The sequence below is a fragment of the Canis aureus genome, chromosome 13 (assembly GCF_053574225.1).
Source record: "Canis aureus isolate CA01 chromosome 13, VMU_Caureus_v.1.0, whole genome shotgun sequence".
NCBI lineage: Eukaryota > Metazoa > Chordata > Mammalia > Carnivora > Canidae > Canis > Canis aureus.
The window spans coordinates 70,632,643-70,771,049 of NC_135623.1; the positions used below are offsets into that span (position 1 = coordinate 70,632,643).

Below are 138,407 nucleotides of genomic sequence, written 5' to 3' on the forward strand. Positions count from 1 at the left end.
GTCGTCTCATTCTCTGTTTACTCTTTTAGGCTCAGTCTTTTCTCTCCACCCTCCTCTGTACCCCGGAAAGTTGACATGTATCTGCTGGGGCAACCAGGCTCCCATTCTTCCAGAAGTATACAGAGTGTCAGAGGAGATACAGGCACAGTATTTATTTCCATATCTTCCTCCTTGCCAGGCTTCAGGTTGGCAGTGGTTGAGTTCTTCTGCCAAGGCCCCAGCTCTTGTCAGGTGGATGTGTAATAATTAAAAGTTTTAGGGCATTCTCTTCTTTTTTCTTTTTTTTCTTCCTTTTTTTTTATAAATTTATTTTTTATTGGTGTTCAATTTGCCAACATACAGAATAACACCCAGTGCTCATCCCGTCAAGTGCCCCCCTCAGTGCCCGTCACCCAGTCACCCCCACCCCCCGCCCTCCTCCCCTTCCACCACCCCTAGTTTGTTTCCCAGAGTTAGGAGTCTCTCATGTTGTGTCACCCTCACTGATATTTTCACTCATTTTCTCTCCTTTCCCCTTTATTCCCTTTCACGATTTATTATATTCCTCATATGAGTGAGACCATATGTTTGTCCTTCTCTGATTGACTTACTTCACTCAGCATAATACCCTCCAGGTCCATCCACGTGGAAGCAAATGGTGGGTATTTGTCGTTTCTAATGGCTGAGGAATATCCCACTGTAGACACAGACCACAGCTTCTCTGTCCAGCATCTGTCGCTGGACACCGAGGCTCCTTCCACAGTGTGGCTATTGTGGATATTGCTGCTGTGAACATCGGGGTGCAGGTGTCCCGGCGTTTCATTGCATTTGAATCTTTGGGGTAAATCCCCAGCAGTGCAATTGCTGGATCGTAGGGCAGGTCTATTTTTACCTCTTTGAGGAACCTCCACACAGTTTTCCAGAGTGGCTGCACCAGGTCACATTCCCACCAACAGTACAGGAGGGTCCCCCCTTCTCTACCTCCTCCCCAACATGTGTGGTTTCCTGCTTTGTTAATTTTCAGTTTTAGGGCATTCTGATAACTGCTCTGTCTCTTCAGACCCAGGTATGGTGTTCAACGTTGTGGTTCACCACGCTTGCTGGTTTCCACCACACTTTTGTCTGTAGTCCCTTAACTCTTAGTCATTACCCTGTTTGAATATGCCATCTGCAGCCTGCTGGCAACCCGATGGATTATATAACTGATACCAGGAGAGGCCCCAGAAATGAGCTCTTAAAATGGACTCTGATTGAAATGCTGATTTATTTAGTAAATACATGAATAACCTTCTTTTTTTTTTTTCTGGGGGAAATGTATCGGTGATCAATAGTTTGTGGTGTCATCATGAATACTCAAAGTGCCAACAGTAATAGCATATGATGGAGTACAGATGGAGGGCAAAGTAACAGGAGACCAAGTTATCCAACTCCTCCAACACATTAATTGAATAACCTGATCTTTCTTTACTTATTGAAATAGTCTCTTTTACCATAAACCAAATTTACCATAATTATGGTACCAAATACTTTACCATAATTATTTTATACATTGAGGTCTGGGGGCTATCCTGTTCCATTTATTTGGATAAGTTTCACAGGGTCACTTTATTTTATTGACCCTTTATGTGGGTCAAGGACAAAACACTGACTCGTGGTAATAATAATCTCTGCTTCGGTAGTGCTTACTCTTCCAGGCACGGGTCTCAGTGTTTTATGTGCGTTACCTCCTTTCATCTTTATGGCAACTCGCTGAAGAGAAGCTGTGGTTATCTACGTTTTGCAGATAGAAAATGAGGCACAGAGAAGTTAAACCACTGGCACCAGCTCCCACAGCCAGAAAGCAGATGATAGGAGATTTGAACTGAGGAAGCCTGGGTCTAGAATCTGCACTCCCAAGTACTGTGCTGTGCTACCTCCACCCATGAGGCAGTGAAGACCTTTCCTCACCTTTCTTTTGCGGACTAAAAAATCATAGTCCAGGTTCCCTGCTCCTGACGATCTAAATTAATCACCTAAAAATTAGAAAATCCAAAAAGAAATTGATAGTTACTATCTCTCCTCGACTGTCTCTTTCAATTACATGTTTCTCAAGCAACCCTCTAGTTACTGTCGGACTTCATCTCTATCAGACCAGCAAATCAATCCAAAACATTTTATACCTGCCCATCTTCCCTTCTACTCATATTCTTGAGTTAGCCAAATAAGTCCAACTTTTTCTACTGTTGGTTTCTCATAAATTGTGACTGGCATCGGTATGTTCATGCAGGTCCCATTGCAGCTAGATCCCCACTGTGTGGTCGTAACAGATCATAGATTGCATCGATAAATGCCACGATGAGACATGATAAACAGCCCATTAGGACTGGGTAAAATTCTCTTCAATTCCCTGGTCCATGCTAAAACGAAGATTAGAATAACTGAGTCATAGTGTTAGGATGGATATTATAAGGTCACGTCTATGAGGGCAATTAACAGCGCCTGGCATGTGGCAGACATTCAAGGGAGGTTGGCAGAAGCTGAATCCTTCCAGGCTCAGACTAAAGGCAGAGAGGAGATGCAGACTGCTGTCTGTTTACCGGGCATTCTCCATAGTCCAGGAACTATGCTTGGTGGTTTCCACACATAGTTTGATATTGTGGAATCAGTAAGTGTTTTTGTAAGATGACTTCCCCTTGTGGTACAACGACTACAATTAAAGTCCAGTACTATACGTTACCTTGACATCTAGGGAAATCAGGAGGGCACGGGGGGACCCTTGAATATCCTAACCACAAGCTTCCCTCCCACTCTACCGTGAGTAAGGTTCCCAAGCCAAGCAACCTTCCTTAGCATCAGATGGACCAGGTACAGTTACCATAAATCCTTGATAGGAGGTCTCAGTTCCCTGCCGACCCACAGAGGTTTTCAAAGAAGCCAGTCACATCCTCCCACAGGAAGCAGGGGGTGCCTCACTCTCTTAATGCTGCTCAGCTTAACTCCCAGTGCCCCTGGTTGTTCACTCTGCTCCTGAGCACAGCTCCCGTCGGCCGTGGCCTGTGAGGCGTGTGGTATCCTCCGGGCCCCTGGGCTGTGAATATGTGTGACTAACAAACTGCTGTAATCTCATCTGGTGTTGGGAGCTGTGTGTTGGCCATGCCCTTGGCCCCAGCACAGGAACCCCTCCTTTACTTACAGGGTGAATAGGAAGTGGTCATGTTGTGCCCAAGATTGCGAATCCGAGAAACCACCGAGGAGCCGACGCCGATGCAAGTACACGAGGGTCTATTTACAAGCTCGAGCTTGGGTCCAAGTATACTCCATACGGCAGAGCAGGGACTTGGCCCCCGGGGTGGGTTACAGCTGGCTTTTTATGGGCTGGTCTAGGGGATCTTCAGAAGGGGTGGAGGAATTTTTTCCATTCCAATATGGGGGAAAGGGTGGGGGAGTTTCTTAAGATCTGATACGGAATTCTCTGCCGAGGGCATTCTGAGCTTTATTGGCTTTCCGATATGGGATTCCCTGCCTAGGACAATCTGCAGTTTTTCCTGTAAAGTTCAGCTCTTATCCCCAGGGACCTACGATGGCTGTACTTGTGCTAATGCTAAACTTGAGGTGGATGGCCTTGATTTTTCTCGGCCTCCACAGTCAAATTCCCTAGAAGAAAATGAACGGAATGGGTCCCACCTGCATGCCCAAGATCATGGCTTCTTGGACTTCAATGTGAAACCTGGAGATCTTGTTATATAAAATCCATTCTGACTGAGTAGGTCTGGAGTAGGTCCTGAGTGGGGCCTGAGATACTGCCTTTCTAGCAAGCTCTCGAGTGATAGGCTGTTGCCCAGACTGCTCACTGGATAACAAGACGCCAAGAAACACAGATGCAGGCCCAGGAGAAGCCATAGCCGACGTACTGTATCACTTATCAATGACCTTCCAATCATCTAGTGATCCAGCACGTCAAAGGAATGACTGATACGACTTTCCACAAACTGGGGCACGCAGCCTGAAGGATCGGAATCCGACCGGGATCTGTGTGAGATGCTGCGGTGGAATAATCCACCGGTGCCAGAAGAAAGAAGCTACTTCGAGGTCACATCATCAGGAAACCCACCTGTGGCTGGGAGCAAAGGTACTTGCCCATCAACGCCTTGTCCTAGCCACTCTGTGATCAAAAACCTTGAAAGAAGGGACTATTGGTCTCCGTAAGGCTTATCATCGGGCTTCTTAGGAATGGAAGAGCTTTGCTTATTTCTATTAGATTTTTAGTAAGGATGGTTGGGAAAAGTGTGACTCCGGGGAAGAGGGAAAAGAGATAGGACTTGTAGAGAGGCGTGCTAATAACGAGCAGGACGGGAGGGCAAGGACAGAAGCAGACAGAGAAGGGCCGGATGGAATCAAATCCTGTTTTGCTCCAGGAAGCCTGACCTCAGTGAAATCTGGAAGCAGAGGCCCCAGCGGAGCCCTTCTGCTCCCAGGAGACGGCGCATATTAGATCGGCCTTGGGCCGGGCGGACGGGCCTTCAAGCTAATTTCTCTTGACCTTCTCCTCTGATTGTCAGCCTGGCCCTCATTTGTGGAGCTCACTTTAATTATGTGCATAATGGCTCATTATTTTTTATAAAGGAAGCAGCAAAGGAAACAATTATGCAAATAAACGAGGGTTGTTGTTCACTGAGGAGTTGTGGGCTAATTGGGCTCTGGTACAAAAATACCATCGCCCAACACAACGCCGGAAAGCATCTCCCTCATCTCGTCTCTGAGGTCTCCTTTAGCACCCCGGTCCCAACAGGATAAACTTCATATCCAAGAATAAAGATGAAGAGCCTGTCTCTCAAGAATGAATAAATAAATCTTAAAAAAAAAAAAAGTTTAAGAAAAGTGAGACAAGGATGCCCGATATCACTGTTTCTATTAAACATTATTATTATGTGACCTAGCAATGTGGTAAAGCAGAAAAATATTAAAAGGTTAAAAACAAAAAAGATTGGGAAGAGAAATAATATTTATATTCGCTTTAAATAATATTCTTATCTATAGAAAATATCAAAAATATCTACACATAAGGCATTAAAATTAATGGGTAATTTTAGTAGAGTTGTTGGATATATGCTCAATGAGCACAAATAAATGCATTCTTCTACTCTAGAAACAAGAAGATAGTGGCTTAAAAACTAAAATTTGCATTTCAAATCACAAGAGAGGGACACCTGGGTGGCTCAGCCGTTCAGCATCTGCCTTTGGCTCAGGGTGTGATCCTGGAGACCCGGGATCGAGTCCCACGTAGGGCTCCCGGTGCATGGAGCCTGCTTCTCCCTCTGCCTGTGTCTCTGCCTCTCTCTCTCTCTCTTTGTGTGTCTCTCATGAATAAATAAAATCTAAATAAATAAATAAATAAATAAATAAATAAATAAATAAAATCACAATAGAAAATCACCATCCATGAGTAAACCTAACAAAAAGTATCTAGAACTTCTTTGTAGAAAACTTATAAAATGGGGACCCCTGGATGGCTCAGCGGTTTGGCACCTGCCTTGGGCCAGGGCGTGATCCTGGAGACCCGGGATCGAGTCCCACGTCGGGCTCCCTGCATGGAGCCTGCTTCTCCCTCTGCTGTGTCTCTGCCTCTCTGTGTCTCTTGTGAATAAATAAATAAAATATTTAAAAAAAGAAAACTTATAAAATGTCATTAAAATTTTCAAAAGCCTCTATAAATTGAGCCACATGTTTATCATTCAGAAAACTTAATATATGCATGTAAATTCTCTACAGACTGATACTTTAATAATATTTCATTAAACTCTTAGCTTGGCAAAAAAAAAAAAAAAAAGAGATGAAGAGCCAGAAGAATTCACTTAAGGCCCCGAATTTTGACTGGAACAGCTAATCTTCCTTCCTGAGGTTGAAGCTGGTCTAAGTTGTCCAAGGTCAAGCTTCTCCAAGCAGCACCTCTCCTTTAGTTTGGTCTTCAGCTGTCAAACGGAAAGGATTTGTGTGTTTGGATCTAGCGTTCTTTCCTCTGGTCTCTCCCTGGAATGTCTCTCGTTCATTGATCCGTACATTGACTCATTGCCCCGTGAATTCCCCTTCTGACCAGGCTCCCTCGTCACAGGTGGCCTCCTTTCAACTTGAACATTTTAACCTTTTCTGATCTTTGATATTTTGCCTACAATGGATTAATCCCCCGCCCCCATGTAAACTCTAATTCTGATTTATTAGATTAGATTCTGATTTATTAGGAATAGATGTCATGTGCTTCCCTGCTACCCGGTATTTCGCCCTTAGGGCATTGGTAACATCGGAAATTAATTGCTGTTGTAAAACGACCTAAGCTAACTTGGTCATTTATGATTATATCTTCTCCAGAACTTACAACCGGCAGGGATATTGCACGGAAGGCAAGTCTCTAAAGGGATTTTGCACAACAAATATCATCAAGCAGGCGCAGGAACTGTCCTACGGCCTGTTCTATAGGCTCCATGAAGTCCTAGCTCTCTTTTTACGCATCCAAACAAGCTCTTAATAGGTTCATTTGAGGCAAATGTGAAGATCCCCGAGCAGCGAGATGCAGCTACGTTTCTAATCAGCATCAAATATGAGATGCCGAGATGGGAGGTTACGGGACCAGAAGAAATCCCGAGGCCTAGGGCATCATTTCAAGGCACAGAAAGCTATTAGGTCCGGCAGGTTTCTGTATTTGCTTGCGGAAGGGTAGTAGGGCTTATGCAATAGTTTTAGTCATTCCATAAGCTGGAAGGTCATTGATTTCCCCGGAAGAAAAATTAGTTCTAACATCCATCACGCGAAATAACGGATCGTCCGATGTTGATCAAATATTGAGGTGACTGTAGCCTGCGGTCCCTGGAATGCAGGTTTTCATTAGCCTCTGTCACATGCTAACGACCCCTGGAGGGTGCATTTCCGATAAGGGGGGAGGGGGTGGCTTTTTCAGATTTCTGGCGGAGTAGTTTGCCATCGAGGAACCAGAGTGTTCGAAGACTTCCTTGATTTCATTGCTCCGAGGCTTCGTTTCCTAGTCTGTAAAGGGAGGATGGCGTGGTGCCTGCCTTATAGGGTTTTTGTGAGAATTCGTGGAGTGTTCCCAGAACACTTAATTCTCCCCCCAGCCCCACTTCTAATTTAGCCCCAGGCCCCATTTCTCTAATTATTTGGTTACTTCCACTTCCTCAGCCTTGAGGTCATTTATGTCTTTCTCTTATTTCTTTCTCTTATTTCTTTCTGGCCTTGGGAAGGTGGAAACGCAGCGTGCTCTTTGCCGGGCGTTGACGTCCTGAGGGGCTGGACAGAGGCCGGCCAAGGAGAACCGTCTCGCTCCTCGTGGGGTTGGTTCTCTTGGACAAGCCAGGTGGTCCCTCCCAGGTGCTGCTCTCCCGTCCCAGGTGCCGGCCTCGGCCTCGTACAAATGTCATGAGGACAAAATGAGGTCGGGGTGTGTGGGGGCAGGTGACCCGGACACGGACCGAAGCTCAGCAGGTGTTCATGCCGGGCAACCGCAGCACCAGGGCCAGCCCGGGAAGCTGACCCCTCCGGGCCACGGACAAAGGATTCTTAGAGAAACCGAGCTCTGCCCAACCGCGGGGGGCAGGGAGCGAGGGTCTGAAGGGTGAGCTGCAAGGTCACGGGCGACGCCAGCCAGCCTGAACGCCGGGCAAGCCCAGGCCGCGAGGCGAGACCCCGAGGAGCACCGATGGGGAGCTCTGGGGGGACCACTGCCCGTCCGGGCCCAGAGCCACCCACCTGCTGACGCACCTGGGCTCCCTGCTAAGCAGCGGGGGGAGCTCTCGGGAAGAAGAGCTGGGCGCTGAGGGCCGGAGAGCGACGGCCCTTGGGAAGCTGCTGGCCCCTGCGTCGTCGTCTGTCACCCTCTTCTAAGCTTGACGACCTTGGGGTGTAACGGCTGCCGCTGCATCTCTACCTTTCACATCCCACGCGAATTCCAATTTACACCTGCTTGAACTTCATATAATATAGAGAGAGGAATTGTGGGAAATGTAGCTTTAGCTTTCCCAGGTTGACCCAGAAACCCCGTCGTACCAATCTTTTCCATTTTATGCTAACTTCTTTGAGATCCGATTTAAGTTATCCTTTTTTTTTTTTTTTTTTTTTTTTAAGAAATGACAAAGTTTACCCTTTAATCATGATCCAAAGAGTATGGAATTATAGGAGTAATATTCTAGAGTCGCGGGGCAGCCTGGGTGGCTCAGCGGTTTAGCGCCACCTTCCACCCAGGGCATGACCCCGGGGTCCTGGGATCGAGTCCCACGTCGGGCTCCCTGCATGGAGCCTGCTTCTCCCTCTGCCTGTGTCTCTGCCTCTCTTGCTCTCTGTGCTTCTCGTGAATAAATAAATAAAATCTTTAAAAAAAAAAAGAATCTAGAGTCGTCAGGCCCTTTCCAGTGAACTGCAGCATCACCCAGGAGAACAGGCTTTAACGTGATCACTTACTAGGGTTTCCTTACAAATGGGAAAGGAAGATTTCGTCGACTGTATTTGGGTTTAAATTTCAACTATGTGCTACAATGACTATATCCAGCGTCCTTCCAGGTTATTCTTTGTTTGTTATTTGTCTCCTCCCAGCAGATGTGACTTAGGTGGTCTGTGCTGGCATCTCTTTCCTGAGCCTCTTGGGACTCTGGTGGGAGGAGCCCGGCCTCGGAGCCCCGGCTACTGGGTTTCCAGCGGACCCAGAACCCTGGTGGGGAAAGACCACAGCAGTAGGTCCCATCTCTGGTTTGCGGAGGAGAAATAAGCCTTAAGGCCCTTGAGTATGTAAGGGGGGCCCTTTGGATTTGCTGAGTACAATTTGCCTCCCTAGTAGCACAGCCCTGAGGCCACTGACTCCAGGCGCTCAGCGTGGCTAAGCATCGGCCACCTTCCTTCTTGCACCAGGAGGGATGGAAGGGGAGGGCTTCAGAGCCCCTCGGCTGCCAGGTGTGTCCCCTCCGTGCCCAGCATCGCCCCTCAGACGCCAGGTGTCCCCTCCCCCCCAGCCCCGTGTCACTCAGGCACCTACCACTTGCCGGGCTCCCCGAGGTGGGCCGAGCGCCCGTGCACGCAGCACGAGGCTTGATGCACTTGCTAAAGTGACTTAGCACCGGGAGGAGTAGGTCCCTCTAGGGAATTGACAGGTGACCAGGGGCTGGTGCGGGTCCTCCTGTAGCCTCCCGGGTGCCTTAGGTCGCGTCGGACTTGAACACTTGGCAGTGTCTCCACTACCGTCGCCGACGAGGCTCTGGGCCTGGGACACACAAGGGAAGATGGGGCCGGAGGGCCTCGGGCCAGGACCACCCCACGGACAACCCCGCTGTGCGCCGACCACGGACACGAGGCCCCTGGCCTGGGCCCCAGCGATGACAGGAGGGAGGACGGCAGAAGTCCTGGCCCTGGGCCCCCGGGATGGAGTAACGGCCCCGATGGCCCTCCCGCTCCCAGTCCGCCCGCACGTCGAAAGCTGTACTTGGCAGAGAAATGTTTTTCCTCGCTCCTCCTCCTCCTTGGAGTCACAGAGCAGAGGCCAGCGATGACAACGCCATATAAGGCCCAACCGCGTGGTGTCCCCCGCCCCCAGGGAGCGGTCGTCTCGCCTCGGCTCCGAGCTCACGCTGCCAGGACCTGCACACCCACAGGCTGCGCGACTCTCGGTTTCCCCACTAACCCCAGAAGGCGCCGCTTTCGGGCCTGGGGCCACGTGCTGCTGCCAGAGCCGCTTCTCAGAGTCTTTTACACCAAAGTAGTGCTTTCAGGGCGCCTTGGTTCTTCCGCTATAAAGTCGCTCTCTGTCCGCGACGTGTCGGCTCTTGAAGTCCCAGAGGCCTGACTGGGTCCCCAAGGCAACTAGTCATCCCAGTGGTTTAGCAGGAAGTCCTCGCACAATGTGGCCATTATACGGGAAACAGAAATGGACATTTTGTTCCTGTTTATTTCACAAATTTGGGGTGCGAGACGGGTCCGCTTCGGAGACACGGCTACCTTCCCAACAGGCCAAACTGTGCTGACGGTGCTGCTCGTGTCCGAAGGCCGTGGGGTCAGCGCCCCCGGCAGGATCGGCTTCATCCCCGTCCCTGTGTTCGTGTTGGATGGAATTTCAGAAACTTCCCGTTCGGTTCTCCACGTGCAGGCAGATGTTGCCCCAGACCTTGTAGGGACCGAAAATAAATGGCAGAAGCAAGATGTTTTTGGACATTTGGGCGTTCCCTGCTTCCCGCACCTCTGTCCGCCCAGGCAGGGGGTGCAGAGCGCGGGGCCTTCTCTCATGCGTGGCTGGAAACGTGGAGACGCACACAGAGGACGCACAGGTGAGAGCAAACGAGTCACAGGTGGCAGGTGCGCCCACGAACACCTTAGCTGAGGGTGGCTCTGAGAGCTTGAGGGCACGAGAGTCGGTGGGCGTCATTATATTTGTTATTTCTGACTTTGGCCGCTGCCTGGTATCTTGATATTAGCAAAAATGACTCAAGGGCCTGAAAGAGTTTATCGAAGTGTGACTATAATGGTACCAGGAGTCCCATCAATACCATAACTCAGGACATAGGAACGGAACTTCCCAAAATAGGATGTGGCCGTAGTGACCATGACTCTGAATTTCCACCAAGCGGGACCAGAGAATGACGTGCGGTACTCGGGGCTGCCTCGAGGGCTTAAACACGCGATAACTTTTGCAAGGACAGAAAATCAACACGAATTCATACAATGTGCCCCGGAGGGTAGGAGGTAAACTCTACAAAGACCGGGGCCCACGGCGGTGGCGCGATTTCCAGGCAGACGATCTGAAACAAGCTAGAACGTGCCGTCTAGCCAGGGGCGCATCACTGCACCTTGCACTTTGCAGGACAGGAAGGGCACCTGCCGCAGGTGCACGGGGTTGACGCGTTTGCCCTCTCTGCCGGCCCCACCGCGAATCAAGGGCTTGGAAGAGCTCGATCCCTGGAATCCCACATAAAAATGCGTTGGACCCAGAGACTCACGGTCATCGCTGGCCAAGGAGGCGAGCAGCAGGCGCACGGCTGGCATCTACGGTCCCGTCATGGGGCCGCCCCCGCAGGCCGCCGAGCTGATGGGGCTGGAACCGTCTGCCGGGGCCCGTGGATGTGCCATCCTGGACGATGCCCTCCGCGGCTGGAACGCTGTCCCGAGACACAGGGTTCGCCCCAAATCCTTAAGCGCTGCCTGTACCGTGGTTTCAGATGCGGGAGGCGCGGGCCCAGGTAGCAGCGACCACGCTCAGCACCGGCCTCGAGGGCCCGTTTAGGGACGGCCGCTGGTCTGCACCACGGTGCCCTCGGACGCTTCATGGTCTTGGTCGCAGAGGTGTCACGGGTCTACTGAGGAACCCGGCGAGGTCCTACTGAGGTGTAGTAGGGTTGGGCTCTTGGTCACCTCAAAGACCTCGCCCCAAGAGACCAGCAGGCAAGGAGAGCAGCCCCCGCATCGGCGGGAAGAGGCCGGCCGGTCGCCAGTCTCTCGCGTCCGTGTCGTCCCAGCAGCCCAGCCACCTCGGGCAGCGGAGGCGCTAGTTGGGGCCAAGGCAGGAGGGGTCTGTGACTCCTCAAGATGGGGCGCGATGGCGGGGGTGGCCAGGGTCCCCACCCAGCTTCCTGCTGTAAGGTTTTCCCAGGACGAGAATCCCGAATGCCTTCTGCAGGCTGCAGGGCGGCCGGGCCTGGGGTCCTCCGGAGGGGAGCTTGTGGTAACGCCCCCCAAGACAGTTCTGTAGGATCGTTTCAGCCGTGGGGCCCCCGCAGGACCCCGGAGACCCTTGCTGCGATGCCATTAGACTCCGGGTTCGCCCTCCGCCCGCGCCGGCTTCTACGGAAACCACCCCCCCACACCCCATAAACCTCTTGCCCACGGATCCCCCTCTTGGGGCGTGACCTCGGCTTTATGAGCTGCGACAGAAGGTCTGCGCCCAGGTAGGCCCCAGGAGAAACACAGGGAGCAGTGGCTGCCTCGCAGGGTTTCCGCTCTCGGATCCCTTGGGTTTTCAAAGTTGGGGAAGCTTTTCTCCGTGTCTGTGTCCTAAACCCATAATGCAAAACGGGGCACTAGTTTTATTCGGAATTTTAAAAACGACTAGCAAGGCTGAAAATAACCAGAACCAGGAGTCGCACGCTCAGCCCACTGGGCCACCAAGCGCCCCTCGGCGGAGATTAGTTTCCCGGGGATGGATGGGGCGGCCTGCAGCACCTGCAGCGATGCAAGCGGGACGAGGCCTCAGTTTCCCCACCCGGAAGATCTGGAGGGATGCGTCATCTTGCAGGGCGATCCTGTTAGGCAGCCTATGCCTCGTAGCTGCGAGTTGCACGCGTGCCCCCAGGAACTGGTTCATCCAACGGTCGTGGGGGCCTGTGAGGCAGCTGCCGCCGGGACCCCGACCTGCACATGAAGCAGCTGGGGGCCTCGGGGGTGCAGGCGGCGCCGGGGGAGCGGCTGTCAGGGCCGCAGCGGGGCTGGTGTTGCAGCCCTCGGACCGGCTGGCACCACCCCTGCCCCCCACGTCCAGGGCCCCCTCACCCCGACCCTTGAATCAGAGCTGCAGGTGCTTCGGTCCATGGTGCTCCAGCTCCAGCTCCGGGTGCCAGGGCTCAGCGAGGCTGCGGCGGGCGTTTCCTGGGGGGACGGGGGGGGGCAGTGCACAAGGAGGCCCGTGGGCGACAGGGACCCCTGAGAGGAGACCTCGGCTCTCCCCCCCGACCCCCTAGTGGCTCTCTTCTCAAGCCCCGGCTTCCTGAGGAAGGCAGCCTTCTCTCAGGAGCCCCAGGGAGATGGGGCGCGGGGGCGTGAGCGGCCGGATGGGGCGCGAGGGCAGGGGGGCTGCCGCCGGCGGGGTGCTGTGCGGGGTTTTGAGCGGCTTCTCTGCTTTCTGTCCCGTGGTGCAGGTGGATGCGGTGGGCTGCAGGGATGGGGACGGGCCGGGGGGGGGTGTGCAATAGGAAGGGGGGCGTTCGGCCCCTGCGGCCCTGTGGGCATCCCTCTCGAGCTCACCCGTGTTTCGCACCCGGGTCCGTAGTGCCTCCCCGGTCCCCAAGCTCTACTCACACTTCGGCAGCTCCGAGCCACCTGCCCCGGAAAGAGCCACGTCCTGGAGAGAGGCTGGCTGAGGACAAGGGAACGCGAGACATCCGTGTGCGCAGGGACAGCCCTGCAATGGGTCGGCTCCCTTCCCTCCTCCGCCCTCCCCTTGTGACCCAGGACACGCGGGTAACCCTACAACTGGCCAGCTAGGTGGTTGGTGGGAAGACGGCATGTGGCCCAGGAGTGGATGGACCCAAGCTGGGGCCACGCACAGGGTGTTGTGTGTCCCGCGTCCCGGGGGGCAGGTGAGGGCACCCTCAGCCGTGTAAGGACCGTTGCATCGCTTTAGGGACAGGATAACACTCTTATTTTCCTTTTGGGGGAAGTTCCAGCCTGGAGGAGGGAGGGGGCTGTGCTCGTTCATTTTCAGCTCAGCATCCTTCCCCGGTTGTCTGGGGTCCCCTTGGCTGGTCGGGGTCGGGGCGAAGCCCGAGCTCTTGTGTCTTCCGCGTCCCTGTCCTGCAGGCTTTGGCGGGAGCTTGTGCCCAGCAGGGTCTCGGGTGAGGCCGGAAAGACGGAAACGAGACCAAGGCACCAGGGATGGGGGCGCTGAGGCTCCGGGGGAGCGCTGGAGCACCCCGCCCGCTGCACCGCTGGGGCTGGCTTGGCGGCAGCGTCACCTGCCGGGGCTCCCGCACCTGCCTCTGTTCCTGCTCACACGCAGTCGTGCGACTCCCATGTCCATGGGCCACCCTTAGCTTTGCATCAAGAGTTGATATTCCAGGAGCACCCTAGGTGGTTCCCGCCCTCCCCAGGGATGCCCGTCGCAGGCCTCGCATCGGGGCGCCTTTGTCTCTCCCAGCACCTGACATCACCCCCTCGACAGGTGCCTGCACCTTCGGCCTGGCTCCTCCTTGCGCGGGGAGGGGGGGGCTGCGTTAACGACCTGTGGCTCCTGGGGAGGCTCCTCCATGTGACCTGCTGGGAACGGCACCCGGCTCCTGCTCGGGTCATGTGAGAAGATGCGACCCTTGTCATGGCCGAGCCACGGAAGACAAGGTCCTGAAATAACAGGACCTTAGGGCAAGAGGGGAAGACACTCGGAGGACAGGATGCCCGTCCAGGCTGTAGTGGACTCTTACCTGTCTCCTCGGAGGGCACAGGTGGGGCAAACGGGGTCCCTGACCCCGGGGATGGGGGGGCCTGTGTGCTCCCCTAACACAGTGGGGCGGGGGTGGGAGGGAGGCTGACCCTGACCCCGGGGATGGGGGCCCACGTGCTCCCCTAACACAGTGGGGGCAGCCGAGGCGGCCCTTCCCCGGGAGCACAAGGCCCAGTGGCAGCAGGGGTTAGGACGGTGGCGGTGCCCCGGGGACGCAGGAGCTGGGAGCTGACTGTCCCTGCTCGGGCCACACCAGACCCCTGGGCTGACCGCAAGCAGCTGCCGGGGGGCTTGGCTGGCGGAGGGACGCCCCCAGGCTGAGAGCGGGTCGGGCTTAGCGCAGAAGCCAGTGTCCTGAGTGGACCCCGGGGCTTCGGTGACGCCCGTTCGGATCACGCGTGTGCCACCTGCCAACCGTAGGTGCTCGCGGGCAGGGCCACCCTGTGCGACGCGCGACCTGGAGGCCTGGCACAGGCGGGACCGGGCGCTCCGTTTCCATCTGTAACTGGGAGAGGCCGTGGTGGCCCCGGGGCCGCGGCAGGGGCGGCAGCATTCGGCACCTGCGGGCACCCGACAAACAATCTCAATAGAGCCAGCCAGGGCTGGTGCTGCTGAATTTTAGGGGGTGAAAGGTCGCAGACAGGTCACTAAATGCCCGAGACGTACTAAGATCCGACTTGCAAACGCTACGATGTAGGAAAACACAAGGATCTGAACCCAATAATCTGCAATAGGCAAACTCTGTGCATTCCTATTAGGCGCCCTCTGTCCACGCCTCCGGGCGCCGCGGTCGGGCGGGCTCGGGACACCGCAGGTGCCCCCGCTCCTGTGCCCACGGCAGCCCCGGGCCTGGTCCTCTCCCTCTGCAGTGGCTCTTCCCTGTCCCCCGTGTGAGCCGCTGGAAACCAGGCACCTCGACGTCCCGGTTTTCAGGCCACCACGCCGGCTCCTCAACCATGCTGCCAGGTGCGCGGCCGCGCGGTCGCTCGTCCCTTCGGAATCCGAATGATCTTCGCTTAGCTCCTGAGGGTCGCTGTTACACTCCGGATGGTTGAAAATGCTTCGCTGTTTTACCGGGACGGGTGCGATGAACTGAATTCTTTTGGGGGAGCATGAGGCGAGCCCAGTACCTGCAAACACACCGCGAAAGCCAATACGCCTTAACAGGACCTGATTCTGTGCCGCTGCCGAGTTATTGAATCAAAATGTCTATTTTTACATTTTCTGCAAGGCATGGTGTACTGTGGAGAGCAAGATCACTGCTCGGGAAGTTTCTTCACTTCTGACCCCCTTCAATTCTGTTTCGAGATCACAGATCCCTTGCAGCGGTGCAGAAAATATCATTTATTGATGTGGGGTTAATTTGCTTTAAGAGCAAATCAAGGGCAGCCCGGGTGGCTCAGCGGTTTAGCACCACCTTTGGCTCAGGGCGTGATCCTGGGGTCCCGGGATCGAGTCCCGCGTCGGGTTCCCTGCATGGAGCCTGCTTCTCCCTCTGCCTGTGTCTCTGCCTCTCTCTCTCTCTCTCTCTCTCTCTCTGTGTGTGTGTCTCTCATGAATAAATAAATAAAATCTTTATTAAAAAAACTAAAAAAAACAAAAACAAAAACAAATCAAGCCTGCTTAATATGAGCCCATCAGCTGAATGGCTTGAATGACAAAACATATCAAAAAGTGAATCACCACCGTCAGAGGCAAGCTTTTAACGACTTTAATTGATATAATTATAATTATTATGCGATACGTCTTACAACCAATGTAGATACGATGACATCAAACATATCAAAGAGGTTGCACATCTTCCCATCTTTACCCACCCCAAGAAAGCAGCGTGGCGTCGGCCTCTTGGGCAGCGCTGCTACTACTACTGGTACCAACTAGCGCTTTGCAATCCAAGTAGAAACGGTACATTCATTTGCCAGAAAAGAGGTTCAAGGCAAGGAGGGTGAATTAACGTGCAAATCAACAAGGCCCAGCTGCTAAACCCATTTCCCATATGCGAGGGACTGAACCGTGCGCCCTTGCGAGCGGGCGGAAGGGCCAACCGGTGGCGTCAAACCCATCAACTCCCCCAGAGGACTCAGGAGGCTCCGGGATGGCCCAGGCCGGGGTCTGCAGCGTCAGCGCTCAGGCATCCGTGTGGCCCGAGCCTCCCGGGCCCCTACTCAGTTCTCCGTGGGGCCGCGTCCTGGGACACCGTTTCCTGTGCAGAGAGAGACCGTTCTCCCGGTCGCAGGCGGGTCAGCGGGCTGCGGGGTCAGCTCCGAGCCGTGACGATGGCCTGAGGTGGCCACGACCCAGCTGTCCTTCAATAGCTGACGTCCCAACCCCACGCGGGCAGAACAACGAACAGGAAGCCGAACCTGAGACCCCGCACACGTGTGCGTGATACTCAGAAGAGCTATGAAGAGTTTTCTGCAGAAACTGAAAACACAGCAGACATGGCTCCGGGAATCCTCCCAACACACCGTGCGGTCGCCTGGGGTGAGGCCAATGGGCAACGGCAAGCATCCCCCCTGCCCCCGTGTTGGAGAAGTGGGGCCGGGCGCCCAGGGAGGGCAGGACACTCCACGGGGCCAAGAGAAGGGAAGGCAGAGCCGGACCCCAGCACCCCTCGCTGCGTCTGGCCTAGGACAGGCTGCTCGCCTCGGCCTGCGCCGGCCCCGGCAGAGAGTCCCCACCCTGGGGGACAGGCTCGTCGCGGCCCTCGGGCGACCCGAACACACGCCCTCCCCTACAGGACACCGGTTGTATTTCAGAGATGTGCGTGCGTGTGCGTGTGCGTGTGCGTGTGTTTCGAGCAACAGGTATTGAATACAGTTGTTCAAATCCTTTGGCCAACTCCGAGAAAAAGTACTTGGCAACATACGGTTCCCCGGTGGGTGTTTTGACCCGACGCAACCAGGGCTGCTATTTCCACGGGAAGCCGTCCCCGCGCGCGCGGGATCTACTTGCTCTCGGTCCAGCTCCCTGTCTTTGCCGTGAGGGTCTGGAGGTTCATGGGGGCAAAGCCCCACCACGTGCTCTTGCACCACGGTGGACGTCGGGGAGGAGACGCTCACGGAGCCTGCGGTTGGGACCCCGGGGACCCTCTGTGTGGCCGCAGCAGCACCCACGAGAGCACTGCTTCAAGGGTGTTTCGTGGACGTTTTCTCAAGATACTTGTGGCCAAGGGAGAGACAAAAAAGGGGGGAATGTCCTGTTTTGATTGAATTGTCCTTTGCGAAACTGAAAGTCCGCAGGCTTCCCGAAGGGGGTGGGCGCAGCGTGGCTGGAGGGGGCGCCCCTGGTCATCCCTGGGCAGTTTTCTGAGAATGTCCTTTTGTTCTGTTTGGTAATAATCAGAAGGGGAGTCGCTGGCGGCCTCCGCGTCCTGCTCCAGTTCTGCTGGAGGACCCCCGGGCCCCCCAGGTCGCTCTGTCTCTGCTACATGAGTCCAGGAGCGCTTGGTTCGCAGAGCGGGGTGGGGCGGGGTGGGGTGGGATGGGGTGGGGCAGGGTGGCAGGCTGTGGGCCCAGCAGGGCCCTGGCACCCCCGAGGGCCTGGCCACCGAGGTTGTCCCAGGGGCGGAGCCGGGCCCCCCTGAGGGCAGGCTGGGCAGTGGAGCTTCCGGGAATGCCGGGGCCGCAGGTGCACCCCCAGAAATGCAGGTGGGTCCAGTTTCGAGGTCTCTGGGGCCCCGAGGGGCCCTGTGGGACAAGCTCCCCCTGGGGATGGGGGCCCCGCGGGTCTCCCCTGGAGGTTCCCTCCTGCACCGGCCGAGGCCGCCTTCCAGCGGCAGGTGTCAGGGGGCAGCGACCTGACCCTGTCACCTCGGGGCTGTCCTGCTGGGGACCCGAGCGTGGGGTTGCGCACCTCCGGGGCCTCCACCGCGGTAGCAGCCGAGCTGCGGGGCTGGGGACCGGGGTCCTGGGGGGGCCTCGGGGTGGGGGCCTCTGGGTGGGGATCCTTGGGGTGCGGGGGCAGGGCCCTTTGGGGGTGGGGGGGGCAGAACCGTCAGCCCCTTGCAGACACCACAGCGCAGGGCTTTCTGCAAACTTCCTTCTTTTTCCAAATTCTAGATGTGGGGTTTTCCGGCCTGTAGCCCGGGTCCCGGGGGGAGGTGGACACAGCTGCACTGAAGGCCTGGGGGCCCCCACGGGAGGGGCAGATGTGGACCGGGTTCCCCGGAGCAGGGGCTCCGGGCTCCGGGCCGCCTCCTGTCCCCCGTCCTCCCAGCTGCGCTAGTGCAGGTGCAGGTGCAGGTGCAGGTGCAGGTGCGCCCGCCCCCGCGCTGACCCCCCGGCCCCAGCACGCTCACTGCCACGCTGACCCTTGCTCCCCAACCCCTCCCGAGCCTAACGCCCCCCCACGCTCACTCCCGCACCTCCCCTGGCCTCTCTCCACCCCGCCTCCCCCCTCCCCCCACAGTCACACGCCCCTCCCCCCCGCCTCCCATCCCCCCATCCCCCCGCCCCCTCACCCCCCCTCCCCAGCCTCCTCTCCACCCGCTCACCCCTCCCCCTCCTCCTCCCCATACCCCGGAGGGCGGCCCCGGGGTAACAGCCCCGCAGCTCAGGGACACCTGGTCACCCCCCAACCCCGGGCGCGCCCCCACCTCCTCGCCTGCGGGGCGACAGCCTCCAGGGCTCGCAGCCTTAACCCCGTTAACATTTAATGTCATTTCCCAAATAAGAAGTCCAAGAACCGCCGCAAACAGGAAGCACCCCTTCAGCGGGTGGTGCCGGCCTTGGGGCCTCACAGCGCATCCAGGTGTCAGGTAGGAGGCTCCGTGGGCCCCGGCGGCAGGTGTCAGGAGGCTCCATGGGCCCCAGGCAGCAGGTGCCAGCTAGGAGGCTCCGTGGGCCCCGGCGGCAGGCGTCAGAAGGCTCCGTGGGCGCAAGCAGCAGGTGTCAGGTAGGAGGCTCCGTGGGCCTCAGGTGGGCCAAGCTGTAGCACAGAAGCCTCCACCCGCAGCGAGCGATGATGTTGTTGGGGGTGGTGGTGGCAGCAGCAGGTGGGGGGCACAGGACAAGCGGGGCTGCACGTGTCGCGGGGGGAAAGCCCTAGGAACAGCGCAGCCCCTCCACCTGGCAGGTCCCTCTTAGGAGTCGTCGTACAGGGGGTTGTTGTAGTTCCCCCAGGAGCCGTAGTCCTGGTCGTCCAAGAGCCGTCCATACGAGGAGTGCCTGAGGGGGGTGGAGAACTGCGGTCAGGGTCAGCCCGGCACCCAGACAGAGGGGGGGTGGTCCGGGGTCTGCATGGCGGGGTGGGGAGAGCTGCAGTCAGCCTGGATGACGGGTGAGGGGGGTCTTCCAGGGCCCACGGGGGGGCACAACTCTTGCACCCGCCAGCGTTGGAGGCCTCGGTCTGCACATCCCAGGCAGTGAACACTGCTGACCCGGGAGCACCCCGCACCCAGATCCGGGGGTCCTTGTCTCCCCCACCCCCAGACCTCCCTTGCTGGAGCAGCGGAAGACCATTCCCACGGCTGCTCCGTAAGAAGTAATGGCAGAGGGAAGGTTACATTCCTGGCCCTTGACTTCAGCCCTGGACTTCATTTCCGCAGGAGTAACGGTGACACCACCACACCCCCTGCCTCTCACCAGCCCTCCTGCCCTCCACCCTCCGGATCGTGTTGTACGGTCTACACGATGTGTCTGTGTCCCATGTTCACTTGACCCTCAAAATAAGGCCATGGGGCAGGTATCGCTTCCTTCTCTGACCCGGAATGTCCCTCTCAGAGCTGTTGTTGATGTGCACGACGTCACCCACCGAGCGGCGAGTCAGCGTCTCACCTCCTGGGCCTAGAGCCCGTGCCCCGAGCTTCCCAGAGTCTGATTAGCATCCTTATTTCAAGGCCAATATGGGTTTCACAGGCTGTGATGGGTCATTCTGGGAACTTGTCTCACAATTAGTAATATTTCTATAAGACACTGAGGTTGGATGGTTTTCCCTCTTCTGTTTAAAACCAAGGAGTGAAAATAGACGCAAAATGGATGAAAGACCTAAATGTGAGACAGGAATCCACCAAAATCCTAGAGGAGAACACAGGCAACAACCTCTCTGACCTCGGCCGCAGCAGCTGCCGGCCAGACACGTCTCCAAGGGCAAGGGAAACAAAGGCAAAATGAACTATCGGACCTTTATAGCGTCCAAGGTCTATAAAGAACTTATCAAGCTCAACACCCAAAAAACAAGTAATCCAGTCCAGAAATGGGCAGAAGACATGAACAGACATTTCTCCAGAGAAGACCTACAGACACTCTATGAAAAAAGGTTCCATATCACTTGGCATCAGAAAAATACAAATTAAAACCACAGCGAGATCCCACCTCACACCTGTCGGAATGGCGAAAATTAAGTCAGGAAATGGAAGATGCTGGCGAGGGTGCAGAGAAGGAGACCCTCTGGCAGCGGTGCAGCCCCCCCGGAGAACAGCGCCGAGGGTCCCCAGGAAGTTACGGATAGCGCTGCCCTACGACCGCCGTTGCACCGCTGGGCATTTACCCCAAGGATACAGACGCCCTGAAAGACCGGGCCACCTGCACCCTGATGCTCACGGCAGCAGCGTCCAGAAGAGCCACACCGTGGGACGGGCCGCGGTGCCCTCAGACCGGGGGATGAAGAAGACGTGGTCTGGACGTACAATGGGATGGAACTCAGCACCAGAAAAATGAAACCTTGCCATTTGCAACGACGTGGGTGGAACTCGGGGTATTACGCTGAGTGAAATAAGTCAATCAGAGAAAGACAATTATACGATCTCGCTCATATGTGGAATTTAAGAAACAAAACAGGATGAAAGGAAAAGAGAGGAAAAAATAAAACAAGATGAAATCGGAGAAGGAGACGAACCCTAAGAGCCTGTTAATCGGGGGCGCCTGGGTGGCTCAGCTGGTTAAGCACCTGCCTCAGCTCAGGCCTGGGATCAAGCCCCGCTTCGGGCTCCCTGCTCGGTGGGGAGGCTGCTTCTCTCCGTCTGCCTCTCCCCCAGCCTGTGCTCTCTCGTCTCACTCTCTCGCGCTCAAATAAGTAGCATCTTTAAAAAAGAGAGAGAGAGACTCTTAACCATAGGAGACAAACTGAGGGTCGCTGGAGGGGAGGGGTAGGTGGATGGGGTAACTGGGTGCTGGGCATGAAGGAGGGCCCGTGACGTCATGAGCCCTGGGTGTTATAAAGACTGATGAATCACTGACCTCTACCTCTGAAACTATTAATACATTGTAGGTTGATTAGCTGAGTTTACAAATAATAAAATGAAATAAAATATGCAATACAATACAATACAATAAATAAATAAAATAAAATAAAGTAATAAAATAAATAAAATAAAATAAAATAAAGAATAAAATAAATAAAATATAAAATAAAATAAATAAAATAAATAAAATAAAATATAAAATAAATAAAATAAAATAAATAAAACATAAAATAAAATAAATAAAATAAATAAAATAAAATATAAAATAAATAAAATAAAATAAATAAAATATAAAATAAAATAAATAAAATAAAATAAAATATAAAATAAATAAAATAAAATAAATAAAATATAAAATAAAATAAATAAAATAAAATAAAATATAAAATAAAATAAAATAAAGAATAAAATAAAATAAATAAAATAAATAAATACAAAATAATAAAATAAAAAATAAATAAAATAAAATAATAAAGTAAAATAAAATAAAGTAAAATAAAATGTAGAATAAAAAAAATTAAATAAATTAAATAAATAAAAAATAAATCAAATCAAATCAAATCCATGGAGTGGCTCCTTATCTCAGAGTCCCTGCCAACATCATGACATGGGTTTGCAAGGCCCTCTAGGGTCTGGCCTGTGCTCTTCTGAGCACCTCAGCTGCTGCAGTCCTTCTCGCTCCCACTGCTCCAGGCACGCCCCCTTCCTCCTGGCCATCACATCTGGCTCACCCTGGCCACCGCAGGGCCTTTGCACGTGCTGCTCCCTCAGCTGGGGACAGCCGTCCTCCAGACCACCTTCCTTCGTCTCCGTCAAGCCTGTACAAACGCCACCTTCTCCGTGAGGCCTTTCCTGAGAGCTCTAATCTGCAGCTCCGGCCGCCCCATTCCTGGCCTAGTTTCCTCAGAGTAGTTATCACCTTCCAACACACTATATAATTTGTTCATTTTGTTATGTCCCCTCCTGACTGAACCGTGCGCCCGCGTGACTTGCCTGCTGTTTGTCCTTGGCGCTGTCCCCAAGGCACCCAAGAACACCCAGCACGTAGTCCTCAACAAACGTCTGCCGAAGAGACGGTGATTGGAGAGAAGACCCATCCTCGAAAGCGCACCTGCCCACAGAGGGGAGCCCCCCCCAGAGGCGCGCAGCCGTCGTGACTCCAGCCAGCACCTCCTGGCCCAGGCGGGGGCTCGCAGCGAGCCAGCCCAAGCCCCGGCTGCAGGCCGCGCAGGCTTTCACCTCTTCCTAGCTCTCCCGGCATCTTACTTCCATAGGCGTCAGGTGGGCCAGTAGACGTACCCTCCCCCCCCCCCCCCGAACACGCTTCCAACCCCTGATTCTTCCTCTGTGAACCTGAGATGCATAGGGCCGGCGGGAGGAGCTCGGGGGTGAGGCGTATAACGGCCCCGGCCCGGCCTGAGTGCACAGCAAACGCTGGTGAGTGCACAGCAAACGCTGGCCAGTGCCGCTTCTTAAGTCTTATTATGATGAAACTTAGACAAGCACACGGCAAATGTGCCAACAGTGCAAACGGCGCCGAGGGACAAGCCCGCCTCCCTCCCGCCAGGAACTCTGGAAACCACGCTCCGCGCACAGGGGTAAAGCCAGTCTCTGTTATTACTATTATTTGAATTTTTAAAAGAGCATTATAGTGGGGTCGGGGGATGGAAGATCTCCTGGTCATCAGGTTTTACTGCTTATCGTCATTTCAGGCGAAACTGTTTGACCAGAGCTGTACGGAATCTGCTGAATTATGAGAGACCTTCAACGACATGAGTACTAGAAGAATAAAAGCCAAGGATGGATCTTCACTTTCATTTTTCTTTGCCTCCTTGTTTGAGTGAACAGGGAGTCGAGCAAAATAGAAGTAAGTGGAGAGAGTGAAGCAGGAGACCCAGATGAGCCCGCTCTGGGGATGCGCTGAGGCCGTACGGCTTGTTTCCATGCATCAACGAGCCTAAGCAAGGAGAACCGGGTGTGCTGGGGGGCAAGCCAGGCCCGGGCGCTGCACAGATGGGACGCCAGCACGTGCGTGTGTGTGTGTGTGTGTGAGAGAGAGGAGCACAGTCACTAGTGGCTCTCGGACTACCGCTAGGTCAAAGCTTCTTAAATCAGGCACAGTTTTTTATCTATCTATCATCTATCAATCAACCTATCAATCAATCATCTATCATCTATCAATCACACATCTATCATCTATCAATCATCTATCATCTATTTATCAATCATCTATCATCTATCTATCATCTATCATCTATCAATCAATCATCTATCATCTATCAATCATCTATCAATCAATCATCTATCATCTATCTATCATCTATCATCATCTATCAATCAATCATTTATCATCTATCAATCATCTATCAATCAATCATCTATCATCTATCTATCATCTATCATCTATCTATCTATTTAAAGGTTTTATTTATTCCTGAGACTCAGAGAGAGATGCAGAGACACAGGAGGGATAGGCAGGCTCCCTGTAGGGAGCCCAATGGGGACTTGATCCCCGGACCCAGGGTCATGCCCTGGGCCGAGGGCAGGTGCTCACCCGCTGAGCCCCCCGCACCCCCCCAGCTCCCCCAGGTGGTCCACCTCTTGGAGACCGACCACTCCTACTTTTCTTTGACTTGCCTGAATGCCTAACGCGTTGCCCTCGGCGCAGCGGCTGCTTGGCAGCTCTCTGGTGCTGAGCGCCTACAGCAGGTGCACGCCCGCCGTAGTGCGCAGTCGGCGGGGGCAGCCAGCGGGGCACGGAACTGCCCCAAAGTGAAAACAGTATTAAAGGGCACGAGGGCAGAGCCGCCACCACCCCGACCTGGACTACGGGAAGACGAAGGAGGTCGGGGCCACGTTTCTCTCAGGCAGTGGGAGGCTTTACGCAGCAGCGCGGGCACAGTCCCTGAGCCAGGCCTCGGGCGTCGGCGCAGTTGGGCCCTGCCGACGGTTCAAGAGCTAAAAGCAGGGCCCGCGGGGCCGACGCAGGGAGTGACTGACGTTAAGCCCCGGCCTCCCGGCTTCCTTCTGGATGGCGTGGCTCTAACGGGAGCGGCCCCTCCGACTTACCTCCTCCCGAGATGCTGATGCCTTGTGACAAGAGGCACAAGCGGGGGTGACATCCGTGGTCGGGGCTTCCCCACAAGTGCAAAACGGTCCCTATTTTGAGACCGACTGTAGCATCAATACCTGAGGGGGCGCAGCGGTCTCTGAAAGCGGATGCAGGGTTTTGCTTCGCTCGGGTCGGAAAACGGCTTGTCCTTGTAAGGGTCACGCCCGGGCCTCATCTAGGCTCCAGCTTCTGGTGACACCTCCCGGGCTTCCCTCCTGTCCCGTCCAGGGAGTCGTGCCCTTCAACGGTTGGCACCTGCCGCGCTAGGAAGGAGGGGGAGGACACGAGAGACACGGCCTAGTGCGGGGAAGGCAGCCCGGCTTACGGCTCCTTGGTCCCTGGTGACTAGGCCTTGGCCTCCGCCGTCCGCCGGCCACGGCTGCACTGTCGCCCTGTTTCGGGTGGGGGCTGGCTCTCTCTCTCTCTCTCTCTCTCTCTCTCTCTCTGTCCTTTACACACTCCCTAAAACCTCACGGTCTCGTAGGCCCTATCCTGGGACTTCAGCAGGCCGCACGCATCCGACCTGACGTGTCGGTGAGGTCGCCACCGAACTGTCGCCATTTCAGAATAAATTGATTATTGCAACGAGTTCAGATTCACAGAAGAATCGCGGAGACGGTACAAGGGACTTGCACGGCCTTCCACCCTGCGGCCCCGAGGCGGACCCCGCGTCTGGTCGGGCGCGTCTGGCCCCGAGGTCTCGAGCCCAAGGCGGCTGTGGCCGGTGGGCGGCTTGCTCACCCGCGGTCACCCAGTAAGTCAGCGGCTGGCGGAGTGTCGTGGTTTAGGAGGCCGGTGAGCTCCGGCTTTCTGCCAGGTGCAGCGATGCAAACGCGGCAGACGTTCGTTTCCAAGGTGTGCTTTCCACGGTCCGGGTTTCTTTTAAAGAGCAGTTCCTTCCGGATTTATCTTTAAATGATCACCTTTGCTTTGGAGGAGCAGATGAAGATTTATTCCGTGTCTTAGAATCTCCTGCCAGCATCAGGCTGCGGACGCTCCTTCCGGAAGACGCCTGCGTGTGGAAACGCCTGCTTGTGTCTAAGCTGCAGCCGCAAGGCAACTAATGAGCATGTGCGGGTTTAACAGGTTCCCGCAGCTTTCCCCGCCTTAACGCCCGCTTCCTCATATTGGGAATAAATGAACCCTGCGGCCAAAGCCCAGCCTTTGCCACCCAGCCTCATGCACTCTGCCAGCAGCCACGTCTGGATCATATACGGGGCACGGCCAGGGGCCTCCTATCCTTCCAGCGGGGGGGGCTGGCAAAGGAGGCAGTGAACCCAGGGCAGGAGCTGGGGGTAAGGGGTGCGTGCAGTTCTGCTCCCCGCGGAGGTGCTCTGCAATGAGCCAGGTAAAAAGCAGGTGGACCAACCAGCACGTTCAAAGCCACCAAGACGCAAAACATCGGGGGAACCCGCCCAGAGAGTACCTGGACGTACCTGGAGCGCTGGGGGTCGGGGCAGGCCGGGGTCACTCAGATGGTTCTCACAGGCAGCGCGGGCCTCACCCGCGAGCCCCCACACCGCACCTACGGGGGGACTACGGGGACCAGACCCGGAGACTGTGCTGCTGTTTCGGATTTGGGGGGGAATGTCTTGAAATTCATTTCTTCCAAAGACCCGGGATGACAGACACGGGCACGGGGACAACGGTCATGAGGAACGCACTAGACACTCGAAGGAAAAGTCGCGAACGGGCTATGTGAGCTCAGACATGCATACGGACCTTTTCGATCACAGACATTTTTACAGGCTGGTATTTGCTCCTAACACGTGTTTTCGGAGACGGGCACTGGCCCGTGAGTGGATAAACTTGATCGCTGAGCATATGTGCTAAGCCGAGCTTGACGACGGACGAGCCGCCCAACTTCCGTCAAGGCTGTTGGCCCGTTGTTTAGCAGAGAGCGCGCCCAATTCGGCTCGGAAAAGCCGTGGGCACATCCTGCAGGGAAAGCATCGGATGCTAAACTAAATTTCACTTTTTTTCTTTTTAAAAAAAAAACATTGTATTTATCTATTCATGAGAGACACAGAGAGAGAGAGAGAGGCAGAGACACAGGCAGAGGGAGAAGCAGGCTCCATGCAGGGAGCCTGATGCGGGACTCGATCCCGGGTCTCCAGGATCACGCCCTGGGCCGAAGGCGGCGCTAACCACTGAGCCACCGGGGCTGCCCTAAATTTCATTTTCATTTTCAATGTCTTTGTGAGACCTGCTTCTTTCATGAAGACCTTCTGTAGTATCACTTCCAAACATCCTCCCCTTTTTGGGATTTCTGTCAAAATAAGGTTAGACGTGGCTCAACGGGGTTTAGGCCAACGATCAAGAGGGGCTGCTAGCATCGCCGGATCATCACACGGAAGGAAGCTCCCCCAGTGGCTCTTAGGCACCTGGACGATTCAGAACCATTGAGCTAGAGAATCAAGCCAAAAACACGGAGGATGGAGCATGCACGTGGGTGCGGCGAGGAGGCTGAGCTGCTGTGTCATCTCCCGCCCCCTGCTCCCCCCGGAGCCCTGATGCCCCCTGGACAGGGGGACGTCCTGGACGGGACATCTACTGAGCACTGAGGTCGTAAGCACCGGTTTAGCAACAATTGCAATGGCAGCACCTAGCCCTGCACCATCCTCACCGTGCACCGGAGCTGAGCGCTCACCTGGAGGACTCCACCCTCAGGACGGTCGCCGAGGCATCGGTGCCGCGTGCTGACGTAGCAGCTACGTGTGGTTGACTGATGGAACGAACGGTACAAGTGACGAGGGCCAGCTCCGGAGGTCTGCCCCAGGGTGCATGCCCTCAACCGACGGCTGCTCCACGTGCGCGACCCCAGTCCATCTTCACATCGACCTTTTTCTTCAAAGAGAGGTGTGAGCCACCGTGTTTTTACAGGCGAAGACACTGAGAGTGAGGGAGGTTGCGACCGGCCCAAGGCCACTTAGCCAGCGAGGAGCAGGGTCGGTGTAACCTGCCTGCAGAGCGCGCCCCTCCCTCCACGCGGGGGCTCGGGAAGCTCGTTCCACAAGTCGCTTCCAGAAGCCGCTTGGATCACAGGAGGAGGTGGCCCCTGGGGGGTCCCCGAAGGACAGGAGATGCAAGGACACGGTGGAGGTTGCTGAGCCTCCCGAGGCAATCGGGGCTTGGCAGAGGGTGGAGCCACTGAGCCGGTCCGCCGAGCTCACAACAGGCCCTTGGCTGCAGACTCTTGTTTGGCGTCTGCAGGGACGCTGGCTGCCGGGCTGACAGCCCACGGGCCCCTCCTGGGCCGGGCGTCCCGACACTCGCTGCCCCAGCCAGGGGGCCTGAAGGACCACAGGAGGCAGGCCTCTTGCCGCGTTACCGTTGGCAAACATCTGGGTGACAGGAACGGAAGAGCCTGCCAGCCGGGGGAACCCCAACCCCGGGGGCCTCTGTGCAGGTGCCCGCTTCCCGATTGAGCCCCGCGTATCTTTGATGGATGATAAGTGGGGCTTTCCCAGAACGTGACACGTGACGCTTGGAAGGGTTTAAGGTCCGTGAGGGCTCGTCACTGCCTTACGTCGTCAATTTGCCAAAATAATTAAGGGGGTTTCTAACGAGGGGCGGGATCCCTTTATCCGTCCTTAAATGCGTCGTCCCGAAGATAAGCAATGACCTTAAACTTATCCCTACATTTAAGAAGGAGGACCCTATGGGGGAGAGAAACCATGACTAATTCATTCTAACCACTCACTGAATCGATCTGCAGTTGAGGAGCTCGGAGGACACACTCCCCAGCACAGGGCGGCCCTGGGCTCCCGAGGGGCGGGTGACGGCCCGGAGCTGCTCCGGATGGCGAGGCGGTGGCGGGGGAGGCCAGCGCCCCGACCTGACAGCCACCTGCCATGGGCCCCGCTGCGCTGCAGGGACCCGGGGGGTCACCGGCCTGGGGCCTCCGGGATCCCGGGAGCGAGGACAACGCACTGCGGGGCCCCGACCGCGGCCACTGCTACTGGGTGAAGGCGGGCTCAGGCGCAGCTCCCGCCCCTCGTCGCCTTCCCTTCAGAAAAGATGAGGCGCTTTAAGATAGAGACTCTAAGGACTCGGCGCCGGGGCAGGGAATCTAACTTTACAGACACGCCGCACTTTCTCCTTTTTAAAGATTTACCTACTTGGCAGACACACGGAGGGGAGGGGGCACGGGCAGGGGCGGGGGCAGGGCGCGGAGGGCACCATCCTGCACTGCGCACGGAGACCTACGTGGACGCGAACCCGGACCCAAAGTCGGACCCGAACCAAAGGCAGACGCTCAACCCACAGAGCCCCGGGGCCTGACGTCGCTGCACCTTCCCTGTATTTTCAACGCTGTGCTTCCAAATCCGCCGATAGCTCCTTAGGGAGCGGGCGCCGGCGCCCACGGCAACCCCGGTGTTTGCAGAGCCCATGCCCATGCCCACCCCGGCGTTTGCAGAGCCTGCACCCACCCTGCGTCACGGGCCGAGGAGCTGGGCTTCCGGACACCTGCGGCCTCGTCTACACCAGGACGGGAGGCAGGGCAAGGGCCGAGGTCGGGGTCCTGGCTGCAGGCTCCACCCCAGTCCCCGTCCCCACACCCGCCTGCAGACCGCGTCGGCTCCTGGTGCCTGCTCCTCGGGTTCCGCCACCGAGCTGCGGGCCCGTCCAGCACGCCGCCAGCTCCCCCAGCAGCCCCCAGGTCCCCCTCGTCAGCAGACCAGCCCTCCTCTGGAGCCCAACAGGTGACACCCTCTCCTTCCCAGGGATAGTGAGCCCGTCTCACCTGATCCTGAGATAGGCCGCAGGTCGGAGCACCTGCACCCGCCCCCACCAGCTCTCCCACCCCGCCAGCACCCTGCCAGCACCCCCAGCACCCTCAGCACCCCCCCAGCTCCCCCAGCACCCCACTAGCTCCCCTGCCCACTCCCCTGTCCAGCTCCCCATACCCCCAACACCCCCCAGTGCCCCCCCATCAGCGGACCTGCCCTCTGCCGGAGCCCCACAGGTGACACCCTCTGCTCCCCAGGGACAGTGAGCCCATCTCACCTGATCCTGAGATAGGCCACAGCTCCGAGCACCTGCACCCACCCCCAGCACCCCCAGCTCCCCCACCAGCACCCCCAGCACCCTCAGCAACCCCCCAGCTCTCCCCCATCAGCGGACCTGCCCCCCGCTGGAGCCCGACAGGTGGCACCCTCTGCTCCCCAGGGCAGCGAGCCCGTCTCACCTGATCCTGAGGTAGGCGGCAGCTCCGAGCACCAGCAGCAGCACAGCGATGACTGTCACCGTGACGGCGGCGATGCTGCCTGTGGGGAGGACGGCACAGGGGGGCGGGGGTCAGCTCCGTGTGCACGGAAGTCACAGCCGCGCCAACCCGGGGCCTCAACCCTGTCGCCAGGCCCCGTCCTGCAGCGACAGGTGCCGGCCTGGAGCCCCCGGCTGCCCGAGCGTGGCCAGCAGCCTGCAGGGGGTCCCACCCGAGCTGCTGTCCCCGGGCTCGGTCACAGGCTCTGGCTCCTCTTTGTACGACCAGGAGGCCTGGGAGCCTTGGGGCGCTTAGGGGCCGCGGCGGGGGGATGCGCGGTTCCTCTGCGCGCTCTGGGCATCGTCCCGGCAGGAGATGCGCTGCTCCTAACACGTTTTTAAGAACTTTTTGGGAAGGCTGTGGAGTCTTCACCCTTGAAATGTGAATTGGATTTTGTGGAGCAAAAGGTGCGAAAATAAGGTCCAGTCTGAGAGGTCACGCTGTGTCCTGCGTGTGGCAATAACCAGGTGTGACGATGAAGTGACATGTGGTTGAAATCTGGCTGCAAAGGCCGCTATTGGGGGGCAGTTGAAAAGCCGTTGAGCGTGGAAACCCCGAGAACGGCCGCTCTGCTCCCAGAGGTCACTCCCTGGAAGCGCAGGACTCGGCGAGCAATGTGCACACTGCAGCTTTGCCTCACCTTCCCCCAAATGCAAAGGACCAACAGGGCTCCCGTCCCCCAACCCTGGACGTGACTTTTCCGGGACTCAAGCTGCTGTTAGGGACCCCGGGTGCCCTCTCAGCCCCCGGGACTCTGTTTACTCTTTCAGCAAATGAGCAGGCCCCGTAACCGCTGGAAGGAGCTTCAGAGACTGGAGTCCGATTCCGTGGGCTCACGTGCGGCTCCGTCACCAGCGGTGCCCACGTCGGGGTTCTTTACCTAACGGATCCCGCGTGCTCACCTGCAGCAACCGGGAAGGGAGAGCTGCCCCGGGGCCCCCCTGCCGTGCCCTGCGTCCCCAAGGCCGGATCTGCCCCATCTTTGGAGATTTATCGCTCAAAGCTTTGCCACCTGTCCTCGTGTTCCCTTCCCTCCGCTGTGAACAGCCTTTGCGTATCGTCCTCAGCGGCTCTCCCGCCCAGGCGTCCACTGACGTGCCAGCACGGCGGGCGCGCTAGTCGCCTCCTTCTCCCTCCTGCAAAGGCCGAGCGGTGACCCCGAAGGCTCCGACGCCCGGGCGGGACCAGCCGAGGATGCTCACGCTCAGACCCGCTTGCGGAAACCCCTGCTCCCCTCCCAGAGGCCGCCCTTAGCTTCCTGGCCTCCGAGGCCCGTGGAGGCCCCTGCAGGGCTGGGGAAGCCAGGGGAGGCGACGGCCTGCGGGGCCGGACACGCGGCGCTCGCGAGCGGGGCCTGACCTGGAGCCTGACCCCCAGGGCTAACGTGCCCCCCACGGCCCGGGGGACAGACGAGTCAGCTCCCTGGAGGGCGCCCTTCGTGGCCGGGGGGTGGGGGGCTGACGGCGGGAACCCGGACGTCTGGCCTTCTCCCGCTTTCTCCCGAGGCCCGGGCCGTCGCACGGCCTCCCGACTGCGTCTGCCTGGACCGAGTCGGACAGCGCCGCTTTCCAAGGTCAGTCAGACGGTTCCCCAACGCGGGTGCTGCTCTCCTTCAAGAAATGGCAAGTGGCGCGGTGGCCGCTGCCCGTGTGCGCAGCCCCCCAGGTGCCCGGTCCCCAGTGGGCTCCCCAGGGCGCTTGGGGCACCCTGCACAGGGCCGGTGCTGCCGCACAGGAGCCCAGGAGCGTGGGCCCGGGCGGCTGTGCCTGGACGTCCAGAAGCTCCTCCGAACCACCCGCCGCCAGGTGCCGGCCGGCGCAGCAGGGCCCTGGGCCCCGGGGGCCTCGAGTGCGGGGCCTGCTCCCACCCAGGAAGCTCGCCCTGGGAAGTCCCACACCCGGGGCCTCGTGCTCCAGGCTCGCAGGCACGGCCGAGCCCACGGTAACGGGAAGAGCTTCATTTCCTCCTTGTGGAAACAAAGGTCATTTCCCCCGAGTTCTGTTTAAACTAAACTGGGATTCCCCTTCTCCCCCTCCTTACTCTTTTTTCAAGGAGGGGCAGGGAGAGCGAGAGAGGAAGGTGCAGCCGGGGCGGGGGAGGCTTTGCCCCGGGGGGAGGGTCAGACACTCGGTGGGCAGGGCACGCGGGGGGCTGGTGTTTCAGGTCCCCCCCCCGTGGGATCCACCCACCAGGGGGGCCGGGTGAGGCTCTGGCCCAAATGGCCGGGGCCTGGGGGAGTCAGAGACGCTGGAGGAGACGTAGGTGTGCTTTACGGGGGACACGCGGGACACTCCATGCCCAGCACACTGCCGGGCCCGTGTGTCCTGCTCGGCCGCGGGTGCTGAGGTCCCCGCCGAGAGCCCCTGGACGGCTGGGCCCCCGGAGGCCGGGGCTTCTCGGGGCGCTGCGGCTCGGGAGCGAGGGGAGAGCCCTCTGATGGCTTTCCAGACGCCCCCCCGCACCCTCCCCACGTGTCCATCTCAGACCCCCCCGCCCCAGGGCCTGCCCTAACACCTGCTCCTAGGGCCCTCCCGCGGAGGTCCAAGCCCTGCAGCACCTGTTAGCAGTTCCCAGGGATGATGGACTGGTGGGGGGGTGGGTTACTTAGGGGATAAATGCGGGAATCGAGTCAGACGACATCCCCGCCGTAGCAGGCGGCGCTCCTGGCCACAGGTCATCACTTGTCCTGCGCCTGTGTCGTCCAGGACCGAAGAGGCCACCACCTTAAGGGGCCTCGCCCCCCTCACCTGCCCTCACACAGCAGGCCCGTCCCTTTTCCGTCAGTTGCTGGTTGTTCAGGGACACAGGTCTTCACTGTCCCACCTCCTCCCGCACGGCTTGAGGCTTGACCTACGGGGCGCCCCTGCCTTCGTGGCCTTAGCAGGAGCCCCGGTGCGCCTCTGGGGACTCTTCTCTGGACCCGTGTTCTCTTTCCCCACTTTCCACATGAAGGACACGTTTCACTTGGAGAACACGGCGCTGCGCGGGGCGGGCCTGCGGGACACCCCCCACCCCAGGACAGAGCTCTCCCGGGCCTTCTGAAGGAGCTCTGAGGTACAGGAGCCCCGGCTCACCCCTCAGATCCCGGGTGCAGGAGCCCGGCTCAGCCCTTGGATCCCGGGTACAGGAGCCTGGCTCACCCCCCTCGGGTCCCAGGTACAGGAGCCCGGTTCACCCCCCTCAGATCCCGGGTACAGGAGCCCCGGTTCACCCCTTGGGTCCCGGGTACAGGAGCCTGGCTCACCCCCTCAGATCCCGGGTACAGGAGCCCGGCTCACCCCCCCCCCCTCAGGTCCCAGGTACAGGAGCCCGGCTCAACACCCCCCTCAGGTCCCAGGTACAGGAGCCCAGCTCAACCCCCTCGGGTCCCGGGTACAGGAGCCCGGCTCACCCCCACCTCGGGACCCGGGTACAGGAGCCCGGCTCACCCCTCCCCTCAGGTCCCAGGTACAGGAGCCCGGCTCACCCCCCACCTCGGGTCCCGGGTACAGGAGCCCGGCTCACCCCCCTCGGATCCCAGCTAACCCCACGAGCTTCTCCTGAACGAGCTGCCTGGGTTCCCCGGAGCCAGGATGGTGCAGGGCCCGGCGCAGCAGTGGTCAGGGCCCCCCGGTTTCACTACCTGGTGGCAGAGACAGTGTCAGGCTCCGGAGCCACCCTGCAGAGCGTAGGACTGGATGGAGGATAGGTAAGCCGTTAAGGTGGGAGGTGGGTGGCACCCGATTCTGTATTTCTGCCTCTAATTTGGGGGGTGTCTATAAACGTTGGGATCTTGAGGGTAAAGCTGTTCTCTGAAGGATGGGCCAGGCTTGAACAGGCAGCAATGAAGGTGTGAGGCTGAGCCAGGCAGACGGAGGACACACCCCTAACGTTTCCCAGGCTGGATGCTCCGCACTTGAGCCTGGAGACGGAAGCTCCTCTACAGGCGTCCTCATCTAACGCACGAGGCGCTCCTCGTCCTCTCCACCTCACAGGAGGGATTCTCGGGGTAATTTACTCCGGGTCACTCAACCAAGACCACAGTCTATATAAAAGGAGGTCATGGAAATTAGTGGGAACCGCGGAACGGTTGGGTATTGAGGACCGCACCATGGAGTGTTCTCAAAGCCACCCACGCTGTTTGGAGACACCATGACCGTGTGCGGAGTGGAGACCATGGACGCGTCCGGGCGGATGATGATTCACAAGAATCTCCTCAAGTCCAGTCTTCTCTTGGAACTAACTCATCGGCAGTGACGTCTGTCCATCGTGAGCCCCCGTTTGTAGATGTTCGCCGCTAGCGTGGCACAATGTAGGCGACTTATTCCGGTATTTAGCTAATACTGACACGTGTAGCTATGGGTAGCTGTGCGCTTACACGCACGATACAGACAAAATACGTTGTTACACGAGCGGTTTTATGTGAGCACACTCATGACTTTGCTCTCCCTCTGGATTGAAAGTCCCTCAAGTCCAGGGATACCAAACATACTTCTTCATTTGTCTAGGCCCAAAGTAAGAAATTCACGGAGCTACGGTTTCTTCTGAAAGTGTAGCAATTTTTAAAATTGGGCTTTATTAGTAGTTCTGATGCAAATATGGAGCTCCTCTATGAGGCATACAGCTTGCGTGCAAATAGGCTACAGAAATGTTCCTAATTAGCAAAACCTAAATCTGCCTCAGTAAGTTAGTCGTCCTCCCCACTGTCCCATATCCCCAGATCTTTAAATCATTAGGGTATTGCTTACTTATTCCTTTACACAGCGTGGCAGGGGTCAACTTTATGAAATTGAGTCAAATATTACCACAACTGGCACCCTTTATTTCAAGCTTATATGCTTGTTTAAATGCTAGTTCATGGGCGGAATTGGTTAGTGGGCAGATCAGGGATTCAAATTTTGGGGCAGGATCCCACATTCCTATCCTTTTCCTCTTCTTTTTTTTTTTTTTTTTTTTTTTTTCTAAATCAAGTCCACTTTATTTGAAACTTTCCACATGCCACAAGTCCTTTTCCTCTTCTTGTAATCAGAAGACCTGGTTTGGGGACTGGCTTCACTTTTATTTTTATTTTTTATTTTTTTGGCTTCACTTTTATCTAAGCGTTTCACCTACTTAGGTAGCGTATGGTTAAAGATGTGCACTGGAAATATTAATCTCTTTAAAGATGTGTACTGGAAACATGAACATTGGCTAACATGAGTCTTAATCAAGCGAATGCTAGCTTTCCCTTCCCCAAGTCCCTCTCATGTGGGCATAGCAGCCATAGTTCAAGGACTCGGGGAGCTCAGGTTTGCAGTGAGCACGACCCAGGGCATAGTCCCTGGTTATCACGGTTTTAAAGTTTCTTCAATTCACTTACAATGACAGTCTTTCCCGACACAAAGGAAGCCTCTTTCCCACCTGGAATTTGTTCAAACTATGAGGTCGGGTCCCCTGATCCCAGCTCTCCTTTGACACTCATAATGTGAACTACACTGGGCGTCCAGGAACAGCAAACAGGGCTCCCCATCCTCTTTTCCCACAGCATTTGGATGGTCCCAGGGCAGCCTCCGGTCAACGTCAGGGAGTGGATCTCTCACTCGACGTTCCCCAGACCAAAGGAGCCTGTGAGGAATGAGAATTTGTCCTGAGACATGGGTGAGCCTCCCGCTGAATGCTATGAGCAGTCTCCTTCTTAACGACCGCTCAGAGTTCAGTCTTGGCTCAACAGCTGTTCTCAGGGGACATCTGTAGCATTGTGCCAAGACCAGGAATAAAAACATAAAGGAGAGCTACCCTGGTCATCAAAGTCGTAACAGCCATCGTTACTATAGCTACCCTGGGCCAGGCCCATAGCTAGGCACACATACGTAGTATCTCCAATGCGGCATTTAGGAAATAAAGACCCCAAAAAGTCACCAAAACCTCAAGTAGTCATGCAAGTGGCTTAGTAACTCAAAAGTTACCAGTTCAATTGGTTAGTGGGCAGAAATGGGACTCAACCTTTAAGGCCGGATCCCCCAAACCCATGTTTTTCTACTTTGTGTGATGGGAAGACCCAGCATAGAGACTAGCCTTATAAAGGCATGAGCTGAATAGTCTCTCTTTTTTTTTAAGGTTTTATTTAATTATTTGAGAGAGAAAGAGAGAACATGCAGAGGGGAAGGAAAAGGGAGAAGCAGACTCTGTGCTCATCGTGGAGCCCTATGAGGGGCTGGATCTCATGACCCTGAGACCATGACCTGAGCCCAAACCAAGAGGCTCCCCCACCTGAGCCGCCCAGGTGGCCCCACAAGCTGAACGTTGGGCGGGTCACTTTGCCCCTCCCTGCCTCATGGCCTCATGTGGTCTTTACCTCTACTTGCAAATTGAGGATTCGTTCAATCACTCAGATAGCTGGTGTACATGCTGATGTGCCAAATTCTGATGAAACACACTCTTCCTCTCAGAGCGTCTTTACAAATTAAATAGTGTATTTAAAATGCTTTGTCCGTCAGGAAGCGGATACGAGGGTCTCCCAGGCTCTGGGCCCTTCTTATCCATAAAGCTGCGACGCCAGTAGGAAACCTTGATGCGAGGAGATGTGAGCCAATCGAGGCATCTTCGAAATCACCGTGATCTCAAATTCATGATTTTGCTCCCAGCGAAATCACGATCGATGGAATAATGTAATTTGACTGTTGAGAGGAAATCCTAACAAGGTTCACTGAATCTACCATCTTCATTTTACAGATGATAAAATGGAAGGTCACAGAAACTAAGGGATTTGGTTGAGACCAGACTCCATCAACTGCAAAGCTGGGTCTAGATACCTTTTGATTTCTGATTTGCATTTTTTTTTACATTCTCTGTCTTGGACTCCTCCCAAGTGAAGCCGGTAGCTGAGACAGTAAAACGGGGTAAGATCCTGGCCTCTACTTCACAGCTGTGTTTCCAAAATGTAGACATCTCCATGTCACTCTTGTGGGGTTTTTTCCTCCACGTCCACCCCAGCTACACTGTAATTTTCTTGAAAGATGTTTTTAAATCAAGTCATTATTTCTCTTTGGATGCTTACTACGTGTAGCCTAAATAATAATAGCTATGGAGTCATGAATGGATTGTGCTATCTTATTCTGTTTTCAAATTCACACGAAAATAAAACCAGGTTTTACCAGGATAAAAAAGTCCGCCATCTCGCGTACTACCCGTGGAGGGACCATACTTTGGAAACACTGCTCCCGGGAACACCCGTTTCTCAAAGGGGTTGGAGGATGAGATGCTGAGATAGGGGTAAACCAGCTGCCCTTGGGGCCTTAGGGCGACAGCTTTACGAATCCTGCTTCTTGGTGGAGGCCCAGGATGGGGGAGACGTGACAGCCGGGGCCGCTGTCCTGCCCTCACCCACTCCCAGCAGCAGTGCAGAGAGACTCCACGCCTGGGTCCATGATGCTAAGCCCAGATGCCCGTCCCTTCACGGATCCCTTGTCAGTCTGCCCTTCTCCACCGTCTCCTGTAGGACAGATTTGCAGCGCCAGGCATTATCGCCGATCGTAACTATTTTTTAAGTTACTTTTATACAATGACTACAATTCAGCCTGGGCTAAGTTATAACTTCTAATGAGCCAGGAGCATCACAACTTGGCCTGGGTGGGAATTTCGGCTCAGATCCCTGGGGCATAGGGAAGGAGGTGGCGGGTTGGAGCGATTTCTGGAGGGAAAAAAAAAAAAAAAAGATCAGAGAATCCCTTCTCTTGTTTGCCGTGACGAAGAAGAATTTTCTTTTTCCTCTTCTGAAAATTCTGATCTGTAAGTGTGAGCAGGTGAGCTTTGTCATGTTAGCTCGTCTAATTCCTGGACCGCGGGACACGGATCTCTCTACTCAGGAGTCAAGTCAGAAGGAGGAGAAGAAATCCCTGCTACCTGAGCATCCTTAATGCACTTAGCACTGAAATGACGGGAAGGAATTTCCTGGGGTTCCTTCAGCTGGGGGCAGCTAGCTCCGTGGGGGGGGGGGGCAGGAGGAGGATCCTGCAGGCTGAGAAGTCGGCCTTTTATAGCCTCTGACTTGGAGCATTTAGGACCAGGTTGGGAATCTCAACTAGGAAGTCCCACCCTTTGTGACTCATTCAGAGGGGGAAATAATGGCTTGTAGGACGCCTGCCACTGCCTTGGCTCATTTATCTCTCCGGACACTCAAGGGGGGCTTTTTAGCTGTTGTTTCTTTAGTATTTCAATGAGGCGTGACCATGGATCATCGCCCAACAGTCCTGAGGGTAAAATAAGCCAGAAAAGTTGGCGTCTGCCGCTTCTGAGACTCAGCCAGGGTGCAGGTGAAGGCTCAGCCTCCTTTGGGGTTCACCAGCCTTAGCAATAAGACCTTCGCAGTGGTATTTCCTTGGTTCAGAGGACAGAAGCATAAGCCAGAAGGCAGGAACCTCTCAGAGCCCGGGACTGAGTCCTGACCCCATTTGCCAAGAGGTGTGCAAATGCACGGTTTTTATCATGGGACATGGGTGGGGAATGGAGAGTCACAGTCATAGGACACCTGTCCCGGCAGCTCAGCCAATGGCAGTGACATTAGTAAAAATCACTGCGGCCCATGGCCTCCGGGATCCCTTCAGAAAAACTAGTTCATTTAGCCTCCATTTGGGGAGTCGCCAAGGCCAGGTGGGAACATGCTTTGGGCAGCACAGTTTACTAGTTGTAATTTCTCCCAGGCCCCCAGGTAAAAAAAAAAAAAAAAAACAAAACACAACTTTGGAAAGAAAATAATTTCCAAACTTTGATGCCAGTTAAGAGAAGAGTGCAGCCCCTAGCTCCCACTCATGCACCCTCGGCGACCCACGGGGACGTCGGCCAAATCCGGGCTCAGCTTTCGCATCCCCCCAGCTCCCTGCAAGATGCCTGCTTTCCCTGCTAGGAGCTTGCTCTAGTTGTTTGTAGCCCTTACACCCTTTCCTCTGCATTTCTTCCCAAGTTCCAGGGAAGCGTTACTATTGCAAATGTGAACAGAGTTACTTCCACCCTCCTGACCACCCTCTTCTGTGCTGCGTTATAGACCGGCGCTTAAATGGATCCGTATTACCTGATATTTATCGTAATAATCCTTTCAGGAGTCTTAAAGTGCTTTGCAAATGTTCTGTTTTTTTTTTTTTTTCTCCAAGTCAAGAAAACCAAAGTCCACAAGAGTCAGCCCCTCGTCGGTAGCCACGCGAGGAGCTGGGGACCCACCGCGCCGCTAACCGCTAACGCGTGCTTAGTGGGACCTCGGCAAGGGACGCCCCGCCTACCTGTCCCGTTTAGTCCCCGCAGCATTCTGGAAGGCAAGTGCAGCAATTCCACGGCCCTTGTTTTATGGATGAGGAAACCGTGACACCCAGACTTGCCCAGTCTCCCGCCCGGAAAGCGGCCTCAGCGAGCGTGGAACCAGGCAGCGGGATGCCGCAGTCTGCACCGTGAGCGATACCCTTCCCCTCCCAGAGCCTGGCTCTAACGCGGCCCCAGCACGTCTCCAACCAGAAATAGGACAAAGTGTTTTTGAAGGCTACTTCCATGGACTTGCTGGGTTTTTATGATCTTAACCAAAATTCGCCTTCACTTTAATTTTACTTTTTTCTTTAGGATTGCATTTATTTTAGAAAGAGAGAAAGAGGCAGAGACTGAGAGCAAGCGGTGGGGAAGGGGCCGACGGAGGGGCTGGATCTCGCGACCCTAAGATCACGGACTGAGCTGAAACCAAGAGTCCCACCTGAGCTGCCCGGGCCGCCCGGGCGCCCCTCACCTTCGTATTTCAGGCCGTGGTTCCCACCTGAAGGCCATGAGTCTGACGATAAGAGCCAAGTACTGTCTCGCACTGGCCAGCATTTCCCTTTCCCAAGACTTGGGAACCAAGGCGAGCTGAGGGCGGTATTAGCCGAGGGTCCCTCATGTGTTGTCCTAGTGCAGGGCTCCTCCGGGCGGGGCCGTAGACCCCCACCTGCTAAGGACGGGTGGTTGCTGCTGATCCATTGTCACTTTCCTGTTATTATTTGAGAACGAAAAAGCCGTGATCTTTTCAGTGTGGCGACTACAGGAAAGGGTCTGGATGCAGAATGGAGTCTACGGCAGTCGGTTTCCCGGCGAGCCTCGGCTCCGCTTACAGGCAAAGTCCCACCTCTCGCTGAGGCGTTTCCAGAATCGCTTTATTCCTATACGACTGCTGAAAGTGTTCGCAACAGAAAATAAGAAAGTGTTCCACGGAGAGAGGAACTGTCCAAATGTAATGAAAGGTGGTACGAAACATTATATGGTCTCATTCATTTGGGGAATATAAAAAATAGTGAAAGGGAATAAAGGGGAAAGAAACGAGTGGGAAATCTCAGAAAGGGAGACAGACCATGAAGACTCCTAACTCTGGGAAACGAACTAGGGGGGTGGAAGGGGAGGAGGGCGGGGGGTGGGGGTGACGGGGCGACGGGCACTGAGGGGGGCACTTGATGGGATGAGCACTGGGTGTTATTCGATATGTTGGCAATTGAACACCAATAAAAAATAAATTTATTAAAAAAACAACAAAAAAACAAAAAAAATACGGGATGGAGTTGTACCACTACCAGGTAACAGCATCAATAGTCACGATCTTGGTAACTAGTTACTAGCAACAGACATGGTCACTAGCTGGTTTCATTAACCTGACATATACTTCTCAAGGGATATTTTGGAAACATTTCACATTCAGATTAAGATTTAGGTAGTAAAAGTAAACCAGAAGAGAAATGGTAGTAGTAGAGACAAGAATTTGGAATAACTTTTACCTAAAAGAAAATCTGATGATTGGAGCTCCTTATGAGAACTAACTTGGGGTCAACAAGTTTTGAGGTTTGGCGTAAGTTTCAAAAATTGGCCAGAAAATCTTTAAAAATGTGAGGGAGGGTTTGTAGCAACCCAGAGTCTCCTCCACCCTGAAGTCCACGGGAACCGAAGGCAGTAGGGAGTCCGCAGGGGAGGGCGGGGGGGTGGGCTGAAACCCACAGCGGCCGCAGGGTGCCCTTGAGACCGGCTGTGTAGTAGGGTGACGTCTGTGCGCCCTGGCGTTAGGAGCTGGAGGGCTGTGCCCACTCCCCAACTCCTATGTGGAGACCCTACCCCCAATATGGTTGCATATGGAGCTGGGCCTGGGGGAGGGGATTAGGTCGTGCGGGGGGGGTCCTCTTGAACGGGACGGGTGCCCTCATGAAAGAGACCCCAGGAGCTCCTACGCCCCTTCTGCCGTGTGAGACCACGGCCACGTGAGAACCAAGAAGCAGGGCCCTCCCCCACCGCGTCTCCAGGGGCCCACATCGTCTGCCTTCCTGCCCCTAGAACTCTGAGACAAGAGTTCGGGCCACTCCGCCTACAGGATCTTTGTCCCCGTAGCCCAAGCTGATTAAGACAATCAGTGAAAGTGTTTTTCTTCATTCTCAATCCAAAGGTCAGGGTTTATGAGGCCAAGAAAATACATGGATTTACTGTTTAAAGTCTGATATTTGGCCATAAAACCAGACACCGTTAGGTGCTAAGGATATATCTGTGATCCCAAACACACGACCAGGAGAGATTTCCTGGACAGATGGTCTCTGAGCCGGAGTGAGCTGGAATTAACTGGTGACGGGATGTGTTTTGGGTTCCCAGGAGAAGCATTTTAAGGAGGAAAGGCCCTGAACCTAAGACCGACAGAACACATTTTAGGATTAGCGCTTCCTGACACACTCTGGGCATTCCCAAAGAACCTGATCAGTAGATGTTTGACGTTCTCCAGGATGACCTTCCCACCTATATGCATTTAATAAATCATGTATATTTATACATTTAACATATTTTAATACGATGGTCATTAACTTACTACAATAAACATTTTTTATTCCTATAATTTCTCCATGTGTACTTTAAAAAATAATCTTCCACCTTTTTTAGGACTTAATTCCTTTTTTTAAAGAATTATTTATTTATTTATTTATTTTATTATGATAGACACAGAGAGAGAGAGAGAGAGAGGCAGAGACACAGGAGGAGGGAGAAGCAGGCTCCATGCAGGGAGCCCGACGTGGGACTCGATCCCGGGACTCCAGGATCACGCCCTGAGCCAAAGGCAGATGCTCCACCGCTGAGCCACCCAAGGATCCCCTTTTTAGGACTTAATCCTTTTTGAAATCTACGCTCGTCCTAAGAGTTAATCACGGAGGAAGGAAATGTCGTGTGGAGCTAGAAATCCCTCGTAGGTATGGATGCCCAGATAGCTAGATGTCTGCCCGCCGAATGCCCTTTATTTAAGAGTATTTGTTAGCACCGCTCATGCTGAATAAAGACTGGGGTTCACACTAGCAATCGAAACTTCAAAGACTCCCATCAGTGTTCACAATCACGGGTCCTTCTCTGTGTAACGGGGAAGCATAAGAGAGCACAGCGACGCCCGGGGACGCTTGGATCTCGCAGACAAAAGAGAATATCCACTCTGCACCGCGCAAAACGGCTCTAACTGGAAAGCCTGCATTTGCAAGAATTAAAGACACTGTGGTCGTAACTTGGGCTGCAAGGCCCGTTAATTCGCCAAGCGCTTGCCGCGCATCGAACCGCGCACGGCTCCGCTCAGTCCAGGTCACGGGTCAGAACATATCACAGCCACAGCGTCCACCCTTGAAGAGCTGATTTAGTGACACCAGAGAATCCCAATTTAACACATAATGTTTCTCCTCCTTAGAAGCAAACCAAGAACTGAAAGACAAAAAGCTAAGCTCACGTCTCCCGCGAAGCCGCTTCTGGATGGCTCCCTGCCACTTACCAACATGTTCCCGCCAACGGAATAGCCTTAAAAGAGAAAAACACGATTCTCAGCACTTTTTCCTCCCAAGCAAAAGGAAGGGACTACCTTGATGACCACCAGCGCTCTGGCAAGTACGGTGAACCCCCTCACCCTGCTCCTCGGGGTCCTCTAACACTTGTCCCGAAACCTTGCTTCCTGCTCCTGCAAGGGCCCCCGCGTGCAGTCTGGGACCCGCTCGCTAGGCTACCTGTCGTGTTGCGCACTCGCTGCGTCGTAAGCTCCACGGGGACACCGGGGTCTTCGTAGCCACGGCCGAGTCCCCAGCGCTTAGCCAGATGCCTGCCCCGCAGCCAAGGCTCAGCGGACGCTTGGAACGATGGCGGGCATTCTTCATGGTGATAAATACGACCACACCAACAATAGGAACAACAGCAAATCGGCGATGATAATGATGACGATGATGATAAACCATAGCGCCATGACGCTACATGGACTGAGCCATTGGCCGATGGCCACTAAGCCGTAAATTTCTCGAACCTCACGGCCCCGCCGCATGGGTACTATCCTCACCGCACCTTACGGATGAGATGACCAACACTCGGAGAGGGCAAGCAACCTCTGCTGTTGGTTGACTGACCCATTCACGCGTTCAACAGATGTTACTGGGGATCTACCACATGTCAGGCCCTGTCCTGGGGATCGGGGAGGTAACACACATCTTCCTCTTTGCAAACAACTCCTTGCTTCCACGGAGCGGACAGTCCAGTGGCGGAAAGCAGACACCTACTCGCTAAGTAAATGAGATAAAGTCAGAAAGTGGTAAATGATCAGAAGGAAAATAAATCAGGGGAAGGGGCTCAACGGGGACGGGCTGGCTGTCTCACGTGGGGCGAGGCGAAGGCTCACTGGGGGGAGGGCAGCCAAACCAAGTCCCGAGTGATGGAAAGCAGTGAGCCACTGGAGACCCACAGGGAAACTATTTCAGGCAGAGGGAACAGCAAGTGCAAAGGGCCGGAGGCTACAGTGTCGTCAGTATGTTCCGGGAACAGTAAGGCTGCCGAGTGTGTGCAGGTACAAGTGGAAGAAGAGGAAGGGAGCAGAGGCCGCACGGGTTAGACGGTGTGAGCACGGCAGATGGACACAGCCTTGGCTTCGGGGGGGCACCAGGGGGTCGGAGCCAAGGAGCCACGGGGTCTGTCCTAGGTCCTCCCTGGCAAGGGAGAGCTAGCGGGGCGCGGTCATAGGAACACTAGAGCCACACCCGCGCGAGGGAGGGGGCTGAGAGGAGCCCGGGCTCCGGAGGGCTGCATGAAGGCCTGCGAGGAAGGGAGGCCAGGACTAGCCCAAGGCTCCTGGCAGGTGACGGAGGAGCAGACTGAGGCCTGAGGAAGTCCGGAACCCACCGAATCCCTATTCAGGGCAAGAGGCCTACGGCCGTGCACGTGGACAGGAGTGAGCTGCCAGCTGGACATGCGTGGGTCTAGCTCATTGGGACAAAACAGGGGCGGGTTTTCTGTCTCAGTTACCGGCATACAAACGGCACGTAAAGTCCCGCAGTGGGATGAGATCATTTCAGGAGTGAGCAGAGGAAGGGGCAGGGGAAGGCAGGGCTGGCCTTGGGGCCCCCGCAGCAGAGAGGAGGCGGCCGAGTACGGCAAGGAATGGTCCTGTGGGCAGCGGACCTGAGAGAGGTGCCCCCGGGGCCGGAGCCCAGGGCAGCCACCGTCCCCACCAAACGGGGCCGGCAGGTCGGCCAAGCCCGGCCCCGCAGTGACCCCTCACCTGGCAGCGGGGGCAGGCCCTGGACACCTGGTGATGGCAGCGGCTGGCTCGCCTCCGGTCTGACCTCCCTGCCCCTCCTATGACTCGCTCCCTCCTCACAGACCCTTCCTTCCCCAGCACCCGAGTCAGAGGCCGCTGCCGTGACGGTCACCCTGTTTCAGAATCACCCGTTGGTGGCTACGTCTGGATACTCGCTGAATGGACGGGTCCTTGGATTAATAAAAATACGCCAGCGGAACTTCCTTCCTTCAGAATAAGAGCGACCTCCCAGCGGCGCAGTGACACCGGCTGCTGAGAGGACACTCGAGCGGGGTCCTCGGGACCTGGGCTCTGCCCGTCGGCCCCTGGGCGGTGGGCCCTTGGGCGAGGGCTCCGAGCTTCTGCGACACTTTCTTCACCTTCGACATGAACTGATGGGATCGCACCTGCTCAAAGGTCCTTCTACACACCTCAGTTCCTTCTCAGGTGAGAGACGAGTGGTAAATGCCAGCAGCACTAAGCGCTACTGTGCCTTCTCCTACTTAAACTACAAAACCCCAAAGATGGCTCTTCTGCTTCCTGGCCTCGGGCACAGCGCACTGCTAGGTGCAATGTAAGCGTCCTTGGATTCGGGAGATCACAAGCACAGGTCCCTTCTGGTCCAGGACACGGCGACTGGCCCGGCCTTCCCCGCTCTGCCGTCCTATCTCACGTCGGCCCCTCATCCCTCCCTCAATCCGTCCGGGGTCGCTCCTGGGTGCATTATTCCCAAGCACCCAGCTCTGCCACTAATTTTGTGCCTCTTGACCCTGCTGGCTCAGAGTTCAGGAACTCCAGACCCAGGTTCTACAACACAAGCCGGGACTCTGGGAGCGGGTGGGCCCAGATTACCCAGCCCATGGGACTCGGGTGCTCGCGGCAAGTGGCGGGTCGTGTCAGCCTTTGGGGATTCCTGCGTGCCAGGCTCAGAATCCGTGCTCCGGGAGGACCATCTACCCCGTCGGGAGCATCCTGCTGGGGACCGAGAGGGGACAAAGGGAGGTCCGCTGGAGGGAGAAGAGGTCAGGAGCACGGCGAGCCCACACTGCTGGCCCCTTGGCCGGGACGGTCCCTAAGGCACGGGGCCGGGTCAGTGCCCACGGTGCTCCGGGACCCTAGCTGTTCCCTGCACGCTGAGCCGTGGGGGCGTGGGGCTGGGGTCGGCACGGAAGGCGCACACCCGAGTGCCTTGTAGGAACGCTGGCCGCAGGTGCCGGCAGGGCTAATGGGGGGCTGCACAGAGGGGTCCCCCTGGAACTGGCCGTGCCCCTCGCCCCGCGTCTCCCCGACGAGCCCCAGGAGGCTGGCTGCATCCGTGCCTGGCTCCTGGCCGCACATGGGCGGGAAGGGAGGCAGGGAGGGCAGAGGATGCCCGCTCGCCCTGCAGATCGAGCTTGTGTCAGTTGTGCCTGTCACCCCAGAGTCCCTGCTTCCGTCAGGGTGGCCTGGTCTCCCAGACTGTCCTCCTGGGTTCCGGGGAGCGCTCCCTCCTGGGCCTGACTCCTTGGAGCGCTCGGCCAGGCTCCCCTGTGGTTCCCCGGGACCCCAGCCGCCGCCTGTGCCTTTAATTCCTTCCTCGCAGCCGGACGGCAGCTCTCTGGGCCCCTCGCGGGGCTCTCACTGGTGCACGGGCCTCTGGGAGTAGGGACACGCGCGTCCCTGGGCCCTGATCCCACGACACCGTGGGCTCTCCCGAGAGGAACCACGTCTCGTTCACGTCAGCCCTCCCCCCGGTGCTTGTGTTCGTGGGAATTTCTGGTCACGGGGCTGCTTATTCATCGTTAAAAGATGTTCCTGTCTCCTCGGTCCGTGGTTCCTCCGACCCAGTTGGTCGCTGTGGCTGTGCTCCAACGCTCGCCCGGGGAGGGGCCGAAATTGTGCCCCCTTCACGTCCGGCCCTTCTCACCTGTGTCTCACTCAGGAGGCCAGACGCCCACGAAAGCCTTTCCCTGCCCAGGCCCTGAAGCCTGCCGTCTTCACGTCGGTGCCACAGGCATGTGACCTCAGAAGGGGCCCTAAATCTCTCTCCACCGTAATTTCCGAGATTGGGACATCAAGATAAGGGTGATACCGACTTCACAGGCTGCTGGGAGGGTAAACACAAACGCGATGTCCTGTAAAGTTCCTCTTCTTTCCCACGAGACCGTCAGTGCCCATAAAGAATGAGCAATTCTGCAGCCGCGGCCCTACGCCGCTTGACTGGTCTCCGAGGGGTTAGGGCTTTGAGGGCCCCTGTAGGGTCGCGGCCTGGTCCTGCCGGGAACCCTCGGGGCACTTCACGCGTCGTCTCGTTTAACCTCCAAAACAATCGCGTGCCAGGGACCTATGTTGCCCCCCGCCACAGGTGGGAACTGGGAACGACAGGGGTCCCCAGAAGACGGGGTGCCCGGCCAGGGGCGGTGACCCCGCGCCTCCACCAGGGGCCCGCTGGCCTGTCCGGGTCGCGGGCGCAGACCAGCTGGAGGCCGCGGCAGCAGGTGCACAGGTGGGGAGGACGCGGGGCTCCCGCCCCCGCCCCCGCCCCCCCACCTCCCCCCCCCAGCCTCCCCCGCCCCCCCCAGCCACTCACCTGAGCTCAGGGCGCGCTCCACGTCCCGCATGATGACCCCGGGGGCCGCGCTGGTCTCGGCGGCGGCGGTCAGGCAGGTGCCCTGGGTCGGCTCCGCGGGGCGGGCCGTGGGGTCGGCGGGGGTGCGCCCCGGGGCGCTGGGGGCTCGGGCGGGCGGGGTGCTGGGGGCCGCGGGGGGCGCGGGCGGGGCCGGGGGCGCCGAGGGGCGGCCGGGGGCTGCGGGGGGCGCTGCGGGGGGTCCTGGGGAGGGCGGTGCGGGGGGTCCTGCGGGGGGTCCTGGGGAGGGCGGTGCGGGGGGCCCTGCGGAGGGCGGTGCGGGGGGTCCTGGGGAGGGCGGTGCAGGAGGTCCTGCGGGGGGTCCTGTGGGGGGTCCTGTGGGGGGTCCTGGGGAGGGCGGTGCGGGGGGCCCTGCGGAGGGCGGTGCGGGGGGCCCAGGGCTGTGCTCCGTGGCCGCGGGCGCTGCGGGGCTGCCCTCGGGGGGCGAGGTCTCGCTGCCCGGCGCCTCCGCCCTGGGCCCCACGGAAGCGTCCTCGGGGGACGCAGGTGTCGGGGCCAAGGCCGTGCCCGGGAGGGCGGGGCTGTGGGGCGCGCCCCCGGAGGGGGAGGCTGCGGGGCCTGGCGGGGGGGAACTCGGGGGGGAACTCGGGGGGGAGGTCGGGAAGGTGGTCAGGGGGGAGGTCACGGGGGAGGTCACGGGGGCGGTCGGGGGGCTCGGGGGGGAGCTTGGGGGGGCACTGGGTGGGGAGCTCGGGAGGGAGGTCGGTGGGGAGCTCGGGGGACCTGGAGGGGAGGTCGGAGGGGGGCTCTCCGGGGCGGAGCTCTGCGGGGGGCTCTGCGGGGGGCTCGGGGCGGAGCTCGGGGCGGAGCTCGGGGCGCCGGTCCGCAGGGCCGCGGGGGGGGCGCCGCTTGCAGGAAGAGAGGCCGCCGGGGGGGCCGCGGCCCATGGGCTCTGGGCGCCGAGTCCTGCGGGAGAGCGGGGCGGTCAGTGCGGAGCCTGGAAGGGGCGGGAGCTCCCAGGCGCCCCGAGTCCCGCCCCCGCCCCCGCCCCCGCCCCCGCCCCGGAGGCGCCCGGCCCAGCAGGCACAGGCAGCGGCTCAGCGCCCCGCCGGGAAGAGCGCCCAGGCCGCCCGCCCCCCCGCCCGCCCCCCAGGCTGCGGCCCCCCCGGGGCCTCCTGCCGCCGCCTCCACCCGCTCCCTGCAGACCCGCCACCGACGGCCCTGCGCCCCGACACCTGCCAGGAGGCCCCGGGCGGGCGCTGAGGGCCGCGAGGCCGTGGTCGCGAGGGCACAGCTGGAGGCTGGAGGAGCTCACGGATGGGCCGGTCCCCGTGATGGGAGCTCACGGATCGGCCGGTCCCCGTGACGGGAGCTAACGGATCGGTTGGTCCCCGTGATGGGAGCTCCCTGATTGGCCAGTCCCCGTGATGGGAGCTCCCTGATTGGCCGGTCCCCGTGAGGGGAGCTCCCTGATTGGCCGGTCCCCGTGAAGGGAGCTCACGGATCGGCCGGTCCCCGTGATGGGAGCTCCCTGATTGGTCGGTCTCCGTGAGGGGAGCTCCCTGATTGGTCGGTCTCCGTGATGGGAGCTCCCTGATTGGTCGGTCTCTGTGAGGGGAGCTCCCTGATTGGTCGGTCTCCGTGATGGGAGCTCCCTGATTGGCCGGTCCCCGTGAGGGGAGCTCACGGATCGGCCGGTCCCCGTGACAGGCGCTCACCGATTGGCTGTTCCCCATGTCGGGAGCTCACCGGAGCTGTCGCTCAGCTGGTTCTGGATTCCTGGACTCCCCGCCCCTCACCATCCCCCATCCAGCTTCTCCCCTCATCGTCTCCCTTCAGCGGCTGCACCCCCTTCCGCAGCCCCCTGACACCCGGTCACCCATCGGCCCACAGGAGGACTCCCCACCTACACCCACCGACCGCTCTTCCCCACCTCCACGCTCAGTATCCCCGGGGCCACCTGCTGCCACCTGCTGAGACAAGGCCACAGTCTCCTCATCGGTCCTCTGCCTTCTTGGCTTTTCTCCCTTTCGGTTGCTTTTCACACAGGAGCCCGTAGGATCCTTTAAAGTAGTAAATCATAGCACGTCCTTTAACTGGTCCAAACCCTCCAAAGCCGTTCTGTTGTGCTTAGAACAAAATTCCGAAATAGTCCCCCACATTGCCCCAAGCTCCCCTCGTCATTCCGGCTGGTCTCTGCTCAAAGGCCACCTCCTCCTCTGAGGAGTCTTCCCCGGTGACCCCAACTAAAATCATCCTTGCTCTAGCTCCTTGCTTATTTTTGTAAAGGATTGATCTTTTAGGTTATTAAAATACATATGACCTTAACCATTTTAACCATCTTTTTAAAGACTGATCTATTTCTTTGGTGGAGGGGGTAGAGGCAGGGGAAGACAGAGAGAGACGAGTGTCAAGCCGGCTCCACACTGAGCGCCGAGCCTGATGGGCTCCATCTCACAACCGAGAAGTCACCACCTGAGTCAAATCCAAGTCAGACACTTGACTGAGCCACCAGGTGCCCCCCCCCCCCGTCTTAACCATCGTCAAGTGTAGAGCTCAGTGGCATGATTTTCACATTATTGCTCAGCCATCATCACTAACTCACCTCCAGAACTTTCTCCTCTTCCCAAACTGAAATCTGTACCATCAATGGGAGTGGCTCTCCTTTCTTCCCTCTCTCCAGCCCTGGAAACTGCTATTCTACTTTCTGTCTCAATGAATTTGACTGCACTAGGTAATGCACGTAAGTAACGTCATATTGTAATTGTCCTTTTGTGACTGGCTTAGTTTACTTAGCGTAATGTCTTCAAGTCTCATCCGTATTGTAACATGTGTCAGAATTTCCTTTTTTTTTTTTTTTTTTTTTTTTTTATGATAGTCACACACAGAGAGAGAGAGAGGCAGAGACACAGGCAGAGGGAGAAGCAGGCTCCATGCGCCGGGAGCCCGACGTGGGATTCGATCCCGGGTCTCCAGGATCACGCCCTGGGCCAAAGGCAGGCGCTAAACCGCTGCACCACCCAGGGATCCCAGAATTTCCTTTCTTTTTAAGGCTGAATAATATTCCATTGTATATGTAAGACCATATTCTATTCACTCATTCATTCACTGGTGGACTTTGATGGGTTATTTCTACCTTTTGGCTACCATGAATAATACTATGAATCTGAGTGTGGGCACTTGACGGGATGAGCACCGGGTGTTATTCTGTATGTTGACAAATTGAACACCAATAAAAAGTAAATTTATTTAAAAAAAAAAAAGAAAAGAAACCCTGTCTTCAACTCTTTGGAGTATATATCCAGAAGTGGAAGTATTAGATCATATGGTAATTCTATGTTTGATTTCTTGAGGAACAACCATACTCTTTGCTCATTTTTTTTCATGAAATAAAAAAGTAGTTTCTTCCCAAAATCACTTTATTTACTTATTATAAAGTAATAAGTAATCTCTTATAAAGAGATTTTTACCTCTAATAAAGTAATCTCTTCTATCAGAATGTAAGCTCCATGAGGGTACAGGGAACTGGTCTTATTCATTGCTGTTTCCCCTAAGCCCAGGACAGTGCCTAGGTCATGAAAAGTGCGCAGTAAGTACTTGTGGGAGGGAGGGAGGGAGGGAGGGAGGGAGGGAGGGAGGAAGGAAGGAAGGAAGGAAGGAAGGAAGGAAGGAAGGAAGGAAGGAAGGGGAATTAAGAACTTTATCCAAAAATACTCCAGAATCTCTCTTTTCTTTTCTCTTTTACATATCACTTAGTATGGCCACATCCATCAGAGCTACCTTAGGAGTGGCTACCTACCTGGTGTTACATGAGCGCAGGAACCTTGCTTTCAAAGTCAGCCTCACTCTGTCAATCTACCATAACATGTACCTATGCCTGATGTCATGTTAGGTCTTCAATTTTTTAACCCTTCATACTCTGAAGAGATAGATATCCCTTGGGGTAACATATATGCGATGGCCAACCATAATAAAAATTCATAAGGAATAAAACGGGCTAGATTACAGCACAGAGGAAGGGCAGAAAGGTGTATGTGGAGGCATTCAGGTACTTGGGGAAAAGCTGCTCACTTCGTCATTCTGGTGCACAGTAGACTCAGCAGCTCATGAAAAGTTGTGCTACAGAATCTATCCTGAAAACATAGTTTTCTCATATTTAACTGAATTCAATGTTTGAATTATTATCAAAGTACTCGGAGTTATCTTATGAAAAGGAATTGGTCAAGACCGCAGCCTATAAGAGAGTTATTCTTTTAGTAAATAGGAGGGCAGACCTCCTAAACTAGCCCGCATAATAGTCCATGTTGCTATAGTGGACTTTTGGCAGCTCTGAAGTGTCAGTGATTTCAGAATGAAAACAGAGCAAGAGATCTTTAAAATATGGACAAAACAACAGTTGGGACAAATATTATGAGAACGCTGGATTTTCACATGTGCTCTTTGGAGCTTACTGGCTCTGCATCCTGGTAGCTCCCGTGGCTCATTATTCTGTGACCAAAACCAAAAAATGACCATGACTAACTACTGCTGATGGTATCACATAATAGATGGGCAGGTGGAGGCAGAGGCAGTCTCACTGGTAGCCGAGTCAGAGCCTTTGGAAGCCTGGGGTAAATGAGGAAGAAGTCATACACAAAGGAGCACCACATTCATTCTTTCTTTCTTTTATTCAGTAACTTCTATGCCTATACCTTTGCCCTCTGAGAGTTCACTATCCAGCAGGGCAGAAAGGACACCCAACTTCCTGTAATGAGATGTGGTAAGTGCCTCACCGAAGTAAAAGCGGGTTACGGTGGGAGCCCGACAAATACCTCCGTACAGGGATCGTGGAATGCAAGAGTACAAATGTCATTTTCAAACGGCATTTAGGAAAGTCACAGAAGAGATGGCATTTGAGTTGGTTCTGAAAGGATAAGAACGCACAAGATGCCACTTAAGGTGTATGATGTTCGGGGTGACACCTGCATTGTCGTTTCCAGTGGAGCTAAAAGCTGTACCATGAAAATCATTACAGTGCTGGAAACGACATGCTCCAGTTATTGGTTTTGTTGCTAGAAATATCTGTTTCCTTGTTTAACTCTGACTAATACACTTTTATAACTCCTACCCTTCCTGCTTCCAAAGAGGACTGGAGGTGGCCATTCATTTCCCGTGGCTACCTTCTGGGCACTTATTTAAAACACTTTCCAGTCCAGCTCAAACAATTCCTACTGCTAACACAACAACGACGATGCAGGAAATTGTGACAGGGCTGGCTGTCTTCACTTGAATAAGGCACTGGAAGCCTCTGCTCTGCCTTATTGGATGGTGCATTCCAGACTGCTCGGATTGCATGGCGGTGGGTCTTCTTTCAGCACGAAGACACCCAAGGTCCACGATGACTATCCCAGGGAGTGCCTGCTGTTCTCATCCCCTCAGGCTGCCAGAACAAAGTACTACGCACGCTGGGTGGCTTTAACAACAGAAGTCTACTTCCCACAGTCTGGAGGCTGGAAGTCCAGGCAGGTGTGGGCCAATTCAGATAAGAGCTCTATTCTAGGCTCACAGGTGGCCACCTTCTCTCTGTGCCCTCACGGGACCTTTCATCACGTGCGCTCATGGAGAGAGAGAGAGGGAGAGCGCAAACCTTCAGCTAAAGTCACTAATAATCCCATCCTGAGGGCCCCACCCTCATGGTCTCAGCTAACCCTAATCACCTCCCCAAAACCCCATCTCCAGATGCCGTCACACTGTGAGTTCGGACTTAACATTCCGAATCACTGACAGAGTCTGAGGAAGTATCGTTTTCTGCCTTCTCACATGATGGATTTGTGTTTCAGAGGAATATTACACTGAATAAGTCAAACAGGATGTATACTTTCTCAGGATTTAAAAAAAAATGTTTTAAGAGCTGGGAAGAGGCCATGGGATGAGTGAGTACGGCTCCTCATTTGATAAATGGGGGAGAGACGCAGAGGGAGCAAGTGGTCTAAGTGGACTCCTACTTCTAAGAGGAGGAGCTGGGCTGTGGTGCCCAGGAAGAATCACATAGGGACAGATTCAGAACTAGAGCTTCCACCTCCAACATCACTCTCGCCCGCTGCTCTCCCCGCCCCCCACTGCACTGTGTCCTGGACTCGAAAAGACTAGTCGAACGTACTAGTAGCAACCGCCACTGCACAGTAAGCAAGGGGGAGCCCGCGGGAGATGGGGCAGCCGAGTACGTGGAAATAGTGCAGTGCCCCAAACCTTCCCATTCCAAATAGAGCTGCCTTCCCTAGAAGAAAAGAATGGCAGAAAAAAAATAGAATGAAGAAATCAAACTCATCGATCTCTAAAATTAGAGGCAAGTGTGCATTGTTCTGAAACAGCGGCATTGCCAGATGTGGGTGCCCCGCCTGGGCAGGGACGGGCCGGCCTGAAGCCCGAAATGGTTTAAGGATGGCAATCTAGACTTGGCCCAGACAGAGCGCTGGGGTATGAGATAGAGCGCTGGGGTATGAGATAGAGCCCTGGGGTACAAGACAGAGCCCTGGGGTATGAGACAGAGCACTGGGGTATGAGACAGAGCGCTGGGGTATGAGATAGAGCCCTGGGGTATGAGACAGAGCCCTGGGGTATGAGATAGAGCGCTGGGGTATGAGATAGAGCCCTGGGGTACGAGACAGAGCCCTGGGGTATGAGACAGAGCACTGGGGTATGAGACAGAGCGCTGGGGTATGAGATAGAGCCCTGGGGTATGAGATAGAGCCCTGGGGTATGAGACAGAGCACTGGGGTATGAGACAGAGCCCTGGGGTATGAGATAGAGCCCTGGGGTATGAGACAGAGCGCTGGGGTATGAGATAGAGCCCTGGGGTATGAGATAGAGCCCTGGGGTATGAGACAGAGCACTGGGGTATGAGACAGAGCACTGGGGTATGAGACAGAGCCCTGGGGTATGAGATAGAGCCCTGGGGTATGAGACAGAGCGCTGGGGTATGAGATAGAGCCCTGGGGTATGAGATAGAGCCCTGGGGTATGAGACAGAGCACTGGGGTATGAGACAGAGCACTGGGGTATGAGATAGAGCCCTGGGGTATGAGACAGAGTGCTGGGGTATGAGATAGAGCCCTGGGGTACGAGACAGAGCACTGGGGTATGAGACAGAGCACTGGGGTATGAGACAGAGCGCTGGGGTATGAGATAGAGCCCTGGGGTACAAGACAGAGCCCTGGGGTATGAGACAGAGCACTGGGGTATGAGACAGAGCGCTGGGGTATGAGATAGAGCCCTGGGGTACGAGACAGAGCCCTGGGGTATGAGACAGAGCACTGGGGTATGAGACAGAGCGCTGGGGTATGAGATAGAGCCCTGGGGTATGAGATAGAGCCCTGGGGTATGAGACAGAGCACTGGGGTATGAGACAGAGCCCTGGGGTATGAGATAGAGCCCTGGGGTATGAGACAGAGCGCTGGGGTATGAGATAGAGCCCTGGGGTATGAGATAGAGCCCTGGGGTATGAGACAGAGCACTGGGGTATGAGACAGAGCACTGGGGTATGAGACAGAGCCCTGGGGTATGAGATAGAGCCCTGGGGTATGAGACAGAGCGCTGGGGTATGAGATAGAGCCCTGGGGTATGAGATAGAGCCCTGGGGTATGAGACAGAGCACTGGGGTATGAGACAGAGCACTGGGGTATGAGATAGAGCCCTGGGGTATGAGACAGAGTGCTGGGGTATGAGATAGAGCCCTGGGGTACGAGACAGAGCACTGGGGTATGAGATAGAGCCCTGGGGTATGAGATAGAGCCCTGGGGTACGAGGCAGAGTGCTGGGGTATGAGATAGAGCCCTGGGGTATGAGATAGAGCCCTGGGGTATGAGACAGAGCACTGGGGTATGAGACAGAGCGCTGGGGTATGAGATAGAGCCCTGGGGTATGAGACAGAGTGCTGGGGTATGAGATAGAGCCCTGGGGTATGAGATAGAGCCCTGGGGTACGAGACAGAGCCTTGGGGTATGAGACAGAGCCCTGGGGTACGAGACAGAGCGCTGGGGTATGAGATAGAGCCCTGGGGTACGAGGCAGAGTGCTGGGGTACGAGATAGAGCCCTGGGGTACGAGACAGAGCGCTGGGGTACGAGACAGAGCCCTGGGGTACGAGACAGAGCCCTGGGGTATGAGACAGAGCCCTGGGGTATGAGACAGAGCACTGGGGTATGAGAGCGCGCTGGGGGTCCGACGGTCAACGTAACTGCATGCAAGTCCTCCCGCGTGCTCACCAGTGGCTGCGTTTCCTGAGGTTTGGTCAGGTTAAGGGTTTTCTGTTGCCAGAGTAGCTGGCAGGTTGGTGCTCAGCAGGAAGCAGGTCCTTAGGTGGAAAGGAGGTGATTCATTTCCCCGGACCTGGGCCTTTCCGGGGGCCCGCACCTCAGGTTACATCTCTGACGTCTGGCAGCAAGCCGAGTGGCTCCTCGCCCAGGTCTTGCCCTGGAGCAGGGCCCTGGGGCTGCCGGGTGTGGGCAGGTGAGGTCTCCCCGGCGCAGGGGAGTTACAGGATGTTGGCGGGGGGGGCCGCCGGGGGACACAGGACCCGTCCTCCGTCCCCTTTCTCTGGGTTCCCCAAGCAGCGGGACAGCCAGGGCCGGAGTCAGGCAGCCCGGTGACCGTGTCGCCCGTCCCCCACCCGCCGCCCCCACCTGGCCTTTCCTGCCCTGGGCCTGTCAGTGCCGGGGCACCTGCGACAGCGCTGCGGCCCACTCCGTGAAACCCCAGGGGAGTGCAGCCAGCCTTCGCAGAGTTGCACCCGGAGTCTGAGCACACCTTGCCTGCAGCCTTGGGGTGACACAGGCACGCCCGCCCGAGGCCCAGGCGCCCAGGCCAAGTGACCCCTGAGGCCCCGAGGGCGGCATCCTGGAAGGCCGGCCCACCCTCTGCGGGCCGAGGCCTGGGGGCAGCAGCTGGCATGCCCCACCCCCCACCCGAGGCTGCACCTGCAGCCCCAGCACGGCCTACAGGGTGCTGGGCCCTCCCTGCCCGCCGCCCGCAGCCTGGCCCCAGCAGGCCTTTCCCTTTGCTTCTGTTCCCGGCCTGAGTCGCTCCCCCCGCCCCCCAGGCCCCAGGGCTCACCCACACACCAAGCCCCCCTCAGTGCCCAGAGCCGACTCCAGCGGCTTTGCTCACGGCGCCTCCTTGCCTGGGCCCTGGATGCAAACAGTTCCTAAAACCGAGCGTTCCCCGTCCCGAAGCTCCCGCAGCCTGGGCCTCGGCGCCTCCGCGCACCCCGGCTGAGACCTCCGGAGCCTCGGCCCCTGCAGCCAGCGCCCTCCAGCCCGACGGGGCGTCCCGCAGACTTCATCCTGCTAAGCCGGCACCTGGCTCCACGCTGCGCCCGGCGGCCTGGGAGCCCTAGTACCAGGGACTCGCGCCTTAGTGCCCACGCAGGTAAGGGACCCAAGAGTCACCGGGTGGAAGCGTGGATTCTCCACCCTTGGGAAAACAGAGTGTTCTCTGGTTACGTGCTGGGCCCCACAGCACAGAGGCATCTTCCCTTTGATCTGTCGGTTCCACCAAGACCAGCCACTAGGATGAAATTTTAGATGGGTCTCTAAGCAGATGTTTGCTATTTTCACTTGCTTGTTTCCACTTTGGAGACTGCGGGAATTTCCTCTCTCTGTGCACGATACAGACCAGCGTCACTGGCCCTTGAAACGCTGGCCGTCCATCGGCCGCCCCCGACCCCGGCTGCCCCACCATCCCTTCCATTCCTCCATGGAACGGGCTACACTTCTGCCCAAGAGGCAGAGAAAGAGTGAACGTAATCTTGTAATATATATATTTTTAATATCAAAACTATGTCTTTGTGTTGTTTAGTTTCAATGAAGCCACCATTGGAGACTTTCATGCTCTCACTGTTATATATGGGATTTTCTTTTTTTCCCTTTTTTTAATATATGGGATTTTCACAAAAATTCCCAACTGAGGGCCCCCAACCCCCCAGAAGGTTCATCTAACACCTGCAAAACTATCCCTAATGGGAGCCTGGTGCAACCAGATGGTATTTGAAGGCACTCGCATGCGTCGACAGGACATGTGTGCCCCAAAGCCATCGCCCTGTGTTTAAGGCATTAACACTCGTTTGAAGTAGAAAAACCATATTCTCCTGAGTGTTTTGTTTATGGAAATGAGATGCAACCCTAGTCGAAAAGAGGAAAACCGCTTCTATTTTTGAGAGCCTGCAGACCCGGTGTATGACTCAGTTTCTCTATCCAGCATTTGTGAGGGAGGTGGTACTTCCTGGGGAAGAACAATCTAACATTTTCTTTCTTTTCCCCAGAAGCAAGAACTGTCTTTTGTCACTGGGATGCCCCCGGAAACTCGTTATCTTCGGCTGCCTGGTCTCAGGAGGAGGCCGTGCCCTGCGAGGAGGCCGACGGGCACCCGGAATCTCAAATGCACGTCCTGGGGCTGCTCGGGGCAGGGCAGCGTGAGGAAGGGGCAGTGGCGGAGGCCCAGACCCCTGTCTCTGGCCGCTGTGGGGCTGAGGGCAAGACGGGCCACGCACTGGGGAGCAGGCCGGGAGAAGCAGAGCTCTAACACCTCCGGCGGGAGCGGCCGGGTTTCTCCACAAGCAAAGCATCGGGCTCTCTCGTCCTTCCCTCCCGCAGGCGCAGCCCCAGCCGGCGTGGGCTCCAGGCCGAGAGCAGACCGTAACTGCTAGACATCAGCTGGTGGCCGTGGCCCCGGCTGTGTTCCCTCCAGGGCCCCGCGGCGCACAGCAAGGCCATCCCACTGGTGACCCGGGGGCTGCTGGAGCCAGGGACCCGCGGGGCCACTCAGGCCAGGGCTGGGCTGGGGCCCACGCAAACCCGGGGGGCACTGGCAGGTGCATCCCGGCAGCCTGGGTGGGAAGGCCTCACTTCCCAGGCGAGCCCAGGGCCTGGAGGGAGTGCAGGGGCCTCCAAGGGCGGGCAGGGCCGCCACCTGCCTCCCACCCCGAGCGGAGGCCACCAGCGTGCCCTCCCGACCCGCGCCGGAGCAGCCCCGTCCCCCTTCTAGCTTCCCAATTACCGAAATTCAAAAGAAAAACCTTCACCAGATAATAGGCCAGAAAGAAGATGTGTTTGCAGAGGGCGGCCGGGCCGGCCACACGGAGCGAGGGCTCAGCCCCCAGCGCCCTGGGAGCTAGAGAAACCCCCACGAGTGTCCCGGTCGCGGGGCCCCTTCCTTCAGGGCTCTGCTGCCAGGCTCCGGATCGCCCTGCCCGTGGGCACCAGCGCCTCTCAGCCCGAGCGCACGCGCCCACCTCTTCCCCGCCGTCCCCAGGTCAGCCCCGCACCTCCGTGGCCCCGGCGTCCGCGCGCCCACCCGGAGCTCCTGGCGGCCCAGCCCCGCGGCAGGCTGCCCGAAGGACGGCTGCAGGCCCGACGGACGCGCCCTGGCGCTGAGCTGGCCCGCTGGCGGCCAGGCTGGCCCATCACGGGAAGACGCCCAGGAGGGGCAGGCGGGTGCCGCGTTCCCGTGTTAGGGGGCGGCCAAGGGGGCAGGGATGGCCCCAGGGCCCCCACATGTCCGGGACGGGCAGACGAATGGGAGAGCGCTTCCGAAGGCAGAGGCAGCAGAGGCCGGCGGAGAGAGGACGAGACGCCCGAAGCCCTCCTTCCTCTTCCCGCCACCCTGGTTTCCAGGAGGCTCCCCCAGAGTGCCAGTCGGCCTGGGCGCGTGTGCTCCGTGGCTTCTCTTCCTCTTTTTAAAAATGTTCAGGTACTTTAAAAATAGGAATATAACATACAGTATCACACGCACACATCATAGGTGTACACATCAGGGATTTTCACATGTGCGTACACCGCGTAACTGCCACTGGGACCAAGGCCCAGGCCCTCTGCGGCAGCCCGGGAAGCTCCTCATCCCCTCGCAGACGGAACTCTAAATGTAACTTATTCTGACTTTCGTCACCATCGATTAGCGCTGCCTGTGTTTGCCCTCCACATACGTGGGATCGTAGGGGGCGTACTCTGCTGTGGCCGGAGCCCGTCACTCCCGGTGGGACCGCCCTGTGTCGCTGTGTGACCCATCCTTTCCACTGGGATCCAGTGCACGGTTATGCCGCGATCTGCACGTGCCCTTACGCGGCGACGGACTCCTCCTTCTGCCCGTGGTGGGGATCTGGGTCCTTCGGGTCAGGGCTATTACAGATGAGGCCACTGGCTTCAGAGCTCCTTAGCTGACACTCCGCCCGTGCTTATTCCAAGCCAGTTTTCCCGGGTGCTTTACAACTGCGAAGTCCCGTAACCCTCACGTCAGCGGAGGGTGCGTGTTGCTATTGTCTCCATTTTACACGTGAGCAACCCAAGGTGAAACGAGGTTAAATAACCGCCCACGACACAGAACTTGGATTCAGAGCTTGGCTTCAGAGCCTAGAGGGCGGACCGCCTCAGCGACTTGCCTTCTTGCCCATCGTGCTCGGTGGCTGCCGCTGTGGGGAAAGCGATAAGCCAGACCACTTGTTAGCTGCCTGACCTCGGGCAAGTCTCTTAATTTCTGTCTTCTCACCTGCAGACTGGGGAAGGTCGCAGTACTCCTTTAACGGGGCTACTGGAGGATAAAGTCAACAACCCACATGAGGCAGATTGTTGCTTCACTAAGCCACCTCCACTTCTTGCCCCGGGCTCCCCATAAAGGCTATGAAGGCTAAATGCTCCCTTCCTGGCCTCCTTTGCAGCTAGAGGTGTCCGTGAGCCCCAGGTCTGCACAGTGGGCTTGGTGGGTTGAGGGGCTTCTGGAAAAATTTTGTTTCCTTATAAAAGGAATTTATAAGAAAGGGATTTATAAGGGAATTTATTGATTCCTACTCTTCCGCCTCCTTCCCGACAACGCAGATGTGATGTCTGGCCTAGTGGCAGCCGTCTTGTGAGGCAAAGGATAGAAGTAAGTCAATCCACCAGAGATGAAGAGAGAGAAAGAGCCTTCTCCTCGATGATACTGCTGATCCTGCCGGGCCAAGGCTGGCTCGCCTACCTCCGGACTTCCCGCTAGATAGACAACAACCGCCTTTGGGGGTCAAGGCACTATGGGTCGGCTTTTCCCTTACTTGCGATATAGAGGACAGTCCGCGTACGAAAGCCTATCACAACGCCTTGTACAAAGTAAGAGCTCAATAAATATTAGGCTACTGTGTTGGCCTCTAATTGGAAACTGGGCCCAGATGCCTTCACCTCCTTTAATCTGCTAATAATTTGCAAAAGGCCCTTTCTAGGCACAATCAGAAGGGGACGATTACCCTTCACGGCATCAGCGGGGAGCGCCAAGGATGGAGTGCTCCCCATGTCCGTCAACTAAGCAACAGGCAGAGGGGCGGTCAGCGTTCCTGGAGGCGCTCTCCAGGCCGAGGCCTGTGAAAGCTGAGCTGCCCACACACCCACAGGATGCCTCAGCAAGGAGAAAAAGAAAAAAGAAAAAAAAAAAAAAAAAACGGCTAAAGGTGATTTGTATTTTTCCACTTAATTAAAAAAAAAAAAAGCAGTTCTGGGGCAGTTTCACCATGAATCTTGATATGACATGAATGAGGCTGGCCGGCTTCAACGGCTGAGGAAGTCGCCCCCCGCCCTGGGACCTGCCTCTGCTATCTTAGGCCTTCATCAGCGCGGGCAGGGACGAGCAAGCACACACTCGCCACAACGGCTCCCTCCTATCACTTCTGAATTTTAAGCGTCACTCGGCAGGTTACTTTTTAAAAACTCCATTGGACTTTGGTCTGTCCAGGTCCGACGCGACCAGTCCCCGCTGAGTGCCTGCCCTGGGGGAAGCGACAGAGGTGCGTCCCGTTCTCCATACAGCCCTTCCACCGACCGCCGCAGCGTAAGGCCATTCTCCCTCGTGTACGTTGGTGATTAATGCCTTCTGCACCAGTCCTGACCCTTCCCTGCCCACTTTTTCTCCGCAGAGATCATCTGTTTTGCTAATTATGCTGCAAGGTTGCTGCTGTGGTCTGATGGTGCGTGTCCTCCCCGCCCCCCAATTCATACGTTGAAGTCCTAACCCCCAACGTGGGGCCTTACGTGCTTATGTCATGAGGGTGAAGCCCTCACGGATGGGATCAGGGCTTTTAGAAGAGACCCCCAGGGAGCTTCCAGGCCCTTCTATCATGTGAGGACATCAGCTATGAGCGGAGAAGACATCAGCTACGAACCAGGAAGAGGGCTTTCAACAGAACACGACGATGCCGGGGCCTCGATCTGGACTTCCCAGCCCCTGGAACCGGGAGAAATGAAATTTCTGTGGTTTCTAAGCTACTCAGTCTGTGGAATTTTGTTACAACAGCCTGAACAGACTAAGACGAAGCAGATAAACAGCCAGGTAAAAACAACGAGGCAAAAGGGACTGGGAGAGGATGAAATGACACGCTACATTAATTAATTAATTACAATTTCTGCGCTTTAGCTCTCTTTCTGCCTTTTAAGCCGTCTCCTATGCGTTAGGTCTAAAACCTTCCAGCGTTGGCATGAAAAGATGCTCCACGTCACTCATCGTTGGGGCAATGTAAATGGAAACCACAACGAGATGTCCCTCACAGCTGTCACAATGACTAAATTCAACAACATGAGAAACAGCAAGTGTTGGCGAGGACGCAGAGAAAGGGGAGCCCCCCACCCCCCGCAGCACGGGGGGACGCAGACCGGTGCAGCCGCTCTGGAAAACAGTATGGAGGCTCGTCAAGGGGTTAGGATAGAGCTACCCTACGACCTGGCAGCTGCTCCAGCAGGGATTTACCCAGAGAATACAGAACTACTCATGCACAGGGGTACAGGCACCCCGATGTTCACAGCAGCAGCATCTACGAGAGCCAAACTGTGGAAACAGCCCGTGTCCAGCAGCTGACGCGTGCATAAAAAAGACGCACGTATATAAAGTCAACGGAGTATCGCTCTGCTGCAGAAAAGAATGGAATCTTGCCATCTGTATCAGCAGGGATGGAGCCAGAGAGCTGTACGTAAGCGAAATAGGTCGGTCAGAAAGACAAATCCCATACGGCTTCACTCGTGTGGAGTTTAAGAAACAAAACAAATGAGTCAAGGGGAACAAAAAGAGGCAAACCGAGAAGGAGAGTGTCACCTCCAGAGCACGCACGGATGGTCACCAGGGGGGCGGGGGCCACAGGGGGCGGGGATGCAGGAGGGCACTGCTGACGAGCGTGGGGTGATGTATGGAATCCTGAAACTAATATTACACCGTATGATAATTTAAATAAAAACTTAAAAAAAAAAACAAACCCACAGTCCCAGGATCTGAGGACGTGTCCTCCACACACATCTAAGGAGATGTGTTACTCACGTGTGCGTCCTGGGCTGGGCATGCTGGGGCCGGATCTGGCTCTGGGACACACTGCGTCTCCTGTTCGAGACTCCGTTCTCCAGCCATCGATCCCTTTCCCCGTCCGGGGCGCTCAAGGCTGCGACTGGCCTCTGTGCTGGGCGAGGAGTCACTCTCAGAACGAGGCCTGGGTGGGGTGAGAGCCGTGCGGATGGAAGCACCGTACGGAGCGACCCGAGCCCTCAGACACCCCGGAAGAGGACTCTGTGCTTTATTTTCTGGGGAACGTGGTCCAAGTCCTGCTAATGCCACCAACGACGGGCGCAGCATCCTGGGGGAATACAGTCAAGTGCCCATGGCTTCCCTGAGCAAAGGGAAGGGCCTCGCTCACGGGGGGCCACCAGGTCGCGCGCAAGCTCCCAGCTCACGGGGACGTACGGAGGACAGAAGCCAAGTGGGAACACCTCTGGCTTCCAGTTTATGTGCGACTCGTGTAACCTGTTCCTCTTATAGGGCTGAACTTTTCCGCAGAGACGTCGCTTTTGATGAACTAAATCCGTTGAGATCGGTGTGAGGAGCTGTGCTTTGTATAAAAAGGGTAATGAACTTTAATCAAATTCTTTAAGCAAAGAGGGAAACCGGTTGTTTGAAGGAATTCCATGGCGAATTCTCCTTTAACGGGACTAATTCCCGCCTAATTTGTCACTTGTGCAAAGCAGCTTTCTGGTTTTTAATTTGCCTAAAACTCCAGACTCTCTGATGCTCTTGTTCCTGGACACCTTCGCTGCTCGGGCAAGAATCAGCTTTCTCTCCTCCATCACAGTCTACGTCTCTGCTTCAAACACCGCGAACCCCTGGGTGGGGACACACACCACGTAAACCCCATCCTCAGGGGCTCCCTCATTAACCAACGCCCAAGGCTGCCCGTCCTTGGCATCTCTGCGGCCGGGCCACCTGCGCTGGGACGGGGTCAGCAAGGCCCGCGCCCTGCTCCTGGACCACTGCGTGTCCTGATGAAAATCTTGGGATCCGGTAAAACACCGCCTGGCAGCCCCTGCTGACAGATCCCGTCAACCCATCAATCGGGACGGACAGACGCTGGCGGGCGGGCGAGGGAACCCGAGCGATCCCGGAAGATGCAGAGATCGGCAGCTCGGCCTGGAGGGTCACTGTGTCTTCGATGTCCTTCCCTAGAATACGTTTCTAAGTGCTGCTGCCTAGACAAAGATTGATTCGGAAAGATCCTGCCTTGCGAGCCACTCCTTCCCCGTGTTCCCAGTCCCCCTGGCGACGCTGGGATGACCCAGGCCACAGGTGCCGCCGCGGAGGCAGAGGCAGCTCTGCCACAGGCCCCAGGCCCACCTGCCCAGGCCGCTGCTCCCTCCCGATCCCGACGCTCGATCTCCAGGTGCTCCTGGGCTTTGCACGCAGATTCAGTAGGGCCAGCAACGGGTTCGCCCTCGCCCATCCAGGCGGCTCCCTGGGCTTCCCCATCCCTGTCATCACCCTTCCACTCAGCCACGTTGCTTTTGTTTTATTTTCAATAAAAAAAGCATATATTTAAGGAGCACAACACGGCGTATTTATATATATACACGCAGCGATGCGGGTACCACGGTCCAGCCTATCCACGTACCCTCCCTTCACGGAAGTCACCAGCCTGTGCGTGTGGGACGCGAGCGCCGCCGATGCACCCCCAGCACCACCCGGCGCTCAGCACGGTACTGACCACGGTCGCGGTGCCGCACACCAGGCCTCCAGACGTCTCCAGCCGTGTGCCTGCCACTGTGCGGGCATCGTGCTCCATGTCCCCACGCCCAGCCCCTTGGAAGCCGCCGTCCTACTACTCTCTGCTTCTGCGCGTCAGACTTTAGGTTCCACACGGAGGCCAGATCACATGGTTGCCTTTTTTTTTTTTCTTTCTGTGTTGCCTGTTCCATTTAGCCTAACGTCCTCCAGGGTCATCCACGTTGTTGCGAATGCCAGGATCTCTTTTTTTCACGCTGAATTATCACAAGTATAAATACAACTATATATGCTGTAATTTCTTTATCCATCGTCCAAAGTCACGCAGCCCAAGGGAGGCAAAGCTGCGGTTTGGGTCCAGACACGCCTATTTGGGTCATCCTCCAGGTCTTTCGGTGACGAGGCTCTTACTCCTGCAGACGTGGAGGCTGTAAGCCAAGGATTCTGTTTGCACTATGGTGAAATAGCAGGCTACACGTGGATGCACGCACGTGCACACGCACACGGTCCAGCCAAACACACAAGCTCCTCATAGACTGAGCCAGCAGGAGACGAGCGGGTCACTCCTCAGGGTAGGGGCAGGTGCCCGCATATCCTCCGGCAGGGGCCGTCTACCAGACGATGCACGCCCGCCCCAGCGCAAGAGACCCTCAGCACCACAGGGTCACATCTCACCCTAAGCACCGAGCGGCCGCTGGGTCTCCACGGGCTGAAGCAGAAGCACCTAAGGTCCGTTTGTTTCACTGCGATGAAGCCACAGTCGGTCAAAGGAAACACGCGCAAGCCAAGGCGGGAAAGCAAGACGTGTTCGAAGAAAGGCGGTAAAATCTTCAGAGGTAGCACTAGCGAGTCTGAATCCCCGGGCTCATGGGCGAGCCCTCGTTGCACCAGCCGCACGCGGGTTGGCTCTTCACTCGCGGACGACGGCTCATCACCCAGGGCACGGGTCCCGGGCTGACCGAGGCCGTTCCAACACGACTCTCTCAGGTGCTCCCTCGATGCCGCCACTGGCACCAGTGGGGCCTGCTGCGTGAGAGGGGAGTCGGATTTCCCGCTCTTGGCCTTCTGCGTCCCGTCAAACTCCACCCTTGTTGCTCCTCCAATCAGAACCTGTATTGAGAGCCCGCTGTGTACCGGGTGCGGCGCTAGGTGTGGGACACGCCAGCGAAGCACGGCTGCCGTCACAGAGCGCGGGGACCAGGAGCGGGACACGGGCTGCCGAGCAAGCTGCCAGCCCCGGACACCCGAGGGCCGCGACCCCTCAGTGCACGGGAGCCACATGCACGAGCCCGTGAACCTCACACGGGTGGCTGAGAGGGGCAGCAGCGCTCTACCAGGAAGGAGCATCATGCACCAAGTCCCAGGAGAAAGGGGCTCAAGTCTCGCGCCGTGGCTGCAGCCCAGAGTGCCCAGGACCTGGGGCCAGGTGGCGCGGGGCCTTGGAGGTCATAGACGGGCTCCGGCCTCGCCCTGGAGGCTCTGAACGGGCTGTGAGGTGACCTGCATTTAGCCTCTGGAGGACGGCTCGGGGGCGGGAAGGGTGGCCCGGAGGCCGACGGGCCTGGAGCTGGGGGAGGCCGGCTGGAGGCCGTCTCGGAGCAGAGGCCAGAGCAGGGACCAAGAGCAGGGTGGACGCTGAACCCCGCAGCGGGCTCCTTGGACGGCAGGTTGAGCACCAGGGGGCCAGCGCCCCTTGCACCCGGCTCCGCTCCCCTTGAGCCATGAGGAAGCTACTTGGCCTCTTGGGGCTTGGTTTGCTCAAATGTAAAACAGGGATAAGGACAACGTGGCCCGGTGCCAAATACGCGACGCGGGCCGCGCTCGTACAGATGCACCCAGCAGAGCGCCAGGCCGAGAAGGCCCGTCGGGATTATCAGTACTGGGAGCGCCCGGTATCAGCTGTCACCTGCGGGCGGCACCTTGCTCGGCCTGCCACGGGGCGACGTCTCAGCCGCTGGCCCAGCTCCCTCCGGGCTGCTCTGCTCTGCCCGCCTCCCAGTGCCGTCAGCACTCCTGCAGCAGGCCCCCCGCAGGGCCCTCCCCATTCAATCCCAATCCGCCATGTAACGGGGAAACCCTGCCTTAAAGTTCCCACTAGAGTCCACCCCGCAGGGCGCCCTCCCGGCTCACGAATGCGGGTCTGCGAGGGGCTTCAGGCAGTTTTGGCTTAAGAGGACGCTTCTGTTCACGTTCAGGAGAGCCGCTCTGGGGGGTGGGGGGACTTCCCAAGTGGCCGAGCTCCGGGACATGAGACCCTCCTCGGGGTCACCTCAGTGGTGACATCGTCTCAGTATTTTTGGTTGGTGGGTCCAGAGCGGTGACAATCCGACGCGCCATTTACGTCGCTTCTCTTGACTTACTTAGTCTTTTGCTGGCTTACACGGAACGGTGGACGTTAGACGTACGGGACACAACAGCCCCGAAGGAGCCGACCGAAGGCGCTCGGCCTCACCACAGAGTGATCAGTGAGGGGAAACGGCCTTGGAAGGCCGGGCCATGAGGACTCGCGTCATTCCCTTCAGTGACAGGGTCCGTTTTAAGGGGATTTGGTATTGTTTTGGTGTAAGTAGTTAATTTCCGGGCTCAGGAAGTATCAACATGTCTTAAAATTAATAGTATTTATGTCTCAGACTCAGAGGAATGTGCTCTACAGGGATTCTCAGGAAGAAATTACCCTTCAAAGATCGAGAAAGGTGGTTTTGTCCAAAGGCCTACTCTGCTCAGTTCTTCCCGTCTACACAGCAGGACCACTTCCTGCACCTTGGTCTTGGGGACGCTGCCGTCTGCCTTAGTTCCTCCTCGCCTTCCTTCCCTTCACCGAAGCCTGACTCTGTTGCTAGGTCTTCTGTTTTTGGTGAAGTTTTTTCGTAATAATTACAACCTACATTGACTCTTCCCTTCTCCGAACTTCTGTTATTTATGTTTTATATTTTTATTCATATCTTTTCCGAGTATATAAGGTATAATCCATGCACAACGCACAGCAGGTATTTAAAGTCTACAAAACTGACGAGATTTAGCTACATGTTGTCTCGTGAAGCCGTCACCACAGTCCAGAGGAGGAGCACAGACATCGCCTCCGAGGTTCCCTGTGCGCCCTTGAAATCCCATCGGTCTTCACACCTCGCTCTGTTTCTAAACAACCACTGATCAGTTTTCCAGCACCAAAAAAAAAAAAAAAAAAAAGTCATTCATTTCATTTCTTCATTTGTTATAAAATTACTTTTGCCGTAAATGCTCCATTATCTTATAAAGATCTGTAAAAAGTAGGGCCAAAGTATTTCATATCTATCCCCACATATATTCCGCTTCCCTTCTGCTGGGGTATCATTATATATTGCTGCCCCAAACTGAGTAGCTCAGAACATGCATTATTTTACAGTTTCTGTGGTCAGGAACTAGCATGTGGTTTCGTTGGGCTCCTGATTCCAGGTATCTCCTAAAGCTGTGGACAAAGTATCTAGAGATGCAACTGGGGAAGGAGCGGAGCCTAAATTCCCGCCCGTGTGGTTGGCAGGATCCAGGTCCTGGGGGACGTTGAGACTGAACCCTGAGTTTCGTCCTGGCTGCTGGCTGGATGCCCACGCTCCGGTCTCGGCCACATGGGTCTCTCCACAGTGGAGCACGCGGCATGGCGGGCTGCTTCATCCGCGTGGGCGAGCCAGAAGCAGAGAGCACGCAGGACGCAGGTAAGGGCCTCTCACACCCTGACACTGGAGCGAGTCCACACTCCACTCGCCAGGAGCAAGTCTCCAGATCCATCCCACACACGAGGAGGAGCAGACTGGGAAGCGGGGATCCCCGAACGCCCTTCCAGAACCGCGCACCCTAACCCTAACCGCGCTACTAGTGGTTCGTCTGTTTGTTCTGAGCACCGAGGGTCCAAAGTACATAGCGCGCTGCAATCATTTTTGTTTTAGAAAGACAATTCCTAAAAAAAAAAAAAAGAAAAAAGAAAAAAGAGAAACGAAAGAAAGACAATTCCTGGAGTTCTTCCTCCTTCGGCGAGCTCTAGATCTCCACCTTGCATCCTCCCCCTCCTGGGTTTCCTTCAACCTTTCTTGCCCTGCTTGTCTGCTGAGCTACAAGCGTCTCTCAGTGTTTGTCCGTCTGAAGGAATCTTTATTTCACCTTTGCTCATTAAAGCTAGTTAGTTGGCTTCTTTTTGCCGGGTACAGAACTCTAGATTGATATTGTCTTCTTTCCCGATTAATGTTACTTCACTTACTTCTGACTTGCATTGTTTCCAGGGAGGAATCGGCTATAATTTTCATCCTCGCTCTTCATTTTCTTTCTTTCTGGATGCTTTAAAGACTTTCTCTTTTTTATGGTTTTAAACAGTTTGATTAAAATGTGGCCTGATGTAGTTTTCTTCATGTTCCATTTGTTTGGAGTTCGTTGGAATTTCTTGGATTTCTAAGGTTATGGTTTCTGTCAAGTTCGGAAAAATTTCAGGCATAAGGTCCTCATGTATTTCTTCCAAACTCCTCATTTCCCTTGAGGACATGAACAGGTCACATGAAGCTGGTCGGTCAGTCCCACTGCTCACTGCTGCCGTTTTCAATTATTTTTTTGATCTTTTTTTCTATCTTATTTTGGGTATTTTCTATCCTGTTTCCTAATTATCTAATGCCAGCTCTAGGTCCCATTAGTCCCATTCAATGTTGTTTTGCTTTTTGTTTTTGGGGGTTTTGGTTTGATTTGGTTTGGTTTTTTTGATTTTGTTAATTTTCTGGTCTATACGTTGGATTTTGCTCTTTTAAAAATCTTCCACATCTCTCCTTAAGATGCTATTCATCAATTATTTTCTTCATTATGAGTTGTATCGTATTGCTTCTTTATTATATGCCTGGTAATTTTTGATTAGGTGACAGGCAGTGTGTATTTTCATGTTGGGTATTTTATTTATCTTTTCATCTATTTGTTTATTTTTGCATTATTTGAACTGTTAGTGAACTTTGTTCTGTAATGTGGTTATTTGGAATCATTTTGATCTTTTCACAGCTTACATTTCAGCTTTGATAGGTGGGATCACAGCAGGCTTTAGACTAAGGCTAATCGGGCCCTCTACTTAGACAATATCCTCTTGAGGACTAAACCCGATGCCCCGTGTGTTATGGAGTTTCTCTCCTCTAATTTCTGGGAACTTGAATTTCCAGGCTTGGATTAATGTCAGACATGTTTCTGTTAAATCGTGTCTGATGATTCTTCCCTGTACTTCTTGATGTTGCATGCAGGCAAGCACGCGCCCCTTAGTACTCTTCTTAGGACTTGAGAGGAACCTTCTTCAGGGCCTAGAGCGTTCTCTGCGTCTAGTTCTGGTACACTGCCTTAGGGATTTTAGCTGCTTTGTCCTCCTCTAAAATTCCCAATTCTATCTCTTTAGTTCAGGGAGACCTCTGCTTCCCTAAGTTCTTTTTTCTCTATACCCCAGCCTGGCTCTCTGTCTAGGCACCGGACTGAGGCAATCATAGGGTTCATCTTGTTTGCTTCCCTTCTTGTAGAGATTACTGCCTGTTCCAATATTGGGAAACCATTGATTCATACAGTTTGTCTGCTTTCTTGTTTTAGTTTTTTAGTTGTTTAAGCTAGAAAGTTAAGTCTGGTCTCTGTTAATCCATTATGTTCAGAAGCAGAAATCTGTTCCATCTGCTTTAGTAATCTCTAACACAGTTTACCCTCCTCCCCTCAATTTTCACATATCCCTATGCTCATGAAAAAGTGCTCCTGGAGGGCAGAACATGTATTATTTGATTTCTTTTACACCTAACATGGTGCTATGCATATGTTGAAAATGTTTCTTTTTACATGGTTTCTTGGAAGGGCTGGCTGTGAAGTATCTTCTGTTTGCTCCATAAGACTGCATCCTTGTGGTCCTTCTTTTATCCCCATTTTCTCCACATTGAGTTTTTCTTACCACTCCACAGATACAGGAGCTCCTCTGCACAATGTCGGTGAATCTGAAGGCTTCGACTATTATCTTTGTTAAATCCTAAGTGGCAACTTTATAACACATCAGAGGGCTTGGAATTAGAATTTATGTGCCAAATATTTTAAAGAGGAAAAAAAATACCACACCGTTTGGAAAAATTTGTCTGATTATCTCAATTACCTACTTGGTTGACTCCCATTACTTTGGCTATCTCCTTGCCTTCCGATCCTGAATCCCAGCTCTCTGCTGTGATTTTCAATGTCTTCCAGACTCAAATGGTAGCAACCTGTGACTTTCCAAGACTTTCCCTGGATGATCCTAAGTCCCTGTCCCTTGGATCACATAGAACCTAAGGGCCATTTTGCTGTTTCTGTAAGTTTCATCTTTAGCCAGGTCTGTGTTGTGCTGAGGCCGATAATAATCTGAAGGAGCTCAATAACCCCTATTTATACTGCGGTTGCAAAATTCTTCCTTCTTCCATCTGGAAAAACTGGTTTTGTAGATGAAGATATCAATGCAATTACTATCTCAGAGGTGGACGTCATTCCCTTAAGGACCCACTCTAGTGGCTCCCAGGCCTTGCTTGCTTGAATTAGAAACCCTGGCAACCATGAGGATCCTCCGTTCCACCTCGAGCCCAGTACAGCCACAGTTCATCCTCTCATCTCTCTTGCCTTTCTGATCCTCCCCGTGGCTCTCATTTTCATTAATGGTGCCTTCAGCCTCCTAATTGGGCAGGCTTGATGCTCGGGAGTCATCGTGGACGCGTCAGTCTCTTACTCTTTTCACCTGACCTGTTTTCTAGTTCAACCGTTTTACATGTATGACATCTCCCGTATGTTACAGATTCTAACCCTTCAATGTTTCTCATACTTTTTTTTCTCTCCATTCCCATCATCACTGCCTTCCTGCAAGGCCTCATCCCTGATGCCCTGAGTCTAGTATCACCGTTCCAGCCCGCACAGTTTGTCCAGGTAAATGTCCCTCAAGGACAGCCTGCTTATGTGACTCCCTCCTCAGAAGTTCCAACAGCTGCCCACTGTCTACAAAACTAAGTCCAAAAGAACCCTCCAGCACGGGAGGCTCCCTCCTCAGTGACCGTGGCTTATGCCAGTGCTGTGACCTTAGCCGTCGTGATTCACCCCAAAGCTGCCATCCCCAGCCACACTTCACTGCTCTCCTCTTGGAATTCCCTCAGGCCCAGCCACGCCTCTTTAGACCTCTGAGCGGGGCTCTAAGGTCCAGCACACACGCCAGCTGCTTCATGTCATGTCCTCTAAGTCCCGAACCACAAGGAATAGCCCTGTGCCTGTGCTTAGACCAGCTCCGGGCACACAGAAGGCACAAGGGAAGTGTTTGTTTGAGGAATGACTCCCTCTCTTCCATGCTTTCATGACATTTTGTGCAATAGCACGTCTATCATCGGGCCTTCACGCACTAAGTAGTTCATTCATTCAACAAAAATGACGGCACACCCATGGTGTGCAAGGTTCCACACTGTAGGGTTAGCTGGAGAATGATCCATGTCTCCCACATTGGTGTAAGCGTGCCTACTGTATGCACAGCCGTCCCTCCCAGGTCGGTGTGAACGAGTCCACTGTATACACAGCCGTCCCTCCCACGTCGGTGTGAGCCTGCCCACCGTATGCACGGCCGTCCTTCCCACGTCGGTGTGAGCATGTCCAATACACACACACTCATTTCTCCCATACGGGTGTGACTATGCCTGCTGTACACACGGCTGTCTCTCAAGCATCAATGTGAATGTGTCCGGTGCATCTCTGGCAATCTTTCCCAAACCAGCAGGTCGTGTCAAAGTACGTAGGGCCATCTCTCTCCCAGCAGTGTGACATGTCCACGGCATACGAGGCCATCTCTCCCATGGCACTGGGAATGTATCCACTGCACACACGGCCATCTGTCACCTCAGTGAGGTTCCCAAAGGAACGAACCACATGTTACTCCTCCTGGTTTCCCCCACAGAACCCAGCATGAGGCATGAAGGACCTGATGACTTCTGACTTAATGAAATAAATGTAGCTCACACAGGGCTGGGATACTGACAACCTTTACACCTCGAGGAACTGAAAAGAGGACAAGGGTCATTTAAAACTCCTGGAGGAAGCAGGAGCTGGCTTACTTCTTCTTTTTGTAAGATTTATTTATTTTAGAGAGAGAGAGAGCACAAGCCGAGGGGGGGAGATCCTCAAGCAGACTCCCTGCGGAGCTCAGAGTCCCACACAGGGCCGATCTCAGCATCCTGGGGTACCAGGAATTAGCCACCCAGGAACCCCTGACATACTTCTTTGTATTAGACTTTAATCCCTTTCAAAACCGAAAGGGTTCTATCCTCGGTGACCAACCATAAGGGAACACCACAACCAGCACAAAACCTGTCAAGTTTAGGTTTTTCAAAAGGCAATCAAGCTAATTGAGAGGCAAACTTTAAAATCTCAATTTCAGCTGCTAACCTTGACAAAATCTAGGTTAAATAACACTTCAGATATTTTAATTTTTAACATATAAAAATGGATATTCAGTGAAGCTGTTATTCCAAATGTAAAAGGAGTCTTTATGTACAAATAGCCTTACTTCACGGTCCTCTTGTGTGCCATTTAAAGTAGGGTTTGCTTTTTTCATATTTAAAGATTTTATTTATTTATTCATGAGAGACACAGAGAGAGGCAGAGACCCAGGCAGAGGGAGAAGCAGGCTCCATGCAGGGAGCCCAATGTGGAACTCGATCCCGGGACCCCGGGATCACGCCCTGGGCCGAGGGCAGGTGCCCCAGTAGGGTTTTCTTTACAGGCAGTTTTCCTTAATATAATTATTGCTTATACCTAGGGCTACGAGAATATTCACTGCCTCTAACTTGTAACTGTGGATATTTATAATGAATACAAAAGTGTTGTGAAAGGTTGTGCGTCTCCTAAGAACGAACAGTGGACTGGGCCCTGTGGTCACACCCAAACCCTGGCCCCGCCCTCCACCTACAGCCGACTGGATCGGGCGTAAACACTTGACCTAGGCTGGACCAATCAACCCCCTTCTTCTGGAAAACAACTGCATTCGGGACTGAGACCCTAGGTGGTGTCAGGGTTGATGAGTTGGCCAAGTGGACACTGGGATGGCATCACCCCGTATGCATAGAGAAGAAGGGGAAACCTATATTCAGATGGAAATAGTGAAGCAAACAGAGAGGCACAAATAATGCTGAGGACTGGATATGTGGCCAGGTAGTATCTCATTTAATTCTCAGAGAACTCAGTTAAACTCAGGCATTTGCAGTCAAGGAAACCGAGGCAAAGAGAGAGGTTCATGGGGATGGCGGAGTCGCGATGGGCATCCAGCAGTCTGACTCCAGGACCCTGCTTTCTGGCGCGACCGTAGGCGGCCCTGGAGCAGCAGAGCCGGGCGAGGGCCCCGAGACCCGCAGAGCAGAGCCGGCCGGCTCCTCTATCGGGTTCCCTCAGCTGCTCGGGAGCTGCCTGAACTTCCCGCCTCCCGGTATCCCGGGGAAGCCCAATTTCTTCCATTAGATGCTCCCGCTTTGCTGACCACCTGCAGGTTTATGTGACCCGCAGTCACACAGCGGCCCTGCCCCCACCCCGGACACCACGGGTCAGCCCGGGCCTGCCACGGAGGGTCACAGCCCTTCGCGTCCCGCTGCCCACAAGCTCCCCCGCGGTTGCGTCGCTTTCTGCACGTGGACAACACGCTGGCGCCCCGTGTCTTTGCACCGGTTTCTGTGCTGCGCGTGCAAACCGGTCACTCGTCTGTGGGAATGTAGGACGAGTAATGCAAAGGGTTTTGGGAGAAGGTGCCTGGGACCCACTTAACCGACGGGCCTGGTTGAGTCAGGAGAGGACGCCTCCTTGCGAGTTGCCGTCCGTAACCTCCGCAACCCACGTCCCTAGTGCAGTCGGGCAGTCGCGCGTTAGCTGGAGGAGCGTCACGAAGGCCGCGGCTGCTTTCATGCGGCAAAGGAAACCTTTCAAAACAACCGAGAAAGGTAAAACCTACCCCCGTATGCATTTTTTTTTTTTACCAGGAAAGCTTGTGGCGCCCTTTCGCCGGCGTCTGGACACACGCAGATCCCCGAAGGGCTACGCGTGGCCGGTCCCTCGCCTTGTGAAAATGCCGCCTCTCGGCCTCGTGGTTGTCGGGGCAAGAAGGCAAGCGATGGCTGCACCGGCTGCATTTACACTTTCAAATCACGATCACGATGTGTGACTCAGTTACGGGGCTCAGGGCCGTCCGGCCGTTCAGGTGGCCGCGGGGTGGCCCTGACACAGGCCCGGGGATCTCGGAGGTGCCGGCGGAGGGAAGGGTGAACCTCAGCGGCGGGAAGGCAGGAGGGACACACAGCCCCGGCCTGGGCCTTGTTCCCGCGGGGCAGTCCCTCCCTGTGGGCGCGGGCGGGGGGCTGGGTCCCGGGCCCCGAGCAGAGCCCACCGAGCCTCGGCTGCCCCGGGGGCCCCTGCACGGAGAACCGGAGCCGACTCCACAGGCCCCGGGGGACGGCCACTCTCCAGGCCGATGGTGGGGAGCAGGCCCGAGGTGCTTTGCTCCTGAAGCGCGGCTGGACCTGCCAGCGTGGACGGAGGGTCTCTGGAAGGCCCCCTGTGGCCGCCCCATTGCAGGCGGGACAGGCCCCACTGGGGCCGGAGGGGGCCGCAGGGCTGCGCCGTGTAAGACATGCGGACGGCACATCTGAGAGGCCGGAGCCCAGGCAAGCCCCGGGGGGTCGGTGAAGCGCCGCGGACCTTGTCTCCTGCCCAGCTCAGCCTCTTGAGCCCCGTCAATGACCGCTCTCCCAGCTTCGTGCTTCTGCTTCACTTCCCAGAAACAGAAGTAAAATCATGACGCAGCCGGACTGGGGAGGGCAACGCGCTCGGCAGCCACGCTGTCGGGTGACCCTCCGTGAGCTCGGCGAACCGCGACACTCGGCCAAAGGTGCTTTCTAGGAAATGCGATAACCCCCGGAGCACGTGGAAGGAGGCCCTGACCTTTCAGGAACCGGGTGCCGAGGTGCACCTGCCGTGGGTCTCAGAGGCCGCGCCGGTGCCAGGGGGCGGGGGGGCCTGGGCGGGGAACACAGCAGGTGTGGCGTCGGCGCTCGGGCACAGCACAGTCCTGCAGAGGCCGGAGGCCGTGGCCCTGCGTCGTCTGTGCTGCCGAGACTCGTCCCCTGAAGGTCCCCGGGTCCAGACACTCTGCTGTGGATGCAGCCATCCCCATATTCTTTCTTTTCTTAAAGATTTTGTTTATTCATCAGAGACGGGGAGAGAGGGCCTGCGGGGACCCCGACGCGGGACTCAACCCCGGGGCCTGAGCCCAAGGCAGACGCTCCACCGCTGAGCCACCTGGGCAGCCCCTCTCTGCGCTTCCAGGTGCAGACGACGGCAGGTGTCCAGTCGCAGGCGACGGCCCCCCGCAGCCTCGGGGTCCTTGGTCCTGCCACCACAGGGCCCAGGGGCCTCCTCCGTCCCAGGTGCCTCCTCCGTCCTGCCGCCACCGTCTGGAGGGCCCCGCAGGACTCAGGCAGGACGCAGGTGCCACTGGGGGGGTGGGGGGCACGGCAACCGCATCCTGATCCGGTGCTGCAGGCCAGCAGCCTAGACGAAGCCACATCAGTGTCCTTGCGGTGCAGCCCCCCTGAGCCCACGAGCCCCCACAAGCTCCGCAGCAGCCCCGGGGCCCTGAACCATGTGCGGGGCCCCTGCCCCCAGCCCCGAAGGGGAGCCCGACAGCAGGCCCCCGTCCCCTAGCAGCCCCCACGTCAGCCACTCGCAGCGGGGCCACTTCGCCCGACAGCCATCCGGCCCGCCTTCGGGAAGGGCAGTCCCCGTCTCGAGCCCCGGCAGTCCCGGCAGACGAGGCTGGCAGGTCTCAGTCCCGGGTGCGGCGTTTCTTCCCTCCCGTCTTACAAAGAGCCGTGTGCACGGGTGTGGTTCTCCCCGGTGAGGCAGCCGCGGCGGGCGCTGCTGGCCCGGAATCGCCGCCCCCGGAGCTCGGGTGCCGGTGTCCTGGGGAGGCCAGGGACGGAGGGACCACGGGAGCCGCCGGCCGCGGAGTCAGGGACGTGGTCTCCGAGCCCGGAGCTCCTCTCGGAAGGGGCCGCGCGGGCGATCCCGGGGCTGCACCTGCGGGTGGGGGGCACGACATCGACACCCCCAACCTGAGCTCGGTTACCCGTTGCCGCGGTTGGTGAAAGCGCAGCGAGCAAACGATCAAGAGGAAGAGGGCTCAGGTTTTGGGATTTTTTTTGGAAAAAGGAAAAAGAAAGAAACTGGATGCACAGTTGGAAGAAAGCGCAGTGGACACTGACCCCGAAGTGCCTTCCTCTCCGCGGTCGGCAGGGCCGCTCGGGCCGGGCGCTGACCTCAGCTCCTCTAAGCGCCGCCGGCATCTTCCCTGCGTCTCCGTCCTCGGGCCCGCGGCAGCCGGGGGTGCACGTGGGCATCTCAGGGCTGTCCTGAGGCTGAGGCGGCACAGGGTTCGGCGAGCACGGAAGTCCTATCACCCCCCAACGCCCACTTACGGGGTAAGGCAGAAAACCAGAATAACCCGACTTCCTTATTTCCTGACCTGTACAAACTCAATTAACTAGGCCTGATGATCCAGTAATCTGATTTCCACATGACGCCGTGTTCCTTTCCTTCATTTTTCTGGAGGCCAACGCTCTAATTTTATTTGCAGCATTTGGGGGGAAGGAAAGTCCAACGTCTAATTTTTCTGACAAATGATTCAGAGCTATTTTCCTCCGCTTTGTAGGAGACAAACTGGAGAAGCAGAAATGGGAGCAAGTCTTATAAATACATTATGGTTGAGCTTGTCCTTAAGGATCATAAACTACTGAAAAGAAATGAAGCCACAGACGTGTTGGTTTTATTTCGAAAGCTGGCTAACAGACGGCAGTAAGAGTAAAGGGCTCTAAAAAAAAAAAAGAAAAAAAAAAGTAAAGGGCTCTAAAAAAATAAATAAAAATAAATAAATAAATAAATTTTAAAAATTTTAAAAATTTAAAAAAAGAGTCAAGGGCTCTGCAGGAAGGACGATAAAAAGAGAGAAAGAATCCTGGGGAAGACTTAAGGGACAAGGAAACACCCAGACGCCGTCCCCCGCCTCTTCCCAGACATCAGAATCCCTTGTTTGCTGCTTGCTCTCCGCGCTGGTTTGGATGCTTAGTAACCACCAAAGCGCTGAGGTTATTAGCTGACAATCTGTCACCGTGTGGCTTAATAATGGCCAGATTTCGCCCAATATCCTACCCACTGTTTCGCCCTCTGGGTGTATTAAAATATCCCCCAAGTGGAAAACCGCAAGTTAAACTAACAGCAGAACAAGAGGACTTTACAGGTAGATGATGTGCATTTGGCTGGATTTCGTGACCTCCTTTCATGTCCTTGCAGAATTTATTTAAGCAGGTGGGAGAGTCAGAATGTGTTAGCTCACGAATTTTTTTTTTTTTTTTTTTGGGGGGGAACTGGAACCAAAAAAAGAAAAAAAAGAGAGAAAGAAGGGAACAACTTTGAACCTACGTCTTCACCAGCGCGGCCCCCGTGCCAAGCTCAACCTCCACGGGCTCCCCGACGAGCCCTCCCGTCCAGGGCTCCCCACGACACGGTCTGTGTCCCCGCAGGCCGCGATTGAGCTGTTCCCATGGCCAAAGCCAGGTGGAGAAATGGGACTAGTGTGAAGATAATTTTAGGCCAGAATACAGGCCAAAACCAAACACTGGTTCTGCTCAAAACTGCCTGGCTGTCCTCATTTCCTCACTTAGCCGTACATGGAGAGACGCCGCCCCCGGGACTTGCCAAATGACAAGAGCCGTGCCCATTCCCTAGCAAGAGTGATGCAAGGTGGAGACCGAGCTTACCAAGTTGGGCAAAGCCTTGCACACCTGGATATGTTAACGGGAATGAATGTGCTGGGCTGGCACAGAGGGCAAGAAAAGCCTCCAGTGGTTCATCTTCTTGACCTAAATTGGCAGATTTACGGGCTATATCCAAAGTCCTCACAACTGCATAAGGGGCTGTGCTGGAAAAAGGCCGTCGGCCCCGGGAAAGAACTGCCCGGTGGAGCCTCGGTACCAAACCATTCGCGAAGTTGCACGCCGCGTCCTCCGGGCCTGCGGCGTCCAGACGCCAAAGCTAATCCATTTGGGAGGAAATTGTCTCCTCTAATATCAACCCGGTAATGCCAGTGGCCACAATCCAGACGCGGGATGTGAGATCGCAGGTGCAGTCTGCTCCCGGGCTGTAACGTGCCAAGGTTAGGGATGCAGCCAAACCATCTGGACAGGGGTCAGGCCAGGCCGGTGCTGATGGCACAGGCGCCACTCAGACCGGGGTCAGATGGTCTCCGCGTGGCTGACGGTGGCAGACTCCTCGACCAGCTCCTCGGGGTCCTCTTCTCAGCTAGACCTTGACCCTGGGGTCCCTCCTTCCCCTCCTCATCCTGTCTCTGGCCTCCGAGCCCAGTCTCACCAAGAATCCCGCCAAGTCAGTTTGCTGAGGACCTCCCGGCCCCCCAACCCCGATACCAGTCACCTCAGGTACCTGACCGAGGTCCTCACTGCTCATCTTCGGTGCCTCCCAGGCTTACGGACACATCCTTGGCCTGCCTTCAACAAGGCTCCGGGGGGTCATCTTAGCAGGCGCCCCCACCCCGACACACCTCCTAGTGGTTTCTGTTCACCGCCCTTGACCCTTGCTGCGTCCACCCCCGCTTGTCCTTGCCGGACCTGCAGTTGAGGCTCCTCTCCCTCCTCCAACTCGACGGCCTTGGCACCTACGGCAACAGCCTGGAATAACGTCTTCCTTGACATTTTAACACATAGGAATCGTTTTTTTTTTTTTTTTCCATGAACAGTAATGACTGTGTTGCCATAGGAGCCAAAGGTCAAGCATTTTGGTGACAACAAATGCCCCTGTCTGCTCAGCAGGGAGCCTTAAGTTTTCCTTTTTGTGATTACTTTGTTTAAATAAACTTAGCAATGACTTAGTAAACTGTGGCTTCTTCCTACTCATTTAATAAAGAGCCAAAACTGAGCATTTTAGTTCTGAGGCTTTATCTTTAAATAAACTGTTTATTTTGGAATAATTTTAGATTTTTTTTAAAGATTTGTTTATTTATTTATTTGTTTACTTATTTATTTATTTATGACAGAGAATTTGCAGAGGTGACGCGTCCTTTTCATTATGTGGTCACGTTTTTGTGATTATGTTGAGTGTTCTGAGTATCACAAATAAGGGCAGCTTTTGCTCATTACTTTCAGAGCTGGACTCTTCACGCTCCAAAGCTATCCAAGGGGAGACCCACTCCCCCAGGCAGTCGTGGGAAACCATACAGAGGTTTCACGGTGGAAGGCGGGGAAGGGGAAGGAGGAGAAAGGGCTGAATGGCACACGGCACAGCACAAGTTGGAGGACAATCCTCGCTGACAATCCGTGTCCCTCTCTCGCAGGAAGGTCAGCCCGTGGCCTCTGCACACCCGGGCGGCCTCTGCAGCCCACCAACGGCGATCCGGCTGGTCCCCCCAGCTCTCTCCTGATGCATCTGTACGCCCAGCATCTGGCTCAGCAGAGGCCATTCTGATGATCCATTTGCACAAAAGTCACTGAGGAAGAATAAATCATTTTTTTCTTTTTTTAAAAAATATTTTATTTATTTACTCATGAGACACACACAGAGAGAGAGAGAGAGAGAGAGGCAGAGACAGGCAGAGGGAGAAGCAGGCTCCATGCAGGGAGCCCAATTCAGGACTCGATCCCAGGACCCCAGGATCACTCCCTGGGCTGAAGGCAGCGCTAAACCGCTGAGCCACCCGGGGATGCCAAAAAATCATAATTTTTTCTTTTACATACACAAAGTGTATTAAAATCTTTTCTAGGGGATCCCTGGGTGGCTCAGCGGTCCCAGGATCGAGTCTCGCATGGGGCTCCCCACGTGGAGCCTGCTCCTCCCTCTGCCTGGGTCTCTGCCTCTCTCTCTCTCTCATGAATAAATAAATAAAATCCTAAAAAAAAAAATCTTTTCTACTCACAATCTCGTAGGCAAAACAAAGTAAAACAGAAAATCCAACTCCAATATAAATCCATCTGTGCCCGACGGCCTGGAAAGCGGAGGCACGCGTCCTGGCCCGCTGTCTGGGGAGGAGGACGGAGGAGGAGCTGACCTCGCCTGAAGGCTCCAGCGCGCCCTGCCCTCCCTCGTAACCCCGTTCACGGGACTCCCAAGCTCACCCACTCCCTGCTGTCAATCTGCCGCTCGCTCCCCCTCTGCACCCCTGAGAGCCTTCAGTGGAAACAAATCTAGACATGGGGGGGGGCACCCAGTCATTCATTCCATCACTCAACAAGAAAAGCATTCCTCATGTTTAGTTGTGAGATCAGGTAGTCCCTGCCCTTGGCGCAGCTTTTCTCTCGTCATGTTTTAAGTCCAGAGAAGTTTTCTAAGCTCCTACAACATGTCCGGGCCTGGGCCAGACCCTAGGGATAAGCAGAGAATAGAACAGGTCCCATCCCTACCCTCTCGGAATCTACAGCCCAAGGGGCATCGAAGGATCACACCGAGCTCCTTTTGAGCTATGATAAGAATCCCGACGACGCATCAAGGAAGGAAGGGAGACCTGCTGTGTGAGAGCGAGAGGGCGAGAGCGAGGGGGCAAGGGCGAGGGGGCGAGGGCGAGGGCGAGGGCGAGGGCGAGCTGCGGGATGCGGGACGCCCAGAGCAGGAGATTCACTGCCTGGAAGCGAGGTCAGGGAACGCCTCTCTGGAGGAGGGACCGTTACGGGGACCTGATGGGTGAGGGAGTCAGTGGGGCTGACTACGAGGAGCCTAGTGCAGGCTGGAGGGAGGGCCTGCTGGAATGTTCTAGAACCTGGAGGGGACAGTACGTTTGGAGCGTCAGGCTCACGCGGGGCCCGTGAAGACCATGTGCACATTGTGAGTGCCGCCCCCCGTGAGGTGCGGACGGACCCCAAGTTCTCGGAAGAGCGCTGTGGGACTGAATACGTGCCCCCCCGACCCCCCAGCCAGCCTGCTTCTCCTCCTCCGCACCCACGGCCCGGGAAGGACAGCGAGGCAGCGGGCCTGGAGGTCAGCTCCCTGACTGCACGTCGTTCCCGCGCAGCCTCAGGTACAGATCAAGGCTCAGGTGCCTCTCTCAGAAGAAGGCAAGAGCTACATCTGCTCCCCGGGCACCCCTCCCGTCCCTGGGCACCCTCTCCTGCCCCCCAGGCACCCCCCACCCCCCGGGCACCCTCTCCTGCCCCCGGGCCCGCCGGCCTCTGAATTCACACGTCGCAGGCTGCACTGCCTGCCGCGAAGCCTCGCCCCGGTCCCCATCATCCCTCCTTGAGCCAAGACTTGGCCTCAAGGCTCCCGTGACAATCTGGGCTCCTGCCTCGTGAATAGTATGACGAGGCCCATGTTCTTGCTGAGGGTCTGATTAAACACCAGGCAAAGCCGCAAACCCACAGGAAGAGTAACACCAGCGACAGCAGCGGTGGCAGACAGGTGCCCGGGCTCGAGCGGGGCAGCGCGGGAGGAAGGGGCGGAATGTTCCCGGCGGGGAAGGAGGGCAGCCAACGGCGTCCGAGCCCCAGCCCTCCGGCCACAAAACCTTCCGGACTGCAAGGGACGAGCTACCCAAGCCAAGCCGGGCGGCGAGGGCCCAGCCCAGGCGTGTCGCGCGAGCCCTAGTCCCTTGGGTGAGCTGGCGTGCGGCCGGCCCCCCGGCTCCAGGGGACACCGGCCGAGCACTCCCATCGCCAGGGCTGTGCTCCGGGCCCAGCACCGCCCTCGAGGCGGAACTGACAGACAGAGGAGGGGACGCAGAGCGAGCACCTGGGCTGTGCGGCCACGCGGGGACTCGGGCCCATGCCACGACCCTGCGCCCCAAGCTCTCGCCCCGGCCTGGCCCAGCTTGCTCTCCGTCCCCCTGGCTCGTCCAAGGCCCTGGGACGCCCACAGTCCCTCAAGCGGCAGGCGCTGGGCCTGCTCAGGCTGGAGCACCATGTCCCACCCCCCACCCCCACCCCGCTCCTCCCCTTTATCTGGCGACTTATTTATCCCTCAGGAACTAATGCAACCGTCGCTTCTCCATCAGGCAAAATAGTTGCGCCGTCTGCCGTGGGCCGCACCCCACTCCCGCCTCGGATGCGGGGCCCACGAGGCTCGGCTGCAACACCCGTCTGCAGGTCGGGGCCCCCCAGGCCGCTCAGGACGCCGCCAGTGCTCAAGCGCCGCTGCCTGTCCTCGGTGCGGGAGGCTGCCCGGGCAGGGTGTCCCCAGCAGGCGTGTCCAACATCCTCCAGGGGCAGAGGGAGCACCGTGCCAACGACCCCGGCGACCCGGCTGCCTTCCATCCTCCCGGGAACTGGCCGTTCCGAGGCGTCCGGTGTTGTCGGGGCTGGATCCCCGCGAGCAGGCCGTCAAACAGGCAGCTGCCCCGTCCCAGCGAGGCCGGGGAGCCGCGTCCACCTGTCCCACCGCCTGCCAGCGCTGGGCAGGGCTCCGGACGGAAGGCCCACGCGACGGGGCGGCTCAGGGGCGCCGCAGGCCGCAGCTGCTCCTGGAGGGGTGCTGAAGGCCTTCACGGGGGCCCTGGTGCCGAGTCAGACACCGGCCCCGAGCACTCTCGGCAGGAACACCCCCCGCCCAGGGTGAATGGGAGCGCAGCCGCTCCTCCTGCCCCTTCCTCCGCAGCCACGTGGGCACCGCTAGGGACAGGGAGCTCTTGAAAAACAACTGAGCCGTGTCCACATCTTCAAAACCAATAAAGACCCCCACCAGCGAACCTAACACCACCCAGAGCTGTGAGCAGAGCAGCATAGGGGGAAACACCACTCCCTAAAGACCTGGGGAGCCGTACGGCTTTGGGACACTTCGCCTCTCGTAGTGCAGAGCGCGGAAAGGGACGCGCAGGTCCCGGGGCTCCAGCACGACGCTGGAGGGGGGCCGCGCGGCCGACGGGGCCGGGCCCAGGCTGGTGCCCCAGCTCGCCAGTCCTGGCAGCGCGAGGCCGCTCCCGTGGGTCCCCTCCTGCAGGAGCAGAGACCCTGGCAGCGCCCACCGCGGGGCTGGGCAGGCAGGTGCCGGGCGCCTCGTGGGGCTCACTCCCCGTCCCCGACCCCCTCGTCTGCAAGCGGCTGAGCCAGGGACCCAGAGCAGGGTCGCGGGCCCCAAACCCAGCTCTCTGCACACCTGGTGAGAACCGGAGTCGCTCCCCGCCCAGCCTGAGGGCTTCTGGCGAGTGCGGGCCCGTCCCGTTATGGATCTGTGCACGGCCGCAAGCCTTCTGCAAATCAAAACCCAAATATGTAGGTCGCGTATCTCCCAGGGCGATTTAACGTCACCCCAGCACGGCCTGCTCAGAAGAACACCTCTGCCGGCCACTTAATGTCATAAAACCACTTAGCAGAAAGCAAAAAGTCGACAGAGGATCACCACCGGGTCGCCGTCCCGACGGCATCTGCAGAGGCCAATGGGGCCCGGAGAGCAGCAGCAGCGTCTGTCCTGAACCCCTCCCGAGGTCCCCGTGCTTCGAGGCAGGCTACGCAGCCTTCTGGAGGGAAGACGCACATATTTTTATAAAAAGCCGTAGGCTGCATGCATGTAGGACTGGGGGGTCTCGGCGTCCGGGGCTCCCTTGCTGGCCGGGGACTAGGTGTTCTCTGCTCAGTACGGCGGGCGATTCTGAACTCGTGGAACAATCCTTCAAATCTGGACTCGAGGGAACGCGTGGCCCATCCTCCCACAGAGTTTCTCCTGCAGACACTAGGGTAGTATTTTCCATTTTTAAGCCGTGTGCCACTAGTCTGCTTAATTTTGGATCACGTATCTGGGAAGCTCAGAGTTTAGAGACTTCAGCTAACACAAGTGGTTTCCAAAATACTGACCTTGTGCATTAAAATGCGGCCTTTAGGGCACTCGACAAAGGAGACCGTCGCGGAAAGAGCACGAGGTCAGGACGTCAAAATACCCACGACTCCCCCCAGGGCTGTCACCGACCCAGCCCTCTGGCGACACATCTCTGACCTCTTCTGCTACCGACCCTACAAGGATTTCCTTGTCTGTCCCTAGAAAGAGCAACCTCTGCCTTCGTGGGTGACCAGAGCGGGACAGGGGTGCACGCAAGGCAGTCTGGGCATTGGGAGCCATAGCTCGCGGGAACTGGAGGCAGCCCTACTGCTGGCACAGGCACACCCAGACCATCCTGAGGAGCCATAAGGGTTTTCAAAGAAAGAGGAATCCAGGGGGGCACCGGGGGGCTCAGCAGTTGAGCATCTGCCTTCAGCCCAGGGCGTGACCCTGGGGTCCCGGGTTCGAGTCCCGCATCGGGCTCCTTGCATGGAGCCTGCTTCTCCCTCTGCCTGGGTCTCTGCCTCTCTCTGTGTCTCTCATGAATAAATAAATAAAATCTTAAAAAAAAAAAAGAAAGTAAAATTGTTGTTCTCACATTTTTTAAAACTGAGAACCCATATTAATAGAGAAAGCTCAGTTATTTGGGAGGTTTTATTTACCCAAACATTTAATTCTTCATCCTTGTTAAATCAAGACAAGCCTATGCGTATCGTATCCATTTTCCACGCCATACGTTGAATTTCTGCCTTGAAAGGATGCTGTGCAGCAAGGAGGCGTAGACTGCATTAATCCAACGTCCCATTTAAAGCCAAACTGCTAATGCTCTCAGTTTGGATCCTTCTCCACTGGGGCTTAAACCTAGATTGTTAGATGAATTTCGATCTAACCACTCCCTGGGCTTCCTGAGTTCACACAGCAGCCAGCTAATTGCCTGTGTGCGGACAGATCCGTCATCAAAAAGAAACATCAAGTGCTGCTTAAGTTTGACGATGCTAAAGAAGTGTATTCTGATAAAAATAAAAATCAAGAAAACTTGTGAACGATGTAATGTGCACCGTAAGGAGCCAGGCGACGCAGGCCGTGACTTCCCCTGCAGGCGGCGGCTCGGAGCTCATCACAACCACTAGGAACCTCCCTCGGGGTCCTTCGTGCTTTGTGAACCTGAAGCTCAAATACACCCTCAGCGCCGCACGTGGAAAGCCCATCGGCTGGTTTAGGACACTGGGCGAAGGGCAAGGCCCCGCTACACATCGCTCATTGCGTAGTTGGTTTCAAGACAGCGTTTTTTTTCCGGTCGGGCTTTATGAGTCCAACACGGGTCAAATCTGGGCTGTTAAGAACCTGTAGTGTGTAAAAGACAACGTGCTGAATGGGAGAAAGTATTCGCAAGTGACACATCTGACGAAGGGGTAGATCCCAAAATATAGAGAGAACATATGCAACTTAACACCCAAAATACAAATAGTTTTTTTTTTTTTAAGATTTTATTTATTTATTCATGAGAGACACAGAGAGAGACACAGGCAGAGGGAGAAGCAGGCTCCATGCAGGGAGCCCCACGCGGGACTTGATCCCGGGACCCTGGGGTCACGCCCCGGGCTGAAGGCAGATGCTCAACCGCTGAGCCACCCAGGGGCCCCTATATTGGAATCCTTAAAAATTGGAAGGATAAAAATCCTTTGCTGCAAGCAAAGGACGTGGATGCCCTCCCAAACCTGGCTGCTACCGCCCAGAGTGTGACCGGGACGGGCCCGGCTTACGAGGGACGATAGATGCGGTCACTGGGGGCACGGACCTGCTTTTAATTTTCTGGGCTGGTTCTTGCAAAAATGGTGAACGATCTCTTCCACCCACTATGAGAAGTTCCCGACGGGGACGGAGCTCAGAGCTTCAGAGGCCGCCACCCACCCCCCGCCCCATGCAGGCCGGGCGGGAGGCGGCCAGGGCGCCCCGGGGACCTGGGAGCGTCTGCTCGGCCTCCTGACTCGCCGGGGGCACCGGGGCTCGCCACGCCTGAGCCGCTCTCCCTGCTCCCGGCCGGGCCCTGCGGGGCGCGAACCCCAGCTGGCCCATCTGCTTCCTCGGCCGGTGTCCCCGGGAGGCCAGGCTGTTCTCTGGTGTCGGAGGTGGGGATCGTTTTTCCGACTTTAACGTTTTCTTGTCACTCTTTTCATTCTGGAAGAATTATCATAAAGAGCAATCTTCCATGGAAAAGTTTGGTCATCCCAGGCATGTGCCCCAGACCAGACACATGAGCTGGTTGACTTGCTCAACCTTCTATAACCTCAGATTTCCCGATTAACTCCTTTAATCTTAATTGTTTTAGAGAAAAAAAATCAAAGCCTCCAAAGCTCTTTCCTCCTAGTCTCCCGGGCACCGGTGCTGGGTCCCAGGCGGTTTTACCCCATCACTTTGGCAAAACAATGGCTCTCCCTGGGACTTCCACGACATAATGAGGCTGTTCTCCTGCTTTGTGACTTTTTATCTCAGCGTCAACTCAGTTCTTTCGTTTATAGCTTTAATTTTTTTTATTCCTTTGAGAATAACCCAAATCAATAAAGACTCAAGACAGCACCGCTCGCATTTTTTTTTCGAATATTTCTCTTGCCTATATAAGCAAAACTAAGTAATTAAATCTCCTGTAAGAGGAATTGTATTTTTTCCAGGGAAAAGAACTTCAAATGTTGATTTTTTTTCACTGGGACCTGTAAGGAAAGCTGCTAATTCCAAAACAACACTGACTAGGTAGGTATAGAACCAAATAAATGTCCCTGTTCCACCTAATTAATGTCCTAGTCAGTAATCAGAAGATGTGGATATGCATGATTATGGATAATTAAATATTCAGAATGTCCAGCTTTTTATTGGGAGCAAGAGTTGAACCTTAGAAATTACAGGAAATGTATGAATTTGTTGAATATTAATTTTCCCCGAAAACCACCTTCTTTCTCATGCTGCCTGCTCCTTTTAAAATTCTTCTAATTAGGGACGCCTGGGGGGTTCAGCAGTGGAGCGTCTTCGGCCCAGGGCGTGACCCCAGGTCCCGGGATCGAGTCCTGCATCGGGCTCCCTGCATGGAGCCTGCTTCTCCCTCTGCCTGTGTCTCTGCCTCTCTCTGTGTCTCATGAATAAATAAAATCTATTTTAAAAGACTAAAAATAAAAGATAAAATTCTTCTAATTACTTTGGTAAGGAAGGATGCAGATAAGAAAGGAAGGAAACACGCATCCCACCCACGATTATTGTATACCTGCTGCACACGCACGCACACTCTTCACACCAGCAGACAGCGATCCGTGGTTTGGGAACGTCACAATCTCTAAAGTTTCCTGTGGAAGATTCCTGTGACCTCCCATGTCCCCGCCCAATAATACATCTCACACAGGGGAGAAGAGACTTAAGGGAGCAGGGCGTGCTTTCCCGCAGAGGACGGCCTCGTCCGCATGAGCGTGGAGCTGTGACGTTCACCCCCGACTCTACCACGGGCAACCTGGGGAGGGTCCTTCACGGGCCGGCCTGGCTGCGGGGGTCATCGGCATGGGCTGCCCGGGCCTCCAGGAAGACGCAGGGGAGCCCCCGGCCCGGGCCCACGAGCGGGGGCGCAGGTGGAAATCTGCTCTGGGCAGCGACCGCCGAGTGAGGCGAGGCCTTCCTGAGCCAGGGGAGCCCGCGACTAACCCGGCGGCCGGTGCCCTCGTGAGGAGGGGCCCCCAACACACTCGGGGGGTGGACTGAAGCGGGCGCTTGCACAGCCCTGAGCCACAGCGCCCCGGCCACAGGAGGGCCCTGCCCACACCTGACTTGCAGTCTCCAGCCACAGAACAGGAGGGGACGCACTGTCCTGACACCCTGGGAAGCCGAGACAATAGCCCGTCTGCACTTGCCCTGCCGGGCTGCTGGACAGAACCCAGGGGAGCACTCAGGCCACAGTGGGAAGGGGTGGGCACTTAGGTGGTGCTCGTGGTGCTCATGGTGCTCAGTGGTGCTCATGGTGCCCAGTGGTGCTCATGGTGTTTAGGTGGTGCTCAGTGGTGCTCATGGTGCTCAGGTGGTGCTCAGGTGGTGCTCAGTGGTGCTCATAGTGCTCAGGTGGTGCTCAGTGGTGCTCATAGTGCTCAGGTGGTGCTCAGTGGTGCTCATAGTGCTCAGGTGATGCTCAGTGGTGCTCATGCTGCTCAGGTGGTGCTCATGGTGCTCAGGTGGTGCTCATGGTGCTCAGTGGTGCTCATGGTGTTTACGTGATGCTCAGTGGTGCTCAGATGGTGCTCAGTGGTGTTCATGCTGCTCAGGCGGTGCTCAGTGGTGCTCATGCTGCTCAGGTGGTGCTCAGGTGGTGCTCATGGTGCTCAGTGGTGCTCATGGTGCTCAGTGGTGCTCACGTGGTGCTCAGTAGTGTTCAGGTGGTGCTCAGTAGTGTTCAGGTGGTGCTCAGTGATGCTCATGGTGCTCAGGTGGTGCTCAGTGGTGCTCAGGTGGTGCTCAGTAGTGTTCAGGTGGTGCTCAGTGGTGCTCATGGTGCTCAGGTGGTGCTCAGTGGTGCTCAGGTGGTGCTCAGTGGTGCTCAGGTGATGCTCAGTGGTGCTCATGTGGTGCTCAGTGGTGCTCAGGTGGTGCTCAGTAGTGTTCAGGTGGTGCTCAGTGGTGCTCATGGTGCTCAGGTGGTGCTCAGGTGGTGCTCAGTGGTGCTCAGGTGGTGCTCAGTGGTGCTCAGGTGATGCTCAGTGGTGCTCAGATGGTGCTCAGTGATGCTCATGATGCTCAGTAGTGTTCAGGTGGTGCTCATGGTGCTCAGTGGTGCTCATGGTGTTCAGGTGGTGCTCAGTGGTGCTCAGATGGTGCTCAGTGGTGCTCATGGTGCTCAGGTGGTGCTCAGTGGTGCTCATGGTGCTCAGGTGGTGCTCAGTAGTGCTCGGTGGTGCTCATGGTGCTCAGGTGGTGCTCAGTGGTGCTCATGATGCTCAGTGGTGCTCAGTGGTGCTCAGGTGGTGCTCAGTGGTGCTCAGGTGGTGCTCAGTAGTGTTCAGGTGGTGCTCAGTTGTGCTCATGGTGCTCATGGTGCTCAGGTGGTGCTCAGGTGGTGCTCAGTGGTGCTCAGGTGATGCTCAGTAGTGCTCAGATGGTGCTCAGTGGTGCTCATGATGCTCAGTAGTGTTCAGGTGGTGCTCATGGTGCTCAGTGGTGCTCATGGTGTTCAGGTGGTGCTCAGTGGTGCTCAGATGGTGCTCAGTGGTGCTCATGGTGCTCAGGTGGTGCTCAGTGGTGCTCATGGTGCTCAGGTGGTGCTCAGTGGTGCTCGGTGGTGCTCATGGTGCTCAGGTGGTGCTCAGTGGTGCTCATGATGCTCAGTGGTGCTCAGATGGTGCTCAGGTGGTGCTCAGTAGTGCTCAGGTGGTGCTCATGGTGCTCAGGTGGTGCTCATGGTGCTCGGTAGTGCTCAGATGGTGCTCAGGGCCCAGCCACCTGCTGGCATCTGCACTGCTGGGAACCGGGAAGGGAGCCGTTCCCCTTCCACCCAGGAGGCCACACTTGCCCTCCGATTCCTCTACCTCTGCACCCTTCCCAGGACTACCTCACCCGGGCCTCCGTGTCTACAGCAAAACTTCATCTCCTGAACACGTGCAGCTGGGGGGGCTGCCCAACGGCAGCAGGCTGCTGGTAAGGCGGTCACGCTTCCTTTGCAAACCTCGCACTGCTGTGTGGTCCTGGGAAGCAGGTGAAGGACCCCTTCCCTCCCTCCCTCCCTCCCGTGCTCCCCACTGGGCCCTCTGGTGCCCGGGGCATCTGCCTCCTTACCAGTGCGTCCAGCTCCCAGGCCACTTCCCCTCTCAGCACGGTCTTGCCCTTGGGGCCACCCTCTCGAGGCTCCATGCCCCACTACCTGCCGGGCCTCGCAACCGCTGAACCACTGTGGCCCCTGCAGGTTAAGGGTCACTTCTCTCAGGGGTCACAGTGCTGGGAAGCGACACGAAGGGCTGGGGGCTCTGGCCTCAGGGGACTCCTACTCCTGTATACACGAGATGTGTAATCCAGACCCTGCAGTCTACATGCTGGAGCTTCAGGTTCCTCAGTTCAACTCAGTAAGTACTGAGCACCTGCTGTGTACACATTCACACGTGGGGGGGCGGGGAGCGAAGCTAAGACAGCACCCTGCTCTCCAAAAGCCACGAGTTCGAAGGGCGACGATGCAAACAGGTGAAGGGGAGACTTGAACTTGCAGGATACAGAGCGTTCTGGTTGGCAGACACCGCCGCGAGGCTTCTAGAATGAGAAACTGGCCGGGGCGATGGCCTGAGGGCATGCGGCCCATGCGTCCGTCTTGGGGAAGCCTGTCTAGCCTCTCGCACCACGATTACCCGCACCGCCTTTCCCTCCCTCTGCCTCTACCTCAGATCTTAAGCCACTAGTCAAGGAGTTTGGACTCGTTCCTGGAAGAAATGGGGGTTTCTGGAAGATTCTTTTTAAAAACTGAATAATGGAGAAAATGAATCCTCTACAAAATGGAAGAGAAGAGGGTAACAGACGCTTATGGGCCCTTTGCTCCGTTTCAAGAGTCATTAGCTGACGACGACTCTTTTTCCGGAATGTGCCTCCACCCGCATCTCACTCTCACATTATTTTGAAGCAGATCCCGGCACGGCGTGTAGCTCCGAGGCGTGTACACACGACGGCGTGTAGCTCCGAGGGGTGAGGGGTGTCGTTGAGAACACGCAGGCTGCGCCGTTACCGCACTGAGAATGATGATACGCTAACGCCGTCGGCTGTCCGGTCAACGATCGAATTCACAATCCTCTTCGTAAACATCTTAGTTCATTTCTCCGCGTTTTGGGTTGATCCAACTAAGGTCCACGGCTGTGGCGGCTGCTGCCTCTTAAAGCTCGTTTGTCGTCGATAAATCCTGCCTTCCCACCTTCCTCTTCATCTCTCTTTTTCCCTTGCAACTCATTTGTCGGAAGAAACCACCTGCTTGTCATGAAGAGGTGTCCGTGGTCGGGAGCTCGCGGACTTCATTCCTGTGGGGTCACTTAGCGGCTTCCGCGGCCCTCTGTATTTCCTGTGACTTGACAGTTGGATGCGGAGGCTTGATCCGCTACAGGTTCCTTCCGATGCGGCAAGGCCACTTCCCAGGGGCCAGGGGGCCCTTCCACCGGGAGACGAGGACCTGCTGTGTGGCTCCCCACGGCGCTGGCCGTCACCGGGGGTCAGGGCCAAGACCCGCGAACTCCTCAGGCGACGCGTATGGTGCTACTCTATCTCCACCTCGCCATCGCCATCGCCATCCGCTGGCGGGAACACCCGTATAAGATGCTCATCCCACCATCTAATGGTTGGTGACCCAGGGATATACCTCATCAAATAAAGGCAAAGACCAATCAATCAATCAAGAATTTTAATTCTTCCTATTTATCTATTATTTTTCGAAATGTGTTGGTTCGTTAGCATCCCCCACTGGGGACAAATGGACTTTGAGTCACTATTGCCTTGTGTCGGTGTTGTAATTGAGTCACGAGCCTGAGCCCTGGGACTCAGCCCCCGGCAGCCACCCACACTGACGCTCAGCGGTTCCATCTTTGGCCAGGGGGAGCCTCACGAAGGGTTCTGAGTCCTTGTCACAGGAGCCCGGTGGTCTCTGATAGCATCCTTGCCGTCTGTGATGACAGGATGTCCCAGGCTCATCCTCTGTAGTTTCTAACTCACGCCTGGAATTAACTAGTCCTCCCAGGAGCCTTCATTCTTTTTGGTGGAAATGAGATTAATGAGCCACAGCCTGAGCGCCTGGAGGACGCCAGCAGATTCAGGTCTGCTTCCGCTCCTTTGGAGGGGGGCAGGCAGGGTGGCCTGGCCTGAAAGACTCCCAAAAGGGAGGTGAGACGGTGAGAAGGGAACGGGTGGCCAGTCGGGAGCTACTGTGACCGGCTAGGAAGGATGGCAAGGCTCTCCATCAATCTGTGGGTGTGGGGACGGGAAAGAGGCTCAGAGTCGGGGGAAACTTTGGAGGCGACGTAGTCTGCTTTGTCTGTTCAAGACAGTGGGGACGAAGGTGGGTAAAGGAGGACAGACCTGGGTCCAACGCCACGTCTCACTCCTCAGCTTCTGAGGCTCGGTGACCTGAACCGTGGGACTGCGGGGGTTGGGACGGTCTGCCTTGTGGGGTTGTTGGGAGCATGAGACGAAGCTGTAAGGGAAGCGCGCATCCTACAATGTGTGGTACCTGCTCCAGCTAAACACAAGGCGAAATCTCCATCCCACCCCAGCATGTCTGGCTCCCTTTAGAACGTGAAGGGGCCGGCCTACGTGCTCACGGACTGTCAGTAACGCTCCAGCATTTGCCTAAACCACATTTTATTGATTATCTTATTGGAAAGATGATGTATCAGATTTAATGTTGCCAAAGAAAAGCAGATCATGCGCTCTTCTGGGGGCCACTTGTTTTCTTACATCTAAGAGGACACGTTTCACTATAGAAAAGCTCAGAATAATGTTTTCATTTAAAATTGCTCCCATAAGTGACCATCAAGTATTGAAAACAAAGAATCTCAAATACTGACCAGTTGAGTCAGAGTCTCTTAAAACAGTGTCCAAGAGAGTTGTTCTGATCGATGATTTATGTAGCGCTCTGGTTTCATAAAATAGAATATTGCTTTAAGTCAATTCCTTCCCAGAACCTTCCCTGCCCATTACGTCAGTGATATCCTGTAAACCCCTCGAGGTTATTTGCTTTTCTGAGATACGGGTTTTGATGGCTCCATCAGAAGGATTTCCCAATCAAGATATTGAGGCTAGAAATAGCTGCGCAGCAGTTACGAGAGCCACATTAAGTGTTGATAAAGGGGGATTAAAACAGTGACAATATCTCTACTCTTTTAATTGTGCAGGCAAAACAAACTTTTTTAACAATTTCAGACAATAGAAAAGAGCATAAAAACTGAAACTAACCCAAGGCTCACCTGCCAGAAATAACCACCGTATTCTTCTAAATGATTTTCTCTACAGGCATGCACATAAATATGTCTTAAATATTTCATCACGATGTACATTCAGTCTGTAGCTTGCTTTTCTGATACAACTGTGAAATATAAAGTTACACTTATTAGTTCAATATATTGTAACCAGCTAATGTGTTTGTACAGGAATGAACCAACCACCTCAGAATTCTTTTTTTTTTTTTTTTTTTTTTTTTTTAGATTTTATGTATTTATTCATGAGAGACACAGGCCGAGGGAGAAGCCTGCGGGGAGCCCGACGCGGGACTCGATCCCGGGACCCCGGGGTCACGCCCTGACCCGAAGGCAGATGCTCAACCGCTGAGCCCCCGGGTGGCTGCGTGGCTTTTAAGACTCAGAATCCGAAGCAGTTGCGTGCTGTTGCGCAGTTGGATGGCCGTGCAGTGTATATTCTAGTTTCTCTGACTAGCACCTCATGGTTACACATTTACATGACTTCCGATGTATTAATATTTTTAAAAATTCTTAACCAAGACCAACAGACTCTGAATCAGGTCTGGGTGGGTGATGGATACATTCTCGTCAATCTCTGTGTATGTTTATAGTTTCCATGATTTAAAAAAAAAAAATGGTGCTTGAGGGCAGCTTTTAAAAAAACCATTAAAAAAATACATGACCGTCATTAATGATATTTAATTTTTTAACAAAAATCTCGTAAATTTCCTCATCTCCAAAACCACATCCCCGTCTCTGACCACCCTCCGACCAGTACTCAGGGATGTAGCAGTTTGCCCTCCTGCAGCAGCCACACTTGCCTCTGAGATCTGGGGAGTCTTCTCTCGTCAATGTGGATGACTTTTCCTTCCTTTTCTCAAAAAAGTGTACCCGCATCGCCCTAATGAGAGGGAATGCACAAATACACTGCGGTGCAGCTACTCTGGAAAACCGTCTGGCAGCTCCCCAAAAGTTAACCCTAGAATTGCCACAGGCCCTGCTTTCCACTTCATTCTGGAACGGTCTCCCCGCAGAGCAGAGGCGGGGGCAGGCGCCCGTCCTCCGGGGTCAGGCCCACGGCACCTGATGCGGCCTGGCCCACCCTCCCAGCCCCAGGGCAGGCCTACGGTCCACTGCCACTGACTCCCTGGCTTACCGCCAGGCTGCTGTACTTCAAGGTGCCTGAGGGCCTCCCCCCTCAAAAATCTGCAAGGGGACCCCACTGAACAAGCTAGGCAGATGTTTTTAGTATCATCTTTCTGATTCTTTGATTTGTTTAAAGGCTGCTCAAGTAATTTCATTTATTTATTCATATGAGACACAGAGAGAGAGAGAGAGAGGCAGAGACACAGGCAGAGGAGAAGCAGGCTCCATGCAGGGAACCCGACGTGGGACTCGATCCCGGGACCCCAGGATCATGCCCTGGGCTGAAGGTGGCACTAACCACTGAGCCCCCCGGGCTGCCCGGAGGCAGGGCCTTTAAGGTCACACTCCTGTTTCCCCGCTTGCTAGTGACGAACTTCACCTTCCACACGCAGCATCAGGATTTACTCGAGCCTCTCAAGCATCACTGGAGGCTGCCGACCACTCCTTCCTTCCCTTCGGCTCAAATCGCCTTCTATCATCAGGTTATTTTTACTTATTCAGAAGATTCTCAAAAATGTTCAAATAGTGAAGGTATCTTTTCTAGCTGAGCTCAAAGGTGACATTTTCTTAATTGGCCAGAGAACTTAAAATACTTCAGCTATTTCTTTTTTTTTCCCCTTTTCCTTTTCTTCCTCTCTCTCTTTTTAATGTTTCAGCTATTTCAAAGCGATATCCATGAGAAACAGTCTTACATTTTTAAAAGAAAAATAGTTTTTATGTGCATCGCTCAAAAAAAGAGCTGATTTTAAAGTTTAGCTTTTGTAATCCTCAATGAAAACCAAAGGCTGACTCACATTTTTTAAAAAAGCTATTTGGAAACACTAGACATAAGCACCTGAGAGTAAGCAAGTTTGCCAATGTCTCATGTTGGGGTGATCTAAGGCAAAATTTGAATTACATCTTCATTTTGCCAAGACTTAAAAATGTATCTTTTACAAAATATTTTATTTATTTATTTGAGAGAGAGCATGAGCAGGAGAGGGGCAGAGGGGGAGGGATAAGCAGGGTCCCCGCTGAGCCAGGAGCCCGACATGGGGCTCGATCCCAGGACCTGGGGTCATGACCTGAGCCAAAGACAGATGCTTAATGGACTGAGCCAGCCAGGTGCCCCTCAATTTACCTTTCACAAACCTGAAAAGGCTTTATATTCATATAAATTTAAGGAGGCCTCTTTCATCTCACCCCTACCCCCACCCTGTACCCCTCCACCCCTCACTCTCTCCTCTCTCTCACCCAAAATGAAACTTGATGCATTTTCCATTAGCAGCAGCAGCAGCAGCAGGGGTAGTTTGGTCTTTCGTAGCCCCCAATAATCTTAATTATTACCCCCCGCTGCCCTCCCCCGACCACGTTCGGCCATCTGATAGTCTCTCCGTCTCCCGTAACACATCACCCCAGCCTCGCCCATGGATCCCACAGAATTTCTGGAGCAGCCCTGGCTCCTTCCTACTGCCCATTTCTCACCCAGTTTCCACATGTAATTTGATAACCACACATATGCCCCCACCAACATTTCCTAGAACGTAAATGATAAATGATCTTATATCCCCGGAAACCGATCGTTCCTTCTCCGGCTCAGGCCTGTCCAACTGCTCTTCAAAACACGGGACTTCCGGGGCTCTCTCCTCCTGGACGCCGGCCCTATCAACCCTGCCACCCCTACGACGAAACAGCCAGGGTTCCTCGCGGGTGGGGTGACGGCAATATTCGCCTTGACGTTGCCTCTCAAGCAGCACACCCCCCGGTAGCAAGAATTCCCAACTGGCAGTGGGGGATGCACAACCCCTGGCCTCTTCCCCAGGCCAACAGAGAGGTGTGAGAGGTGTTCAGGGCACCAGGCTTCCCGAGGCCCCGCTGACGAACAGACGGGCATCGAGGCTCTCCTGTCATTCTGACATGTTCTGAAATCCTCCCGTAACCGACCCACTACGTGGACTCCGTGGAATGGTGGTGTCCTAACCATTTCCCTACATCCAGACAAAGCACCGGAGCTTCCGTACGGTGAAGAGAGCATCCTTTAATCCTTAGGATAACCGTTATTGTTCTTCGTAAAGAATCCAAAAGACAGCACGAAGCAAGACTCACACGGCAAGACGTGTTCAACAACCAGACGACTGAGCCAGGGTAATGGCATCCGTCTGCCGTCCCTCTGCGGGGGCACAGGCCTTTCTGGCAGAAACTGCAAAGATCCCATAAGAAGCAAAAGCACCAGCGGCGATCCGTCACGGGCTATGCTAGTAAGTGACCGTCTGTCAGTCCCGAGGTCGTGCTTCTGGACACCACGACACCGGCAAGAATATCATAATTTAAAGGGGGGAACAGACCTTCATCACCCCAGTCAACCAGGGCCAAGGCACACACAGAATTAAACACACAGTTTCCTCTCCTCAATTCCTTCCATGCCCAACACCTGCACTAAAGCTCCAACGTCCTGATTTCTTCCCCGATAGAAAACAAGATCAGGTGCCGGAGCTCGGACCCCAAGTGGAAGAGGTCGTCATCGACGTCGTGCTCTGCTCTGCAGCTTACTTTGCGACGAGTACACAGGTTTCTAAGTATCGCCCTGGGAACTGGCCGCTATTTCCTCCCCGCTCCACAGCTACCTTTTCACAGGTTCGGCCCGATACGGAAGGTGCAAATTTCCACCACAGTCTGATCGCTTAAGGGTTCTTGTGTTTGTTTTTCCAATTTGCCTTGAGAGTCTCATATACTGCTTCGGGCTTCATACCTGCAGGTTCCAGTGTACCCACAGACCCACCCTGCAGGAATTATGCAAACCTTACACAACTAATATTTGTGAGGTGTATTAGGATCCTGGCACATAAAAGAGCACTGAAATCCAAAGCAATTCTATAACTTTGTTTCTAATCGGTTGCCAGCTGGATTCTAGAAGCTCCTAATTCCAGCTCCCAGGCATGAACACTGCTACCGTTTTATGTATAGTTTTTTTTTTTAAAGGAAAAGTCACATGAGGCTAAGGTAATGTAGCTTCAGGAAGGCTCCAGAAATCCCAGTTGTTCAGAAACACGTTAACAATGCACAGTTATTGGAAACGCAATCAGAGGGGCACCTGGGTGGCTCAGCTGGTTGCGTCCGACTCTTGATTTCAGCTCAGGTCATGATCTCAGGGGCTCGGACCCGCCTTGGGCTCTGTGCTCAGGTGGGCGTCTGCTTCAGAGTCCCTCTCCCTCTGCCCTCTGCCCTCCTCCCCTGCCCGAACACACTCTCTCTAAAATAAATAAATCTTAAAAAAAAATAAACGCAATCAGATTAAAACCTTGCACTGGAGAGCTCCTCTGAACTCTACTCCGTCCGGCTGCCATCCTGGAGGGAGCTGCCCTGAAACCTCCCCGCCTTCCCGTGAACAGACTGAGAAGGAGCCGGGCAGCCCATGCCAGGTGAGGTGTGGTTAGATAAAGCCAATCCCCTCTCAAGCCCATCGTATAGATGAACCACACATAAAAGGCCAAATGCACGGCTTCTAGGTGACGTACATCGGGATGCCGGTTAGATTTGGATTCGAGATAAACCATGAAGAATTACTTAGTTCAAGTGTGTCCCAACTATTGTGTGGGACACACTTCGAATTCATTGTTTATTTGGAATTCAAATTGGACGGGGCAATCTATTTTTACTTGCTAAAACTGGCAACGCTAGCCAAAGGAAAATTAAAACAGCTTATTTTCAATTGACATTGTACTACTCTGCACCGACGGAAAACACAGGTGGAAAAAACTATGTAATTGTCTATTTTGTTGTAACTATTTCTGGTACTTAAAAGTGGCAAAGGTCTCAAGGTTTAGAAATGACATCAGAACAGGTAAAAGGTAGAAGAAAGGGGCTACGCGGGTGTAAGGGTCACGCGGCACGTGTGAAGATCCACACGCCAGGAGATGTGCTGTGACACAAATTCTGTGATTTAAATAACTTAAGCTGTGACTTAAAGCAAAGTCATGCCGCACACAAGTCAGTCTTATTTATGGTCACCTTCACTGGACGGTACCCACCAGCCCCGCACGTCCAAGGGAAGAGCGATCACTGCCAAAGGCACACACTCTACTCGCCTACCTCTCTCGGAATTGCCACCGTCTTCTAAATGAAAACATTAATTTTTCCAAACTGTTTCATTCAGTGTCTTACAGCAAAGCAAACATCCGATTCCCGAACTAACACGTCCCATTTAAGCGACAGATGCTTCCGAAAGGAAGCGAACTGTCGGCAATGCGATGGCAGGATTCCGTTCGCTTTGGTGTTGAGACCGCCAACCCGCGTGGAAACACTTCTAAAACGTCCCTTTCACTGTGGCAGCGGATGCTGCAGCCACCTCCCCAGGCCCCGCTCTCACAGGGAAAATTACTGCTTCACAAAGTCTGACCGAACACCACAAACCCTGGGCCAGGGTCCTCCTCATAAAAACACAAGCACGCTTAGACCTGGCCCAGGTGTCAAGGTGAATCCGAGACATGCCCATTACTAATGCTTTTGGGCTCTCTCGAGAGCCATTCTGGATCATTCAGGTACCGTGAGCGGTCTTTTCCTAAGTTCTTTGATCTGATTCATCCAAAATGTGTGGTTCTGGGAATCTGACTTAAAGGTTTACTGAGCTGGGCCTTCCAAAAGCAAAACACTTTGTGGAAGAAGTCAAGTCCTCGGTAAGACTTTACTTCTACTAGTCTTTTTTTTTTTTTTTTTTTTTTGACTGTTGTGCTAAATCTGAGCTGGCACATTATTAGCCTTTTCAAATTAGGCACATAGTAGGCTCAGCTGAATATTTTCTTAATTTGCACATTAAGGTTTGCCACAACAGCTGGCATCGTGCTGCAATGTCAGTGGAGATCCTCGATCTACTTAGCCTGAGCGCACGCGCAGAAGCTCTGCCTCGGAGAGGATGACCTAACGGGCACTAAACGCCAGCAAACACTATTAATAACATTAATAGAAACAACAGTGGCTAACATTTATTGACTGCTTCCTAAGTCCCATGCGCTCTAAGTATATGTAATCATTTAAGACTTCCAACGACCTTATGAGGTTTTATTTCCCCAATTTTGTAGAAAAGAAAACCGAGGATGGTTAAGTTACTCGCCCTAAATGACACACCTGGCAAGTAATGTTAGCTTTGCGCCTGGGCAATCCAGCTGCAGAGCCTGCGGGCTTAGCACTCTGCACCACTCCCTCAGCAACCGTATCAGAGGGCGGAGAAGCGCTTCCGCCTCGCAGGTCAGGTGTCACGGGGAGGAGAGGTCACTCCTTGGACGTGCGACAGACCTCGGAGGAAAGGAGGTGACCCGGCTACAGGAATACGAGTGACCCTTCACCCCCCACTCCCAAGCAACCACGGGCAACCTCGCCGTTCTCATGAATGTGTGTGCGAGGCATTTATGGTTCACGTAGAGGCTTTAGTGTGCTGATGAGAAGGTGTCGACCCGTATCACATTGTGTAGGGTGGGGTCTCCCTTCAGGGACAAGGCCATCCTAGATGTTAGTCACCCAGAGGAGAGCTGTCAGGCCAGAACACAGGCTCTCTAGCTGGGTGGTTGACTGCACTCTCGAGCTCTCCTGGTTTTGGTCCACAAGGGCCAAGACGTGGGCCTCGGTGATGGGGTGGGATGCGATAGTCTCTGTGGGGAGTGCAGGGTCATGAGGTGTGTGCCTCTTTTACCTGTGCTTGTTTCCCTTCTGTCCTCCTTGAGTGTTGGAAAAGACCTCTGGAAAGTTCCAGCATATCTCAGAGGTCTCAGTGAGGGAGTTTTTAAATAAATGGGGCCATAGAAGAGCAGAGGGTGGCAATGGTGGTGGTGGGGAAAAGAAGAGAATCCAGATAGGAGAAGGAGAGGGATGAAGAGGAAGCCTGCTGCAGCCTGCCATCCTCCGTCCCTCATCAGCAGCCGAAACTTGGGGGTGCTGGCCTATACTCTAATTCAGAGGAGGTGCTCCTCTATGCCTGTACACAGAGATGCTGGAGAATGGTCTACAAAATAGCCATGATGGTTCATACCACGACCAACTTCGAAAGAACTGAAGACAGTCCAAGCGTTCGCTCTTCCTTCTTTTTAAAATACGAGTGAATAAATGTAGACATTATGGTCGTTGACCATGCCCACATACGTGCAGGTGTCCACAGACAGCCGCAGGAAATGCTGTGTATACACTGAGTGCCTTTATTAAGCTAAAAAAGTCCCCTGCCAAACCTTATTCCTGGCTCAAGGAAGTATCACCTTGAGAATTTTACTGGAAGGGTAAAAAAGGAGCAGGAAGAGAAGAAAGTGGAAGAAGAAGGTGGGGGAGAGGGAGGAGAAGGAGGAGGAGAATAGAAGAGAAGCCATCAGTGTGAACTAAGCAGAGCCTTACCGAGACTGATGGGGAATGAGGCAGTTTCATTTCAGGAACCCTCACCCTCTCTCCTTTACCAACACATCTATTGTTTTTTTTTCCTAGAAAAGATATTTTGGTTCCTGAAAACAGCCTACCTTGGGATGCAAAGAATCTCATGAGATATTTACACCAGTTTTTATGTTATTTTTCTCAAACCGACTGTAAGAAGCTCTAGCAACACAGAGATCTTCAAAGAGGGAAGGCCGAAGCTTCAGGACTCGGTAAGGTGTGCACGGGAACGTAACTATGTCTTCTGGGGTCAGGAGAGCCCCAGAACTGGGAGGCTGCGGTCGGCTCGGCTCTGACCACCACCAACACCCCCCAACCCCACCAACCAGTGTGTGGACGCGGGTGAGGCTGCTCAGTGGGCCCAGCAGCCCCTCGCTCCAGCCACGGACAAGGGCAATACTCTCATCCCCAGAATAGCTGGGCTAAGCTCTAAAACTGACCAAGGAAGAGAAAACGTTGCAGCTCCTTAGGGAAAAATGCTACCTACGCTGCCTAGTAGGGCTAATGCAGGTGCCGCCAACTGCCAGGGCTGTCGGTACAAATTAAGACGAGCCACAAGATAAAACCAGAGGAAAAACCTGCCACTGGGGGATCCCTGGGTGGCGCAGCGGTTTGGCCCCTGCCTTTGGCCCAGGGCGCGATCCTGGAGACCCGGGATCGAATCCCACGTCGGGCTCCCTGCATGGAGCCTGCTTCTCCCTCGGCCTGTGTCTCTGCCTCTCTCTCTCTCTCTCTCTCTGTGACTATCATAAATAAATTAAAAAAAAATAAAAACCTGCCACTGGCTCTACTGGCTCACTGGTCTCTCTGAGCCTGGAGCTTCATGGAGAGATCCCTAGTGAGGAGGGAAGTAAAGGAGCCTTTCACGTCCTTTAGTGAACGAACACCTCCTGCTGGGAGGGTCCCTGGAACTGCCTCACAGGGCAATGCCCTGGGGGGGGGGGGGGATGCGCACCCGCTGGGGTCCCCTGGGACGGGGCTGCCCCCCGCTGGGCCCCGCGCTCCCAGCCCCCGGAGCCTGCGGTGTAGCCGGAGCCGCCCCGGGGTGTTCGGGCACCGCCCGCGGACGCGACCGCGAAGGGCGCGGATCCCAAAACCAAAAGGGGGGTTTCCTGGGCTCGCAGCACGCAGAGGAAGCAAAATACAGGAAACTCTCATCTCAACTCGGGAAACTTTCCCGCAAAATGCTCGTCCTTAGGGAGCGGCCAGGAAAGCCCCAGCTGCTCCTCCAGGCGCCCCCGGGACTCGGGAGGGAGACCGCGCGGGCCGGGGGCGGGAGTGGGGGTCCCGGCAGGGCGGCGGCCGCGGGGTCTGCAGACCCGGTCCCCGCACCCGGCGGCCCGCACACTCGGCCGGGCCCCTCCTCGCCGCGCCGCGCCCCGCCCCGCCCCGCCCCGCGTGTCCGAGCCCCCCCAGGGCCCCGCGCGTCCGGGCCCCGCGAGTGCGTTCCGGGAGCTGAGGCCCAGCCGAGCTCCGTGGGGCCGGGCCGGGGCCCGGGAGCCGCCTCGGGGCCGCGCAGCCGCAGGGGTCCGGGACGCACGAGCCGCCGGGGCCGCCGCGGCGAGGGCTCCGGGACCCCGGGACCCCGGGAGCGCGCGGCCAGCGTCGCCCCCCGGGCTCGGGCGCCAGGCGCGGCCACCTGTTCCGCGGAGCCGCTCTCCACAGGCGGGCCCAGCCCGACCCGCGCCCCGGCCCCCGCCCCGGCCCCGCCCGCCCCAGTACCTGCCGCGAGGACGCAGAGCGCGAACACAGCCCTGCAGACCATCGTCCCGGTGCGCGGCGCCTCCCCCGCCGGGCGGGCTGCGCGGGGCCGCGGGGACGGCGGGCGGACAGGCAGGCACCGCGGCGCGGCTCCGTCAGCGGCGAGTCCTCCGGCGCCCGGCGCGCTCCGGCCCCAGCCCCGGCCCCCGCCCCGCGCCGCCCACCGGGGCTCCAGCCCCGCCCACCAGGGCCCAGCCCCGCCCCCGCGCCGGCCCCGCCCCGCCCACCAGGGCCCCAGCCCCGCCCCAGCTCCGCCCACCAGGGCTCCAGCCGCGCCCCAGCCCCGCCCATCGGGGGGCCCTAGCCCCGCCCCAGCGCCGGCCCAGCCCCGCCCCGCCCCCAGCCCCGCCCCCCAGGGCTCCTGCACCGCCCCAGCGTCAGCCCCGCGGCCGCAGGACCGCCCCCGCGCCGCCCCTAGCCCCGCCCACGTAGGGGCCCCACCGCCCCAGCCCCACTACGCCGTCCCCGCCCCGCCCCCTAGCCCCGCCTCCGCGGCCGCCGGGCCGCCCCCGCCCCGCCCACGGGCCCTAGCCCCGCCCACCGTCCCCAGCCCCGCCCCCCGGGGCCCCGCGCCCGGCCCAGGGCGGCCTCTGCTGGCCAGTCGGGGCGCGAGTCTGCAGCCTGGACGGGTCGGGCCGGTCCCGGCTCCAGCCCCGCCCCCCCGACCCGCGGGGACGCGCACCGGGGCGAGCAGAGCCGCACCCCCGGGAACGGGTCTCACGCAGGCGGCCGTGGGCCTCTTGGGGCCACTTGGAAGAGCCGAGCCCCCACGCCTGCGAAGGAGAGTCGCTGCACGTTCCACGCGCGAGAGCCTTTCCTCTGATTTCCCCAGATGCCCTGCAGCGCCTGCAGCCTCGGCGCGGTCGGCCCGCGCGCTCACCCCTGGGGCCTCGTCCTTCACCCTGTTCAGCTTCTAACCGGAGCAAACAGTCCTAACGCGGGGCGGTGAGACCCTGGGAAGGATGATTACTCTTCCATTCTGCAGAGGAGAAGACTGAGGCCCGGAGAAGCGGGTCATGCACGAGGCCACGGCTGCAAGGGCTGCGTCGCGGGTCACAGTCTGCAGCAGGCCCCACGCGGGACCGTGCGCCGCCGGGCGTGCTGCACACGCGTGAACCAACGAGGCCCCCACGGCGGCCCTGGGAGGGGCCCCCCGGTGTCTTCGCTTTCAGGGCAGGATGCGGGAGCGCAGTCACCGAGCGGGTGGCCCGGGTGCCCGGGGGTCTGTATGTTCGCAGGCGAGGCTGACCCTGCACCTGCATCTGCACCTGCACCTGCACCTGCTTGGTGCTCAGGCGGCGTCCGCGCGGGGCCCGGGTCCCAGGAGGGCTGCTGGGAGCGGCCTGCGGGTCCCCCCGTCGCCCTGGGAGGCCGCGGGCATTGCTGAGCCTTCCTAGAGCGCCCCCGTCCCCGCGGCTGCCTGCTCCTTGCAGAGCCTCGGGCCCTGTGACCCGGTGCATTCCTCTGCGCGCCCCCACCTGACCTCCGGGGCAGCTTGCTTTTGTTTCCACAACCAGATTAAACTGGGCTCAAGGTGTTGATGGTTTGCTTTGTTTCATTAGTGGCTTGTTTTGGGAATTTTTTTTTGGTTTTCAGGGTTTTTTGTTTTTTTGTTTTTTTTTTTGGTCTTGGTTCATTTGTTGATCCTTGTCGGACTAAGTAAAAGATATCACAACCAGGGGCCTATCCCTCTTTGCTCCTCCCCGGCCGGAAAACCTGCAAATTCAATTTGCGAAACATGTTTTTCTGAGGGCTTTTGACCTTGAGAGGTTTTTCCAGGTCCTGGTGTAATCTCCATGACTATGAAGAATTTCTGTATCTGGGGTGTGGTTGTCATGGAGGCAAGGGCCACACACAGATGAATTTTATATATAAAATAAATTTGCATATGTATATACAAAATTTATGTAAGGCAAGGGTACCTTTAAATAAAGGCCATGTAAGTAAGCAACTCCATGGCAGAAATAAGTCTTTTATAACTCCTGCAAAGACGGTCGCCCGGGTGGCTCAGCGGTTTAGCAGCTGCCTGCATGCAGCCCAGGGCGTGATCCTGGAGACCTGGGATCAAGTCCCACATTGGAGCCTGCATGGAGCCTGCTTCTCCCTCTCTGCCTCTCTCTATATATCTCTCCTGAATAAGTAAATTCAAAAAAGAAAAAAAAAAAGCCTCTCGAAAAGAAAAAGATACTCATTTGAAATTTGGCAAAACGTTAATGGAACCCCTTTGGAGAGCGACTGACTTAGATACCCAAGATGATGGTTCAGTATTGAAACGATAGTGATCCCCATACCCAAATCAGTTAAAATTTCCAAAACTTTTCACTGTACCCAGAATACAGTTAAAAATGATTTGTTTGGGATGCCTGGGGGGCTCAGCGGTTGAGTGTCTACCTTTGGCCCAGAGCTTGATCCTGGGGTCTGGGGATCAAGTCCCATGTCAGGCTCCCTGCAGCCTGCTTCTCTCTGCCTGTGTCTCTGCGTCTCTCTCTGTGTCTCTCGTGAATAAATAAAAATAAAATCTTTAAAAAAATGATTTTTTAACTGAAATCATTCATCTTTATTAATGATTAAAATTTTCCATTTATTAGTTTACTGAAAACATATTTGATCGCTTATGAGGTGCCAGACCTTACGCCAGGCTGTGGAGTGTTGCAGGTTGTAATAGTCGGGTACGTTAGGGTTTGCTGCTGCCATAAACCACCCCAAGTTCTCAGAGGCATAGGCACTATGACTTCTTCCCTGCGCATCGACGTCTGCTGTGGCTCCAGGTCATTCCCCAGAGTAGCCACCCTCCATGTCGAACCAGCCTCGGTGTTGTACCTCCATCTCAAAACCTGCTTCCACGCTCACTAGGACAGGGAGAGGGACTGGAGAGGCGCATGCAACATTCGTGTCTTCCACCTGGAAGTGGCACTTATGCTCGTATTTCTTTTTTTTTTTAATAATAAATTTATTTTTTATTGGTGTTCAATTTGCCAACATACAGAATAACACCCAGTGCTCATCCCGTCAAGTGCCCCCCTCAGTGCCCGTCACCCATTCTGCTCGTATTTCATTGGCTGCTGAGTCAGTGGCCGTGCTCCCCTCCAAGAAAGCAGGGAAGTGCAATCTCCCTGTGCCCAGGTAGAGAGAGCTACAGAGCGGGGAACCGTCGTCGGGACGGATGCCACCAGGATCATTGTCTCTGCCTTCAGGAAGCTGCTTATACTCTAGTAGTGGAAAGTCAAACACTGAATGAACAATCACAAAACTATATGCGATAATTATGATGTTAAAAATCAGGGGATGGGAGAAATGGACTGTTTTTGAATATCAAACTGAATTTTTGAAGGGTTTTAAAATACATGCGATAACTTACTACATTAAAGACTATAAATAGTAATACCCACTAACATTTATTGAGCTTCTGCTACATATTGGGATTTGTTCCAAGCATTTTATGTGATCTGTTTAAATTTTATGCTCCATAAGCTTATACTAATTCTACGAATAAAGAGCTGAGAGATACTGGAGACTGTAAATATGAAGGAAACCTAAAGATGCTATGAGATACTACACCTACACCGGGGGACTCGCACTCCGCAGCGGGGCCGGGGATGGAATCTGCATGCAACCCTTCGGTCACGCACGCGCCTTGTAGCAAAAACCAGTTTCTTCATAGAATTCTCTCAGTTCCTTGCTAATACTCTACTGGGATAAAATCTGAGATAAATCTGCCTTTTGCTGACTTCCCTTCTTTTTTGATCACTGTTAAAATGGATTTCTAAGGTTGTAGACTTTCAACATCTTATAAAAAATTGCCCTGGGTTGACTTAGTTTTTGACGTCCTGAATTTATTATAATTTTCAGATAATGTCAAATAATACATGTGAGAGAATGTAGAAGTGCTAGCTCTGCGCTCTTGGATTGTTGCTCGCCGGGGAGGGACGGATAGCTTGGTTCAGAGAGCTGGGCGAGGCAGTACTGGGAAGCGGCTAGAGTCTGGGTTCGGATCCGGCCCACAGCCCCTGAAGGCTGGATTCTAACCTGCTTTCTACCGTCTACTCACTGAGCCACTCTAATTACTTGGCACCACGACCTCTCGCTTCCTCCTGGGGTTATTGGGAAGATTATATATGGAAAAAGGTTGGCATGTGCTCGGTGCCCATCAGCGGTGTCTACTGTTGGAGGGGAAACTCTGGGGGTTTAGCAGAAAACCGTTTTCGCATCCAAAGTGCAAGAGCCAAGCATCCCTGCCCGCCGCAGCTGTTTCTGCCACATTCAGGTATGTGACTTGGGCTCTGCCTCGGGTGGCTCCAGCCCTGCCTCCCGGAGCCGCTGGGGAAGCTCTGAAGGGGGGGCAGCCCCTTCCTCACCTCCCCATCCCCCCCCCCCCCCCCCCCAAGGCAGCAAGCAGCAGCCTGCAGACACTGCTGGGTCGGGCTGCTTTTCTCTCTTGCTTCCATCGCCTTGCAAGACTGGCTGGGTGGGCTCTGCTACATTTCCTCACATCACTTTGCTCCTCTCTTCTTAACTCCGATTCCCTCTTTTTAAATATTAATGCCCAAAACGATTAAAAGTAGTGATGTGATATGTGTGTAAAAGCGTATATTTGGAACTTGGCCAAGAAATATTTGCTTGAACAAGAGCAATTTTAAAAGGGCAAGATGAACCGGGATTACTTCCCTGATTTGAATAAAATTGTTTGAAGCTGCACGGGCTCTTTGAGGACACAGAACCACGTGTCACTGATTTTTATTTTAATTAAGGAGGAAGCCCTTCAAATATTTCAGGAAGGAAGAAACTGGCTTCTGGGAGGTGATGCACATAATGAAACCTCTTATTTAGACAAGTCTGAAACGTGATTGAGTTAGTTGATGCTGCAAACTTGTGCTGTTCAGTAAAGTACAAGTCACATGTGTGATTTAAAAATTTCTGGAAGTCATATTTTTAAAAAGGAGAAAGAAAGAGGTGAATCAATTAATTAATTAAAGTATATTTAATGATATGCTTTATTTAACCCAGAATCTCTAAAATATTTGACCTGTAAAGGAAATAAATGTGTTGATGAGAGATTTTACTTTTTTTTTTTTCTAATTCTAAGTCTTCAGAACCAAGTATATATTTTATACGGACGTGACATCTCAATTTAGACTGGGTGCATTTTGAAGACTCAATAACCTAACATGGCCAGCAGCTATTATAATGGGCAATGTGGCTGGAGAACGTTCATTGGCCCCGCCTTTGGCATCTGTCTCATGATACGTCCTGCAAAAGTATGTAGCAGTGCTTGTGGGACTTTCTTAACTCAGTGGAATAGTCTAGAGTCTAGGATTTTCTGATTGCATGGCCTCTGACCCTCTTTAACCTCTCTGACTCTGTTTCCCATTCTGTGAAATGGAGATGATGATAAGTAATAATGATATCTTGCTTCAGAAGATTGCGGTAAGGATTAAACGCACAGAAAGCATTTAGGACCGACCTTAGAGCAGAGCCTCAATAAGTATTTACTGTTATGTTTGGTAAGAATGATTAGGATGATGAAAAAATGATTATTGATAATAAAATTTTTCCAGTTGTCATTGTAGTACTAGAAGGTCCTTACTCTTCAGGGGCATCGACAATATTGCTTGTCCCTAGGTGTCTGTGTATGTACGCAGAGGCTAGAGCAGCATTTCTCAAACATTTTGGTCTCAGGACGCCCTTACATTGTTCAAATGGATTGAGAACTCCCAAAACCATTTGTTTATGTGGGAGGGGCATTTTAAGGACCCTTTCAGATAATTATAGCTTTTCTGCTTTTATATTATACCAAAACCCAACAAGCAGTATTTCCTTAAAAGTTAGCAGCAATATGGAATCTGAAAATGCCTAATGAAATTTTTTTTTAAGATTTAGTTATTTACTTACTTGAGAGAGAAAGAGAGAGAGAACATGAGTGGGAGGAGGGCCAGAGGCAGAGGGAGAAGCAGGCTCCTTACTCAGCAGGGAGCGCAATGTGGGGCTCCATCCCAGGACCCTGGGATCATGACCTGAGTCAAAGGCCGACGCTTCACTGACGGAGCCACTGAGGTCCCCTTCAATGAAATCTTCATATTCTATTGCATTAAAGTCCATTGGTCTAACTTGCACTTTGTATCTTCTACCCATAAATGATATTGTAACATCATTCATTGGTTATATAGAAAATATTGGTTCATTGAGTTAGGAAGACCTTCCAAATTTTAACACACTTTATTATAGATGATACTGAAAACTTATGTTTATTAATATCTCCACCTATATGATCAAAAAAAAATCTTTAAATATTAGGTAGGTGTCAAGTTAATGGTAAAGGATACAAAGTTGACCAAATTCGAAATTTCGTTTCTTTCTTCCTTTCTTTTAAGAGAGAGAGAGAAGGGGAGGGGCAGAGGGAGAGGGAGAGAGAATCTTAAGCAGGCTCCACAGCCAGTGCAGATCCCCACACGGGGTTCAATGTCACAACCCCGAGATCGTGACCTGAGCCAAAATCAGGAGTTAGATCCTCAATCAGCTGATCCACCCAGGTGTCTCCAAATTCTCACAGCCCCCAAGTTCTAATTTTCGCTTGACAGTTAGAATCGTACCATTGGCACCAAATACTGTCAACTGTCTTCCTTGAAGTGACAGGCTCACATCATGGAGAGAAATGTCATACAAATAGACAAGCCTAATAATCATAGTTTGTCTTAGTCATTTTTTTTTAGTCATTTTTTCAATTAAAATTTGTGTTCCTCAAAAAAAGTGGTTAGTTCAGCATGCGATTTGAGTCATCACCTAAGTGCATTTCCTTGGGACAATCATCGCATTTTGGTGCGCAGCAGGATGCCTTATGCATCCGTCCCATTTATTTACACACAGTATGAAAAAGATGTGTATCTAAGGTGAAGATCTGACAAAGTTAATGGTTCTTCTTCTTCTTTAAGGACTTTCCTAAGTGAAACTTGCTTTTTTCCCCTTTGAACCGAACAGGCGTGGTAGTGAAGAACGTAAAAGCGAGGCCCGTAATGCTGGCCGCTGCCTCCGGGTTCGCTAAGACACCAAAGTTCTACCTGCAATTGCTTTCGCATCATCACCAATGCATAAGTCAACATCCAAAAACATAAGTTGAATTAAATAAAATTAAAAAGGAAAGTAACATCTTAGCGTTACTATAATAACATTTTGCAGTGTTTTTGACTGCAGACCAGACAAGATCTTGGGAAACCTAGGAGTCGGTGGGCCACTTGAGAATTGCTGATATAAGAATATTTTGAATATTCTACTAAGGATGCAACTGCTTCATCTGTCTGGAGAAGACTTTTTTTTTCTTTAAAAAGAAGTGTTTATTCCGTTTTTATAAGCAAGGGGCTCCCGTGGTGACTGCATTTTCCCGTGGAGCCTGCCTTCTTGTTCGCAGTGATGGACATGGAGTGGTCATTGGACTCTGTTTGCTTTGCTGAGTGCACTTCCCAGGATTTTAAAAGTTGGGGCCAGGAAATGCCACTGACAGTTGCTCTTGGAGATTAAATGATGGGTGCTTGCATTCTGGTGGGCCACCCCAGCATGCTAAAGAAAGCTCGTCTGAGGTGGGATACGGAAACCTGACTCTCAGAAGGAGAAATGGGAGAAAAGAGAACCAGTGACTTTCCAGTCCCTGAGATGCAACTTGTCTCGGAGGTGCAACCACGCCTTTGGCCTTCTTGGCACTCTGGGAGCATTTTGATAAATTTCCCCTTTGGGTTATACTAGTTCAAACTAGGATTCTGTTACCTGAAACCAAAAGACGTTAGCTGGTGCAGAGGCCGCAAAAGCTAACTTCCAGAGTCGTTCAGTCTTCAATGATAGAGAGAATCCAATAATTACATAATTATTATATAATGTTCAATATAATTACATAATGTTTAATATGGAAGGTAGTCTTCTCATTCAGGAAAAGTCTATTCTCAGCTCTGAGCTAAAAAAAAAAAATCATAGGAAAACCACACCGCTGCTAAGTCATTGAATCAATGTGTGGTGGAACAGGTCAGGACACTCAGGTTCTATTAAAAAGCATATTCATGGAACTGAAAGTGGCGAAGTTCATAAAAGCAAAAGTCATTCACCAATGACACTCAGGCTTAATAATACATGATGATTCACAATGATTTCCACAAATAGTGGTAGCGAAAAATATGATGAATAATCTTGGCTTTAAACGCCTTACATTTTCATACTATTTGTAAATTTACCCAACTAAGCTTTTTTTCTGCCCTGCATGATTTGCCACCATCAATTGTCATACATCTTACTAGAGTCTTCCTCAGGTTACACCAAGTTCATAGTTTTTCATCTTCTTTGAAAATATTCTTGACTTTGGTTTTACTCAGACCATTAATAGAGGCTAATTTTCCAGTAATTTCAAGCTCAGATAATTGTAACAGCATTGGAAACATCTCCTGACCCATCAAGAGCCAAGGAAAACCATGAGAAACCATCTTCCTGGCTTTTAAGTTGACTGCCGCTCTTGCTCCTAACGTCCTCCACACTTCGAGCAACAGAAAGGCTGATGGTCTGTATCGGTTTGGTTTATCTGGACACTTATTTTTAGCTGCTGCAATCAAATACACTTTAACTCACAACTGATAAGCAGTTTTTCTTCCTTGCCTGACAAATGAGCTACTTAGAAAGTTCCTTTGGTTGCAGCTTCATTTCGATGTTTGATTTTCATGGAAAAATTCTACTCTAATGACATATTTGTTTTAGATTTTATGACTTTTCTAAGTAGGGACTCCTGTGTATGGATAACAGCGCGGCAATTGTTTAGTCTGGTATTACTGAACTTAGTTTAGCGATAGCACGACCCTTTGCAGTTCCATTAGATAACAAAATAATTCACATCTCATTGTGCTTTAAAAGCATGATAGAGGGGATCCCTGGGTGGCTCAGCGGTTTAGCGCCTGCCTTCGGCCCAGGACGTGACCCCGGGATCCCGGGATCGAGTCCTATGTCGGGCTCCCCGCAGGGAGCCTGCTTCTCCCTCGGCCTGGGTCTCTGCCTCTCTCTCTCTCTGTGTCTATCATGAATAAATAAATAAATAAATAAATAAATAAATAAATAAATAAATAAATCTTTAAAAATAAATAAAACTAGGATAGAGTCTACTTTTCATTTTTTTAAATTTGTTTTGATACAATACATTTTTTTTAATTTGTTTTGGTACGCAATGATGATAAAAAATACAATAAAATGCGGTGGCACTGTGATGTGTGTGACGCGCAAAATGCTGCCCTGAAGCACTTTGAAGAGTGACTTCATCTCTTCATCTCTGATTGGCAGCAGCAGTGTGAAGCCGTGACAGCCCCACGTAACTCGGTCACAACTACTCAAAGGACACTGCTGCTGTGGCGTCAAAGCAGCTACACGTAAACGAGTATCGTGATGTCCCAGGAAACCTCTGGCTGTAGGCCTTGGGCTTGAACTTCATGCAATTTTCTTAAGTTGTGAGATATTTTTATTTTGATTTTTTTCAGCCATTCTGAGGTCACAGGCCATCCAAAAACAGATTTGGCCTCCTGGCCAGAGTTTGCCAACCTCTGTTCTAGCGAAGATTTGTGTTGGATTCTGCTAGGTGTCCGGGATGGGCTCCAGCCTAAAACAACCTGGGGTTCCCCGAGCTCGGTGATGCATGTTCACACCGCAAACCCGCGTGAGGGTGGGGCTGTGGTTCTGATGGACGAGGGAGACTATTTTCCTTATTATTATTTTTTTTTCTTTTTTCATCTGGAGCCCAGCAAAGGCCCTGACAGAGAAGTTACCTTTTGTGTTTCCTTCTCCCAACAGACGTTTTTTCTAGCCTACCTCCTTATTAAAATTGCAGTCACCCTTCAAGGTGATTATGTCTTTGGAAACCAGATACGCAGTCACACGTCACCCTTGCACCATGTCAGAAATCTAACCCGATTACTCCAGCTTATGCAGGTCAAGCTCGTAGCTCTTGGTCCCCATTTGGTCATTAAACCATCTACAGCTCTAAGAACTGCTGACCTCTCCACACGCAGCTCTGCTGTCCTGTAGGGGAAGGGCCTTTTACAGTGACGTATTTATGAAAAGTCTACAGTGGTTTATACAGCTTCTTACAAATTGTTTGCCTCAAGAGGTGGGTTTTTGTTTTTTTTTCAAAATAACTAGACCTACCTGTTTATACATATGAACATCTCTTGTATTTTCTTAGCTTCCCCTCCCTTTTTTTTTTTTTTTTTTAATTCTCTTTACTTTCTCTAACTTGATTTCTGGTTATTATAAGCCTCACATCCCATAAAGTTGGTGGAACATTTGAACCCTAGACATTGTGATTTACCCCAGATTTCTGGATTGTTCTAGTCTTTGGCAAGGCTAATGTTTGGAGTGGGAATGACAGCTTCTGGTTATTGGGTCATTTATTTTGAAATTCACGCTTGTTACTGGGAATCAGTCGTCCCCTTCAGCGTAGCTGTCCAAATCCGGGGGCTCTCTGTCAGGGTGGGGTGTGTGAGTTTGCGAGGCTTTCCAGATTCTTAAACGGGGAGGCTTCCCACTCCTCCAGGGGCTTTGCAGTGGGACCTTCTTCTGGGGTTAGACCCGTGGGCCTCTGTCCTCATGATGCAGCCTATGTCCTAAAGTCCTGGGAGTTTCTTTACCGTTTTAGGGAAATCATTTTTCTTTGATGATTCCGGCCTAGCTACTTTGTCTGTGCTCTCTTTAATTTTCTTCCAGTTTTAGGAATTACGTCTTTGGAAACAAAGGCCTGGGAGATGATCAAACTACTTCTAATTTTTGCTCTGCTACAGTCCTTTTCCCTCTGCCTCCTCCCTACCCGGCTGGCAATAAAAACCGGGTTGACTCTTTGAACCGGTACAAAGGAAGAAAAAGCACGGCAATAATTTAAGAAGTAGATTACTAGTTTAAAATCTCTTCCTGCCACATATTTTAAAGGTGATGGTAGATGAAAATAGTTCTGATAAAAGCTGATGGCTCCCGGAATAGAGCAGTGGCAGTCAGGATAGAGGGATTAAAAACAGACTCAACATACATTTCAGAGGCAAAGGCAACAGGACTCCTGCCTGATGGCAGTGGGGCTGAGGCGGGGGCCGGACCCCAGTGTCACCCCCAGGTTTCCTCTGGACTCTCGCTCCGTGGATAGTGGCCAGTTTGGCCAATTGTGCATCCGTGTGTGAATCCACTTCAGCATTCCCTATCTGCTTAGGAATGTACAGTATTTTGAGTTCTTCAAGTCAGTGACATCCTACTGGTTCCCTCGCGTACTCAGGAGCTAAGTAAAACCTTTGATATGCATTCCTTTTATGAGTCATGACTTTTCCTTTTAAGAGTATTTTTAAAGGATTAATCACAACTTATGATATTATTTAATATCTAGTCTGAATTCTTGTTGGAATAATAGAATAATTGCAATTTGTAATGAATGAATTAATAATATATTGAGGGTGGCAAAATCTTGGTGGTTTTATTGTCTGTTCATTTCACAGAGGAGGAAAAGTGACGTTACCAACCCTGTAACCAGTTCCCGAGAGAAACCAGCTCAAACCCCTGGCTCAGAGCTTTGTTCATTCTACCCTTTAAGTGAGTGTATTTTCTTCCCCCTTCTTATCTTTGTGAATGTGGGCAATCCATGAAACCGGAGACCAGTTGCTTCGGGAGAATAAATCTAAGCTCTAATCACTTTCTGTGTGTCTTCAGAAACAAATAAACAAATATGTACTTGGAAAGCATAGGAGAAATTTAACTTTGAGGCTGAGGGAAAAAAATGATTAAATACTACATTTACATTGTACGTAACACTCACTGTTAACATGGCTAACTCAACTGACTGGGAAGCTTATGTCCCTCCTCCTACATCTCTCCTTCTGGATTCTATTAATGTGGGCTTTTTTGGTTGTTTTGAGCAAAAAATATTCTATTTATTAAAGCTACAAATGCTGAAACTTTTATATTCAATTTATGATTTTATTCTATTTGTTAGTCAAATTCTATATATGATTTTTAAAGTTTTTGGGTAATAGCCTCTTTTACAAAGCAAGTTAAGTATCTTAAGACACCTTAAGGGATCCCTGGGTGGCGCAGCGGTTTGGCGCCTGCCTTTGGCCCAGGGCGCGATCCTGGAGACCTGGGATTGAATCCCACATCGGGCTCCCGGTGCATGGAGCCTGCTTCTCCCTCTGTGTCTCTGCCTCTCTCTCTCTCTCTGTGTGTGTGACTATCATAAATAAATAAAATATTTTTTAAAAAAGACACCTTAAACTTCAATTATAAATTTAATATTTGTATTTCCCTTTTAGATATTCCTGGTGTCAGGCTTAATGAACAAAATCTCTCTGAAGTCCGGGATAATTTAAAGTCTAATAAGTTAAATTTGCAAATAGTGACTCTTAAGTTGCCTTAAATATTCAGATAATACATAAACTAAAAATCACTCATTTAAATTACATATTTGTATCCTTTAAAAGAGAATTACAAAATGACTATATTAACAGGCCAAATTCTCTAAAATAGTAGAAGTACACAAAATACAAAATATGTGGAGATTCCTGAACCACAATTATTATTATTATTATTATTATTAATACTATTGGTTTATTTTATTTTTTTAAGATTTTATTTATTTATTCATGAGAGAGAGAGAGACAGGCCGAGGGAGAAGCAGGCTCCATGCAGGGAGCCCAGTGTGGGACTTGATCCCGGGACTCCAGGATCATGCCCTGGGCTGAAGGCAGTGCTAAACCACTGAGCCACCCGGGCTGCCCTATTGGTTTATTTTAAATGTAATTCTCTAAAATGTTTTTACACTTAATTTTAAATCTTCCTGAGTTAAAATACGTTTACCCACTACAGAAACATTTAGCAAACCCTAAAGCATTTTAGGGATACCTTCTCACATGTATAATGACTGATACTGGCTGAGGTGATGACTGGCTTCATGTTTCAACACCAGTTATTAGAAGGACTTCATAGTGCCAGGTGTTAGGTCTCCCAGGCCACGTAATCCGCGTCTCGGCTCTGCCCGTGGACTCTGCATCGCCTGTAGGTAGCTTGACTGGAGCTGGCCTGTCTTCACGCTCACCGCAGCTCTAAACTCTTTAGACCTGACAGGGCTTCCTTCATATGCTTCTCGGCAACCTGGTGCCTTCGGGTGACTATCTTATTACAGATTTTGAAGTTGTAAGCAATAAATGAGCTTATTTGAAGGATATGCTCAACTGAAAATTGAAGGAACATCTAAACCTCAGGCTTCAGGAGCCAGAGATCCTCCTGAACAGCAGAAATGAAACAACTATATCCCATGTGTCCCACTCTATCACTTAATCCTTAAAGTAAGAACAAATAATCTGTCTGGAAGGAAAATAAGGCCACATGAATAATAAGGTGAACTCAACTGCCTTTGGCTGAAGAGCACAATATGTGTCCTCCTTGAGGCGGAGACGATGTGACAAGTCACCAGTGGTGACATGAGTGACTGCTTCTTCACCGTGTCACCAACCGTTGGACGGGAGCAACTGAGAACTCAGGAAAGCAGTTATAATCATCTTGGTAGCCACTGTCACTGAATCAGCATCACCTGCTTTTGATGGTAAGCACCACACATTTAACTTTTTTAAATCAACGTGACCTCATAAGAATATTCTCCGTTGAAAATATGACTCTACCGGTATCTGCATAAAATACCATTTTCCTATAGTAACTCCAAGGAAAGACTATGATCCGCAACAAATTTGTTTTGACTATTACTTGCAATATTATTTTCTATTTATTCCACTTGACATTGGGTATACACTTGCTATTATTTAAGTGACATTGGTGTACCTATAAAGCATCCTAAGACATTAACTACTAATTCTTGCCTTTAGATGTGGCAAGAGTTCACTAAACTCAATTAGAGATCCTTGTATTACTTCTTCTCCTTGATACTAATAAAAATATATATACTGAGCTATAGTTTAAAGCCCAGTGTCATCCTATTTTAAATTATTGACACTTGTATATATTATTGCAAAGCTGTTTCTGGGTATGCAGTCATGCCACCTTAGGTTATACTGTTGGCAATTAAATAAGGGCAAGCTTGGCAATTAGAAGATAACGCTGGCAGCCAAGGCAATGTTGAAAACACTTAGGTCATTTCTGATGTATGTAGAATTTTGACGCACTATTAAATAAAGCTATCACAGCAACACGGTAAAGCTGCAACAGCTTCAAGGAGGCTAAAGAGAACTTCAGGGACTTTACTCTTAATAATGCAAAATATCACATGATAAAGGTCCCAGGAAGGCCACAGTTTCACATGCAAAATGGAGCAGAAGGTTGTGGAATTAACTAGCAATGTGCAGACCAGAGAATTTGGGCTTCTGTGGTTTTGGTAGGGAGGGTCGTTTCGGTTTAAATTGTCTGAATTGGCCTAATTGTGTGTTCATGCTAGTTATACATTGGCTGGCCACGGAGATTTTGGACTCTTTCTCACATGTGGTATTGTCCCTGGGAGGAGGATGCCCAGACCAGGACTCCAGGCCTCAGCACCTGTGCCTCCAGAAATGGCAGCTGATTAGTCCCTTTGCATGGAATGTGACCAGAAATGGTCTGTGTCCCTTCCATGCTGAGCCTTTTAAGATGTGGATGAGGCTTCTCTAACGCCCCTTTTCATCCTTTCCTAGGCCAGAAGGAGCCTGGCTTCTGACAAACCATGAAGGAGATCTCCTCTCCCCAACTAGAAACACCTGCATTAAAATATCATGTGAGCAAGCAAAGAACTTCTTTTGTGTTAAATCATTATAGTTTTGATTTTTTTGTTATCAAAGCTAGTATTATTTTGACTAATATAGTATCTTCATCAGGATACTTGTGTGATTCTCTCCTTTAATCTGTCCTGTCTATCCATTCATTCAACAAATATTTATTGAGTCCCTATTATGTGCCAGGCAGTATAGGCAGGATCTTCTGTTGTTATAGTGCAAGGAGTGAATTTATTAGAACAGAGTGGGAGAAGAAAAAGGAGAAGGCAGGTATTTAAAAGAAGTCAGTTGGGGGCACCTGCGTGGCTCAGCCGTTGAGTGCCTGCTTTGGCTCAGGGCAGGACCCCAGGGTCCTGGGATCGAGTCCACGTCGGGCTCCCCCCAGGGAGCCTGCTTCTCCCTCTGCCTGTGTCTCTGCCTCTCCCTCTGCCTCTCTCTCTCTCTCTCTCTCTCTCTCTGTCTCATAAATAAATGGAATCTTTTTAAAAAAATAAATAAGTTGGTTGAAAATGAAGGAAAGGAGAAGCACAGGCTGTTATGAGAGCACGTAGGCAGGAAACTTAAGTTAGAAAAGTAGTGAAAGGGAATAAAGGGGAAAGGACAAAAAAATGAGTGGGAAATATCAGAAAGGGAGGCAGAACATGAAAGACTCCTAACTCTGGGAAACGAACTAGGGGTGGTGGAAGGGGAGGTGGGCAGGGGGTGGGGGTGACGGGGTGACAGGCACTGAGGTGGGCACTTGACAGGATGAGCACTGGGTGTTATTCTATATTTTGGCAAATTGAACACCAATAAAAAAATAAATTTATTTAAAAAAAAAAGAAATGTGAGTAGGAATGAGCCAGACAAAGGCTGGGAAATAACGGATGGAGGTTGATGTGGGAAGCCGAGAGGGTGTTCTAAGCAAAGACAACACCGTGTGCGAGAGCCGTGAGAGTAAGGAAACGTGCGGCATATAACAACCAAAGGAAGATAATGGCTCATATGTTATTGTTTGTATAGTATTTTTTAATAGACAAATTAAAGCACGAACATTGTCAAAGGGCTTTGACGTGATGGCTTGTTCTTCTCAAACGGTGGTCTCAGAGCTGTCTGAAGTGGAAGCTAATGAGAGTAGTAGTATGGCCTGATTAGCTGTATCTTTCTTTCGTAAGCTGTCCTGCGGTGGTGTCAGACTAGGGACAAGCCAGCTAATGATGGACAGACTTTTAGCAGCGGTCCTTCACTGGTTTGGCGACGATACATTTCTGATTGCCCAGAAGTATCTGTTTTGAATATTTTGTCCTATTATTTTTTCATAGAAATGTACCTTTAATTCAGAACCAGAATTGGTGGGGTCATGTTGATTCCCCTTTGCTATTTTTCCTCTTCCTCCTGTTTCTCTTCCTTCCTTCCTCACTTCAGTTCTTATATTTCTTTGGGTAAAGTTTACTATAGGCAAATAACATATTGAATTGCTGTGTTGTGTATCTATAGGAAGTCACAAAGAACAAAACAACAGTTAGCAATGAACCATGGAAGCCCCTGTATCACCTAGTGGCTCATATCTAGGAGCCTGGGATAATTGTGTACTAGAAATCCTGATCATATCAAACATACTTCTTGGGTGGCCCAAGTGGCTCAGCGGTTTAGCACCGCCTTCAGCCCAGAGCGTGGTCCTGAAGACCCGGGATCGAGTCCCGCATCAGGCTCCCTGCATGGAGCCTGCTTCTCCCTCTGCCTGTGTCCCTGTGCCTCTCTCTCTCTCTGTGTCCCTCATTAACAAATAAATAAAATCTTTTTTTTAAAAAAAACCAGCATACTTCTTGAGATCTCTCCTGCTATCTCCTCCCCAGTCATTTTTTTCCTCACGTATAAAACAGGCACAGATACCAAGGGGGAAGCACATCAGTTTGGCAGCCATCTGTACGGAATCATACTATGGTCTTAAAACCTCTAAAAGCACAAAACAGCTGAAAGATTGGTCCCTTAAAAGACAGTCAAGATGAATTTTATTAAACCTGGTTTAGGTTTTGTTAATTGAGAGAAACCAATTGAGTAACTATCAGCCCAAGAGAGTTACTCACTAGAGAGGTCTCCCCATCTCCCCTTGTCCTTCGTCTATGAAAAACCCAATACTGAGTACAGCTACCAATGGTTACATTCCTATTATGTTACAGGTTCTGTTAAATTTATTTTCTCCAAAAGCACAGGTGGTTTAGACAGCACTGTATTGATGCAGGCCTGGTCAGGAATAGGTTGAGCGTCAGTGATGAGATGAGGATATCTGTTGCTTTAATTACCACTTTCAGACCATGTGATTACTTTAGGTTGGACAACAAATGATTTGTTTGGTTGTTATTATTTCAGTTTTATACATGAGGAAATTAAAACCCAGAGAGTGTAGATGGCTTTCCCCAAAGTCATACATCCAATGAGTGACAGAGTCCAGAAAGTTCCTAAGCACTTGCTCTTTCCTCCAACACTGCTGCTCCCTAAGCTGCCATTTACCAAGGCCCCGAGTCCCTGTCCATCTGCTGAGTGCTCCCTGATTGAACTCCTCCTCACGGGACACCGCGAGAGCTAATATGAACTGAGGTAGCTGGTCACGTGCCAGCTATGGAGTTACCTCGCTCCCCAGCAGTCCCCTTTGCTGCACTCCAGGACCACAACAATCATGACTTTTTAAGTGAATAACTCTTTTTTCAATTTGGCTACTTTAGGGTGTTCTTGCTGAGATTTGGCAACGCAGCTTTTGCTGGAGCTTCTTGGTTCTCAAACCCATGGTGGGATTGATTGGGTTTTGGCTGTAGATTCCCTGCTTATGGGCTGGGCCACCAGCGTCACCCCATAACTTGGAGACAAAACCCCCAATTCTGGCTTTCTAGCCCCAGGACATTGCCTCATCTGGCCTCCTTCTCACCATCCCCAACCCTGCAGTTCCACTGGCTCCCTTCTCTGCATTAGCATCAGCAACCTGGCAAAGTAGAGGGAGAATGAGCTTGGAGTCAAGGTGCTTCATCTTTCCGGGGTTCCACTTGTTACTTATAAAAAGAGAATAATAATAATCACTACATCACCCGATCACTTGGAGGGTTAAAGAGGTAATAATTTAAAAGGGGTCCAGCACACAGCAAGCACTCAATAAATATTATTAGAATCACATAAAAAACATACCTTTTCAAAGTGCTTAGAACATAATAAGCTTTATACAAAGGCGAGTTATTAATCAAAATTTGGGGCTAAAAGGGATCTTTGAGGTTACTTAGTTGAATTCTATTTTTTTATTCTGGGAAATATTATTTAAATCTAACTACACCTTGTATTTCCCTGTTTTATTTAGTAATGTAGTAAGAAAATGTCTATAGTGCTGAATAGTGTACATTTTATAGGAAAAAATTCCTACCAATTTGTGAACTTCCATTTACAATAAGTCTACTAGGAATCATCCACCTTATTGGAAACTACCTGCTTCACAGTCATCTTTATTAAAATCACATGGAATTTCATGCTGTCATGTTGTTTTACTTTAAACACAACATCTCATGAAGTCTTCTTTTACTTAGACTAGTGAGATTGGGAGAACCAATCAGTATTAGTAGAAATTCTGACTAAAGAATCAGAAAAGCAGATTTTTTGGCAATGATGCTATCAAGATGGCAACATATGTTGTCCCTGACTTCTGTCCCTCTCAAAAAGAGACCAGCTAACAACTATCTATTGACAAGACACCGTTGTGAAAATCTCAGAACAGAACATGGGGTGAGGCTGGAGCCCCCTCTGGACCACAAAGACCAAAAACGGCATCAGGAGGGTAAGAGGAATGGTGCACTCCGACTACATTGTCCCTCCCCCAGGCTGGCACATCTACACACGGGGAGGGCCTCCTGGGGCCCGTGGTCTCTCTGGTGGGAAAAAGAGAGCCCAAGGTGGACATCCATCTCCCCTAGCGTTGTGGCTGGCTTCCCTGGAGGCCCACTCAGGTCTTGCTTCTTGGGAATCATGGGGAATCAGGCTAGACCAGCAGAGATTGGGTTGGTTACAGAGGAGGGGGACGAAGGCCATGTGTGCTAAGCCAAGCCAGCGTCATGTTCAGGGATGAAAGCTGCAAGCCTTTCATCTAAATTCCCCGGGCAACACGAGTATACCTCCCTCGCCATTCCTACTCGGTACAGCACAGAAGGTCCTAGTGAGGCCAGTAAGCTAAGGAAAATAAATAAAAGACATCAGAGTCAGAAAAGAAGTCACATTGTCTCTATGTAAAGGTAGCAAACAGAGAGGTGGCCGGTGGAGGGTTAGGGCGACCCGAGCCCGCCCTGTCCCTTGGGCCTAGCTAGACAAACATCAAGTCATTCTGGACCCTCCAGAAACCCATTGAAGCCTTAGAGGATGTAGCTGCATGTCTACAGACCAGAAAAACTACCCGTGTGAGGTGGGAACTGCAGGGAGAGGGTTCCTGGGGGGAAGGAGTGGTGGACGCTGTGGGGGGGGGGGGGCGGTGACCAAAGGGGGAGCAGCCAGGGAGGAGGAGGAGAGGACAAAAACTAGTGAAAACTAGTGAAAGCTCTCAAACAGGATTGCACAAGAAGAATGTGCTCAGAACCACTGCCCGGGGATCCCCGGCTTGGTGGGAAGGGGAGGCTGGCCTGCCAGGTGCAGTGGGACAGTGCAGGCCCCCCTCGCCTCTCTCCTGTGCACCTGCGGAGCCGCAGGGCCAGCAGCTGCTGTGCACGCGCCCCCCATCCGCCCCCAACCGCTGCCACCAGCTGGCCCAGCCCCGACCTGGGGACCCTGGGGTCAGTGCACGTCTGACCTGTGCTGCCTTGGAGCACAGCCGCACCTGGGAGGTAAGAGCTGCAGGCCTGCACTTGGGCGGGGGGTTCAGACAGAGTGGGGGGCACGGGGTCAGGGACCCCCTCCTGCAGGCAGAGAACCGGGAGGTCCTTTTCCGTCCACACGCACGCGAGTCTGACCCCTCAGGGAGCTCAACGACGATGTGCAGCTGGAGGGGTGGCTGCTGCACCAGGCTCGGCGTATGTCCCCCAGGGCGATTCCCCTCCGGAGTCCAGACAGCAGGCCCCACCCAGGAGGCCCTCACCCAGCAGGCCTCCTGGTCCCAGAGGGCTGCCCAGCCTCAGCTCTAGGGGAAGCAACTGCTTCCCTAACACCCCACTTACAGCAATGGACAGATAATCTAAGCAGATCAACATGGAAACAAGGGCTTAGAATGACACAGTGGACTAGAGGGACTTAACAGATTTATTCAGAACATTTCATTCTAAAGCAGCAGGGTACACATTCTTTTCAAGTGCACATGGAACATTTTCCAGAATAGATTGCATACTGGGTCACAAATCAGGTCTCAACAAGTACAAAAAGATCAAGATCGTATCATGCATATCATGCATACATCACTATGAAACTTGAAGTCAATCACAAGAAAAAATTTAGAAATACCTCAAATACATGGAGGTTAATGAACATCCTACTAAAGAATGAGTAGGTTAACCAGGAAGTTAGAGAAGAAATAAAGAAATGCACAAAAGCAAATGAAAATGAAAACATGATAGTCTAAAACTTTCCAGATTCAGCAAAGGCAGTCCTAAGAGGGAAGTATATTGCAGTATAGGCCTATCTCAAGAAGCAAGAAAATCTCAAATACACAACCAAACTTTACACCTAAAGGATCTGGAAAAAGAATAGCAAATAAAGCCTAAATCCAGCAGAAGGGAAATAATACAGATTAGAGCAGAAATCAATGATACAGAAATAATAATAATTTAAAAAAACCTGTAGAACAGATCAACGAAACAAGGAGCTGGCTCTTTGAAATAATTAACAAAATTGATAAATTCTTAGCAAAACATCAAAAAGAAGAAAGGACCCAAATAAATAAAATCATGAATGCAAGAGGAGAGATCACAACCAACACCAAAGAAATATAAGCAATTTTTTTTTAATTTTTATTTATTCATGATAGTCACAGAGAGAGAGAGAGAGAGAGAGAGGCAGAGACACAGGCAGAGGGAGAAACAGGCTCCATGCACCGGGAGCCCGACGTGGGATTCGATCCCGGGTCTCCAGGATCGCGCCCTGGGCCAAAGGCAGGCGCCAAACCGCTGCGCCACCCAGGGATCCCAGAAATATAAGCAATTATAAGAGAATTTTATGAGTAATTATATGCCAACAAATTAGGCAGTCTGGAAGAAATGGATAAATTCCTAGAAACATATAAACTAAAAAAAATAAACTAAAAAAAAAACTAAAAAAAAAAAAAAACTAAAAAAAAAAAAAAAAAAAAAAAGAAACATATAAACTACCAAAACTGAAACAGGAAGAAATAGAAAATCTGAACAGACCCATAACTAACAAAGAAATTGAATCAGTAATCAAAAATTTCCCAACAAACAAGATTCCAGGGCTGGATGACTTCCCTGGGGAATTCTACCAAACATTTAAGGAAAAAATATTCCAAAAAATAGAAACGGAAGGAAATCTTTTGAACTCATTCTGCAAGGACACCATTACCTTGATGCTAAAAAGAGAAAGACTCCACTAAAAAAGAGAATTAGAGATCAATATCCCGGATGATCTTGGACACAAAAATTTTCAACAAGATACTAGTTAATTGGATCCAACAGCACATTAAAAGGATTATTCGCCACAGAAAAGTGGGATTTATTCCTGGGCTTCAGGGGCGGTTCAAATATCCACAAATCAATCAGTGTGATACACCACATTAATTTTTAAAAAGTATAAGAATCATATGATCCTTTCAAAGGATGCAGAAAAAGCATTTTACAAAATATAGCACCCTTTCTTGATAAAAGCACTCAACAAAATAGGGATAGATGAACATACCTGAACATCATAAAGGCCATAAATGAAAGACCCATAGTTAATATCATCCCCTATGGTCAGGAACAAGACAAGAATGTCCACTCTCACCATTATGATTTAATATAGTACTGGAAATCTTAGCCCTCAGCAACAAAGAGAAGTAGAAGGCATCCAAATTGTCAAGGAAGAAGTCAAACTTTCACTATTTACAGAATATGGGATAGTTGGGTAGAGGGAATTAAGGAGGGCGCTTTTTGTGATGAGCACCTGGGTGTTGATGAATCACTGAATTTTACTCCAGAAATCAATATTACACTGTAGATTAACTAAGTAAAATTTAAATTAAAAAGCAAATGAGTAATAAATAAATAAAAATGACACGATTTTATGTATATAAAGTTCTGAGGACTCCATCAAAAAATGGTTAGATCCAATTAATTAATTTGGTAGCTGCATAATACAAAAATTGACATACAAGAATTAGTAGTATTTCTATATACTTACAACAAATTATCTGAAAGAGAAATAAAGAAATACTATATACTATATATAGTATCTATATTTATATACCGCAAACTATAAGACATTGAAAAAGAATTTGAAAAAGGCACAAATAAATGGAACATTATTATGTGTTCATAGACTGGAAGAATTAATATTATTAAAATGTCCATACTAGGGCTGCCTGGGTGGCTCAGTGGTTTAGCGCCGCCTTCAGCCCAGGACGTGATCCCAGAGATCTGGGATGTAGCCTCACGTCGGGCTCCCTGCGTGGAACCTGCTTCTCCCTCTGCCTGTGTCTCTGCCTCTCTCTCTCTCTCTCTCTCTCTGCATAATTGAATAAAATCTTAAAAAATAAAATGTCCATACTGTATCTAAAGCCATCTATAGATTCAATGCAGTCTCTATTAAGATTCCAGGGAATTTTTTACAGAAACAGAAATAATTATCCTAAAATTTGTTTGGAACCACAGAAGACCCCCAAATCTAAAATAATATTGAGAAAAGAGGACAAAGTTGGAAGCATTACACTTGTTGATTTCATACTATTTCACAAATCTTATTGCAATCAAAGCAGTATGGTATTAGCATAAAAGTAGACACATAGACCAATGGAACAGAACTGAGATCCTGGTAAAAAATTGATGCATATGTAGCCAGTTAATATTTGACAAAGGAGCCAAGAATACTCAAGGAGGAAAGACAAGTCTTTTCCTTAAATGGTGCTGGGAAAGTTGGATAGTCACACACACACACACACACACACACACACACACACACACACACAAAATAAAAAAATAAAAGAAAGAAAGAAAAAAGAAACTAGACCCCTATCTTACTCCACTCTTAGAAATCGACTCTAAATAAATTAAAAACTTAAATGTAAGACATGAAACCATAAAACTTCTAGAAGAAAACATGGGGGAAAATCTCCTTAACAGTGGTCTTGGTGATTTGTTTTAGATATGGCACCTGGAGCCCAAGCAACAAAATAAAATATGAACATTTCGACTATATTAAACTGAGAAGCTCTGCACACCTCAGAAGTGATCAACAAAATGAAAAGGCTACCCCAAAAATGGGAGAAAACATTTGCAAATCATGTATCTGATAAGGGGTTAATATTCAAAATATATAAAGCATTCACACAACTCAGTAGCAATAAAGAAAGTAATCCAATTAATAAGAGGGCAAATGACATGAAGAAACTTATCCAGAGCAGGTATTCAAGTGTCCAACAGGACATGAAAGGGGCTCAACATCAGTAATGATCAGAGAAATGCAAATCAAAATCTCAATGGCTATCTTCCTCCCCCGTCAGGATGCTATCGGCAAAAAGAGAAGAGATAACAAATGCTGAGGAGCATGCGGAGAAAAGGGGTCTTTTGTGCACTGTTGGTGGGAATGTAAATTAGTAGAATTACCATGGAAAACAATATAAAACTTCCTCAAAAAATTAAAAATAGAACTACTCTATGGTTCACCAATTTCACTTCTGGAAATGAAGTTGTTGTGTCAAAGATAGCTGTAAGCTCATACAATTGCGGCATTTACAATATCCAAGATATGGAAACAACCTATGTGATGATGAATCAATGAAAAAATGTAGTATATATACATACATACATACACAATGGATACACTGAATATTAGTGGATATATTAAATATATAGGTGAATATTATTCAGCTATAAAAAAGAAGGAAATCCGGGTGTTTGTAACAACATAGATGGATTTTGAGGGCATTATGCTAGGTGAAATAAGCAAGACAGAGAAAGACAAAAATATGATCTCACTTATATGTGATATCTAAAAATCTTGAACTCTAAAAAAATAAAAAAAATAAAAAATAAAAATAAAAATCTTGAACTCCTAGAAATAGAGAACAGATTGGTGGTTTCCAGAAATGGTGGGGTAGAGGGTAGGAGATCTGAATGGAGTTAAAAGGTATAAATTAGGGATCCCTGGGTGGCGCAGCGGTTTGGCGCCTGCCTTTGGCCCAGGGCGCGATCCTGGAGACCCGGGATCGAATCCCACGTCAGGCTCCCGGTGCATGGAGCCTGCTTCTCCCTCTGCCTCTCTCTCTCTCTCTCTCTCTCTGTGTGACTATCATAAATAAATAAATAAAAAATATTTAAAAAAAAAAATAAAAATAAAAGGTATAAATTAAAATTAAAAAAAGGTATAAACTTCCAGTTATAAATAAGGTAAATAAGTTCTGAGGTGATGCACAGCATGGCGATTATAGTTAATAATACTGTAGAGTATATGTGAAAGTTGATAAGAGAGGAGAAATTTAAAAATCTCATCATAAGAAAAATAATAATAACTATGAAAGGTGATGGATGCTAACTAAACTTATTGTGATCATTTGGGGAGTATATATCTCAAATCATTATATTGTATACCTTCAACTTAAATAGTACATGTCAGTTATATTTCAATAAAACTTGAAAAACTGTAAAAAAGAAAAACAGATTTTTAAACTTTTAGGTGTATATAATTTACTTAAGCAAAATATTTGTGGCTAAATAGCCTCAGTATTTTCCTTATCTGAATTATCAAGTATTCTGAATTTAAGAAACCAGTTAATGAAGTTTTATTATATATTTTCAAATTTCTTTTTGCTGTGACTACCCCAAGGCAAGCATAACAAGAGATTTAAAAATCAAGAGTTTGATTTAATGAATGTCATCTTGGATGAACATAATTCTTATAGCCTTAAGGGCCAACCAGTCTGGTTTTTAATGCGGTAACTAGAAAAAAAACATCTCACAGATGAAGATCTTCCTTAAAAAAAATCTCATTTCTGCTTTAAAAAATGCTTTTTGCCAATTGTCTTCTCTGCTTAAATGTTATGTGTGTGGCATAAACAGAATGTTTGTATCCCTCCCAAACGCGGGTGCTAAGCCCTAATGTCCAGGGTGATGGGATTAGCTCATGGGGATTGACAACCTATGGAAGAGCCCCCGGAGCCCTCCTTCCTTCTGCCCTGGAGGGACACGGAGAAGAGCCAGCTCCGCACCAGGCAGCAGTCCTCACCCGGAGGCAAATCCGCTGTCACCTTGACCTAGGACTTCCCAGCCTCCAGACCTGTGAGAAAGGAATTTCTGTTGTTAATAAGCCATTAGTCTGTGGTATTCTGATACAGCAGCTTGACAAAGACACTGTGTCACAATAAAATACTTTTCATGAAGGGAAAATCTATCCTTAGGCTTTGAAAGACCGTACAAATGAACAATGGCCCGACCACGTACGACAACAGAACTTTGATCCACAATCTTTGCGTCAACCAATCCAAAATGGTCAGGATTTGGTCAATTACTGACAACTTCTCTATTTTTTATCTCTGCTTCCAATTCAGACCAAGTTAAAAAAAGCCAGTAAGCTCCCCAAACCAACCACTTAAGATGCCTTCCCTCCGGTTAGCCTCTCTTCAGTTTCCCCATCTGGACACCTTTCAAATGTATCGTACTTAGTGTTATTTGTCACAAGAAGGAGAATAAGAGAGCAGAACAAGGCATAAGCTCATAAGCCTATAGTTCCAGCTAGCCTTGGGAGGGTAAAATCTGAAGTTCTTCCTGGTCTGGTGTCCATTTGGGCAGATTTTGGTGTTGGTCACCAATGAAACTTGAGAAGTTTCTCTTTTTGTCATGACTTTTGTCCGGAAAACTTGGCTTCGATTCTGAGAGAGCATTCTCTCTAGTTTTCCACCTGCTAGCAGAGGGTGGGGAAAACACACATTTTGGGGTCTGCATTCAAAGGTAGATAGTCACAGTAGGTTAGAGGCCCAAGACCCAAAGAGCATAAGTGTTGCTTTTGGTCTACAGTTGCCGCTCTGATGGGATCCTCTAGGTCTACATTCTCTGCTCTTCCAGGGAGAAATCTTGCTCCTTATACGCCGTCTCCTAATCTTCATTACTCAGGCTACTCTACCTCTAAATGGCATTACTTCACCAAGGATGATCTGAGCCTTCAATGACCCCTCTGGGGAGCATTTGACTTAAACAAAATTGTTCATTGAAAGGCACCACATAAACGAATGGAAATAAGATTTCTCAGGGCTAATGGATATAGCGCTTTTTATTTTTATGCAGAAGCTTCTAAACCAAATTATCTCTTACACAAAATATTTAATAAATTGTCCCAGAGGTAAATCATGGAAGTGTTACCCTAAAATCCACAAATTAAACAGAGCTTTGAATCCTCTGAGGACTCGGTTTACATTCCCTCTCACATGTTCACTTATAAGGCACAAGGGCAATCTCTAAATCCTTGCTGAAGACTGATAAAGGCTCCACATGTTTCATCCTCATTGTGAACATCCTTTCTTTCCCCAAATGTAAACTTAAGAGCAAAAAACTAGATTCTGGGGATGCCTGGATGGCTCAATCCAGTTAAGCATCTGTCTTTGGCTCCAGTCATGATCCCAAGATCCTGGGATTGAGCCCCAGGTCAGGATCCCTGCTCCTCGAGAAGTCTGCTTCTCCCTCTCCTCCTTGCTCATGCTTTCTCCCACGATCTCTGTCACTATCCTCTCTCTCTCTCAAATAAATAAAATCTTAAAAATAGAAAACCTGGATTCTGATGTTGTAGAAAAAAATACTGTAGAGCAACATTGTTAACCAAAATATGTTGAAAAGGCAAGTTATAAGGATTCATATTTAAACAAAATACATTACATTTACTACCAAAAGTAAGTATTTGTTTGATGTTAAATATTTCTTGAATAAATTCCAAACTCCATTATCAGAAATGGCAAGTGTTCTGACAGTGTATTTAAATTTAATTATGGGGTACTTGGGTGGCTCAGTGGTTGAGTGTGTGCCTTTGGCTCAAGGCATGATCTTGGGGTCCTGTGATCGAGTCCCACATCGGGCTCCCTGCAGGGATCCTGCTTCTCCCTCTGCTTGTGTCTCTGCCTCTCTCTGTGTCTCTCATGAATAAATAAATAAAATCTTTTAAAAAATAAATTTAATTACAATTTTATTTTATTCTATTATAGTAAGCAGACTTAACTTGAGATCTACCCTCTCAAATATTTCTTAAAAAAATAAAAATAAAAATAATAAAAAGATTTATCTATTTGAGAGAGAGAGAGTATGTGATTGCATATATGTGTGTGTGGCGGGGCTGGTCAGAAAGAGAAGGAAAAAATTTCGAGCAGACTCCCCTCTGAGCATCAAGTCCCATTCGGGGCTTGATCTCAAAACCCTCAGGTGAAATCAAGAGTCAGTCACTGAGCCGATTGATCCACCTAGACACCAATCTCTTAACAAGTTTTTTAAGTTCACAATACCATATTTTTAATCAAATTCTAATTCAAAAATTGTTTTGCCAAAATATTCTTTGGCGAAAGCTAGTGAGCAATTTGACAAACTTAAGCAACAATAAATTAAACTCATTTTTAAAATAAGCCCTCCCTCTTCTCCTCTGGTTGCCTACCTATACAGGGCATGCCATATCTAAGAAGAAAAGAAGGCTCTGTCCTGATAAAGACAATGCAGACTTAGCCTAGATCCCTCACAAAATGACATTCGGGAGGATTTTTAGGCTTAACTGGATATTGCAGAGAGCGGGTGCCAAGCTTTTCTGATTTATGACACCTTGTTAGGAATTGATGAAGTCCTTAGTAAGAGACTCTTTCTTCAGAGATCTCATACCTAAGCAGATCTTCTGGAACCTAAGGAATGCTCTTCAATAACCTCCTTCCTCTGGGATCTGTATTTAGTTTTGTGGGGCTGCCACAGCAAAGTACCGCAAATGGGTGGCTTGGAACACTGGAAACTTATTATCTTACTCTTAAAGCCTAGAAATCTGATATCAAGGTGTTGGCAGGATCATAGTCCCTCTGAAACCTATAGAAGAAAGTCCTTTTCTTGCATCTTCCTAGATTCTGGTGTTTGCCAGCAATCCCTGGCATTCCTTGGCTTGTCGATGAATTCCTCCAATCTCTGCCTCTGTCGTCACGTGGTGGTCTTCTTATCGGTTGTATTGGATTGGTAACTGGAAGGCCCATACATTTAGGAATTTCATCTCTGATACAAGACTTCCTTCTGCAGTAAACACACATGACAAAATATTACAAGGGACTCAAATACTATACTCACCAATAGATTGAGGCTATCTTCCTACAGCTTCTTCCCAAAAAGCCCCTTTATGATTTTCAACCAGAATTTGCCTATTGGAAGATATATCAGAAAAAATTGCTCTTGAACCTCGTTAGACACGGGTACCTTGTTAGGTATTATTAACAAGAGTAACAGTGAAGTAGAAGCAAGTCAAACCTTGGGTTTCACATTTCACAACTAAAGCAGCAATCAGCTGATGGCAAGAAGAAGGAGAAGGAAGGAGAAGAAGAAGATGGAGGAGGAGAAGAAGGAGGAGGAGGGGAGGAGGAGAAAAGAAGTGAAGCAATCCAAATTTCACATAATTAAAAGGTTACACCAACAAGAAACCTCAATCTGAGGACTTTCAGAGATCCCCTAAAAAACAGTTGATCTTCAGAAGTAGACCACTGACCCAAGGCCTTTGGGATAAGCTGATGAACTCAGATGGTTGATACATTGACCCAAGTTGTTGGACAGGAGCACCTGAATAATTCCTGTTTTGCTTTCCATTGCTTCCTTATAATCATTCTTGTTTTCTATAGATCCCTCGTTGTCACCCATTCAAAATGGTCCCTTTTCTCTTTTTTCCTTTATGACAATTGTTAGATCGAAACACAGCCATCCTAAAAGTAGTCACTGCTTCCCATCTTATTGACTGCTGGACATTCCATTTATCATTCTATCCCCATGACTACTGATACATTCTGTTTTCATCAAATGGGATCATAGGGAATTAGAACCAATGACATTTCCACTTACACCTTAAACATGGGCAAATGACCTTAAACAAATTTACCTGTTACCTTGCTATGTGCTTCTCTCCAAGAAAAAAAAAAAATTTATTGCAATCTACTGATAAAAACCACAGTTATTCTACAGTTGAACTCAACAACATTCATAGGGTGGTGCACCAAGTACTTGTCACCATAAGAGACTAAATCGAGATCCAAATATGTAACACAACTAACGTAAGGCCTTGGATCTGACCTTCTGTCAAGAACCTTTCCTTTTTCCCCCAGCTCCCCATGTGCCCCTGCTGGATACTATTTTCTCTGCGTACAGGATGCCTGGTCGCATTTGCCTCAGCTAGCCCCACACACGCTGTAAGACTAGCACTCTGAGACTTGTCGGTGTATAGGGCCCTCATTCTATAAATCATCAAGGCTCGAAATTCTGATTCGGATACAAGCTCCAAAGCCATGCCACCCTTAATTATTCAGGCATTCTACTTGGGGGAATTACTGACTCATAGCTTATGCGAACAATCAAATCAGTGTTCCCATCTACGGGAATCATAAAGATGGAAAAGCCTGTGAGAAACTTATCATTAACTTTGGCAGAAGTTACTGATGCTAACATCTCTGCTTTAGGTGGAGCACAGATCAGTCTCAAATCACCGGTGCAAGTACTGAAGGACACCATTGCTCTGGATTTCTTGTGGGCTAGTCATGGTGGCATCTGTGCCGTTGCTAATTCTCACTCTACTTGTATCAGTGATAGGACACAGCAGAGCAGGTTAGACATCACCATGATGAAAAAGCTACTTGTCTCTGTAAGGTTGGTCCTCATGGTCCAAGCATTCGTTCTTGGCCTAGGTTGGACAACTGGAATTCCTGTTTCCATGTATTTTGTAGGAACTCTTATTTGTTCCCGTTTCTGTCACAATGGTCATTACGTTGCTCCATTGCATTCTGCCAGAACATCCAATCTCTCATCAGATGATTGCCCTGATGATGCAATGAAAAGGTCAAGACAACCTTGCTGGACGGTTGAATATGACGGTGACTTAACAATTCATGAGCAGTGAAGATTGGCTCTCTAGCCTCCCATTAATTGGTTAACCTCTTACAGGTAAGGCACCGACCAAAAAGGGAGAAGAGAGCCTTAGACGTACAGAGAGTGGCCAGGCCATACCTTATATGACGATGGGACTCTGGCCACAATCTGCAGCAAACAGTCTGGAAGCCAAACCACAACTTCTGTAACAACCATTTCGGGAAGTCAACGTACAACTCCTCCAGTGAGCAGGCTTCTTGCTTCCTTATTTTTCGCTTCTGCTTCCAGCTCAGGGCAGATCTAATATTTGGACAGCTAGATAGGCTCCCCACCAAAATTGGGTCTGATGCCCAGCTTTTAGGTTTCCCTCTCTAGCTTCCCAATGCCAGCAACCTCTAATCAGATAATACCTGAAGCCTTCCACGTTGTTTTTTATTGTCAAACTTTGTCACTTCTCTGTTCACCTGTGAGTTTCTGCTAAATGCAAGAGATGGCTGACTTCCATAACATAGTAAACTCTGAATAAATAGCCTTGTTTGTTCTGATCTCAGCAGTCTTCGCTTATTTTTACAGTTTTCACTCTATGGCAGCTTTGTTTTAGAACATCTACAACAATAGGCATAAGGGTAGTAAGATTATAAAGTCAGTCTCAGACATGCAAGGCAACTGTGAGGATAGCAGGGAAGGTACTTTTGTTAAAATGAAGGAAAAGTGGTTTCTGAAAAATTGCCTGGAAATCTGGAAAATATAAAAGGGAAGAAAATAAGTGATTTGTTTGACTTTGTAAAATGACGTGATGGGCTGAATGGAATCCTTATTTTTTACAATAAGAAAAGAAAGGGAAAAAATATCCAGTGCTTTGTATTTGAGAGCAATCTCTTTATCCAGGTTCTAAAAGCACTTTGCAAAAGTCATCTGGTGCTAAGTATTATAAATCCTTTTTCAAAAATGAGAAGTTCAAGCACTGTTGATTTTTCCAAGAGAGTAGAATAAAGATTTCGTACTTTTCTATTAAATATTCTAATAATTATTCAAGTAACATATTATTCCATAAAGTAGTCTGAGTGGCAGATTTTTACATATTATGTATTCTGTGTAAACTCCTAACAATTAAAAAAAATAAACAGTTTTTTACTTTTAAATTTAATTTATTTCTCCCTACTACGTTCAGCTAGCTGGCACTGAAATTACATATTTAAATAGAGTGATTTCATGGCTTGAAGTAATCCTCACACTTCACATGTACTCTGTCGACAGCACTATCATCTTGAATTTGCTCGCCTTGCCTTGATTCTATAAATAAGGGAAAAAACCGCATTGCTTTAATCTCCATTTTTCTGCTTTAGTTTGGAAGAGTGCTTTATTATTATAAATGTGGCCTGTAAATCTAAATCTTTGAAGCAAGGTTTATTGCTTTCAATTCCATCCGAATGGTATGGAAAAAATGATTTAGGTATATAAAATGCAAGTTTCTATAATTTTTAAATCACAATTTACTACTAATATAGTGATTCTTAGTTCTGTAGAGGGCCTCCAATGTTATCTGAAAATTTCCAAAAGGTTAATATTAAAAGCAACAGCAGGTGTATGACAAGAGTGGTTTCTTTTGGCAGAGAAATGGGTATTGAAATAAAATACCATCAAGGCTTTGTAGTTGCAGTGGGGTTGGCAAAGAACCTACTGAATTTTGAAAGTGCTCTTCCCTTTGCAGCCTTGGTTTCCTCGCTGCCAAAGTTACAATAGGAAACGGGGCTTTGGAGATTGCTACTGATTTGCTGAATATTATACACCAGTTCAATCTGATTTTCTTTCTTTTTTTTTTTGGCCTCTGGTTTCCTGTCTGTTATATTTGTTGCTGCTATCTTCCTTACGGAGATGATGTAAGAATTAATTACCCAAGTGACTGTACTGTCAAGGCTAAGTGCATCACCTTGGTCATGATTTCTTTCCTGTAATCTCTGTGTACTCCTATATTCTTCATAAGGATTTCATTTCCCTTTATGCTTTACCTTCTCTCAATAATTGCAGGGTTACCCTCCCACTTTTATTAGTCATACTTTTCTTTCTTTTTTTTTTTTTTTTTACTCATACTTATCAAGGGTAGCATATGACATGTAGGTATATGAGACCCTTTTCCCTTTATAGGTCTTTGAATGTGAAGTGTAAGACATGATCTCCTGCTTTTTGATAATTCCTCACAACAGCAAGAAACTATCTAATCCTCTAGCCCTAATACAACAGAACTGTTTTTATCCATATATTTTATCTATGTACGTAAAAAATACTTGTGGACCATTTATCATATGTCATATGCATGTCATTGTGTGACATATGGTAAGTAGGACATATATATAGTCATACATATGTCCAAGATGGCAGCTGGGATCCCCTTTCCTTTACATTTAAGGAGAATTGCCCAAATATCGTACATCACAGAGAAGCCCATCACCCTTGGCAAGATTTCATTGTTGTTGTTTTATCTTCCATGGGCTTACATCCTCATGGTCTCTTCACTCCAGTTTCCTGGTGATCTCAATGACTTCATTTTCCTTGTGTGTCACCTTCCACTGCTGTTCTGTTTTCTATGCCCTGAACATATCCAGATGTGGGGTTCAGCACCCTTTCCTTGATTTCTTTTAAAACACAGGCGTTCGTGCATTAGTGTACTTTATTTAGGATTTGGGGTCATATGGTGACAAAGAGGAAGTGATTAAATGTGAATATTACCGTACTCTCTTCTTAGAATCTCTTCGGTTACCTTCATTACTGGCAGCTGGCCAATTTCGCTCCACTAGCCCCTGTGTGTGTTGGGCCTTTGCTCTCTCAATAGTCTCCTTGCATTTCGCCACTGATCTCCTTCCAATCTCCCCAATTCCTGCCCATTTTAAATGCAAAGTGATTTTATTCTCTCTTAGTTTCACTGGACCATTCCAAATCACCCTCTGGAGGTCACAGCCATGGTGGACCGTGAATCTCTTTCGTTAACTAAAAGATGCTCTAGAGAAACGTAGCTACTCCCTCAGGGACAGAAGTGTCTGCAATTGGTTTTTGTTTTAAAAAGCAGTGTAGTTTTCAATTCCCTTGCATATGTGAACAATATACTCTATTGTGATGGGATTTGCTCTAGAGGTCTGGACAGAGGGTAGTGAAATTTTTCAGTGCATATCCCTTAGAAAGGCAAAACAGCTTCACAGAGATGGGATTTGAAATAGTTTTAAAGCCCACAAGTGAATTTACAAGTCAGAAAATTGGTGAAAAGGACAAGAGAATCATTTATCCTGGGTTGTTCTATAAATATTGGTATAATTTGGGGAATCTATTACCTGTAATTAGTGTTAGAAATAATTTTTCACTCCATTTATTTATTTACTTATTTTTAAATATTTATTTACTTATTTGAGAGAGAGGGAGGGCACAAGCAGGGAGGGGTGGTGGGTGGGAGAGGGAGAGAGAATCTCAAGCAGCCTCAGCACAGTGCGGAGCCGGATGCAGGGCTTGATCCCAGGATGGTGAGATCATGACCTGAGCCGGAATCCAGAGCTGGTCAGTTAAGTGGCTGAGCCACCCAGGCACCCCCGCCCCTCATATTTAAAAATATGTTGTTATCCTTTCTCAACCTGCTATCATGTGACCTCTTCAAATCCTCACTCTCATTGACTCTGATATTTGTTATTTCAACCTTCTGCTCGCCTTGGGACTCTTCCCTGTCTTGACCTGCCTTCCGGCTCAATGCTCTGCTATTTCAGCTGTGTTCTCCTTACAGGTTTGACTATGTCACCGTCTTCCCCAGTTAATGTTACGCAACTTGTCAGTTCTGAATTCTGGATAATCCCATGTTTTTCCTTTTGCTCCTGCTCCTTTGTTGCTATCTCCAGAGAAAATTATCAAATGAGAACTGAAACTAGAACAATTTCCTGTTCCTATGCAAAACAGTAACTGAGTATACGTTCCTGTCTCTGTGGTAAATGACTCTGAGAACAAGCACAGAATAGCTTAGCTCCTTGTCCCAGGAAATATTTGCTTCTGAGAAAGAAGACTAACAGGTTGACCATAAAAATTTGCTTCAAGATCCTTGCTGCACTGAGTAGTTGTTCCCAAGCTATTATATCATGACTCTGTATAATCCCAACCTTCCTAAAAATCACCCAGCCAGGTTCTAAATCCTATAAATATCCTCCTCTGACCTCTCTCTGCCAACGTGCTAAGATTCCATCAAGGTGCTCTTCTTTCTTCCTAAAGTCTAATACACTTAGCTCTCTTTTTTTTTTTTTTTTTTTTTTTCACTTAGCTCTCTTAATAAAGACATGCTCCTGGTGCTTGTCGGGGAGCCACCAGAAGTCAGTCCCATTTGCTGTATTACAAATCAATACAGCTATGGTTTCAGCTGCATCCTCCACTGTCCAGAAGTACTTTCATTCATCTGTGATTGTTTCTGAAGCTCCCCCTCCCCCACCAATAGCAGCCCTCCGTCCTACAGTCTCAGCCAGGGACCTAATTCCGTCTACTCTGTCCCTATGAAGATAGGAAGTGAACTATGAGAACAGCTTCAATGTGGTCTTCTTTCTGAGAACTCTCTCTTCCATCGGTTTCTATGGCCCCTGTGGGCTTCATCTCACTGCTACTCTTTATTTTCTTTCTTACTCATCTGTTGCTATTTCCCCCTGAAACAAGAGTGTCTCACAAGGTTGTTTTGTCTTTTTATTCTCTCTTTGAGGCCAAGTTCATTCAGCTTCATAGCTTCAACAATGATCTCTATGCAGATAGTTTTACTAATCTGCTTTTCTAGCTCTGATCTCTTGTATGAACTTCAGACATAAAACCGTGACAAGAATGAATCTCTATTTCAACACAACTCACAATCTTTCCCTTTCCCACTTCTCCTATATTTCCCATCTCAGTTAATGGACTTCCTGATGACCATTCTCTGACAAGGAAAACAAACCATTAAAAAATAATAAAGGAATATCTAGTTGTGGCAAGGTTTTTAAAAAAATATTTTATTTTTTTATTTGTTTGTTTGTTAGTTTATTTATTTATTTATTCGATTGGGCGAGGAGGAGCAGGGGGGAAAGGAGAGGAGAGAGAATCTCCCAAGTAGACTCTACGCTGAGCACGGAGTCTGACACAAGGCTCGATCCCAGGACACGGTGATCATGACCGAAACCAAGAGTCGGGTGCTCATCAGACGGAACCACCCAGGTGCCCTTCGTGGCCAGGCTTTTGGCTAAGTGGAGCTCACTTTATTTTTCCTGGCAAACATAAAATGAACTTGCAGATTTTCTTGCTCTGTCATTCAGGCGTGCAAAGAAAATAGAGTTTCTTTATTTTCTATTTTGGATCAGAAGGAACGAGATATATGCGCCTAAACTCTGCAGGAGCGGTAAAAGCCGATGTGGTCCTGTTCACAGGTCACAGATGTCTACCGATCTTCCTACAGTCTCTTCCCCAGTCTTCCCATTGACGAGGTACATCAGAGCAGTAACGAGCTGCAGTCTCAAGCTCCCTATATTCTCAGCTATGATTCAAATAGCTGCCCACATCCCTCACTCTCTGAGTGGTTCCCAACTTGAGGGCTGAGAAAGGTGGATTTTACTTGCATCCCATGAGCTAGGAGCACACAACACAGTGACAATATTCCTCATAAGCACAGTCTTCCAATATCCCATACTTTTCTCAGCTTCTAAAACCTCTTATTTTATAAGCTAAAGCTAACGGTGAGTTAAAGTTCACAAAACTGGGTTTCAGAATTGCACTGCTGGGGATTTACCCCAAAGATACAGATGCAGGGAAACGCCGGGACACCTGCACCCCAATGTTTCTAGCAGCAATGGCCACAGTAGCCATACTGTGGAAGGAGCCTCGGTGTCCATGGACAGATGATGGATAGAGAAGCTGTGGTCTGTGTCTACAGTGGGATATTCCTCAGCCGTCAGAAACAACAAACACCCACCATTTGCTTCAACGTGGAGGGACCTGGAGAGTATTTAAAAAAATTTTTTTAAGATTTATTTATGATATATATATATATATAGAGAGAGAGAGAGAGGAAGAGACACAGGAGGAGGGAGAAGCAGGCTCCATGCACCGGGAGCCCGACGTGGGATTCGATCCCAGGTCTCCAGGATCGCGCCCTGGGCCAAAGGCAGGCGCTAAACTGCTGCGCCACCCAGGGATCCCCAGACCCAGAGAGTATTATGCTGAGTGAAATAAGTCAATCAGAGAAGGACAAACATTATATGGTCTCATTCATTTGGGGAATATAAATAATAGTGAAAGGGAATAAAGGGGAAAGGAGAAAAAAAAAGAGTGGGAAATAAAAGAAAGGAGACAAAACATGAGAGACTCCTAACTCTGGGAAACGAACAAGGGGTAGTGGAAGGGGAGGTGGGCGGGAGGTGGGGGTGACTGGGTGACGGGCACTGAGGGGGGCACTTGACGGGATGAGCACTGGGTGTTACTCTATATGTTGGCAAATTGAACACCAATAAAACTATTCTTTTAAATAAAAAAAAAAAAAAGAATTGCCTTTTTAGCCTTAATGCTGGTACATGGTGAAGGTGGTACATAGTATTTATTGTTTTCAGGACCTCAGCTAAAATTAAGACTAAAAATTTCTATT

At 52.1% G+C, this 138,407-nt stretch overlaps 1 protein-coding gene and 3 long non-coding RNA genes across 5 annotated transcripts; 1 reads left to right on the forward strand and 3 right to left on the reverse strand.

Moving 5' to 3' along the window:
- Window positions 1-18,786: 18,786 nt before the first annotated feature.
- On the reverse strand, window positions 18,787-101,986 carry PARM1 (prostate androgen-regulated mucin-like protein 1). Its single transcript, XM_077844434.1, has 4 exons — window positions 101,809-101,986; window positions 46,801-47,763; window positions 29,636-29,714; window positions 18,787-19,317 (listed from the first exon to the last, which is right to left on the reverse strand). The coding sequence occupies exons 1-4, from the start codon at window positions 101,849-101,851 to the stop codon at window positions 19,233-19,235; spliced, it is 1,170 nt and encodes a 389-aa protein (XP_077700560.1). The 5' UTR covers window positions 101,852-101,986; the 3' UTR covers window positions 18,787-19,232.
- Window positions 78,806-93,520, reverse strand: LOC144282677 (uncharacterized). Its single transcript, XR_013351179.1, has 2 exons — window positions 92,566-93,520; window positions 78,806-79,370 (listed from the first exon to the last, which is right to left on the reverse strand). It is a non-coding gene; the product is annotated as an uncharacterized LOC144282677 (long non-coding RNA).
- Window positions 101,987-117,590: 15,604 nt separating the features above from the next.
- LOC144282678 (uncharacterized) lies at window positions 117,591-131,363 on the reverse strand. Of its 2 annotated transcripts, XR_013351181.1 has the most exons (3): window positions 130,425-130,703; window positions 129,463-129,958; window positions 117,591-118,052 (listed from the first exon to the last, which is right to left on the reverse strand). It is a non-coding gene; the product is annotated as an uncharacterized LOC144282678 (long non-coding RNA). The 2 variants fall into 2 exon arrangements; XR_013351180.1 differs by lacking the exon at window positions 117,591-118,052 and having other exon boundaries at window positions 129,183-129,958; window positions 130,425-131,363.
- LOC144282680 (uncharacterized) lies at window positions 130,741-132,333 on the forward strand. Its single transcript, XR_013351182.1, has 2 exons — window positions 130,741-131,758; window positions 131,864-132,333. It is a non-coding gene; the product is annotated as an uncharacterized LOC144282680 (long non-coding RNA).
- Window positions 132,334-138,407: the final 6,074 nt, after the last annotated feature.

Bases quoted from the DNA above. Each gene is read 5' to 3' on its own strand.
- PARM1 (XM_077844434.1), bottom strand. From the start codon at position 101,851: ATGGTCTGCAGGGCTGTGTTCGCGCTCTGCGTCCTCGCGGCAG. The intron at 47,764-101,808 runs GTACTGGGGCGG...GCTCTCCCGCAG, and splicing joins GCTCTGCGTCCTCGCGGCAG to GACTCGGCGCCCAGAGCCCA. The intron at 29,715-46,800 runs GTGAGTGGCTGG...TCCTCCCCACAG, and splicing joins GGAGCGCGCCCTGAGCTCAG to GCAGCATCGCCGCCGTCACG.